This window comes from Arvicola amphibius, chromosome 17 (genome assembly GCF_903992535.2).
Source record: "Arvicola amphibius chromosome 17, mArvAmp1.2, whole genome shotgun sequence".
Lineage (NCBI taxonomy): Eukaryota > Metazoa > Chordata > Mammalia > Rodentia > Cricetidae > Arvicola > Arvicola amphibius.
This window is the reverse complement of record NC_052063.2, coordinates 24,025,591-24,151,784: the sequence shown is the minus strand read 5'-3', so window position 1 is coordinate 24,151,784 and position 126,194 is coordinate 24,025,591. Positions and strand designations below refer to the sequence as shown.

Sequence of the window (126,194 nt, the reverse complement as noted above, 5' to 3'; positions counted from 1 at the left end):
AATAGATACATGCATACACATTTGTATACATATGTGTGTGTGTATGTTAAAAATTTAAGTTTCATTTGGACATAATTTCAGTTTTTGTCACAGTATCTGTTCAAAGAACTGTCAAATATCCTTCATATCTTCCTAGGTTTTTAGTTTTCTCAAATTCTAAGTTTATCATCGTTTTCTTTGAGAATTTGAGAGATTGATGTTCTCCTACCCCTAACATGCCATCATGTGTTTTCATAAAAACAAGGACCTCTTTTAAACAAACCACAACGGAACAAAGCAGGAAATAAACATCCATGTGAAAGATACCATTTAACCTATAGATCAGACTCAACGTTGGCCAATTGCTCCAATAATGTTGGTTGTAGCAAAACAAAACCCTGGCTCAGATATCACATTTAATTTTTGTGTAACGAATTCCCCAGACTTTGTCTTTCCTAACAGTCACGTTGGGGGCTGGGGGTGGGGGTGGGGAGACAGGAGCACAAGGTGACCGATTTGTGCAATGCTCCTTAGTTTGTTCATCAGACATTTCTCCATGAGTAGATTTGGGATCTGGCTTTTGGCAGGAACACCACAGAAGTGTTGAAATCTTCTCAGTGCTCATGATGCCAATCTATCCCATGTTCCTATTTTTGGCATCGGAGCTAGGTGGCAGGCAGAGGATGAAAACTAGGCTGTAGTCTGTTCGTGCAGCAAGGGGAGGCGGGCATGCGTCTGTCATCTTTGATTTCTTCCTCACATTTTCCTGGTGCTCCTTTTGCTGTGTCTTTGTTGCCACAGTGGCTGTGCTCAGTCATGGCCTTGCCTCAGTGGATGGAGTAGCTCTTGCATTTTACCTTAGTCTTCTTTGACCTAACATGGAACGTCTGGCCAAGCTTGTGCACTTACTTTTAGCATGGGCATCCCATGGACAGAGTCAGGGAGTCGGCATGGCGCTACCTTTGATCAATGCAGAATAGAATCAACAGGTCGATCATCGTGGCCTCTTCTGTGTCACGTGATTTGTTCTGACAATTCCAAGGCACAGTTTATACAGGTCTTCAAAGGTTCCCAGCAGGACCGAGCTCCAGGTGCCCAGTAAAGCACACCCATTGGAGTGCTATCTTCTCATCTGTTTGCCTTCCTTTCCTACTGTTGTTCTCTTTAGTCATTTTCCAAAGGAAACCAGTTATATGGAAACGCTTGTCTCAGAGTCTGTCTTTTGGGGGGATTAAGGCATTTGACGGTAGAAGTAGAAGTAGAGTGGGAAGCGACTTCCCTACCCTACACCAGAAGGGTTCCGGTACTAATGTCTCACCCATCAGAACCCTTCCACAGCTGGCAGATAACATTGGTGGGGCCGGTCCGTGGTGGCGCACGCCTTTAATCCCAGCACTCGGGAGGCAGAGGCAGGCGGATCTCTGAGTTCGAGGCCAGCCTGGTCTACAAGAGCTAGTTCCAGGACAGGCTCTAGAAACTACAGGGAAACCCTGTCTCGAAAAAACCAAAAAAAGAAAAAAAAAGAAAAAAGAAAACATGGGTGGGGCTAGCCCTGTTGTCAACCACATCACTAAGACTTTCATTGATAAATGATTTAGGGTAAGGTTCAATAGTGTGGTGATTTGAATAAGAATGGCTCCCATAGGCTCAAATATTTGAATTCTTAGTCACCAGCCACTATTTAAATGGATTTAAAGGATTAGGAGGTGTGGCCTTGTTGGAGGAAGAGTGTCACTGGCTTTGAGGGTTCAAATAGCCCAGAGTCTACCTCTCTCTGCTTTTCCATCTGTCTATGGATCAGGATGTAGCTTGCAGCTACTACTCCAGCACCTGCCTGCATGCCACCAGCTCCCCACCAGGATGATAATAGACCAAACATCTGAAACTGTAAGCAAGCCCTCAATGAAATGCTTTCTTTCATAAGAGTTACCTTGGTCATGGTATCTCTTCCCAGCAAGAGAACAGTGACTAAGAAAAGTAGGGATGTCCTTGAACAATTTGAAGTCAATGGTAATCACTTTTTAGATGTATTTATTTATTATGTATACAACATTCTGACTCCATGTATGCCTGCATGCCAGAAGAAGGTACCAGATCTCATTATAGATGGCTGAGAGTCACCATGTGGTTGCTGGGAATTGAACTCAGGACCTCTGGAAGTGGTATAGGTAATCCTTCTGTTTATACTGCCTTGGCCTTTTTAATAGGGCAGAACTTAAGTAGGCGGGATAAAGAGAACTGAATGCTGGGAAAAGGAAGGCAGAGAGACAGAGAGACACCATGGATCTGCCACCGGAGATAGATGTGCTGAATTTTACCAGGTAAGTCACTGTCATGTGGCGATATACAGATTAATAAAAATGGGTTAAATTAAGATGTAAGAATTAGACAGTGCTCTTAACCTCTGAGTGATCTCTCCAGCCTGGCAATGGTAATGATAAGATCTGAGGATTGGCTCACTTTTGCCAAGGGAATAATCAGATGAAAAAGAAAAGATGGGCTCAAATAATCAATTTTCAGTCCTGGCCAGGCCATGAAAGCAGAAAGTCTCTGATTCCGTTTTACTTCCACTATAAAACACCTTGACAAAAGCAGCTTGAGAAAGTGAGGGGTCTGCTGTTCATCCTACAGTGCCAGGTTATACATCCTACATCATTGCTGGGGAATCACCGTGGCAGGAACTTGAAGCAGCTAGCTATACTACATCCATAGTCAGAAACAGGGAGAAATAAACGTGTTCATGCTGCTAGCTTGTGCTAGCTCAATTCTCTATTCCTAGACAATTCGGGATCCCTGCCTAGGGAATGGTGCTGCCCACAATGGGCTGGGTCTCCTAATTAGTTCATGCAACCCTTGATATACATGTCCCACAGGCCAAACTAATGTAGAAAATTTGTCATTGAGACTCTCTACCCAGGAGATTTCAAGTTGTTTAAAGTTGGCATTTAAAGCTAACCGTTACAACCTCTGGGCAGCATTTAAAGAGATGTTTGTCTTCCATATCCATAGAGCAAACAGTGCTAGTCATCAGACCCAAAATGGAACTGCATGGTAACAGAACTACATTTAACATTTAGCCTATGAAACTTCTACTCACACATTCTCCTGTGCTCTTTTTGCATAAACAGTTCCCTCTGCTTTGCCTAGAGCAGTGGTTTTCAACCTTCCTAATGCTGCTTTCCCAGAGGCCCACGGGACCTTAATATATAAGGTCTAAGACCTTAAATATAAGGTCTAAGACCTTAAATATAAGGTCTAAGGCCCACAACCTAACTGTGTTTCTCCTAAGAGCCCAGAGGATATATTAATCCCTAAGGTAGAAATTCCATGAAGATGGTGCCATTGACTTCTTTGGGATATTCAGTTCCTCATGCTGTGGTGACCCCCCTACCCACCCACGAGCATAAAATTATTTTCGTTGCTACTGCATAACTTTAATTTTGCTACTGTTATGAATTGTAATGTAAACACCTGATACACGGATGGTCTTAGGGGACCCCTGTGAAAGGGTCGTTTGACCCCCCCCCCAAAGCAATCTTGAGAACCACCAGCCTAGAGACTAGTCTGTTCTTGCCTGAGGGTTCTGCACTTACCTCTGATGAGGTCAAGAACAGTATCAGTTGTTTGAACAAAGAACAAAGGTATGAGAAAGATCTGGATAGTAGTAAGTCGAGGAGGGCAGGATATAAAAGTAGACCACATTATCATTGACACATGGGCTTTTGTAATGGAGGAAGGACACCTGAGTTCCTACTAATACATGGTTGGGAAGGGTACCAGAAGCAAGGATGGGATGAAGGGAACTTGCCAGTGCCTCCCTCCACTTAAGGAAAGTGTCTGAAGGCTAAAGGAAGTTAGAATTATGGAAAAAAAATTAAATATAAGGTCTAAGGCCCACAGCCTAACTGTGTTTCTCCTAAGAGCCCAGAGGATATATTAATCCCTAAGGTAGAAATTCCGTGAAGAGGGTGCCATTGACTTCTTTGGGATATTCAGTGGTGGCTGTCTACCGTATTTGACACTACGAGGTGCTGCTGCAGACCTGGACTGCCTAACACAACAAATCAATAGGCATCCAGAATAGCAGAGGCCAGATGGCAGCCCCTGACAGACAGAAAGTGGACATAATTACAATAATGAGCGGCAAGGCCAGAGTAGCAACCCGCGTATCTCGCCCACAGGCTTCTGCGATAATGACTAGCAGACCCGTGGGCCTCTGGGAAAGCTAAATGAGCATCCATCCACTGGAGGGCTGTTTGACCTACATGTGTAACTCAAAGGGTGGGCAGCTGGTGAGCAGAAGGCCCTCCGTTAGCTGTTTCCGTGGCAGCCCCTTACCCACTACACAGCTAAGCACACTTTGACCCAGCGCTCATCACGTGAAGAGGATGCTGAGTAAAGTTCTTGAAGTTCTAGCCCAAACACATATCCTTTGTATTCTTCCAGCAGTTTCTCAAAGGACATGTATCTATTTATAGAGACAGCCCATTGAGACAAGGGAAACATGCAGACATTCCAAGATGTGCTGGGTACAGGGTCTGACCTGACATCATACTGAGAAATCAGAAGCACTGCCATAGCCTCCAAGCAGAGAGGGAATTCATGGATACCAGATGGCCCAGGCTCGCCTCACAGTGGAGCCGGAGATTCATCCCAAACTCACACTCCTAAATGCCAAGTTGTACGGTTGATGTAGCAACTGGCAGAATTCTTATATTGTGTTCCCTATTCTATAGCAAAGAATTATTCTGATAGGGAAAAACAAAACAAACAAATGAAGTGCACACCACTGCTGGGCAAAACAATAAATCAGAGCGACAACAGCCCAAGAGGAAACAGACATCCATCTCTCTGTGAGAGACTTATGTCATGGAGATTTGTTGGTCCTGATCACTTTCTTGTTCAAGTCAGTTTTTTAGCCTTCTTGGCCATTGCAAAAAAGCGAGCTCTGTCAGAGAAAATCATGGTTGGCTACTAGAAACCTAACCTCAGAGCAGCTCTGATTTCTGCTGCTGTGCTAGGGGTGGTCTACTTACTATAAAACAACAGAATAGCCTTTGGTTACCTGGTATGAGATTGATGCTCTAGGGAATAGATTCTTCCCAGTCCTGCCAATAACGAGGGACAAAAGCCAGCTTTCACGTAGAAGGGAAAGCAGTACATATGCACTCCACTGCCACAGAAGTAGCTTAATGTTTCTGTTCTCTGTCACAACTTATATTGTTCACAGGACTTGGAACAACTTGGAATTATCTTGTGCCAGGGACGTGATGCTGACTGGGATTCTCAGTGCAACCGTCCCGAATGACAACTATAAATGAGTAAATGCCACAACCATCGCTCAGTAAGGCGAATTGCTCCATCCCCTTACATAAAGAGCCACCTAGCCAGGGAGTGGTGAGGAGGGGATAAAATCCAAGCCTTGAGTCAAAACAGCACCGAAGGCTGTGCTTGTTCCTCTGTCACTAGCAAGCTCACTGCTTCGCTAACACTGCTCCCCACCACCTTGCAGGCCCTGCCACACACTCGCGAAGGCTACAATCAGATTGAATAATACACGCTGTGGAACCAACCGGACACCTCATAGCCATTTTGTATCCATAGTTACCAGTTGAGCCAGGATGACACATGATCACTGCAGTAGCTATCTTTTGTTTCCTACCCTAAGGCTTCTTCTCTAGGCAAAGGTAAAAGTGTAAGAGCTCAGACAAAGAGTACAACATTATTCCTTCTTCTTTGACCAAATCAGTCTGAGTTCTGGGTCCTGTGACTGTCTCCAGTATGATCCAGTCTCTACTGCCTGTAACAGGAAATGGGTTCTCTCATGTAGTGCACACTTCGTTTTCTTTTTACTGGTTTTTACTCTCATTCTCCCATCCCCAATTCTTGTTCCCTGGAATCATGTCACCAAGCAAATAAATGCGAGGAACGAGGAAGACCTCGTCTCCGTCTTTTCTTTCTACGAAGCCCTAGGAAAGATAATGAAGTAAGGCAGAACTTTAGGGATGCTCTGTATGATTTTTTCAAAGGCAACAACACTGGAATTAAGCCTTAAAGTTTCCAGAAGTTGGCCAGGTAGGCATGAGGGAATTGTGTTCTGGGTAGAAGCGACAAAAGGAATAAAGGTTAGGAAAAGTCAGGCCGGGTGGTGGTGGCTCACGCCTTTAATCCCAGCACTCAGGAGGCAGAGGCAGGCGGATCTCTGTGAGTTCGAGACCAGGCTGGTCTACAAGAGCTAGCTCCAGGACAGGCTCTAAAGCTGCAGAGAAACCCTGTCTCAAAAAACCAAAAAAAAAAAAAAAAAAAAAAAAAATTAGGAAAAGTCTTGGTGAGATCAGAGAATTGCAAACATTCTACTGGGATGGAGCATCATTAATCATGCGGTTGAGGTGTCAAGGACAGCTAAAGGAGCTTAGCAGGGATCAGATGCAAAAGATTATGCATACCAAGTCATTAAGGGCTCTCTCTTGCAGGTAACACGTTTAATAACTATGTCTGTCATTGTCCCACTCCTTGTCCTGAGACTGAAGCTATGCAAACCGGCTCTCTTTCCAGCATCGAGACGTTTTAAGCTGAATTTGCTCTCCACCAGCCGAAATTTCTAGATAAAATCAGCAGACACTGCTGATTTCTATCTGATCCATTTATTTTTCCTTTCCAGTCTTTCTGGGAAGAGCTCAGTTTCGTTTGTCCTTACTGACCACATGGTTTTGTGCGGGAAAACGCTGTGTCCCCAGTGGATACCGTGAACGAGGGATGAGTAAACTTTTCCAGTCAGTAACCAGATTAGTAAATATTTTGCTTTGTGAGTCCCATGGTTTCCCACTATCACTCTTAAACTCTGCTACTGCATGTGGCGGTTTCTCAGGAAATTCGGGATCAACCTACCCCAGGACCCAGCAATTCCACTATTGGGAATCTACCCAGGAGATGCCCAATCATACTACAAAAGCATTTGTTCAACTATGTTCATAGCAGCATTATTTGTAATAGCCAGATCCTGGAAACAACCTAGATGCCCCTCAGTGGAAGAATGGATGAAGAAACTGTGGAATATATACATGCTAGAATACTACTCAGCGGTAAAAAACAATGACATCTTGAATTTTGCATGCAAATGGATGGAAATAGAAAACACTATTCTGAGTGAGGTAACCCAGACCCAAAAAGATGAACATGGGATGTACTCACTCATAATCGGTTTCTAGCCATAATTAAAGGACATCGAGCCTATAATTTGGGATCCTTGAGAAGATAATAAGAAGGTGAACCCCCCAAAAAAGATATAGTAATCCTCCTGGATATTGGAAGTAGACATGATCGCTAGGCAAAAATTGGGAACTTGAGGGTTGGGCGAGACGCGGCCAAGGGAAGATGGGGAGAGAAAAGCATGAAGGGGAGAATGGGGGGAGCTCGGAGGAATGGGATGCTTGGGATACAGGAAGGGTGGATATGGGAGCAGGGAAGCATATATCTTAATTTAGGGAGCCATCTGAGGGTTGTCAAGAGACTTGACCCTAGAGGGGTTCCCAGGTTTCCAGGGAGACGCCCCCAGTTAGTTCCTTGGGCAGCTGAGGAGAGGGAGCCTGAAAAGGCCAGTTCCTATAGCCATACTGATGAATTTCTTGCATATCACCATAGAACCTCCACCTGGCGATAGATGAAGAAAATGACTGAGCCCCACATTGGAGCACCGGACTGAGCTCCCAAGGTCCTGATGAGGAGCAGAAGGAGAGAGAACATGAGAAAGAAAGTCAGGACCATGAGGGGTGTGTTCACCCATGGAGACGGTGGGACAGAATTAATGGGAGATCACCAACTCCAGTTGGATTGGGACTGATGGAACATGAGACCAAACCAGACTCTCTGAATGTGGCCGACGGTGGAGGCTGACAGAGAAGCCAAGGACAAGGCGCTGATCTTTGACTCTTTTGCATGGACAGGCTCTGTGGGAGCGGTCTCAGCTTGGTTGATCACCTTCCTGGACCTGGGGGGAGTTGGGAGGACCTTGGTCTTAACATAGAGTAGGGAACCCCGATGGCTCCTTGGCCTGAAAAGGGAGGGAGGGAAGGTATAGGGGCAGGGGAGGGGAGAGAAGGGGGAGGAAGAGGGGAGGAGATGGAAAATTTTTTTTTTAAAAAAAAAAGATTAATTAGAAAAAAATGTAATGTAATAATGTAATAATTAAGAAATATAGGTTAATAGTCATATTTAATAGTCAAGCTTGTAGTCATGTTAGTTAGATTTTCTAGATATTTCAGTTAGATAGGTATTCTTCAAATCTTTCAAAGACCTTCAGAATATGGCATTTAAAATGTTTTAAGAACTTTTCATGATGGTGAGACATGTCTGTTCCTGGAAGCATCAATTACTTCAAGAAGAAGATGGGCATCGAAGAGGCTCCTTAACCATTTGAGCAAGAAACTGCTCTTGCCTGGACTGCTTTACTGGACATGCAGTACCCACAGAGAAATGACTGATGAACTTCCCTAAAGGTGAGAGGGTCCTTTGGGGTTCCTGCTTCATGAAAGAGTCTGTGAGACATTCTGCAGGACACAGAAGAAATGGACTGAACTGTCTTTGAAATTTCCTGCTTCATGGAGGAAAAGTCTGCTGGATACTATGGGCCTATAGGCTGAAGATGGATGCCCCAACATTACAGAAGAACTTTGGGTGACTGTCCAGGCAGTGAGATGTCTCTGTCAGTTCTAGAGTTTCGGAAGTTGCTTACAATGCACTTCCTGTTTACTTAGGTAATATATCCTTCTGGAGTCTTCGATGGAGTGAAAGAATAGATAGATATAGTTATAGTTTTCCTTAGTTATGATAAAATATAAAGTAGATATAAATATTGTAACTGCAAAAAGAAAAACTCTGCTACTGCAGTATGAAAGCATCCTTTAAGATGCTTTATCTGTGGACACTGAACTTTGTGGTTTTCTTTTAAAGCTTTTTCCAGCAGCACCGCACATTGCCATGGTGCCTCTAAGACTCCTATGGATACAAAAATCTATGAAGGTTCAATAAAAAGGCAATAAAATAGTGTCTGCCTGTAACCTGTACACATCCTCCAAGAAGCTTTGTCATATCTAAATTGCTTGTAATGCTAAATACAACATAAACACTAAACTAGTTATATATCATTACTTTAAAAATGGCAAGAGAAGTGTGTACATGTTCAATACACATGTAATTGTTCCTTGTTAAATATTCCCAATCCTAGGTTTGTTGACTCCACAGATGTAGAGCCTAAAGACATGGGCCAGTACTCAGGAGGCAGAGGCAGTCAGATCTCCATGAGTCTGAGGTCAGCCTGGTCTACAGAGGGAGTTCCAGGGCAGCCAGAACAATATAGAGAATCTGTCTCAACAAACAAAATCCAAACCAAACAAAAGGTATGTAAGACTGACTATTTCCAATTCTTTCCCTCATTTACAAATGCAATACCTGGAGCTGGAGAGAGAATTCAGTAGTTAAGAGCGCTGACTAATCTTTCAGGGCATCCCGTTTCAGTTCCTGGCTCCCACATACAACCATCCAAACCTCCAGTTGCAGGGAATTCTTCTGGCCTCTCTGGGCATACATGTAACTACCTACATGACAACAAACAAGAAGCATACAGGGGCTGGGTAGAGGTGGAGAAAGGACGTGGGGGAGTATGTAAGAACACAATGCTACTTTCAGCTGCTTTTTCTTAAAAGTTTAGTTATAATGCGTGTTTTGTCTCCTCCTAAATGGGCTTCTTTGTCATCAGCTACACTCATCCCACGTTATCTCTTTCAGTTTTCCAGTTTGATTCAGGCTCCATTAATGACTAATACTGACTAGGAGGGGAAAATGGTCCGCACTCCATCTAAAGCAGAGCTGTAGAGTATTGTTTTGCGTGGGTCCTTGCCTCAACCCAGTTCTAAGCAGCTGTATCTTTTTAGTTCTAATGCTGGCGGTTCTAATGACACACAGAAATCTGCACAGTGGCTTATATGGAAATCTTATTATTAATATACTTGATAGGATTCAAAGCATTTTGATTACATAACAGCATTTAGCCGGTCTAAGAAGTACCAGGATATAAGAATTTTAAGATTAAGAGTATATTTAAGTTATGGTTACTATTTTCAACATTTGTGCAGGAAAAAATATTTAATCGCCTTATTTTAGAATAAAAAATAAAGTTACAGGGTGCAACATCAGCAAATAAAAATCACTTGTCAAGTTGGGTTTGGCGACTAACAGCTGTAACCCCAGGAACTCAGGGAACTGAGGCAGGAGGATTGCTCTGAGTACCAGGCCAGCCTGAGTTACAGAATAAGACTGTCTCAAAACAAAGAAACATACATTAGGGTGTTTCTATACACTAACAATGAACTATCAGAGGGGGAGATTAAGAAAATAATACCATTTATGATAGCCATCAAAAAGAACAAAACGGGAACATTAACTAAGGAGATGAAATTCTGGTACATAAAAAATTATAAGTAATTGATGAAGTAATTAAGAAAGACAGAGTTAAATGGATAGATATTCATGGGTTTATTTTGGAAAATTAATACTGTTAAAATATCCATACTTCTGAAATTGATGTACTGATTCAATGCATTCCTCAAAAGCTCAATGACTTTTTTTTAAAACAAAGTAGATGCTTTAAAAAGAATCCTAAACGTCATATGGGACCACAAAATCTCTACATAGTCAAAAAGCGGGGGAAACAAAGATGTCCCTGGGAAAATATTCCACATTCATAAAGAATAAAATTAGATTCGTATTTTACACAAAAAATCAATTCAAAGTGAGATGGACATGCAAGACTTTGAACTACACAGACTGCTGGAAGAAAGCTTATGAAACCTTTTGGACATGGGGCTTGGCAGTGATTCCTCAGATATAACACAAAAGCCCAGGCAGCAAAGGTAAGACCAGACAAGCAGGACTATGCTGAACTACAAGCCATCTGCTTAGCAAAGCAGCCAATCAGTAGAGTAAAAACTCAACCTGCAGAACGGGAGAAAACATTTGCAAACCATGCATTTGGGGCCCATATCCAAAATAGGCAGGGAATTCCTACAGGTTGACAGAGAAACCACAGACAATCCTGTAAGAATAGGGCAAGTATGAAGCGTTTTCTCTAGAGATATGCAAATGGCCAATAGTTTTGTGCCAATAGTTTTATGAAAGATGCCCCAAATTGCTAATTATCATCATGGATATTCAAATGGAAACCACAATGAGCTATTACACACTTGTTAGGATGAACACTATTAAAAAGCAGCTGAGCACTGGTCTGTAATCCCAGCACCCGAGAAGTGGACAAAGATCATAGGTCTAAGGTCATTCTCAATTAAATAGTGCGTTTGAGGCCAAGTCTGGCTACAAGAAACTCTGTCTCAAAAACAAAAAGCAAGCAAACAAACAAAATACCCACCAACAGTAAGTGTATAAAGTAATGAATGTGGAAGCATCTCAAAAAACTTAAAATAAAACTACCCTAAAACTACTTGGTTCTACCATCAGGAGCCTATAATCAAAGGGCTCTATATTTTACCATAGACATTTGCACATCCAGTTCTACCATTCGGAACCTATTATCAAAGGGCTCCATATTCTGCCATAGACATTTGCACATCCATATTTATTGCAGCCCTATTCATAATAGCAAAGGGTTGGAGATTTTAGATATACAGAACAGATGAATGGCCATTGGAAACATGGTATTTCTACACAATGGAATTTAAATATAGTCATCAAGAAAATCGAAACTATGAAAATTGCAGGGAAATGGGTAGAACTGGATAACCCCGCCGGCAGGGTCAGCTATTCAGGGTCCTCTGAAGGGGCGCTAACCTGCAAGACATGGGCTGAAGAAGAGGAATGGAGACCAAGCAAGATTCTATTGTCAAGGTCTCCGTTTATTGGGGTGAAAGTTACAGCTTATATACCCTTGAATGGGGTGGAGGTAGGGGTAGGCAGGAACACTGCCGGGGTAACTGAAGGTCATCAGCCAGCACCTGGTGTAAGCCGAAGCATGTGATTCATTAACATTGGAGTAAGGGGTGGGTTCCCTTAACAGATGTGATCCATTAGCATTGGAGTAAGGGGTGAGTTCCATTAACGGATAGCTCTCAAGATAGTGGGATGAGGGGTGGGTTCTCTGTAAACATCCTTAGGGCAATGACCTCTGCTATCCCTGTAAGGACGATGGTCCCTGACAAATCTATCCTTAGGAAAATGGTCCCTGACAACTGGAAAATATTTTATTATGATAGTCTAGGATCCGAAAGACAGATAACGTATGCTCTCTCCCATATGTGGGTCCCATAATAGCTTCTCATTGTTAAATATGAGTATGGAGGTGGGAGTAAGTGTGGGCAGAGGACAGGGAACAAAAGAATGATCAAGGATGGAAGAAGGAGGCTTTAAGGGAGAGGTGTAGAAGAAGCAATAGAACACACGAGATACGAAAACAGAAGGAAAATGATGGGAGCTGAAGGCTACACCGAGGAAGCAGGAGCGAGGAGATGGGGAGAAGAAGAAACAGGAGGGAAGTGACGTATGAAAATCTCAGAAGAAAAGTACCACCCTGTAACCTAACAAAGAAAACTCTGAAAAGTAAAACCAACCAGATTTGGTTGGTAAAAACTGACCAGATACAGAAACTTAAAAAAGTAATCGCTTTTTTTTTTTTTTGCAAGGATGTGGAGAAATGGGAACCCTTGTTGTGGATGGCGAGTCTTGGCTGATTACACCTTGATTACACCTGAAACTTATGAAAATCCAGTGACTAGGTAAATCTGTAATTTTTTTTTAAATGACATCATTTGATGTGCGAAGACCCACTTTTAATCTGGGTCTTTTGAGGTGGGAAGATCCATCTTCAATCTGGGCCACGCCTTCTGCGGGTAGTCTAAAGGATGTGGAAGAAGGAAGCTTGCTTTCTTTTGCTGCCTCCTTGCCCTTGCGCGTGCCGGCAAGACCCTTCCTTCACTGACATTACAACCTACTTCTTCAGAATTCTGGCTTGTACTTAAGATCAGCCAAGACAGCCAGCCTTGTGGGATGAAGAGCTACCGGATTCTTGGACCTTCCATTTGTAGACAGCCTGTAAGCCATTCTAATAAATCCCATATTCTGGTTTCCATAGTGAGCACACCACTGTGTATTTCAATCAATTGTTCACAATAGCCAAGAGAGGAAAGACGTGTAAACACTCTCTGAGGGGTGAGTGGATGATGCAAATGTGCTAGAGAAGTACAGTGTAAGATTGTTCAGTTCTTAAAAAGAAGGAATTGCTATCCTATACAACAACACAGATAAACCTTGGATTGCATTACGTTAAGCGGAAAAAGCCAGTCATAGTAGTTGACATTACAACCTACTTCTTCAGAAAACATGCCAACTACTGCATGCTTTGACTTCTATAAGGAATATGAAGACAGGCGAATGGATAGGAGAGGAATAACTTGGCGGTTGGCGAGAGTTAGAATAGGGTCAAGAGGAGGTGCTGTGTAGTGGGCATAAAGTATATCACCTGCCAGGTAGGATCTAGGGATCTGCTGCACAACACCGTGCCTCTAATTAACAGTGCGGTACAGTGCCGTTAACAATTCAGGTCTCACGTAAATGCTTTCGCCATTATTTTAAGACACCACCGAAGAGGGGCTAGAGAGATGGCTCAGAGGTTAAGAATATTTGCTGCTCTTACAGAGGGCTTCCAGAGTTGGCTTCCTAGAATCCACATCAGGGCTCACAGCCGTCTCTAATTCCAGCTGAAGGGGCTCCAACGCCTATGGTGCTCACAGGCAGCTCCACTCATATGTGTCTCACATGCAGACACACATACCTACACATTTTTAAAAAGCACCTAATAAACTAAACAGTTCACGGCAGATAATTATAACAGAAGAAATAGGGGATAGACGTGGAGTAGTGGACAGGGAATTTCAAGAGGCTTCCAGATGTAATTATGTTACAGCCTGGTTCTCTGGCTTTAAGGAGGTTTCTAGACACCCCATCGTTTGCCACTGGTGAAATGGCGAATTTGGACTAGAATTAGGTGTCGCCTAAAGCTGTCTCTCAGGTTACCTGTGAAACCAGATCTACTCTGCAGGAGCCTATTCCTTCCAATCTCCCCGTCCCCGCCCCCACTTCACTTTTCTCTCCCTAACAGATCAATACTTCTCTTTCAACTTTGTTCTTTCTTATCTATGAAAGCCATTCTTGCGTCATCTGTGCAATCAATATGCTCACTTGCTGTACTTACAGTCCCTTGAAAATATTATCTCAGATTCGGGCTGTGTAGATAAGAACCCTGTAATTACCAAGGTGGCGTCTGCTCAGCGCCAACAGCCTCATTTTGGTCCACGAAACCTAGTCCAATTGGATATTCTTTCCCAAGACTCGCTGCCCTTTTCTGTTGTTAATGTTTTGAGACAGGGTCGTGCAATGAATTCCAGGCTGGCTTGTAAACCCTCTATTCCCTCTGGAGTGTGCCACTGGGTGAAGATGAGAATGGCTGGTTTAGCTCCTGGTTTGCCAGTTCGTCCTCTAGTAATTATTTATTTCAGCATTATTGCAGGAAGGAAGGCACAGATTGTTCATTTTCTGTTTCATTTCCCTTTCAGCCATTAATCGTTTCCTCTGTAAGTTGGAGATTCCTCAGAAGTTACATATACAAATGACTCCGATAGGCAACCAGATACAGGGAATGAATAAAGGAAGTCTAGGTCCTGTAGTGGAGGAGCGAGGAGGCTCAGGGAACCTACGTTTGGGACTTATTCACTCTTTTTTCAGAGGGGGAAGGTTAATTTTGGTTCATGGTTTTGTAGGTTTCAGCCAGTAATCTATCTTTACGTATTATTGGTTAGACAGAGCCTCACGTCGGCAGGAGCAATGAGGAGGAGGAGGTGGTTCAAGGAATGGTGGACAGAAAGCAGAAGGAGCCAAAAAAAATCTACATTTTTAAAAATGGAAACCTCTGGATTTACTTAACATGGGCATCTAGTTAAGGTATATTTCAAAAACTACTATGTGGGCTAAATGGCAGATTTTTTTGCTGACTCAATTTGGCTCTGATCCTTCTTCTACCAAAGCACCTTGGAAAGCCAGGGCTCCCATGGTGAACACCCCATTTATGAATATTCCCACCGTGCCTCTGCACTAACACTTCTAATCCATGGACACTCGTGGAATGTTTTGGGTCTCCATGCCTATTTTCCTCATTCATTTCATTCACTTTGGGATTTTTGTTTGTTTTAACTCCACAGCCTCTCAGCTGTTTCTTTCACTCCACTTTCTTTACTCTTTTCTCTAGATTTAATTAACTGCAAAAAGCGTCTGGGTAAGAAGACGCGGCCCGGAATATCCCAATAAGAAGGATTCTGTCCATGTTGACTGAAGAAAAAAATAAATAAATAAAAATTGGCGCTGTAAACGGAGAACTCGAAATTCTGTTTAGGTTTGCATGATTCCCAGTTTCTGCCGGGACTAAAAGACTGAAAATCGGTCCGTGCCAGAAAGAAAAGCCGTGCTGAGAGGACACACAGATCGTCTCTTTTCCCTCAGCAGAACAGCAATAAAACAGCGTATTCATCCTTTTCTGAGCGATCGCTGCTCTTTTACCAACGAATACTAACTAGGTCTTCTTGTCGTTTACATTTATTACGGGGAGCGCCCACTTATTAAACTGCCCTAGGCTCATGATCACATCCAATGCCTTGCTATTCCCAGTTTTTTCTCACCTCCTCAGAATCGAGGTCCAATCCAGATCTGATCCAAGCTCTCCCTAGACCCTCCTCATAGTCTTTTGGCGGGAACCTAAATTTTACAAAGGGGTTTCCTCCTCCATCCCACTATTCTTTATTCCTCTCCCGTGCCTTCCTCCAGATTTACAAATAAATCTATTTTTGTCCGATTGCAGGTTTCTTTCTGGTGATCTTTGCCTACTTGCCTTTAACTGGTTACTATCAGGATCTCCAATTGGTCACGTTTCACGATCACTCTCTGCTAAATGTGTCCAGGCGCTGTAGAGATTTACAATTCTTAATAGCCCAAACCAGAAACAAATCCCTTCTACAATTGTTCCACCAGTCCCCCCACCCCCCAGCCCTAATATCCTCTTAAAGATGGCTTCAGTCATTTTTATCTAGGTCACACTGAGTGCTTTCAGTTCTGAATTCCTGGGTCATATTAAAATGTAGCAGATGGGGGGTGGGTGGGTGGATGTGTGGGGCTTTGACCTTGTGAAACAATGATTTAGAAATGCACTAGCTCAATACCGAAGAGGGCAAAGACAGGATCACATAACAAAAAGCTTTTCCAGGAAGCCAGGTTTTGTCCTTGTTTCTTCGGGTGTCCCCCAAGGCACAGGTAGGGAGGCGAGGGGCAGGATGCATCCTTGATCCCGGGGGTCACACCTGAGGCCCTCCGATCGTCCCCAGGAGGGGTCTGGGCCCCGCACTGCGCAGCTCTGGCGCTCGGTCCTCCTCTCCATCGAGCCTCCATTCCCGGGTGACCGGAGCCGAGAAGCAGCGGCCAGCGAGCCGGACCCGCCCCCGGTCCGCGGTGCCCACGCCCTGCGCGGTCCGTTGTCCCCGGCGCAGTGCAGCACAGCGCGCACACACTCCCTCCCGGGGCCCGGACCGCGCACGCGCATCGGGACCCGCGCCCTCGGCGGCGGGAGGGGCTTCGGGGGCGTCCCGGGGGCTTTAGTGGGGGGAGGGGGAAGAGGAAGAGGAGGAGGAGGAGGAGGAGGAGGAGGCGGCGGCGGCCGCGTCGCCCTCGTCGGGACTTGCGCTCGCCCTCGCGCTCGCCCTGCGCCTCGGCAGAGCCCCGCGAGGCTGAAACGCTTTCTCCCGGCATGCAGCGGGAGGAGGGATTTAACACCAAGATGGCGGACGGCCCGGATGAGTACGAGACCGAAACGGGCTGCGTGCCCCTTCTCCACCCCGAGGTGAGGGGCCGGCGGCGAGCGCCTCTCCCGGGCCCCGGGGCCCGCGGTGGCCGCTCCCTCAGGCTCGCCGCGAGGGCGGCGGCCGATGCGTCCGCGCGGGAGCCGGCGGGGAGGGAGGCTGAAGGAGCGAGTCCAAGCAGGCCCGAGCGCGGCGGCGGCGGCGGCGGCGAGCGGATAACGGGGGAGGAGGAGATAGCGGGGCGGGCCCGGCCTGGGCGGGCTCTGGGACGCCGTCCCTGGCGGTGCCTGGAGGACCGGGGTGGGGATGTGGTTTGGGTCTGCCCGGTGGCCGCGCTGCTGGTGGGTACTGAGGCGACGGGGGCCTGCTGACACTTCGGAACCTCGGCGCGAGACCCTCGGGCTGGCTCCAAGCCTCTCCGGGGTCAGGCGGGAGCCGATCCGCTTTGGATTTCTGTCCCCTCTCCATCCCTTCGTCGCGGTGGATGACACTGTCCTCTCCGTTAGTTCTCTCGTAGAGTGGGAGTGGGGGATAGTAGTTGCTTGGGCGAAGTGATGCCCTGCCAGGATATGTCATAGCAACCAACTCGGCGCTCAGGACGTCGAATTTCGCTGTTTTGAGTATTTGCCCCTAAGCCATTAAAATAAAAAAAATAAAAAAAGGAAAAAGAGGGGTCAGAACTTCGGGATAACCCCCCAGCCACCCACCCACACATACATGTTAGCTTGTCAGTGCAACTGTTGTAGGAAGGTAGAGTGTTGGGGAGGGCAGAGTGCAACACGTTTCCCATGGTTTCTTTTGTATCTTCTCATGAAAAGTGCAGGTCTCCGTCCCAGCTCCGTCACGTTCTGTAGTTGTTTACCTCCCAGTGTGTGGCCGAGTTTGTGTTTAGTTAAGACCTGGAAGCAATTCTGAACGCATTCGGCTTGTTAACGGGGCGCGGTGAGATGTGGGGAGGAAAGGCAGGAAAGAGGGGCACAGCTCCCCGCAGAACTCAGGTCATGCTTCGAGGTTGAGTTTTGTGCACACATCTGCGGTGCTCACTACAGGGCGAACCAAGGTGGTTCCTTTGCGTGAAATCGATTTTCTTCTTGGATTTTTTTGTACCTTGCGAAAATTGTGAATAACGGGGACCATTGTCTCATGTGTTCATTCTGCGTCATCGGTCATCGTCTCATTCATAATTTTATTACACATACACAACAAAACACAAACACACAAACAACAAAACGCACACACAACAAAACACACATACACAAAACTAGAGTTTCTTAGAAATGTATGCCTGGACAAGTCTCATTAGAAAAAGTTATTATGCAGTAAGAATAAACTTTTTAAAAAATTGAAGTGGGAGAGCCTGGAAGGATGGCTCAGTGGTTGAGGACCCGGGTTCAATTCTTAGCACCCACATGACAGCTCATGCCTGTCTGTAACTCCAGTTCCTGGGAATCCTCACACAGACATCCACGCAGGCAAAACACATAAGGTGCACATAAAGTAAAAATAAATAAATCGTTAAAAAAAATGGAAGTGGTAAAATCTTAGAATTGGCATTCGAGACATTTCTTTTGGTTTACACTCAAGTCCTAAAAATATGTCCAGAAAGTTTTCCGACGTTATGCTGTAAGTATGGTTAAGGAATATTTCTATTCATCTGTTCCTGAGCACTTCAAGCGTTATATATATATATTTGAGAGTCCGGTGACACGGGAGGCGGGGAGAGGGGAATGAGGAGTTGAAAATTAACCTTAACAGTATGACGAGTTGAGGCCAACTTGGGCTAACTGATACCCTATCTCCAAACCAGACTATAAACAAACAAAACAAAAAGCGTTTTGCTTCTTAAACTTGTCTGTTTTTTTTTTTTTTTACCCTAAACATGATTTTGCAGGGTGTGGCAGTACACTCCTAGTACTTGGGAGGCAGAGTCAGGAATGTCTCTGAGTTTGAAGTCAGACAGGTCTAGATAGCAAGTTCCAGGTGGTCCAGGGCTATATCGTGAGAATGTCTCAAAAACTTTTTTTTTTAAACTTGAGTCTAGAGATTGCTTGATAGGATAGAAAACTTGAAGTTTAGGTGTTGTCAGTTTGTTATTTAATAGATGCTATATTACTAGAAAGTCAACTTCCCTCTTGCTCAGTTTAAATTGGTATGGTATATATTCCTTTTACCCAGTAAACACAAGGCCTATAGTTTCAATTCTGGAATTCTGGAGACTGACTGAAGAGGTTATTTTCTGTGGTTGGATTCTCGCCCCTGCGGTAGATACGGCGTTCTGAGCCTTACAGTGTGGTGGCAGAACAGGGCATGCTGTTTCTCTTGAGTTTGTGAAATTGGGATGATGATGACGACAGCACTTAACTGACGGGCTGTTAGGAGGCTAAATGAGATAATGAGAGCACAGGATCTTGGGTCAGAATGACTGGGATTACAGACCTGCTGCTTCTGTTTTATTTCCTCCTCCTCTTTCTGCTCTTCCTCTTCAGGCAGGGTGTCTTGTAGCCTAGTCTCTACCCAAGATAACAAAGAATGACCTGAGTTCTGGCCCTCACACCCTGGACCGTGCTCGTTGTGTGCCTTTAAGTGTGCTCTGTGTACAGTAGGCGAGCACTCTGACAATGGAACCTCATTCCCAGGCCTAGATTCCAATTTGGAATCCTCAGCAATTAAATGATACGAAGTAAAAATTTTTTAAGCTTCTATTTGTGCATCAGAAAATATCACAAAATGGTTTCTACGTATTTGTTAAATAGATGAATTATTTGTAGGCTAGAGAGTTTGCCAAACATGGTAGAACAAAGCTATAATATAAATGCGTGAGGAACTGACGCGGGAGGATTGTGAGCTCCCCGCTAGCCAGAGCTACAAGACAAGACTGTCCCAGCCACTTTAGATAGAAAGACTCTAGATAGATAGACTCAGCTACTGTCAAATTACCAATTTCTGTGTAAACTGCCCATGTTAAAACCTTTTTTTAGACAAATATGGACAGTGAAATATTTCAGAGGTATTTTATATAAGAAAATCTTAACTTTTTAAATGAAACACCATTTGTTTAGTTAGTCAAGTAAATACTTGTTTACCAGATTTGGACCAGGTGTGGCACTGAACTCAGAATTGTGTGTGTTTAAGATCAAGAAGAGGCACTATAGAATACTGATAAGTGAGTTTTGCTGTTCACTGTCATCATGGTCAAATTGTATTTTCCTCATTTGTAAAGTTGGGTTGCTAATACCTACCTTTTAGAGTCCTTGTGAGCATTAGTCTTAGGCAAGCTACTGTTTGGAAAGCAGCCCTCACACATTTGGACTGACCAGCAAACCTTCTGAAGCCCATGAAGACCACACAGTGTCTACTGAAAGGGAAGTTGATATCACCACTGCTCTGTTGAAATAGGTGATAATTCATTTTATCACAGAGGAAGAATTAGAGGATATTTGGAACTAGATAAACTGCCCATCTGTGGATTAGGGCTTGTCCTGGCTCGGTAACCCCGAGTTAGTAGATGCTTAACTGCTCCTAGTTTCTTTGCTTTTCAGATAAGGAGACTAGCCTAGATGATCCCCAAGATCTCTTTGAACTCTGGTCTTCTGATTGAAGTTGTGATTTTTTTTCAGGGTAATCAACTTGAACATCTAATTGTTATACACACAACACTGTTTTAGATCATGTGAGTTACAATAAAGTGAAATGTACTGTTCCAGAAAGTGATACTCTAGTAGGGAACATACATGTCTATGAAACACTCTGTGGATCCAAGTCAGTGCTGAATGGCATTGAAGAGCTGTGCTGCTCTGCAGTCCAGCTTTTCCTGATTCATAGTAGCCTCAAACCAGCTGAGCGCTTCAGTGGACAATCACACAATCACAAACCCTTCCTTTCTGCCCGCGGATCCCGGGAGCTCTGCACCTAGATGACCTGGGTTGCTGCTCCCTTCCTTTCCTCCCTCGTCTTCCCCAGCCCACATAATGTGTGTGCTTTTTAAGTGGTGACGCTTAATTTTATATTTGTTTTTAATACTTTTTTTTTTTCTCATGACTTGTGTGGTTGACTGTTGAAGTAAAGCATCTGCTGCCTTCACAGGTTTTCGTCTTAACGGGTCCTTTCAGGCCTTAGTAGCAATGACTGCTGTTTTCCATTTGTGCTTTTCATACTATTATGTATGCATTTAGAGATACATTGTTTATGTGTATAAGTTAATGCCTTGCTTTAAACAATACAGGAAATTTCTTTCAAAAGTTGTTTTCTTCTGTTAGGTTATTGGCAGCTCTGTCATCAGATTCGGGTTTGCAGACATTAGGTAGGATATCTTTTTCTTTTTAGCTTTTTTTTTTTTTTTTGAATTGGGTGTGGTGGTGCACGCCTTTAATCCCAGCACTTGTAGACAGAGGCAGATGGATCTCTTGAGTTTGAGGCCAGCCTGGTCTACAAAGTAAATTTCAGGACAGCCAGGGTTATGCAGAGAAACCCTGTTTCAAAAAACAAACAAACAATGCTTATTTTTATTATTTATTTATGTGCATGTGTTTGTGTAACTGTGTGTGCATGCTTATGGAGGCCAGGTGAGTGCAGCAGAGCCCATGTGGGTGCTGGGAACCGAGCATGGATCCTCTGCAAGAACTGCAGGTGCTCTCAACTGAGCTGTCTTTCCTGTAACCACTGTTAGAAACTCAGGTGATGGGGCCACGTCTCACCAACCTCTGATTTAGAAGACGATACATAGAAACTCCCAGGAAATTTATGTTAAAGAATGTTTCAACATATTGAAAGCTCTAACCTCTCATATCTTAACTTTATCATACCTTCATGGCGGAAGACATAGGTTAGATGAAGACTATGTATATGTTTAAATCGGAAGGACAGCTTTGTCATAGGAAACCTGCTTCCATACAGAGTTCTCTAAAATAGGGGCTTATGTTATATTTATTTTGAAAAAGTTCTTACAAGTACCCCTTCATTTTATTCTCCCCTCTTCAATACCCATTTTGCTATATGGGTAAAATCGTATACAGGAAGAGAAGGGGTACTAATTTGACACGTAATGTGTGAGACATTATGCCAAGTTCTTTTAATGTTATCCTCTCTGTGTGATACATAATAACATAATTGCTAACACTGACATATAATAATGAGCTAAACATTATTCTAAACTTTTTAGATATGTGTTTATTTTCACTGCTTTGGTGTGCCTATTTTACAGAGAGATAATTGATGTATTTGGAAGTCATACTTGCTGGTTAATGGCAGAACTACATATAAATCAAGGTTGCCCATGTGTTTATATCATACTTAAATGTCTTAGAAATGACAGTTACAAAGTTGGTTGTGGTTTGGTAGGCACTAGCTAGCTGTTGTTGCAAATGCCTTCATCTATGTTGTTTTTAATCTTTTATTCACTCATTCATTCATGTATTTACTTTTAGCTATTGTAGGTTTGGTTTAAGTTATATCCTATAAAATTGAACAGGAAGTACAGGGAACTCCCATATCCCTTTTGTTCCCACTACTTTATAATTTTCCCCATTATCAGCATACAGCAACAGAGGGGTCCATTTGATAATGTTTCAGCTAATGTTGTGAGTCATTGTCACTCAGAGACTATACTTCTCACTCTTGGGTTTGTACAGCCTATGGGTTTTAACAGATGTGTGCTGACCATTATAGAAGACTCCCTAAAATTTATTTTTTACTTACTGTAGAGCAAAAGTCACATTAAGTAGAAACTATACTTCAGATTTTGTTCCCTGGGCAACAGTGTGTTGTGATGGTGTTTATAGCTATGACCCTGGTCCATCAATGCTCAGGCTGGGCGTGGTAGCTCACATCTTCTGTAAGCCTAGAACTCTGGGGGATGGCAAGTGATCATTGGAAATTTGAGACCAGCCTGAGTTATATATATGTTCCAATCCAGGTTAGCTTACATAAGATCTTGTCTCAATTCTTAAAAAAATAGAATACTATTCAGCTCTAAAGGAAAAAAACAGCAAAATTTGGAGGAAAATTGATAGACTAATATATAAGTTCATACAATCTCAGGAAAAATGTATATTCTCTCCCATATGCAGGATCTAGACAACAATAAAGGTATATATGTAAACAAGTGTGCATGTGGATACAGTATACCATGTAGAAATGAGAGCAAGAAAGGCTAAATAAAGGCTTGAGGAAGGAGTGAGTGCAGGTAATGTACATGAGTTATTAAAGTATATAAAGCTAATTGTTTTTTGTGAAGTCTGTTCAGATTTTTTATTTTTGGTGATAGATTTTAGCATAAAAATATATTTGATAATGAAAGTACTAAATTCTATATAAAGCAACACAACTTTCATAAAATGACTACTCTAAGTGTATATCTATTGACTGAGTCTGGTTAATGGTGTGTGATTTTTGTTGTTGTTGGTGGTGGTGTTTTGTATTTTTCTGAGACAGGGTCTTACTTTGTAGCCCTGGCTGTTCTGGAACTAACTATGTAAGCAAGCTGGCCTCAAACTCACAGAGATCGACCTGCCTCTGTGCCTCTGCTTCTGCCTCTCAAGTGCTGGGATTAAAGGCATGCATCACTACACCCAGCTAGCTTGTGTTGTTTTTTATTTGGAAGTTTTTTTTACAATAAAGGCAACCAATATGCTATATTTGGCTTATTGGGGGGGGGTACTCAGACACATATGTATGCATGCATATGTGGAGAACAGAGGACCTTAAGTGTTGTTCTCAGGAACTGTCCACCTTGTTTCTTGAGAAAGGGTCTCATTGAGATGAAGCTCAGTGATTAGGCTAGGCTGCCTAGCTGAAGCACTCCAGGAATTTTCCTGTCCGTGTCTCCCCAGTGGTAGGCTTGCAAGTGCCTACGTGCTACTTTTTTATGTGGGTCTGGAGATCTGAATTCAGGTCTTTGAGCATTTCCAGCCCTTACTGCATTTTTCAACTTGTGATGCTGTTGAGTTTAAAAGAACATGGATAGTTATGACCCAAATTCAGGTCCTCTTTCTTATGCATCAAAGGCTTCACTAACCGAGCCATCTTCCAGCCCTGTATTAACACAGTTAAATTTACAAAATTATAGAAATGGAGAATAAACCCATGGTTCCCAGGGATTGATCAGGGGAGGACAAGTGGTGCTGGTTTAATTTGTAGGTACTTGAGGCTTGGTCATTTTGAAGAGTCCTGCATCATTATGTGCATATCTGATAGAAAGATTTGTTGCCAAACTACATTCTTGTATGTAAAACATCATATCCATTGCTAGAAACTGTTCTTTGGCAAATTACTCTTACTTTGGGTGCCTTGATTTTCTTTCCCGAAAACCGAGAATTATAGAAAACATATGTTTTAAGGGCTCCTAATGAAATTGAATGAATTGGGTACTAAGTGCTGTAGGTTTAGCATTTCCAAACTCTGAAATTGAGATTTGTGTTTTGCAGTGAATGGTGCTGTTTGCATGGTCATGTAGTAAAAGGCTGGTTGTCAGCCCTAGTACATGGGCTCTTTCCCTGTTCCTGACAGCATGTGCACACCTACAGCCCCTCATTTCAGCCAACAACCCACTGAAGGAATATTTGAGAACGTAGGATTCCTGGCTGTGCTCAAACTATAGCTAAGTTCTAGTAAGAGCAAGAAAATCGCAGCATTGGCACATGTGGACTGTAGCTTGGAAGGAGTGCCCAGAGGCAGTAAGTCTTCAGAAAATGCCCTAGTCTCTTGTTTTTGGTGGCTTCTAGGTGTTAAACAGTGAAGGAGAGGAGACCTGACATTGACATGGAGACTTGGTAGTACAGTAACCAATTGCACTTGACAGTGGGAACCTCTTTGATTCTTTGAAAATATCTGTTCCAAAGGAAACTCCACTCCCCAATTCCTGTCAGGTAGAAAAAGCCAGCATTCCTCAGGGAACTTGTGAAGCTGGTTGGTCCCTTCAACAATCACTCCAACAGATGGCTATCTGTAGTGCCTGTTAGCATACCAAACCACAAGACAAGTAGGTAGCTCTTCTCACCTTCTCTCTGACTGTTTTCAACACCTCCAGCTCTGGACCTCTGTCTTCTCCCACCCCCAGGCTCCTCACTTCCCTTATAACCTGTAACCCTGCTCTTGTTCCTCTCTGGCACCTCACTCCCTACCTCCGTGTCCAAGTCCTGACTACTGCTTCTCTCCCTGCTGTGAACTCTTCCAGATGCCTTTGGCAGTTCTCTGCCTCTTATCCTCCATCAAGACCTTCCCCTGTGCTGTACCTTGGAGCGGTCCTGTCCTCAGTTCATAGTCTCCAAATAAAGTTTAGAATAGCACCTAGGAAGTAAAATTAGCTGTTAACTATCCTGTAACTGTTTGCTTTTGAAGGTTTTACTTATCTTTTGGGATTCTGTGTCATTTAAGAATTGCAGTGAGGGTTGTGCATGAATGCAGGTGTGTTAGAGCCTTGGTGCTGGAGCTACAGGACTTGGGAGTTTCCTTACAGAGGCACTGGGAGCAGGGTTCTCTGTTAGAGCTGTGCTTCTCAGCTGCTGAGCCACTGATGGCTCACCTCTAGCCTGTGAAATTAGTTTCCTATGTATTCTAAGATGAGTGCACATGGATGAGAATCTTGCTTTTTTGTTTTTGTTTTTTACTTTGAGATTTTGTTTATTCGTGAATCTTCCTGAAATTGTAAATACCCATGGCTCTTCAGTGTTTTGTAGGTCCAATTATGAATAAGCTGTAAACATTGAATTCTTTGGAACATTTGAATATGATAATATATAGATAAGCAGCATCTTGTTTACTTAGAAACTTAACTAACTTAATTTAAAAATTTCCATTATTTAACTTTTTTGTGTGTGAGACTAAGTCTCATTTAAGTCAGGCTAGCCTTGAATTTGTGGTGTTAAGGAGGATGACCTTGACCTTTAGATTGTTTTGCTTTGCAAGTGTTGAGATTACAGGTGCTCCACCACCCGCCATTTATTTCTGATTGAATCCAGGGCTTCATGCATATCAGGCAAGCACTCTATCAACTGAGTGATGTCCCGTCTTTTGTGTGTGTGTGTGTGTGTGTGTGTGTGTGTGTGTTACTGAATGTAGTCCAAGAAAAGGAGCATAATTCTGGGGGAAAAATGGAACCCTAGCAGTGTAACACAGCTGACTCAATGTGAACTTAAGCTTTTTGAATGATCTAACATGCGATCTGTTCTGTTTTATTGGATATCATATGGATATTCAAGATATGAAAAATTTAAACCACAACTTTTTTAAGCATTAAGAATTAATGACATAATTACTGTCAAAAATGTTAACTAGTATGACGGGTGTGTAGTAGGAGTCCTGTGCCCCACGCCCCCAGCAGATGGACTCATGCTCTGCTCTGCAGAGATAATACCATTACTACTGTGCAGTATGCTGCAAAGCTCTTTTGGGCAGATACAAATATTTCAGGCACACTCTTACATAATCTTCTTGTTAACATGTAAGTAGTATAATATGTTTTAAAATTTGTAGTGTTTTTCTAAATGCTGTTTGGGCATAGTTCTATTCAGAGTAAAATAATCTCACTTTTGTAGTGTTTAGACCTGTATTTTTACATGCAGTAGCCACCAGGTATGGGACTGTTTGAAATAAGTAAAGTAAAAAATCAAATTTTAGCCATAAAATATGTCGCCTGCACCACGGGATGGTTTGTGAGTCGGGCAAGGAGCTGGAGATTGAAACACAAACACAGCGACAGGCAGGCAGGCAGGCAGACACTGGTCATCCTTGAAACAGGAATGTCCCCTTTATTGTATTCCAGGGCAGCTTATATAGGGCTCTCCTTGACTAATGGCCACGCCCTAGATCTTAAGATTTTTCAGCTGCAAGCCCATCAGAAGCCACTCCCCTGCCATCAGGAACTCATGAGGGTCTTGTGCCCAGAGCAGCTGCAAGCACAAGAAAACAAGCTGTTTACTCTGGCAGGCAGGGGTCATAGAAAATTCAGGGTCTGAGGGCCTGCAGTCCCCAACAATAAAACTGAAATCTTAAATGTGTATTAGTTTTATGTGGCTAGCAGCTGTTCCTTGACAGTACAGAATTAAGGGCTGTGTCTTAATAATAGCACAGATTCTGTTGGACAACATCCACCTATATAGATTTTCTACACTTTCTACATCTTTCAAAAACATCTTCTGGGGGCTGGAGAGATTGCTTAGTTGGTAAAACTCTGCTGTGTGTGCAAGGATGAAGACTTGGAGTTTACTCCTTGGCACCCATGTACAAGTTGGGTTCAGTGGTATGTAAGTGTAACTGTGAGCGTGGGAATCAGAAATAGGATTCCCAGAGCTTGCCAGCCCGGCCAGTCAGTCTAGCCACACGGTCAGCTATAGTGAGCTCCAGGTAACAAGATTCCCAGGGTTTGCCAGCCAGCCAGTCAGTCTAGCCACATGGAGCTCCAGGTCAGAGAGAGATTGTTTCAGAAAGTAATGTGGAGGGGCTGGAGGCATGACTCAGTGGTTAAGAGCAGTTACTGCTCTTCCAGAAGACCAGAATTCAGTTCCCAACACTTACATTGGGTGGCTCACAATGCCATGTAGCTCCAGTTCCAGGGAATTTGGCACCCTCTTTTGACCTCTTAGGATGCCATACATAAAAATAATAAATCAGAAAGAAAAGATGGAGAGCAGTTGAGACAGAACCTTGTGTTGTTACCCTTTAGCTGCAAACTATCCACAAATGTATTACATGAATGGGATTATGTAGTATGTAGCCATAGAGGATTGATTTGATTTTTTTTCACTCACCGTAATTCTTGGAGATTTGTTGGGTGTTTGTGGTATGCATTCTCTTTTGTTATTGACTGCAGTTTTATAGTATGACTATACCATGTTGTACATACATTATAATTACCTGAGTTGCTTTTAGTTTTCAAAGGCATGCATGTATGAAACAGAAACAGTTAGTAGTAAGTATGAGAGATTAAGGGGTGAACTGGAAGTAGGGAAAGAGAGGAGACACTTTTGCTGCCTTTAAAGGATCATGGCTATGATAGTGTTGACTTCTTGCTGGGGAAGGGCAAAGTTATGGATTTGCTGGTTAAAAATTTAAAATGATTGAATGTGTGTGCATGATGTGTATGCGGGTGCATGTGTCACAGCACATGTGTTCAGAGGACAGGGTTTGAATTCTAGTTCCCAGGCTTACCCAACAAGCACCTCTACCTGCCAAGCCATCTGCTGACCCCCATTCATGAGTATTTTAAAGCAAACACACATGGATGAGGAGCTTATTTACATGGTATTGACAACTGACCATTAAATTTTATCATAGTTAACAGCTGTGGGTTTGTTTGATTTGGGGTTAGGGAATAAGGAACAAACTTGCTATATTGCAGTTACCCAAGTAGAGAAAGTTTTAACTAGGCCAAAGGTGACAAGGTATGATTTGGTTTCAGATATTTTATGTCAACCCTAAAAATAGATGTTGAGGCAGCAATTCTGTTAAATTATGACTTTTTTCTGCTCCTTTTTTTCTATGTATGTTTTTGCCCGTGTGTGTGTGTGTGTGTGTGTGTGTGTGTTACTAGTTGTCTTTCTTGATTGTTCTCCACCTTATACATTAAGGGTAGTCGCTAGCTAAACCTGGAACTCAATATTCAGCTAACTTTTTGGAGAAACTGCCTGTTTCCCAAGGCCGGGGGATTAAAAGGCAGGTTACCATATCCTGCTTTAAATAAGCAATCACTTTATCTACTGAGCCATTTCTTAGCCCAGTCTCTACCTTTCTTTCTTAGTGTCTTAGGGTTTCTATTGCTGTGAAGAGACACCATGACTACAGCACCTCTTTTTTATTTTGTTGTTTTTGTTTTAGTTTTTCAAGATAGGTTTCTCTATGTAGCTCTGGCTGTCCTGGAACTCACTCTGTAGACCAGACTGGCCTCGAACTCACGGAGATCAATGCTTGCCTCTGCCTCCCTGAGTGCTGGGATTAAAGGTGTGCACCACCACCACCCAGCCACAGCAACTCTTATAATTGGGATGGGTTATCGTTGTAGAGGTTTGGTTCATTATCATCATGGCAGGGCATGGTGGTATGCAGGCAGTCGTGGTGCTGGAGAAGGAGCTGAGGGCTATACATCTTGATCTGCAGGCAGCAGGAAGTGAACTGTGTCACTGGTATAGCCTGAGCATAGGAGACCTCAAAGCCTACCCCACAGTGACACACTTCCTTCAACAAAGCCACACCTTCTGATAGTGCCATTCCCTATTGGGGCCATTTTCTTTCAGACCACCACAGACAGCAGCTTCCTTTGTAGCTAGCCCATGGTGGCTAGGAACTTGTGATGCTCTCCCCTCAGCACCCTGAGTGTGGATTTGGGGCTGGTTATGGGCAGCCACACCCTTGGACACTTTTAGCCCTTCCTAATATTTACGACAATAAAGCCTTTGCCTCTTAGCAATTTCCTTAGTGTGGGAAGTGGCTAACAGGCAGTGGCTTATGATACTAAATTATGATATTAAATGATAATTTATTGAATGGTGATATATATTAAACTAATAATATCAAATATCCCTTCTATGTATATTTTCATTCCTGTTTCTTTGGTCAAGTGTCTCTTGTCTGCCCTAGTTTACTGGGCTGCTGCTGTAGGATAAAAGGCTAGAAGGCTCAAACACAGTGCCCCTCCTCCCAGTTTTGGAGGATAGAAAGCACAGAGCTAGATTAAGCTGTTGATAGGATGCTTTCTTCTGATGTATCTTTCGCTTTTAGATGTCTGTGGTCTCACTGCCCTTTTTAGTCCATATTTTTTAACATTTAGTTTTATAGTAAGCTTTGAGTTAATTTTATATAATTTGAATTGTAAAAACTGGTTTGATCTTTTTTATCTTAATTTTTGCCTGTGGATGCCTATTTATTTCAGCAAATTCTCTCCTCTGCTGAATTGTTTTTATATTGTCAAAAAATAGTTGTACATATGTGTGGGTTTTATTTTCTGTTGTTTTTTTCCTATTTCTCAGGTTTCTAAACTAAACTATCACTGTACAGTTTTGATAACTTTTGCTGTATGATTATTCCTAAAAATGACTTAGAAAATAACAGTCGCCTTCTTCTATAAATAACCTTACTGTAGCCACAAAGACACTTGGGGGAATCTTGGTAGAAATTGTATGGTAAACTTGGAGAGAATGGGCATCTTTATGATGGACATTCTAGTCGATGTATATGGTTTATATGTCTTTTTATTCAGATTTTAATTCTTTTCATGAGTTTTTAAACTTAAATTGCTACATATGTCTGGCTATACTGACTTGTGTTCCTCATTCACTGACATTTCTTTTTTCTTGTGCATCTTCAATTCTTGCCTTTACCATACCATTTCTACTAGTGAAAAAAATTCCCAGTTTTGAAAGCAAACCAAACACTATTGTTTTTCTTAGATCTATTTTTTGGGCTCACTTCTGCTCTTATTTGTAACAAAACTTCCCTAAAAGAGTGGTAGGTATTCTTTGTCTATAATTCCCTCTGTCCATCCATCTCAAACCATTTCCAGTCAGGCATAGACCCCTTTGTCGGAATAATCTGACCTCAGTGGTGCTGAGTCCCAGGCCACTCTTCCTGTAGCGTGATGTTTGCTTTGTAAGCTTTCTTCATTTTGCTGCAGGGAAATAGGAACCAAAATGGTAGGTTTGGGCGTTTCTTAGTCTCGCCAAATGAAGAAGTCTGATCAATCTCAGTATAGTGGAAGGAAAACAGTTGGGTTGTTGGTGAAGAGTATAAGTTGGTACTACTACCCTGGAATACAATTTAATGATGATGTTCAAGAAACTGAATCATTTTATCTGTAAGTGTTCTCCTAATCTGATAAAAAAAAAAATTAGCCTGCATAACATCAAGAAAAATAAGCTGTGCCCGGTAGGGGCGTGTTTTTGCGTGATTTACCCTTGAGTGAAGGAGAGCTGTCAGTGCTGACACATGGCAGAAAGCTCGTGCTACTTTTCAGTGAGAGATACACTCCTCTGATATGCCTGTGGAGAATAGGGTGTTCAGGACAACTTTTCTTTGCTCTCAGCTTGTTTTTTTTGGAGCAAAAGCACTGAGAACAGGATCTGATAAAGCTTCTTGCATTTTAAAGGGAGAGGCTGTGATGCTGCACTTGCTAGGGAAGCCCGCACTTGAATATCTCCATAGCTATTCCGTAACTGAGAGAAAACTACACAGTGCCAACTCTGCACCTTGGACTTTGTCTCTTCTCTAACCTTGTTTATCCTCTGGTCAACAGGAGTCCCCAGCACCCACGATAGTGGAAGCAATAACTCTTACCTCTGAAGGAACGTTTTTGCAGAGCTGACATTCTTGCCGTTAGCAAGCAAGCACAGTGATTTCTGGGTTTCTGAACCAGAAGCCTAAAATAATAAATTTATGTTGCTTTAAGCCACTAGGTTTGTTAGAGTAGAGATAACAAACTGACATAATTCCTCCATACAGTGCTTAGTGATTTGTTTGTATAGTAATGGGAGCTCAGGTGCTGTCTAGGTGCCTGAGGGAAACAAGGGGAAAGGGAAAGTGATATTTGAATAGTGAGTTGAAGGGTTTAAAAGTTGCCTAAGCCCAGTACTGTTTCTAAGTAGGATGACTAACATGAGCTAAGAAGAGCAAGGATTTGAAAGTACATAGCATACAAATAAATGTATAGGAGAAGGAGAATGGTAGATACATGAAAAGTGTTAAAAAGCGTCAGCTGGGACAGGTTCATGGAGGGTTTTATATGATTGCTAAAATGTCATAGGGGAGGAGTCTGGACAGAATGAGAGGGTGTTATAAAGGGGGTTCAGAGAAAGGAGCCAGTGAGGATTGGTTTAGAGAAAAATATTTTGAGCTTTGGGATCAAGAGTCAAGGTGGAATGAGTTTTCATTTCCATCCAATGAGCTGTATTAAAAGAATGCTGTTCAGAATCTTGAGTTAGGAGATAAAAACTGATAATTACTCTCAAGTGAAAAGCCAAAACACAGCTCTCACCTGAAAAGGAGTAAGAAATAATTTATTTTAGATCTAAGCATGGCTTGGGAACACAAATCCCCCAAACACCGTGTTCTAAAATGTAACAAACTTCACCAAGTTTTTATAGAACTAGAAAAGACTCCTTGTCAATACGTCAGTGGAAGCGTGAAGAAAGTGGGTTCAACAAAGCAGGGATGTCTTTCTCATAGGCCTCAGATGCTGTCTGGTGTCATTCTTAGTTTGGGGACTGATGAAAAGAAACTAGGGCTTTATTCATACAATCCAGAAGACTTCCTGATAGCTAAAAGGTGTTAGGCTTTGTAGAGAATTATGCTGTATGTAGCTATTTAGGGAGCTAAGCTACTCTAAGATAATTTGTCTGTGGACCTGCATCATTCTTACACAACACATCATTGATAAGAATCAGTCTTGTAAAAATGTTTAGCCGTGATCCATGAAAATGAGAAAACAATACCATGTATTTTTAAGAAATTAGTTTGTACTTTAGACTATTCAAAGAGACATTATTCTAAAATAATTTTTTATATATGGCCACATATAAGAAATCTGTAAATATAAATTAGCCAAAGCATATTGTGGTTACAACCATCGCTAAAATATAATTAAGATTTATAGAGATCTATTTGTATAGTCTTTCCCCAAATAAATAGCTCTCATGTTTCTGATAGATAGGATAAACTAGATTTGCTGCAGTCTCAATCCTAAACTGATAAGAACATCAGTGTCCCTGGTTCATGTAGCACGTACGTTATGGGATAAGCAGTGGCTGCTTTCAGACCCAGAATGACTATTTTTACTCTTTAAAAGGACTGCCGGTGTCCGTGACACAGAAAGTGAGAGTGAAGCATATATTCTTCGTTCATATTCAGTTAAAAATACAAGTCTATCACTTACTCAGACTTCTTTCAAATGGCCAGGGTGTACAATCTTACTATGTGCCTGAGAAAGAATATTTGGGCAATAGCATTAATAATTGCAGTTGTATTTAAATATAAAAATTGAGGCCAGATAAGCCCAAGAAAAAGATTAATGTGTATAACTATTAATTGTATAATGTCAGAAACACACTGAAGCCACCAAATAGTGATACTAAAAATGGGACTGACACCTTTAAGTAAGAAAATGAGTAATATCTAATATTGCTTATACAAGTCTAATTCAGACATGTTGAATGAATCTCAGGACTCCAGTAGAATAAAGTCCTCATACTCCAAAGAATGTTAATAGGAAACTCAAAAATAATGCAATAGAAAAATACTTATTTTTTTCGGAGGGGGGGGTGTCCTGGAACTGACCTTGTAGACCAGACTGGCCTCAGACTCAACAGAGATCCACCTTCCTCTGCCTCAGTGCTGGGATTAAAAGCATGTAAACTGTTACTTTAAATAGGGAAGAATTTAAAAATAATATCCAGTACCATGGAAAAGTGGTTAATAATGTATTGTTTGTGGGATTGCAAATATTGTCCTTCCATACCCTCTTCAAGAAATGAAGAAATGTTAAATGAGTGGAAGCTTTTCTGTTTGTTTTCTGTTGTTGTTTTGCTTTTCTGAGACAGGGTCTCTCTAGTGTCTGATTTTGGTTGTCCTGGTGCTTATTATGTAGACCAGGCTGGCCTCATGGTCACAGAGATCCACTTGCCTTCGCGCTCCCCCCCCCCCCAGTGTTGGAACTAAAGTGTTTTTAATATGAGAGAAGAAAAAAAATTTCTTCTATTCTTTTATTTTCTTTAAGGCACATGTCTGTGATGGGAGCTCTTGGGAGTTAGAGGCAGGAGGATTGTGAGTTTTAGGTCAGTCTGGGTTACCTGGTGAGGCCGTCTTAAAAAAAGGTCACCAGTGTCATGCTAGGCTCTGCTCTGCTGTACAGTACTCAAAGATGTGTGTTCCTGCCCTGTCATATTTTAAAGTCTATCTGTGAGGAGAATATGTGGAAAACTTGGGGGAACATGTGGAAAAAGAGTTCAAGGCAGAGCATAGACAATGCGGTGTGTCAGTGTGTGGAGTGTCCAGGGAGGTACGCTGCAGTGCATTGCAGTGTGTCAGTGTGTGGAGTGTCCAGGGAGGTACGCTGCAGTGCATTGCAGTGTGTCAGTGTGTGGAGTGTCCAGGGAGGTACGCTGCAGTGCATTGCAGTGTGTCAGTGTGTGGAGTGTCCAGGGAGATACGCTGCAGTGCATTGCAGTGTGTCAGTGTGTGGAGTGTCCAGGGAGGTAACGCTGCAGTGCATTGCAGTGTGTCAGTGTGTGGAGTGTCCAGGGAGGTAACGCTGCAGTGCATTGCAGTGTGTCAGTGTGTGGAGTGTCCAGGGAGGTAACGCTGCAGTGCATTGCAGTGTGTCAGTGTGTGGAGTGTCCAGGGAGGTAACGCTGCAGTGCATTGCAGTGTGTCAGTGTGTGGAGTGTCCAGGGAGGTACGCTGCAGTGCATTGCAGTGTGTCAGTGTGTGGAGTGTCCAGGGAGATACGCTGCAGTGCATTGCAGTGTGTCAGTGTGTGGAGTGTCCAGGGAGGTAACGCTGCAGTGCATTGCAGTGTGTCAGTGTGTGGAGTGTCCAGGGAGGTAACGCTGCAGTGCATTGCAGTGTGTCAGTGTGTGGAGTGTCTAAAAGCTGCAGTGAAAATACTAGGTGATAATGTTTCAACTCTAGTAAGTTTTTGAGGCTACAAGTTTGTATGGTCTGTTGTTGACTGAAGTGTTATGGGAGGCATGACTGTATTCAGGCAGATAGACATTCTGTAAGAGCTGCTTATTTTCCTAGACAGGTTTAGGAAAAGCTAGTATCTGAGAATAGAAGTTTTGTTTGTTTGTTTGTTTTGTTTTGTTTTGTTTTGAGAGAGGGTCTCACTGTGTAGCTCTGACTATCTTGAAACCTGCTCTGTAGACCAACTGGTCTTGAACTCATGGAGTTCTGTCTGCCTCTGCTTTCCAAGTGCTGGGATTAAAGGTGTGTGCCACCATACTTAGAAGAGGAATGTTCTTGCGTGTTATATTCCTCTAAGAGAGCAGGTAAATCCTTTCCCTTTGTTAGTGGGACATAGCGTTGGATCTAAGGTTATTTTAGAGTAAGAGAAAAGTTTGTCACAAGAGAATGAGAATTTCAGAAAGATGTGAAGAGTCTGTGATACAAAAGACAATTGCTAGTTTGTAATTTCTAATCTCAGAACTTTTTAGTTTTGAGATATGTATAAGGGGAAGATGTGTTTGAACAAAAATAAAAATATTGAATTATTTTCTGTACTTTTGCTTTTCTTGCTTATGTGCTTTTTCTCTTTAACAGGAAATCAAACCACAAAGCCATTATAACCATGGATATGGTGAACCTCTTGGGCGAAAAACTCATATTGATGACTATAGCACATGGGACATAGTCAAGGCTACACAGTAAGGTTTTTGTTGTAATTATTTTCTTCCTTGATATTTGTTTTAAGTGAAATATGAATATGAGTTATGTATTCTATTACCTTGGGAAAATATCAGTATCTCAGTTAAATTGCTGTAATTCCCATCAGCTGTTTGCTTTTGATACTTAAACTTTTGTGGAAGTTTATTATTTGACCTTAAGAATATTCAATGTGAACAACTAGAAAACATTTCCAACTTTAGAAGTACCTTTGAGTTAAAGATATAAGGGTATATTCCATATTCCCTACCACTCAACCAGGTACATGAATAAGATGTGGGATGCCCCTCTGTATGCTGTGAATATGTTTTATTACCATTTGTTAATAAAGAAGCTGCTTTGGCCTATGGCAGGGCAGAATACAGGTAGGTGGGAAATCGAAGCAGAGAGACAGGGAGAAGAAAGGCAGAGTGGGGGAGCTGCTGGAAGAGTAAGATGCTAGAGCATTATCAGTAAGCCCGGGGCACGTGATGATACACAGCTTATTAGAAATGGGTTAATTTATATGTAGAGCTAGCCAGTAAGAAGCCTGAGCCATCAGTCAAAAATTATAATTAATATTAAGCGGCCAAATGATTATTTCATAAGTGGCTTCATGGACTGGCGGACGGGAGAGAAACCAGACAGGAAACAGACAGGACAGAGAAAAGACTTCCAGCTACACCAATACAATGCAGTTAATTATTATATATGCATATGTATATATACACACACACTACGGGGGCTATCACAGAAATGTTCAAAATAATGATTTACCATATGTCAGATTATATTGGTCTTTGAGACTGGATAAGAAAATGATGACTAAGAATATTATAATTCAAATCATATGGAAGTTGAATACAGCAGGCTTTTTATCTGCAGACAGAAGAGAAACATGAATTGAGTCCTTCAGCATTTTAGAGTTGTCTAACAATTAATAGTCACAGTATACTTACTTTGTTCATGTTTTCTTTGGTCTTTTTGACCATTTATATATCTACTTCAAGAAGAAAATCCGCTAGCACATATGAATTATATAAGATAATATATTCGTTATATTTTCACGCATCCCTATACTGTACTTTAACCCTGTACCGATGGTCTTACTGCCCATCTTCTTCCCCCGATCTTCTTACTAATAAGTTTCTCTTCTATTTTCTTTTTAAAAGTCTAGATATTGTGAATGAGAGAGGGGGAAAAGGGTTTTTTATTTTTATTTTTATTTATTTATTTTTTTTTTGAGACAAGAGTCTCACTGTGTATCCTTGGCCTTGGCTGGCCTAGAAGTCACTGTGTAGTCCAGGCTGTTCTCAAACTCATAGGTCTGCCTGCCTTTGCCTCCCAAGTACTGGAAGTAAAGATGTGCACAACCATGCCCTGCCTAAAAGGTTATAGTCTAATGTGTCAAGCTTCTAGAGCAGTTTCATACATGGGAAATGGAACATTAACAACGTGTTATCCCAAAAATCTACCCCTCTAGCATACTGACTGGTTTGAGTTAGAGGTACTTGAGAAATATCAGACGCAGGAAGATCTCTTGATTTTTCTCTTCCTACTTAAATGTTTTTAGTAGCATATACTAATTATACATAATGAAAAGTGTGTGCACGCCTGTGTGTATAAGTGTGTATCTGGGTGTGTGTACATGTGTCTGTGTGTGACAGAATGAGTTTCATTGGGATTGTTTAAAGGAAAATAGGTGATGAGAAGAAAACCTTTCTCCCCCTCCCCCGTCAGCATTGACTAACTACCTGCTAATGTCGAGGGCCTGGGGGCACTCTGGAACCTCTCCAGGACAGGGTGTTGATGCAGGTCCTGTGCAGGTAGGCATAGCTGCTGGGAGTTCCTGAGTGCCGTGGCTGTGTCATGCCCGAGAGCCAGCATCCCACCTCATCCTCTATCTCTCTGCCACAGTGTTCCCTGCTCTGCAGAGAGGGTAATGCAAAGTCTCACTCATGGCTGAATATTTACAGTTACTTATTTTTAGCATTTTTATCAATTATAAATAAGTCTTGCAGTCCCTCTGACCACACCTGACTTCTGACTCAATCTTTGGTCATAAACATAAATTTATACGTCATTTGGACTGGCATATCATATTCATTTAGCAAAACGTCGTTCTGTTGCTCCCATGCTCTGCAGTCACCAGCTTTTGATTAGGTTTCTGTACCGGAAGGTAATTTTCTCTCTGAAATAGGCCTCAGTGCCTGTAAGAGAGCAGTTACCTCCCGTAAGAAAGTTGTGGGTTCCATGGCTATTATTCTTAATATCCTAACATTATTATCACTTCCTTAATTTGTATTGATATTATAGAATTTATACAAATTAATTTTAATGCTATACAAAAATGTATCCTGGAGTTGGGAAGATGGCTCGGTGTTCAGGTTCTTGCTGTCAAGCCTGTTGACCTGAGTTCCAACTGTGAGGACTGATTCCTGCAGGTTTCAAAAGATGTGCTGTGGCACATGTGCATGCAACACACTAAATACGTCTAAAAGGTGTGACTAGCTTTTCCCAGCACCCCCTTGGTTGTCGATTTTACAGCGTGTGTGTGTATGTGTGTGTGTATTTCTCCCTGAAAACTGAACGTTCGAATTTAGAAATACAGTAACCATGGAAATCAGATACTCCCCTCTTCTCAAGGTTTGCCGCTTTTGTTTTTTGATTGTTATCAGTGATTTTTCCCAGTACCTCAGCCCAAATATAAATTTAAGGTTCTCTTGGATCTTTCTGAGCATGCGCCCTCCCTGAACATTCCTTGTCACCTTTTCATTTTCCCACTGTATGCAGTTTCCTTTGAATGACTTGGCTCTTATTGACGCCCCAAAAGAGAAGAGAAACACAAAGGGGAGCTGTAAAGGGCCAGTGGTCTCTTAAGTTAGAGCAGAGTCCTGCCAGCCTGAGGGAGGCTGGGGCGTAGCAGGTGGAAGCCTGAGCAGCAGCAGCAGCAGTGGGCACTGTCCTCTCCCCCGGTGACATCTCAAACGGCAGCCAGCCAGACAGTGTCCTTTCCACCCTCCCAGGTTCTAATGTGTTGTTTTGTGGTTGCTCCTGGAACAAGCTTATGCTGCCTGCTGGGGGTGGATGTTGATGATTTGTGTCTGCTACTGTGCTATAACCTGAAATTAATCACAATTTGATACCCAAGAATTTGCCAGGAGGCTGGAAGTGTCCGGTAGATTCCAGAGTTCCAGGATAATTAGAGTACGCAGATATAACCAGTGCAGGAACTCTTTAGGTAGATAAGTTATTTCTGGTGCTTCCTGTTCTACCATCCTCCAAGAATCTTTCCTTGTCTACTTATATTTTCCTTATAGACTTTAAAGCATGAGGAAATAGCCAGTGATTTTTGCATATATTAAAAATGTTTTTCTGGTCATTTACCAACGTATTCAAGGTGAGATTCTGTTGTTTATGCTAATATGCCTAGAACTGGGTCTGGTGGTACAGACCTACTTGGGAGACTGAGGCAGGAGGATTTTAATTTCAAGGCTTGTCTCAGGCTAGCCTGAGCAATTTAGTAGGGTCTTACTGCAAAATAAAAAGTAAAGATATGGCTAGGGATGGCCAGTTTCAAGTACTTTTAAAAGTACGCTAGATCATAAACTGATAGTAGTGATACTCAGGTTCTTTCACCAGACACTTGTGCAAGAGAACAGCTAAAGATAGCATTGCCATCCTCATCTGTTCCTCACTTAGGCTGTGCTCTGTGTGTGTGTGTGTGTGTGTGTGTGTGTGTGTGTTTGCACACATGCATGATAGAACCTGGGATGGAAGCAGTATGAGGTCTCTAGAAATATACCTATAGTTTGTTTCTCTATTAGGTACAGTATAAGTACAATTAGGAGTTCTAATGTTTGCTTTTAGTGTCTTCTTATTGTTCATTCTTTTGCTTAACCTTGTCCTATGGAGGACCTTTTTGAATTTGACTAAGAAATTATTTGGGTCTGGTGCCACACACCTTTAATGCTCATGCTAGTGCTCTTTGCAGAGGGTGAGAAAGGAGGTTTCTGTGAGGTCAAGGCCAGCCTGCAAAAACCAAATCAAACAAAAACCCCAAAGAAACAAAAAGTACAAATGTCAGATTTACGTGTTTGGTTTTTATGTTATATAATTCCAGAGATCTAATATTTTGGCTAGGAAATGATTGTGTGTAGCTTGATGGTGTGTTGTGTGATATTTTTATTGTGTTCTGACAAATACTTGCTTGGAGTCAGAAGGCGGAGCTAGCCACTAGCTAACCAAAATTAACCATAGAGGTTTGGAGGACTGTAGACAGATAGGAGACAGGAAGTAATAAGGCGGGCTGAGAGGGGATCTGGCCTCTTTTTGGAGGAAGGAACCAAAGAGATAGGAGGTCACTGGGGACTTCTTCCCTGCTTCTCTGACCTTTCAGGGTCTTTCCCTGATAATCTGACTCACGATTTTTTATTGATAAATAGTAATTGGTTAAGGCTTCAGTGGAGGATTTTTGGTGGCTTAATGTACTGGTTGTTGTTCTTTTTTTCTTTCCTGTTTTTGTTTATCCTTGAAAATTTTCCTAATACAGGGTAGCAGGGGTCAGGATGGTGGTGGCTGGAGAGGTTGTCCGTGGTCCAGAGTCTACTGCTCTTGCAGGAAACCCAGACTTTGGTTCTCAGAACGCACATGGGATGGCTGTAGCTCCAGCTCCAGGGGATCTGATGCCTCTGGCCTCTGTAGCACCTGTACACATGTGTACATACTACCACACACAAATAATTAGAATTGATGAAAATAAGTCTTTAATAAAAGAAGATATTGAGGGTCTGGCTAGAAGGCTCATTGGGTAATGCGCTTGCCACCAAGCCTCACAACCCAAGTTCCCAAGTTTTATTTTGATTTCTGTAAGTTGTGCTCTGATTTCCCCACGTGAACCATGGCATACCTATACATATGCACACAATAAATGGAATAGTTAAAAACTTAATTAAAAGTTGTTAACTTTGGGGGCTGGAGACGTGGCTCCTTGGCTAAAAGCTCCTGCTCTTCAGCAAGCCAGTAAGCAGCATTTTTCCATGGTCTGTGCTTCAGTTCCTGCCTTGAATTCCTGCTCTGACTTTCTTAAATGATGGGCTGTAACCTATAAGCTGAAATATGCCCTGAAGCCTATAAACTGAATAACACCCTTCTATTCTCAAGTTGCTTTTGGTCAGTGTTTATTTAATCTCAACAACAAGCAGCAAACTAAAACAATATTACTAAAATGTAAATGTTTTCTTTATGCAATTAAAACCAATATTTTCTACCTTTTCCTAATTGATTAAAAAATCAAAGTTCCGTTTTCATTTGGATTATTGACTTGGCTTAATTTTTTTATTATGACTTTTGTTCCATTCACAAAACTTTCTAATAGTTAAATAAATCGACTTTATACTTGGAAAATACTTCTGAATGAAAACCTTGGGGCAGGGGGTGGGGGACAGGGCTCTCTTGATCTTCCAGAGGAACTGGGTTCAGTTCTCAAGACCTACAGGGCAGCCCATAATTGTCTGTAACCCCAATTCTTGTGGGATCCAAAGCCCTCCTCTGACTCCCAAGGTCATAGCACACACTTGGTAAATGCACATACATGCAGGCAAACACTGGTCAAATAAAAATAAATCTTTAACATAGTAATTTTGATGCTCAGGGATGAGGGTCAGTCTGCACTTGCCTCCCTCTTATCAGATATGAGCCACTGCTTGGAGCTTTCTCGTGGGCGCTCCTCAGTTATCAACGGGCTGACTTAGCTGCAGGACTTTCCACCCCATTCCTACCCCAGCACAGAGTTTTACTTGCCTTCAGGATTATCAGCTAGCTTTATAAATGGAGAATCCTAGTATTTGTATAAAATGGATTTTGTTCATGGTATTCCTCTAACATCTTATGTAGTCCCTGTTATTTTCTTATAATTTAATATTTTTAGCTTCTGTTTAGTTTTAAAATCTGCATAGTTTTGTGGACTAAGTTTTGATATAAAGAAACTGGCTAATTTTTTTTCTGTCTTGAACCTCATAAAATTTTACATTATTACAAATGGAACATTTTCAAGTTGCAAAAAAGGATTAGTTAGTGAAAGATGTTGAAATATTGATATTTTCAAAGTCATATTGTATGTTGGAAAATAGTTTTAATTTCTAAGTATGAAAATGAAGCATCAAGCCAGCCAAGTGTGATGTCACACATGTAATTCCAATAACTTGGGAGCTGAGGCAAGTGGTTGCTGAGTGTTTAAGGCCAACCTGGACTATCCTGCCCCCCCCCCCCAAAAACCCAGTACTTCTGAAAATATTGCGCTCAAATTAAATGCTTTAAGTACTTGTAGCATGACTTGTTCTCTTTTCTAGATATGGAATATATGAACGCTGCCGAGAATTGGTGGAAGCAGGTTATGATGTACGGCAACCGGACAAAGAAAATGTTACACTTCTTCATTGGGCTGCCATCAATAACAGAATAGATTTAGTCAAGTATGTGCTTTCTCTGCTTCTCTTTAATAAGCTTTAATTAATAAGGTTTTCCATTACTATAAGGTTACTGAAAGTTATTATCATCGGAGCTAACAATTTTTAAAATCCATAGCGTCTATGGTGTATATTCTGTATACCTTATGTTTATGTAAACATAAAGAACTTATGTTTAACATCTATTGCAAGCTTACATGAGTTGAGTCATATAGAGTACTTTTCCACGTTTCCTTTTCACCATAATTGTTGAAATAACTCCATTTGCGATGTAACTTTTTTTTGTTTGTTTGTTTGTTGTGTTGTTGTTGTTTTTCGAGACAGGGTTTCTCTGCACCTTTAGAGCCTGTTCTGGAGCTAGCTCTTGTAGACCAGGCTGGTCTCGAACTCACAGAGATCCGCCTGCCTCTGCCTCCCGTGTGTTGGGATTAAAGGCGTGAGCCACCACCGCCCGGCGCAATGTAACATTTTTTATGAAGTAAAAAGCTTAATAAATATGCTATCCAATATCACAGCTGCTAATAAAGGTTAGAATTAAACTTGAATTTGGGTAATTTCACTTGGCTCCTACATTCTGAGTATGGATTCTAGATGGGGAAAAGCAAGTCCTAGGCAAAAATGAAGCAGTGTCAGCCGTGAAAGTGCTAATGTCCCTGAGGGGCCGCTTCCTGCAGAGCCTGCCCTTTGCTCCTCTTCCCTCCTTCGGGCTCCTGACATTCTCAGTCTTCAGTGTAGCTCTTGTCTAATCCTCGTTTGTTAGGAAGCATTTTACTTCATCTTTATGAAGGAAGCTTTCACATGAACTAGAAATCTGGGTTGATAGATTTTGTATGTCTTGTTTTCTCTGTCTTGCCCATTCCAAAGGTCACTGTGCTGTGTTCTGGTTTTTGTCACTGTTGAGAAATTCCATCTACCAGTGCGCTTTTCAAGTTTTGTTTTGTTTGATTCCCCTTAAGATTTTCCGTCTCTCGTTTCTATATCTGACATGAAGAATCCACAAAGTAGGGCTGGAGAGACGGCTCAGAGGTTAAGAGCATTGCCTGCTCTTCCAAAGGTCCTGAGTTCAATTCCCAGCAACCACATGATGGCTCACAGCCATCTGTAATGGTGTCCGGTGCCCTCTTCTGGCCTGCAGGCATACACACAGACAAAATATTGTATACATAATAAATAAATATTTTTTAAAAATCTACAAAGTATGAATTTCTTTTAATTTATCTTGAATGAGAATTCAGGTAATTTGATTTTGTGGATTAACGTTTTTAATCAGAGTTGGGGAAAAATCTTTTCAGCTATTGCTTTTCTTATTATAATTAGATATTTTTGGTCTTCCCTTTCTTTCTCCAGCCCTTTCCATATACCCCCTTTAGTCATTGCAGAAGAAAAAAGAATTTTTTTTAATTAAAATTACAATTTTTGGCCATTCCTTTCTTCCTCTAGCCCTTCCCATGTACCCCCTTACTCTCTCTCAGATTCATAGCCTGTTTTTAGTTACTTAAGTAGATAATTTAATTTATTTAATTAAAATAATTATTCTATACTTAATAATTATTTCATCATTAATTATGTATCTATATACATTTCAAAATAAATAGTGCAACCTGCTCAGTCCATACAGTTAAGACTTGTTTTTAGTTGGGCGGTAGTGGTGCACGCCTTTAATTCCAGCCCTGGGGAGGCAGAGGCAGGTGGATCTTTGTGAGTTTGAGGCCAGCCTGGTCTATAGAATTGAGTTCCAGGACAGCCATTGCTGTTAAACAGAGAAACCCTGTTTTGAAAAACCAAAAAGGAAAAACAACAACAACAACAAAAACAACAGACTTGCTTTTCATTCCTGGTTTGTTTTGGTTTCGAGACACTTGCATGTGTAGAGTAGAGTGTGTGTTCTTTGGCGTGGGGGTGGATTATCTGTAGATAACTGTTTAGTCCCTTTGATGAATAATGTCATTTAATTCTGATGTTTCTCTGCTAATCTTTGTCCAGATGACTTGTGCATTGGAGAAAGTGGAACATTGAAATCACATACTGTTGATGAATTGATATTAATCTTTGTCTTTAATTTATATAGTTCTCTTTTTATGAAATTGGGTGCACCAGAGTTTGGTGCATATATCTTTAGGATAGTAATATCTTTTTGGTTAATTGTTCCCTTAATTAGAATGAAGTGCCCATTATCAGTTATGATTAGCTTTAGCTTGAAGTCTGTTGTCATTTATTACGGTATTGACCCTGCTTGCTTCCTGTCCTCCTTGCTTAACTGGAGGACTTTTGTCCATCTTTGCACTCTAGGTGGTGTTGAATCATTATGTTGAGATTGTTTATTGTAGACAACAGATGGATTTTTGTTTCTTGGTCCATTCAGCCAACCTGTATCTTTTGATTGGAGAGTTGAAGCTATTTTTATTTAAAGTTATTATAAAAGATGTATGTTGAATGCAGTAATTATGTTGTTGGCTTTGGTGTTGCTTTTGTTCTCAGTGGTACCTTGTGTTTCAGTAATTGTAGCTTCATTTTTTTGTTGTTGGTATTGTAATTTTTTTTTATACAGTCTCTTTGGCAATGCTTTAATTCTTTGAATTTTTGCACTGAAATTTGTTAACATGGACTTATTTTTGTTAGTTTCTTTATAGCTTCTTTTTTTAATGGTTTATTTAACTTTATTTTATGTGCATTGGTGTGAAGGAGTCAGATCTCCTGGAACTGGATTTTCAGACAGTTGTGAGCCGCCATGTGGGTGCTGGGAATTGAACCCTGGTCCTTGAGAAGAGCAGTCAGTGCTCTTAACCGCTGAGCCATCTCTCCAGCCCCCTTTATAGCTTCTTTTTAAAGAATATAACAATTCTTTTTAAAAGAATAATTTATTCTATGGGAGTTTCAAATCATGTACCCCAATTCCTCACACCCACCCCCATATCTTTCTCTCACTTTTTCAGTGCCCCCTCCACAAAAGAAAATAAAACAAAGCAAACAAGCACACATAAACAAGAACAAAACAAACAAAAACCAAACCTCTTTGCTTCTCCTTTCTGCCTTTCCAACTCCTCTTCATTTGTTGTAGGGTCTGGGGTCCTCAGAATATCATGTAGTAAGCAGACCCTTACTAGCTTTACTAGCAGATGTTCATTGCAGGGAGTCACTGGTCTGGTTTAGGGCCCTTGGTTTCTGGTACACCATCATCACTGGATCCTCACTAGAACTCCTCTGGGATATCCATAGCCGTCCTGAGCCATGGAGATCCTACAGGACCAGTCTCTTCACAAGCTCTGGTAAGCCTAGATGTGCTAGAAGTTAGGGTGGGCTAACCCAAGGCCCAGCCGTAGCTGAGCTGGTCATTTTGGGCCACTGGGATACCCACCTCAGGCAAGGAGGCTGTGTCACTTCCCCTACGCCCATGTCCTCAGGGTCCTGTACACCCTCACCTATAGTGAGGAGTGGGGCCAGCTCTCCCCTGAGAGTTGGAGCCAGCTCTCTTGCTGAAGTGTTCAGCTAGAGGCAAGACCAGATTTCCCTGGGCTATCAAAGGGCAAGGCAGGCTCAGCATGCCCCTCTGATTTAATTTCACGTGATTCCTAAGGCCCCCTGGAGTGACGTGGACCAATGACATCAACACAGACCCTGGCTGCAGCTGGACCACAGACTCAGACACAGCAGCTCCTTTAAAGGAAAACATTTAATTGCACAGGCTTGCTTAGAGTTCAGAGGCTTAGTCCATTATTGTCATGGTGGGAGGCAAGGCAGCATGCAGGCAGACATGGCGCTGGAGAGGTGGCTAAGAGTTCTACATTTTATGTAGGCAGCAGCAAGTGTTCTCTGGGCATGGCTTGAGTATATATGAGACCTCAAAGCCCGCCTCCACAGTGATGTACTTCCTCCAATAAAACCACACCTTTTTATAGTGCCACTCCCTTTGGGGCCATTTTTCTTCAAACCACCATAGGTCCTGATTATGGTTTAGGGCTTCCTTTTGTAGGGTTCAAAAGAAGAAGGAACTTGGTTGCTAGGAAACAAAGTTCTACTAATTATCATGCTTAGTTCTGCCAGCTTTTGCTCCCAGCCTGTGTCCCTTCCATTGATGCATCTGATTTTTGACTCTTTGTGTCTAATTATCATGCTAAGGTGGTAAATAGGGAGTTCCCCCCCAAAGTTCAGTTTGTCTTATTGTGTGTCTACTCAGAACTCATTCACTCTGGGTCATAAGCAACAAGAGCTGCTGACACAGCTTTCCTTACTGATTGATTACATGTACCATTCTTGACTCTTTCGTGTACAACTACCAATTCCAAGATTTTGTGTGTTGCTCAGATCCTTGTGATTGTCTAATCACCTTTTTTATATGGTTTCTTGGCATTTTTTATAGCATTAAAATCGTTTCCTTTTTTTCTAAGAACAAAAAAGTGCTATGTTTAATATGAAATTTTACTAAACACTTTTTAACCTTATCTTCAAAGGCACAGAATTTATCGATAGCTCAAGTGGGAAACATTTTATTTTTCACATATCTAAAGTTGAAGATAAAAACTACAAACTTTATTTTACAGATACTATATCTCAAAAGGTGCTATTGTGGATCAGCTTGGAGGAGACCTGAATTCAACTCCATTGCACTGGGCCACAAGGTTTACATTTACTTCTACTTCACCCGTCCCCTTGGCTCCTTTACCTTTGGTTTTTAATGATATGCCTGAACTGATACAGTTAATCATGTATTTATTGCTGCCCAGTGTTGTCTTCATTGGAAACAGAGCTACAAGCTGTCCTCAGGGAAGCGAGCTAATCCAGTCCTAAGGGTTGATTACATTTTGGATTAGTAAATGTAATACTTTGGAAGGGTGCATGTGTTTATAGTTAAACAGGTTAGTTCTTGGAACTTTTAGGGTCATATTGGAATGAAATTAGCATAGTAATTATGATATTTAAGGAGAAGTTAAGATTGTTTTCATTAAGTTATCAAGGCTTTTGTTCCATTTAAAGCTTTCAAAAACCATAAACTCCTTTAAAGGTCTTATTCTAAAGCAGCTTCATAAAATACATGATTTAACTTCCCGCCATTACCTTCCCATTTGTACTCTTTCTACAAGACTGTCTTTGAAATAACTTTATGTTTAAATGTTTGTCTTTCTACTTTTTAGACAAGGCCACTTATCCATGGTTGTGCAACTAATGAAATATGGTGCAGACCCCTCGTTAATTGATGGGGAAGGATGCAGCTGTATCCATTTGGCTGCTCAGTTTGGACATACCTCGATTGTCGCTTATCTTATAGCAAAAGGACAGGTAAAAAATAGTCTTAATAGTGTGTGTTTTAATTAGATGTTCTTAATGGCTTAAATGTCTGCTATTCTTAGGATTACATTCATAATACCTGGAAATACTTAAGTACTATTTTCTGGTGTATGAAGAGAGTAAATAAATGTAGTTATTTTGATGAGTTTTTAGTGTACTTTAAAGGAAATGTATTCTCAAATTAGATAATATTCTGTTAAATTGGTTTTTAACTTATAAATGTGATAGAAATAAATAGTGGAAAGTAAGGAAAAATTCGTAATCTAATAATGTTTTCCTTTAACTATTTCCCTTAAATACTGTCTTAGGATTTCTATGTGGTAAAACACCAAGACTGAAAGCAACTTGGAGAGGAAGGGCTTTAGTTTACTCAACTCAGAGGGAGTGGGACAGGAGCGGGTGGGTGCTGGTGCAGAGCCATGGGGGGAGGGCACACTGCTCACTGGCCTGCTCCTCCCGGTGTGCTCAGCCTTTCTTAGCACACTCAGGACTACAGGACGACTAGTGTGGCACTGCCCGTGGTGAACTTGGCCCTCCCCTGCCAATCATTGATCAAGAAAGCGCACCACAGCCCACAGGACAGTCTGATGAGGACATTTTTTTTATTGAGGTTCCCTCTTCCAAACTGGCTGTAGTTTATGTCATATTGACATAAACTAACCAGCACAATCGACCCTTTGTCGGCTTGACATAGAATTATCACAGTTCAACTAGAACCTTTTGTTTCTCATTTGTCCCCAACATAACATGTTAATATTATCACAATATAAAACATATTCCAAATTTCCAAAATCCCACAGTCTTTTAAAAATTTCACACTTTAGAGTGTCTCTTTAAATATCCAAACACTCTCTTAGATATCCAAGGTCACATAACTTCAGGCTCCAACAAAATAATAAAAAAAGTTGAATACTTTGTGACTCCAAATAGTAAGAACTAGGGTATAGTCACCACCTGAACAAAGCAAAACCAGAGTCTAGCAGTCAGTGTGAAGAGCACAGTGTTGGACATCTGGGATCCACTCACACCTTTCTAGGCTCCTTCAACGGACTTCGCATAGCCGTCCATCCCTAAAATGCTGTAGTCTCTGGTGCAGCTGGGCTGCACTTCAGAGTCTCCAGTCCTGCCACACAGTGCTAAGCCTCAGTTGTTCTCTGTGACCCCTCCATGCCTTCAAAACTGTTACCACCTGCATGGTACACCACCATCTTTGACTGTCAAGTTCAGCTGCCAGCGTGAGATTGCACCTCAGTCTCCTCTAGACCATAGTTTCTGTGTGCAGATCTTGAGGACATACTCCTAGATTTACTACCTTCATTATACTGGTTTCTTCTTAATCACTGCTAATTTCTCAGCTCTGACTAACCAAGATAAATGATTCTAGTAAAACAAAGCTTTCACTTCCATGGTGATGATCTCTTGTTAACCACAACCAGCTGTTCAGCTCCAGCTGAGTAGAACCACAGAGTTTTAAAATGTTGCATGTCCCTACAGGTTCTTTAAGGGACTCGTAGAACTTCCTTTGAGGTTCCTCCATTGTTTATATTTTTTGAACATTCTCATCTTCCATGCCCCCACAGAACAGCCTCAGCGCTGAGGCTCTCAGCGCTCAATAACTATTCCGTCAGAGGACAGTATCACCACAGCCCTCCCAAACATGACCAAGTCTGTTACAGAAGTACCCCAAGGCAGGCACAGTTTCTGTCTCAGTTAGTGTCCCTATTGCTGTGAAAACACACCAGGACCAAAAGCAGCGTGGGGAAGAAAGTGTTTGTTTTCCTTATCCTTTCAGGTAACAGTCCATCATTAAAGGGAGTCAGGGCAAGAGGCTGGAGGCAGGAGCTAATGCAGGAGCCATGGAAGAGCACTGCTTACTGGCTCATGCCTCATGGCTTGCTCAGCCTGCTTTTCACCAGGACCATCAGCACAGGGTGGCACCACCCACAGTGAACTGAACCCTCCCAAATCAGTCATAAAGAAAATGGACCACAGGCAAGTCTGGAGACATTTTCTCAGTTGAGGGCCCCTCTCCTAAAATTACCGTAGCTTGTGTCATGTTGACCTCAAACTCGCAAACATTGGAACTTGTCATCTGAATTCTTGTAAACTTCTGAAGCTAATTTTATTGACCTATTATATTCTGTTTTATATTCTTGAGGAGAATGATTTAATATGAAACAAAACAAAACATGTTTCCTTTTTCTGCTGCATCAAATGGTGTAGTTTCTGTCAGGATACTTGGGATTTAGGTTCTTGGTGTGCATCAGTAATCATAAAATCACATTAATTATATTAATTATAGACCTATTCATCTTGTTATGTATGCTTTTATAATAAATACATTTTGTTAAGAGAAACACCACCTAGGTTTTCTTCTGCTTCTTTTCTTTTTTTTTTCTGATTGTATTAAAATCAGAATATGTCATGTATATGTTTCTTGTGTTTTGATAGAAATAGCTAGAGGCCTGTTCTTAGCTGGGATACTGGGACAGCTAGCCCTCTGCCTTCTTGATGCATTGTCCAAACTTTACAATACCAGTCTTCAACAGGGAAGTAGACTTCTTATGTGGGGCCTCAGAATTCCCTGAAGAGCACATACAGAAGCTATTCTGCTGACTTGAACCTACAAAGCAGCATTTCTTTCTGTCATTGAAGCTGGGGCATTCTACCTTGTGTTCAGTGTGGGCGATGTCAGCGCAGCATGAGAATGGGAATACTATAGGAACTGTCTTTGGAAACTGTCAGAGGAGATTATCCTTATTCTGGTTTCTCATACCAAGGCTTGGAGAATTTATATTTACTTATTTTTCTTTTCTCTTTTAACTGGGAAAGAAAAAATGATATAAAATTTTGAGTGTTCGTTGTCTTTTTGTTAATGCAATTTATTTGGAACTTTGCATCATTTCATTAGTCTTTTTAAAATCTGGGGAAGTAGGTAGGTTATAAGAATATCAAGGGAATGAAGCTGAGCGGTGGCTCCCTGTAGAGCACACACTGCCGCACACAGGTAGAAGCTGGGCTGTGGAGGTAGTCCTGCTGTTGCGGCCATTTACTCTAGCTGTCCCCGTCTCAGGAAATCAAGTGGTGGCTTTAGAGGAAGACAGCCGATACCTGCTTCTGGCCTCTACACCAGCTTGTAGAGACATACATATTGAGCACACAAATGAGAGAGACACACACAGATCATGTAAATCACACAATGCTGGGTGTGTTGGCAATGGTTGGCAGGCTGAGAGGCAGGAAGGAACACTACCACAAGTTTGAGCCTAGCTGGGGCTGCATGGTTAATGCCAGGCCAGCCTGGACTACAGGGTAAGACATCATCACAAAATAGAGCGACTCTTGAGGAAAAAATAACCCAAAGATCAAAGAACAAAACTTCATTAGTATGGTATTTTTTTAATATATGAAAGATAAAATATGATGGTCTAAGTTTTTAAATTAGTTTTTTCCTGAGTAATTTTGCTATATGAAAAAGCAATATATACTTAAAGTGTTTAGACATAATATTGTGACTTAATGGATATAGTATTTATAAATACCTAAAAATTGTCAAGAAAATTAAGATATAAAACTATGTATCTTCTTCCCTCTGGAAAGTGAAAACTGCAAAACAATGTCACATAGCAAATTTAATCTTGTGAAAGATTTGTAAAAATTGTCTTTTATTTTAAATTAAGATTATGTAATAATAGTGTTTGAGGACCACTTAGAATTCTAAAATATCTTAAATATAAAACATTTTACATGAAATTTTTTTAAATGTAAATTTTACATTAAATATTCTTTTTATATTTTATGTTAAATATTCTTTAAATGATCTTTGAATATAAAATATTAAAGGGGAAGACTGAAAGCATAATTTGTAAACCAGTTAGGCTTATTAGTCATAGAACTTAGTTTTAGTTTAAAGTTAAGAGGCAAGTTTTCAGGAAGCATTCTTGATTGAATAGTAATGTTTCAGATTGTATAATGTATAAATTAGATGTTTTCAACTAATTTTGGTTAGGATCTTAAAATTCTGCTGTCTTTATTATCAGGATGTAGATATGATGGATCAGAACGGAATGACGCCTTTAATGTGGGCAGCTTATAGAACACACAGGTATGTAACCATGATGGACTACTCAGATCACTTCAGCATAACACTCTGAGGCATGTGATTAGAAAGAGCAGCAGATGCTACACTCAGTGCTCTCGAAAGCTTCTGCAGTAGTGACAAGTGCAGAACAGAAGTAAGCCTCTTAATTCTGAGAGGGCAAGAACAGCTGACCCTGTAATTACCTCTTCATGTGACCACACTGTAAAGTTCTACTTAAAAGATTCACTTTTAAGTTATTTTAAATCATTTTTTTATCAGTCTGAATTGGAATAAAGTATTTTTTATTCTTTAAATGTGTAGGTGTTAATAACATGAATTCTTAGATTAAAAGTAGGGAAGTTGGGACCAAGTATGCTGTCTCTTGGCACCATATTACTTTATATAGGGTTGCACATTATTTAACTATTGATTGTAATATTAAGAGGCTAGAATAGATGTGTTCCAGGATGGAATGAGAATGCAGCCACAGTCAGTGTAGTCTCTGTAATGATTCCGATAATTGAAATTAGGGTTGTTGTTGTTGTTTGTTTGTTTTTTTTCCTTTTCAGTGTGGATCCAACTAGATTGCTTTTAACATTCAATGTTTCAGTTAACCTTGGTGACAAGTATCACAAAAACACTGCTCTGCACTGGGCAGTTCTAGCAGGGAACACCACAGTCATTAGTCTCCTTCTTGAAGCTGGCGGGAATGTGGACGCCCAGAATGTCAAGGTAAATATGTTGCTGTTGGAGGAGGAGGGCACTGATGGGTTCTCTTCATAAAGCATGTGGTCTTCTTGTTTGCTTTGTTTTAAGACTGAACGTTAGGAGAACTTTTTATGTAGTTTAATCATTTGTTTCTGTGAAATAATTTGTTTTAAAAACTTGAGTCATATATTTTCATCTTATATTTAAGTATTTTTAGTTTTAGGTGGCCTTTTATTAGGGAATTGTACTGGATTTTAGAAATTACATGCTTCTAACTTTTATAAATGAAGGACAAAGCTTTCTGGTTTCTTAAGAATATTGTTGTGCTTATAGTTAAAAAACACATCCCATCAGAGAATGTCACAGCTGCTAAAATCACTTGTTTGTAAAAGGCTGGCCACCTAAGGTGAATGACTCCCAGAAGCCATCCATGTGGAAGGAGAGCGTCAGCTCCCCAAAGATGTCCTCTGACCTCTTGCATGCTATCATACCTTCACACCATGTAACAGCCATAGGAGAGACATCATTCATAATAAATTCTAGTATTTCTTTGACTTTGTCTTTTTAATAACTTATTTCTTTAAAGAATAAGACTTAAATTCAATTTAAAAAAACATTTATGATGTTTATAGAGTACATTGCAAGTTAATCCAAGATAAATATACAGAATTAATCTAAGCCAAGTACAGTTTAGTATGTACACTTGAATTTTGGGAATTTATAGGCATCATAAATTGTCTACGAACACAAGATTTTGCTGAGGGACTGGCAAGATGACTCGGGGCAAGAGGCACTGACTGCCAAGCCTGATGACCCGAGTTCTCCCTTCATGACATGGTGGAAGGAGACAGCTTTCAAGTTGCACTCCAACCTCCACATGTGTGCTGTGTCCTATGTTCATTCACATGCAAACACAACATAAATAAGTGTCAAAAGTTGGTTTTCAAGTTTTTGGTTCATCTTTTGCATTCTTAAAGGCATATGATCCACTGTGTCCTTTAGCAGTAATCGGAATAGCTACAAATATCGTCAGGAATCGCTGTCTTGTAAACTGTTTTTAAGGATTAGCTGTAATATGTAGTATTTTCTGAGCCATGTTTTATAAATGCATAAAGGATATATGCTAATTAAATGTAAAGGGAGTTTAAGCTAATACTAACCTGAAATAGCCAATCAAAAAGTGGGTACCTCTTGCTGGATCAAGGCATCTCTTTATGTTCTGGTGAAAATTCTTTCTTTACTGGGTTACTTTAAGAAGAGAAGCTTAGTCTATTAAAAATGGCTTGGACTGTCTTTTTTTAAAAACTTTTATTTCATAGCTTAGGGAATTTTTAGAAATAGTCTAATTACAAATTTTGAGTTTAGTTTAAATATTATAAACTATAAATTTGATAGATTTTTCTTTCTACTTTTTAAACCTCAAAGTCTTGTTCCTCCCCAGGACAATCAGAATGGTTCACTAAACACGTGGAAAAGGGAAAGTTGGTATTACATAATACTGACATGGGATGGGTACTTAGCAAATATCTATTGGCTAAGAGAGTGAAGATTTGCGTAGTCTTCAATTTTGCCTAAACTGACATTTATGACAGCCAGTGTACTGTTCTGCTACTTTAGAAATGTTAGAGAAATGCTTGTCTTTACAAAAAATTTTTAAGGGGATGCTCTGAAAATTCTTAACACTGGCTTTAGTGAACTGTGCTTAGCCCGGGCCAAAAGAAGGATTCCCCTTCTTTTATCATTTGCCTTCCTTTCCATTCACTCTCTCTAACTTCTAGATGTCCAGTCTTGAGGTTCATGTACTAGAAGTACATTTCAAGATATTGTTTACATCACTGAAAAAAAAGAACCAATTTCTGTAAGCAATTAATTTCGATTTGCTTTTTCCTAATTGCCATGTTAATGCATTTGGCTTACAGTATACCAAATAATTATGAAAGCAAGATGGTTATACGGTTCTGTAATTTGAAACCAGTGCTATGTTCACATAAAACCATTGGACAATTCAGTCGTGCTCTTTAAGTCTTTGCAACATGAAAATTTTAACATCTTCTAAACTAATTAATGAAAAGTTGTGGTCCCTACCAACCATTGCATAAACCTTTAATGTTGGTAAGATAGAAAAGTTTATAATGAATTTCAACAAAAAAGTAATGATAAGAGTAGAGGTATTTGAAAGTATTCACATAATCTTTACTTTTTTTTTCTTTTTTGTACTTTATGTTCAGGCATATTACCTATATGGAACCAAGATCAGAATACTTTGTAGAGTCTACAGTGCCAAATGATTGATCTTACTAATGTACCTATAGACATTCTATTTAAACTCATGCCTTTTTAAATGATTTTATCTGACACAGATTCACTGTTGCCTATTGTTGACTGTTGTTTAAAAAGAAAAAAGTCCCCATACTCATATAAGAGACTGAATCCAGGACTTCATGCGTGCTAGGCAAGCATTCTACCCCTGAGTTATACACTCTAGCCTAGCAATGTGATCAAGAGTAATGCTTTGTAACGCCTTCTGGAGAACAGTCTAGCTAAAGGAAATAATTTATTTGCTTAAGCAACATTTATAGCTTTGAGGGAAAAATATCTCTGTCCACTTTACTAAGAAAGTTTTTTTGTTTCTAAATGTTCTTTTCATACAGTTAAAAGGAGAAAATAAGAATGAAATGCTCTTTCTGCTAGGATCTGTCATTCTCTGTATACTTGAAGTGTTAGTCACCACTTCAAATAGAAACAATTTTTTCCTTTTCATTCAGTAAATATTGGTTCTTTGGTAGGTTGTCTCAGTGTTCAAGACAGATTACAGTCTGTGTTGTCTCAGCACATACATTCTGTTGAAGAATAAAGTAGTAAGTAAATGATCAGATGCAGTTGAGTAGCAGGTCTGAGATGGTGCTAGCGATATTATGGGAATTCCTCAGAGATGATGTTTTCGTGGATGTTATGAAGAGATTGCAGAGATAAATGGTCAGCAGGTTTTCCATGTGAAGAACTACAAACACTGCAAGACCTAGGAGGGTTGGATGCTGAGTTTTAGGGGTGTTAGCTGGGTTTGGCTTAGAAGTACAGTGAGCAAGAGGCGACTTGAGAGGCGTATAGATGCTCAGATTAGATGCTTGATCGTTGTTCAAGTCCTAGGATACAGGAGGGTGTGTATAGACTGCCATAGGATGTGTTTTTTGTGAGATACGATTTTGGTTGAAGGAGTCATTGAATCATTAAGATAACGGAGAGATTGGAAAGTCCGTTAGACTGGTGGTTTTTCTTAGCTTAGCCAAGGAGTAGAGATGGAACTAACTGAAAGGATTTGAGATAATCTCTATAATATTTTTGCGTAGGGACAACACGGTAGACTGTATTTGAGAGTGAGGCAGCTTCTGTTTTAGCTGACTTGTCTTCTGACGTGCTGAGGCTGTGAGTGCTGAAGGGAAGTAGTTCTGTTTTGTGCTGAGCGAGCTAGAGGTTCACTGGTGTGTGAGCTTTGCATGAAGGGTGCCTTTTCACTGTGCAGTAGAAAGCTCATTATTTAGGTCACTGCAAATTTTAAAAAGGAAAAATTCATTGTAAAAGCCTCAACATTATCCTTTATCCATAATTTTGACAATATTTATTTCCGTTTTCATTTTAGATATTAGGAAAGATCTTAATAAAAATGAATTTTAGAGGCTAGAGAGATGGCTCAGCAGTTAGGAGCACTTGATGCTCTTGTAGAGGACCCAGGTTCATTTCCCAGCACCAACTCCAACTCCAGGGCATCTAACACCCTCTTCTGACTTTGGCAAGCACCCGGGCAATCATGTTGTGTATATATACACACTAATCCACATAGAATAAAATAACTATATCTTAAAACATATAAAATAAAATTGAATTGTAAGGGTAGGCTGTAGCTGCAAATCTTGATTTGATTTTTAAATCTATAAAATGTTGCATTCTTCAGCCAAGATAAAAAACATTTTCTGTGCTATAATTATTTAATTATTCAGTCTTTTCTTGAAATAACTATTTTAAAAACAAGATTAAGTTTCTTTTAAATATGTCTAGGTTAACTAGAAATTGCTTCTGTAAATTACTTGTTTGGGAAAGGAATTAGATTCCTTTAATATATAAAACAAATTTCTTCCATCAAAAAAGACAACTTATTTTGAAGATTACTTTAACAATAGATAACTTTAAAATATTTTAAAGTTGATATTTAGAAGGATAAGAAATAGGCAGTACACCAGATTAGGTTCACAAAGATCTAGGATGACATAGACCCATAAACCCTTAGACTTTTAAAATATTATTATGACAGCATTTTGGTGGGGAAGAAGTTCATTGGCTTTCATTGGATAAGTATCAAAAGAATATTACAGCCACAGCACTAAAGTTATGGTTAAATATTAACCATAGGGTAAAAACGTAATTTGTGTTCTAAGAATAAGAAGAACCAAATTTGTTGATTTTTAAAGATTTAATTGTACAGTTGTAGTTATGTACATAAAGTTAGAAATTTTAATTTGGGAAGAACAATTGACCTGAGTGACCCAAGCGTGCCCAGTCCTTTCTTTCTAAAACCATCAGAGGATGTCAGAAGGTCTCCTGTAGCTTATTGGGAGGAGGTGAGAATCCTTGGATAATGTAGTTAGTTGTTCATTAGCTGTTGAATACCTGGACCTTGATGGTCTCTAACTAGTGTTAGTTTTGACAGTGAGATTCAGTCCCACTAAAGCATAGCTTCAAGTGATCTTCCGTCTTAGCCATGGTTATTTGACCAAAACCCCGGAAAAATTGCGGTTTACTACCAGTGACTAGTCTATAAATACTCCATGTGAATTCTTCGTCATGTAACATTTATTAGTATTACTTACTATTTTTGCTGCAACATGGAGTAATCAAATATAGACTTGATTCTGAACCCTGGTTTTAGTACAACTCGTGAATTGTTTATTTTGCCAGCCGAATAAAAGAACTATACAAACATGGTCAGATGACTAGAGGAGTTGAAAGGTTTTTAAAGCTCCCTCAATCTTTCTGTCTAGGCAATCCTTAGGTGTCACATGGCCCTCTAGTGGAAGGGGTGCTCAGCTGGACCGAGGCAACTGCAGGATATTCTGGGAGTTGTTACCCAAGGGATTGCTATTATTCAGGTAATATTTATAGTTTGGATTAATTAGCTGGTTCTGAAAACTTAGGCAATGGAATTCTGGAATAAGCAAGGAATATCTAAAATAAATATCCCTGTTTGTGGAAGGCTCACCTAGATTAGCCCATTCCTTATTAAATACCATTGGGTTTTGTATTAAAAATCTGCTTGAGCTTTTGAAAGAAATTTACTGTTGTTGTTTGTTTGTTTTTAATTCTTTGTTGCTGTATGGTAGTGTTATGTTTTCTGTTTTTTTATGTTTCTGTTTTTTTTTTTAAAAAAAGAACTGTGTTCTGTACTTGATAAGTACCATAGTACTCCCTGTTTCTTTTTTTATACAGTATTTTGAAGTAAAATTTCAATTTTTTAAAAAAAAATAATTTGAGGATCATTCTTCAAATTTTGGCAGTTTTATCTTTTTTATTTAAAGAATCAGATAGAGGACATTAAATAGATCAGAAATGTAGGTGTCTAATTTACAAAAGAAATAGGAACTTTAAATTAATAAAAGTTAAAAGGAGCATCTAGGACTAAGCTGTGTACTTCCTGTTTCTTCCTTGTTGCTGCACTCCTGGCATTCTTGCTTGAGTATTAAAGGACCTCGTAGCTGCTAACCGGGATGCAAGGATCCCTTCCCGTCGCTCTCCTGCTCTCTGGGAGTTCCTCTGTGGGTAGACAAGTTCTGTAGGTTGAATGCCAGGACAGTGGTTGAAGTAGAAGTTGAGTTGCCTTTTCTTCCCGAATCTCTTAAGACTCCCACCATCACTGAAGTAAAGCAGACTTCTGACAACTTGGTACAGTGTGAGGATGTTCCCAGCACTCAGTGTTTATTGTTAGTGAAGCTGTAAGGATTGTGCCTAAGTGAAAAGCTTAATGATAGCCTCTGATCCAGCAGGTCCTAAAATACCTACTTTTTGATTTGCTCTCTAATTTGTCAAAATGCAAGCAAAAATAGAGTGTAAGTGTAAGATGAAAAAATGTATTTCCTGTTGTGTTTTGAATGGGAAATGATAACAGGTATGTAATTATTTAGATTTTAAATTGATTTATATAATGTCAGAAACCAAATGAATTTAGTCAATTTATTTTAATGGAATTTCTTTAAAAGTTATTAATGAAAATATTAGTTTTCTTTTTAATGTGAGTATCTTCTATTTACATTACCAGGGTGAATCAGCACTTGATTTGGCAAAGCAAAGAAAAAACGTGTGGATGATCAACCATTTGCAAGAGGCAAGGCAAGCGAAAGGGTATGACAACCCATCTTTCCTTAGAAAGCTGAAGGCCGATAAGGTAACTCGTGGCTGAAAAGCTTTCAGTCTTCAATCTGTAGTTTACTTGGTGTAAATATTCACATACCTTAATTTTTTACATTCCCCACTGTAATGTTTAAAGGATTACTTTAGCCAAAATAAAATGGAGTACTTAGCACAGTTTCTTGTCTGTGTTGTATGATACTCAAGGAGGATGGGTCTGCATAAACGAGGTTCAGTTTAACTGGTCCTGTAGATAAAAGCATTCCATGTGCATGCGCATTTCCTAATGTGATAGTGCATTGTGGACTGTCTCAGTCCCAATGTGAGTCTTTAAGCAAGTGCTGTGGCTCTGATTAGCTGAGCTGCTTATTCTTTGTGATGTAGGGTAGTGTGTAGAGAGAATGCTTCCATTTTGGGCTGTTTCATAGAAAGTCCATTATCTTCCACAAGCCTGCAGTTTTAAAATTTATGACTGTTGGCTTAATTGTCTCCTTATAATAGGATTTTAAAATTTAAAAACATTTTCCTGAACACAGAGTCTATGTTTCTTAGAAAACATCATTTCCAGTAAAAAAGAAGATATTGCTTAACTGGCATTTTAAAAAATGTGCTTAAATAATTAAATAATAGCAGTATTTTTTAGCTTGACAATAGTCATGTGAGTGATATTAAATTGTTCTTTGTTATTGGTTTTGACAGAAAATGGAGTATTAGTAGTGGCAATACTAAAATACACAGAGGTTAACATGACCATCTACAGTGTGACAGAAACAGACGTTTTGATAAAAGTGTGGTACACTTGAAAGCAGAAGCTCATTTGTGTATAAAACTTCAAGCTCCCTGATCAAGTGGAATGTCCCTGGTCCATCCCATTGATGTGATTATAGCTGTGTTTATAGTTTGCTAACTTACACTTGTGTTCTATAACTTCACAGAGAAGGATAATGAATTTTTTTTCGTGCCTTGTTAACACTTTCAGTCATTGACTAGCTGATATAGAAACTTACTTATTTTAATTTCACTCTGTCTTCTGTACTTAGAATACCTTGTTCCACACCATGCCCTAATTAGTCTAGCGGTGAGAATAACTTGACTTACTCTAGAAAGTGCTATAATCTTTGATTTTGCTGAATGTAAATATTCCAAACTTTTATTTTTTTCTATAGGGTTTCATTCAAAAGTAATGAAATCTACTTTTAATTTAAAGATGATGATATATTAATATATAAAGTTCCTTACTGCCATATTTAAGGTTATATATTTGGATATTGTTTCTCTGTGAAAAGAGCTTTGGGGGCTGGAAAAATGGCTCAGTAGTTAAGAACACAGTGTTTTTGCAGAGTATTTGATAGGGCAACTCACAACACCCTGTAATTCCAGCCCCTCTGGCCTTTAGAGACACCTGTAGTCATTTACTTCCTCCTGACACAATTAAAAAATAAAAAGTAAATCTTAAAAGTGAGAGAAAGAGCTTCAAGGGCTGGGGAGATGGCATAGCAAGTCGAGTACTTGTCTCCTAAGCCTGAGGGCTGGAGGTTGGATCCCTAGAATCACATCCCACAACCCCATGATCCCAGTGCACCAGAAGAAGGGGATCCCTGGAGCAAGCTGGCTAGTCGGAACAGCAGAACAGTGAGGAGGCTGTGACTCGGTATGTCAGGAAGAGCACAGCAGGGGAGACAGCTGACTCATGCACCTGCACACTCTACACATGCACACACGCAAGAGCCCTTCATCCTGTCCTGCAGTTGTATCAGTGTGTGTTACAGTGACTTGAGCTTAGAAGTTTGGTTTCTTGTTTTTTCTTCAGTAGCTTTGAGACATGGTTTGTTCATCCCTGGATGAACTTGTTATATAGATCAGGCTTTCTTTGAACTCAGAGATCTACCTGCCTCTGCCTCCCAAGTTCTAGGATTAAAGGTGTATGTAATCTAGCACTTAGGAGGCTGAAGCAGGAAGGGTCAAGACTTCTAGGCCATTGTGGGCTACATAGCAAAATGCTCTCTCTCTCAAGTATGTACATACATAGAGAGAGATAAGAAAAAAATCTAAAGACATATCTGATGATGCAGAAACACTGGATTGCTCAAATGTTGCTGGGGAGATTGTAATACGGTTCTTCAGAAAACAACTTGTGATCCATATAGTGTAGAATTGCTTTTATCTCAGAGGCATGAAAACTTAAGCTCACACAGAAATCTGTATGCCACTGTTTATTGCATCTTTTATTTATAGTGACTCCAAACAAGACAATTAGATGTTCTTCAATAGGTAAATAGTTGAACAGACTGTGATGTACCCATATGAAAGTTAGATCACATGGAAGCCACATGTGGTGACATATCTTTAATCCCAGTACTCTGAGAAGGCAGAGGCAGGCAAATCTCTGTGAGGTTGAGGCCAGCCTGGGCTACACCATAAGACTGTCTCAAAAAAAGGAAGAAAATTCATAGCTAGGCATCTTTATGTAGTTTTGTCACCTAAGATTAGTCAAGGAAGATACAGAAATTTGTGAAGAGCTATTCTGTAAATAAGTATTGCTGTGGCGGTATAATTGTGATAGGTATGACCGAGAGGTGTGTGTTAGTATATTACAAGGGTGGACTTCCAATAATCAGCTCAGTCTACAAAGGATACAGAAGCATCTCTGGAGTTCTGAGCACAGAACCTGTGTTCAGAGCCTGTTGTAACAGGCTTTTGTTTAGGCCACCAACCAGCTCCCATGACAGAGACTTATTAGTTATTATTAGGCCTTTTCTTATGCTCATTTCTAGCTAGCTCTTATAACTTAATTTAACCTGTTTCTCTTCATCTACATTTTGCCTCAGAGCTTATCTTTCTTTCGTTCTATATGTTCTACTCCATGTCTTGTTGGCTGGTGGGTGCCTAGCTGGCTCCTGTAGTCTCCCTCTCTTTCTTCCTTGTTCTCCCCTCCACTCCTAAGCCTAGATTTCTCCTCCTGTTTATTCTCTGTGCCTGCCAGCCCAGCCAATCCCTCTACTGCCTAGTGGCTGTTCAGCTTTTTATTAGGCTAATCAAGTGCCTTAGGCAGGCAAAGCAACACATCTTTACATTGTTGAACAAATGCAACACAAACAAATGTAACATATCTTTGCCTAGTTAAAGTAATATTCCACATTTCCCCCCTTTTTGTCTAAATAACAAAAAGAGGTTTTTAACTTTAACATAGTAAAATATATACAACAGGATCAATTATCAAGTAAGAATTACATTCACAATGTACAGTCCATTTTGTGTTTGCCAAATTCAGAGAAAATACTCCATTATTTATTCTATCTTGGTGAGTCTAAAGTTTTTTTTAACCTACTTTACCTTCTATCATAACTAAAGAAAGCTATGATTATAACTATCTAGTCTTTAACTCCATCCTAGACCCCAGAAAGATCTAATATTACCTGAGTAAACAGGAAGTGTAAGAGCAAGCAACTTATAAAACTATAGGAACAATAAAGACTTCTGGCTGTCTGGACAGTCACCCAAGGTTCCTCTGCAATGTTGGGGCATCCATCGTTGGCCTATAAGCCTAGAGTGTCGGGCAGATGTTCCTATGAGGCAGAAATTTTGAAGGACTGTCCCGCATTTGTCTCGGCAAAGTTTAACAATCACTTTCCTTTGTGTTCTGCTTTTCCAGTTTGTACAGCATACTCTCAACAGTTGAGGCAAGAGCAGCTTCTCTGCCCAGTGGCTAACTTGGCCACAGTAAAAGCAAACTCCACATGGAGGTTCTTTGATGCTCATCATTCTTTTATGAAATAGATTGGTGCTACCAAGAGCAGACATGTTTCACTGTCATGAAAAGCCTTAGGTTATTTTTTTAAAATATTTATTTATTTATTATGTATACAATATTCTGTCTGTGTGTATGCCTGCAGGCCAGAAGAGGGCACCAGACCCCATTACAGATGGTTGTGAGCCACCATGTGGTTGCTGGGAATTGAACTCAGGACTTTTGGAAGAGCAGGCAATGCTCTTAACCTCTGAGCCATCTCTCCAGCTCCCAAAAGCCTTAGGTTATTAAACATCTTAAATGCCATATTCTGTAGGTTTTAAAAGCATTTGAAGAACATCTATCTAAAATGTATTTGTATAACTTTGAAAACATACCTAAGTTTGATTAATATAGATGACTCTCTACTAACCTGCATTCTTAATTATGCATCATATTTTTAAATGAACTGTATAGGTACAGTAGCTTAAACAAGAATAGACATACATATACAGTATGCATATTTAATTTTGTACATAAGTACAAAAATTAAATTTGTATCAATATGCCAAAAAAATCCATACCAATATAAAACAGGTTCATGGTTGTCTTTTTAATCCTATATTCCTATATCCCCTGTAAATAATGATGAACATTCATAACCCACCAAATAACCAAAGTAATATCCCACAACAACCTATTCTTCCATTCTGTGGTCTAGGAAACCCTGCTGATTCTTGTTGTTGTTTTGTGTGTGTATATATACACATGCATGTATGTCCACATACCTTTACAGACATGGTACATGTGTAGAGGTCAGAGGACAAGTTTTGGGGAATCAGTTCCGCACTTTCATCTTAGGTTTCAGGGATCAGACTCAAGTGGTCAGATTTGTGTGGCAAGTACTTTTACCCAGTGAACTATCTATTTGACCTTGGTTTTACTCTTTATTTCATTTTATAGTTTTAATATGCTATTAAAATATCATTTTGAATGCCTTCTCCAAGTTAAGCATCTTCAGTTTTCTACTACATGATGAAGTTATGGTCATTCTGATTGTAGTTAGCAAAGCCTCTATTAAAATGTTATAAGTTATTTTCTAACTAGCCATCTTAATCTGTCCTACTGTTTGTTGTCTTATGTCTGGCTATGTAGAACTCAATCCCATAATTTAACTTCTATTCTTATTTTCCACAATTTTAAAAAGCTCCTTTTAGGTGTTGGTTTTTGTGTACTACCTGAACACTGTAGGCAGATTTGAAGGCATGAATTTTACTTTTGGTTGCATACTTTCAGAAAGATAGCTGAGGTTAACGTTGTCATTTGAAACATATAAATACTTTGTAATGTTTGTGTTTTACAGGAATTTCGGCAGAAAGTAATGCTAGGAACTCCATTCCTGGTTATTTGGCTGGTTGGGTTTATAGCAGACCTAAATATTGATTCTTGGCTCATTAAAGGACTAATGTATGGTGGTGTTTGGGCTACAGTACAATTTCTTTCCAAGTAAGTATGTTATTGTTAACTTGAAATTTATGAAAGAACATAATTTGTACCTTGCTATGTCAAGTTAATATTTTCTATGTTAAGAATATTGTCTTTATTGATAATTTGTGAAATCTTTAGGTCTTTTAGCATTAAAATTATTCAAAAGATCTTTTAATGACAAAATTGTAGCATATGATTTTTGAAGTGAAAATACTTAAAAATATTCTTAGAGATAGTTAAAATATTGATTTTTAGGTAATTATTATATCTACTTTGCTGTAGGTATTGCCTTTCTTCATTGGCATTAAAAGCAATGGGCTCTGACTTAACTAGCAGAGTGGACTGTCGTGTATACAATCATGAAGCAAGCTTAGTCTTTTAAAAGTCTTTTCTCTCCTTGCTTTAAGCACTGACCATTTCCTTTCTTGTTAAGTCTTTTTGCCCTAAAAGTTGCCCTATTGAGCAAACCCAGGAAGGTGTCTGTGACCCACATCTTCCTACCTCAGTTGCCTTCATTTAGCATCTCATTTTCACTGGAGTTTTCGAGAACTAGTTATCCACTTGTGTCAGTTCTCAGAAGGAGCTAGTTAGTTCATCTGGTAGTCGGGAGCTCTGACAGGTCATTAAGTAGGAAAACAGCAAGACTACTTGGTCTACATGGTTTGTGCTGGCATTTATCAGTGTTTCTTCCTAAGGGAAGTATTAGAAGTACAAGCCTGCAGTTGCAGTGAGTCAGCCAGTTCATCTTCCTTGAGAAGATGTGCCCGTCCTTAGCTGAATGGGGTGGGCTAGGAGGGATGAGCAGCCTTGTCCTCATGTGCCAGAACTGTAACGTCACTTGAGTGATGTGCTGGTGGTGAGGTTGCTGCAGACTGAAGTGCAACAAGCGGGAATGCACTGACATTCCAAAGTCACAAAGTATGTGAAATATAGTTTAGTTCTTGGTAGGTTAAGAGAATCTTGCCGAACTAATTGTTACTATGAAAACAATCTCAGTATTTAAATACCTTTGGCTTTTGTAATTTTATTCTCTATTCATTTTATAATGAACTTTAGCACTTATTTTTTTTATAAAATGTATGTTTTACAGGTCCTTTTTTGATCATTCGATGCACAGTGCATTGCCTCTTGGGATATATTTGGCAACCAAATTCTGGATGTATGTGACATGGTTCTTCTGGTTTTGGAATGATATCCTTTGCTGTAAAAGGATGTGTTTAAGTGACAGCCCTTTCCAAGCAAATGTTTGATGGTTTGTCATTAGGACTGAGCTCGTGATTTGTTACAGTGAAGCAGTATTCCTAGGAAAACATGAACTGATGTAAATAATGCTTGTAAATATTTGTATTTAGCAGGTTGCTTTTAAAACCTGATTTTAACAGCCACAAATAATATCAGCCAATATTAACTAAGTTTTAAAGAAACATTTACCAGACCTAGAGACATGGCTCAGGTTAAGAGAACTGGCCGCTCTTCTAGAGGTCCTGAATTCAGTTCCTAGCAACCACATGGTGGTTTACAACAATCTATAATGAGATCTGGTGCCCTCTTCTGGTCTGCAGGCAGGACACTGTATACATAATAAATAAATATCAATAAAAAATGAACATTTGCCTGTATCTTGTAAGCCAGTGTTAATTCAATTTCTTGATGGGAAAATTTAAGCCTTAGGACCCCAAGGCCATATAGATGATCTTTGGTAAAACTAGAATTGAAGGCTGTCAAAGTATTTTAACTTTTTATCAAACAGTTATCAAAGTTTCCATGCTTTAGTATCCATCTATTTTCTCTAAAGACCCTCCCCTCGTTTTGTTTGCAATGGGGTCTTGTTATAGCACAAACTCTACTTGAACTCATGACAATCCTACTGCTTCAGCTTTCTAACCAAGTAGTAGGATTACACAAGGATTTTCTTAATCTCACTTTAAAACAAAAAACAAAACAAAAAAAACTTAGCAGGTAGTGGTTAATTTCCTTTTACACATACTGACTCTCTTTTGCTTCATTAAAAACAGTACTGTTATGTATCAGCATATATCATGTGCTAACAATACCAAATTATCAACATAAAATCCCAATTTACTATTACTGTTTATTTTTTTTATTTTTGAAACAGGTGGCTGTCCTGGAACTGAATAGGTAGACAGGCTGGCCTCGAACTCATAGAGAGCTGTTCCCCTCTGCTTCCCAAGTATTGGGATTTAAGGTGTGTATCACCACACCCAGCATAAATTTTTTTTTCCTAATTCGAGACAGTGTTTCTCTGTGTAACAGTCCAGGCCTGCCTGTTCTGGAACTCGCTTTGTAGACCATACGGGCCTCAAACTCACTGACATGCACCTGCTTCTGCCTCCCAAGTGCTGGGATTAAAGACGTGTGCCACCACCACCAGGCCATAAAATACTTTTTAACACAGTATAATTTGGGATTGTAAGTACACTTGAACTTGTTTACCACATCATGTGGCTTGTTTGGTTTTGAGGTTTTATGATGTTGCCCAGCCTTCCCTGGAACTCTCTTGTCAAGGGCGTTCTACCTCCGCTTCCATGGACCTTGGACCGTAGGCCTGTGCCACTGAGCTCTCTGTAAGTTCTTAGTTTGTTCCCTCACTCAGCAAGTTCGAAAGGAGTACTCTGTACTTTTTCAGTACGTTCTGCGCATGAGACCGAGCGTTCTGGCTTTCCAGGTCACTCTCATTCCTGAGCTCAGCACTGAAGAGAACTGCTAAGTTTGCTGCTGTGTTGATGTACTTAGCATTTCCTCCTTGTGCATGGTCAGTTCTCCCTCATCACTTTGTAGGTATAGCTATGTGTATACTGGTTTGGGTTTCTTTCTTAGACATTGAACCTTAGTATCAGTATGTAGTGACTGAAAGTCAAAAGCACTAACAATATATTTTTTAAATCAGCATTTTTACTTTTAAAAGAGCATTTTCTTCTAACCTTTGTAAGGTTGGCATTTAGAAATGAATCTTGTGAACATGCAGATGTGAGCGCATACCGGAAAGACACTAGCTTTCGGGACCAGGTCACTTCTCGACTTGTACTCATAGTGCCTGGTCGTGAGTGCATCTCTCTGGTTCTGCTGAAGCTCGGGGGTGCAGTCAAAAGATCGAACAGTCAGATAGTAACTCATCTTTATTCCAGAAAGAAGTCATTAAGGTTGAAGATTTTCTGGGTATGGGGGGCACACACCTCTCTTCACAGCATTTCAGAGGCCGAGGTAGGATAGGGAGTTTGAGGGCAGCCTGACTGTATTAGCCTTTTTATGCTCTGTGTGCGTTTACTTTTTGTTAGTTTATGGCTATATCATTGTTTCGTTTGGTCTCGGTTTTCTTCTAGATGTGCCCCTTTTATCTGTCTTACTGCCTTATCCTTAAATTATTTGGTAGGGTTCATATTTAAACTTAAAATTTACCTTTTATTATTATTGTGTATGAGCACAGGAGGTATGCTGCTGCCATGGTACATGGTAGGGGTCAGAGGACCACTGCTGGGGCTGGCTCTCGTCTTCCCTGGTGGGCTGTGGATTGAGCTCAGGTGGTCATGTTTGCACATCGCATGCTTTAACCCACTGAGTCACCTCACTGGCCCTTGAAGTTTACTTTAATTATGGAACATTATTGGTTCATTTGCTTTTGTCCTTAGGTTGTGTTTTCTTAAGACTGGATTCTTATGGTTTATGGCTGCTATAAACCTTTCTCTTCTCCTTTGTTCTTTTTTTCTTGAGAGTATGCTAATGTAATTGTTATGCCCTTTCTCTTCATCTTTTCATCTTCTCTATGATTAACTGAAGTGAATTTATCCAGACTTTCATGTTTTCTGTGACCGGCTGTAGGGTAATTGTTGGTGTTTTCTGTCCGCTTTGGTATCAGGATGACACCACGTCACCATCCGACCTGGCTGCCTCCATCCACCCTTTCTTTGCCCAAGAGAAAGGCTTGGCCATGAACTCCTGCGCAGGAGCCTGTTAAGGTTCTGCCTGAGGTTTCCTTCCTGACACAGGGCTGAGCTGGGATCACCTGCCGCAGCCACCCTGAAATGTTAGCGGTGTCGAGTTCAGTCTCTCTCACTGTGGATGCTAAAGCGTAAAGACCCACAGCTGAGAGAGTAAGAGAATGCTTTCCACATGAACAATCGGCAGTTGTTTCTTAGTGCTGGTGTGAAAGGCAGGCAGTGAGTCACTAATGGGCTATAAACTGGTATCACATAGCAAGTGCTAATGATGACCTTTCCTTTCCCCTTTGTGCTTCTCTTGGATTTCATGTGGTTGTTTGGTGTTCAATCACATGTAGGATTATTTCATTAAAGTTCCTTTTATAACTGCCTTCATGAGAAATATAAGCATTGCATGTACATGTTAAGTGAAATCTTGTTAATTATTTCTGCATTGCATCTTAAAAATGCTATTGAATAAACCAGATATTCTGTATTTCAGGACTCTTACTGCCTTAGCAATTTATTTTTTATAGTTTTTAATTCTTTTATATTTATAAATGCCTGGTACATTTGTTGTATTTTTATTAGGTAAAAACTCTCTATTTTAGGAAGGTTTAAAAATACGTTTTCTAAAATTAACATCAACTTGAATATGTTCAAAATAAGGCAAAGGAGAAAATGTATTCGCTTTCCTGTAGTTAAGTGCACCCTTTAAGTATAGAACTATGCTGCTATCCTAGTTTTGATCTGCTTCTGTGATCCCTCAGTAAGATGCAACTTAGGCAGCTCGAGAGATGATTCGGGTTATTCTTGCTGTACTTCTAGAAGGCCAGAGTGTGGTTTCTGGTACCTAGGTCAGGGGCTTACAACTGCCCATGATTCCAGTTTCAGGAGATCCAGGGCCTTCACCTGCCCTGTGGGCACTGCACAACCCCCCACCCAAAAAAAAAACCACAACGCGTGCGCGCCTGTGCACACACACACACACACACACACAAAACCCCCCACGACAGACACACACACACACACACACACACACACATCTTCTCCCCACTCCCCCCCGGGATACAAGTGAAAATAAATACAAATCAATAAAAAGAAAAAAATTCTACCAGAGAAGTATACACAGGCCAATCTAATATAGATAATCCCTTATTGGGACACTTCCTTATAGGGACACTAATCATCACAGATATCTGAAGAGTTTCCTATTTTTGGTGCAAGAAAAAAGTATATATCTAACTTTGAATGTGAAAATACCTTCATTTTCTCAAAAGCAATATTCATCTACTGAATTTTTTTAATATTTACTGACTTTTGAAGTATCGTATAAGATTTTGCGACATAAATTTATTATTAGAAAGTCATATTTCATCTTTTTGTCTTAGTTATGAACACTATGGGAAAATATATTTTGGTTTAGAAAAACTCACCATTTTTGTTTAATAGGTGCTCTTGTGTGGTAACACCATATGGATTATAAACCTCTATGTAAAGACTTTTGTTTTAGATTCCTTAACTTTGGATACATCTCAACTTTTTATTTATTCACCTTCCTTTCCTCGCTAATAGTGTTGCACTTTTCTACAATTTTGGAAAGTCTTGGAAATCAGACCCAGGGATTATTAAAGCTACAGAAGAACAAAAGAAAAAGGTGGTGATGTACCCAGTTGGCTGCCAGTTTTTCATCCCTGATAGGAGAGACTTAGATAAAAAGGAGGAAACTCTTAGAATTAGTGTTATTTTAAGCAGAGCTGTGCTTGTCCATATTCTCTGTGGGGTTCACCCTGGTGCTCTCATTATGCCTGGCTTCACAGTTTATGACTTAACTTCCTTTTCATTACCAAGGGTGCTCTGGTTGTTGCAGAGGTCAACATCTGAAACGGCTCTTAACCTCCACCCCAAAGGATGCTGGGTGAATTAGAAAGCTGTAAACTGCTAGTACTAAGTCCCCATTCCAGGAGCCAGAGCACTCTGTATGTGATGGTGTAGGCGTCCCTTTCTGTGACACGGCTTGAAGCTGAACCCATGTCAACTCTTCCATCAGTGTAGAACTGGACCAGGCGTTTTAGATTATTTCCGGAGCAATTGTAGCTGGTATGGGAGCAATACACCTGTAATCTCGGCACCTGTCTCACCTGCAGGAGACCCTATCTCAACACAAAACAAGAAAACAAAATCAGAGCTCATTTGAAAAGGAAACAGATCTTAATGACTCATTCCTGCTCATAATTAACTGACCTTAACAAATTCTGTGGTCTCCTCACCTTTTTGGTAGACTGTATAGAAATCGTGCTGATGGTTTTCAATTTTGATACAGTAATGATATGGCAAGAATGAGTCAGCATATCTTATTTGAGCTGAAAAAGATTGATAAAGATGGTATGTATGTTGATTCATAGTAATAGCAAAAGAGTTGGTGAGCATCATTCAGTTTTGAGTAAAAAAAGTGTTGTTGTTGTTGTTGTTGTTTTTTTTTTAAATTCACAGACAATAGTTGAACTTGCAGAGACTGGAAGTCTGGATCTCAGTATATTCTGCAGTACCTGCTTGGTAATATTTATTATTTTCTCTCTTCCTCCTTCTGACAGGATCTCACATAGAGGGGGTGCTGGGTATGGGGAAAGAGTTCTCCTTCCCTAGACTCCCCAGGCACCATGCAGTCTGGGGAGAAGAGAGCAGTGGTGAAGGAATGTCTGCCTGGACTGCGCCTGTTCCTGTGCCTGTGCCTGTGCCTAGCAGACCCTGACTGCACACCAGAGCCCTGCTCATTTCTCTTCTCATTCTCATTTATCCTTTAAAATGCAAAACCTGCTGCTATTTAAAATTGAAAGTTTGAGTACAGCCTTTAAAAATTCTTGAGTTTAAAAATTACAGTGTAAAAATTCCATAGATTATTTTTCAGATAACACAGTCTTGTAGCAGATACAATTTGAGTATTTACTTGGAAGTATCTGTGCAACTTGGAGTACTATATTGTCATTAAGTTTAAAAGTGGTCCTTTTGAATCGTCAGACATTAAGACTTGAAAGTATTCTTTATGAAATCAGTTATAGTTATGACTATTTTTATCATAGACATTTTAAATTTAAATTTTTGCTTCAATTTTTTATAGTATTTGTGAAAATACTTTAAACACTGTCAGTTTAAACACTGCCAAATCATACATGAAAATAAATGCATTTAAATTATAAGCTGCAAGTAAACTAAGGTCTTTTTTGTTATTAGTACATAATAGTATATAAGCTAATAAAGTAGTTGACATAGCTTAGGGTTATAGGAAGGTTTTAGACAGCTTGAATTCCCATTTGTAAATGAGTGGTCAAAGTGCACACTGCTCTGCTTTTGGCAGTGGTTTTGGGCCCTGACTACATTCTATTGCACATTCAGACATTATTTTACAAGGGTGGTTAATGCTATCTAGGATAAGATCTCTTAGGGGGCGAAAGAACTGTGGGTAGGCTCCTGTTTGGGGCCTCCCCTAAGTCCCTTGGACACATCACAGACAGTTTAAAAAGTCATTAAAAAGGAAAACATAAAACACACATAGGTATCCAAGACAGTTTTAAATATTCACCCACTTTTCCTTCTCCTCTCTCCTTTTATTTTTGGAAAAAATCGAAAAAAAGAATTCTTGGCCTCTTCCTTTTGGGATCCAAACTCCTCTCCTCCAACACATACATGATCTTGGGCACATGCACTCGTGCACACAGATACACATACACACACTTAACAGCAACAGTCAACACATGTTCACGTCCAAAACCATCAAGTTTAAACATGCAATTTGAGGTGGTGAACATCTGGAGTTTTCCTACTAGAACAAGGCAGCTGGGGACAGTTGGACCCTAGAAAAAGCTGGTGTGTGTGGGGGGGGGGTGGGGGCACACATCCACAAGATAAAAAAGTGGAGAAAAATAAAACCAAACCAAAGAAACAAAATAAAAGGTTCGCTCTTGTTGAAATGCCCCAATAATGTGTATGTGTGATGGGGGGAGAGGGCTGGGCTCTTGTCACCCAAGAACATGTACCACAGAGGTCAGTGTGGACTGGAGCACGCCCTGCCCAGGGTGGGTTAGTACATTCACACTTCAGCACCTCACACTCCATCCTAGCTCAGGTGAGATCACCCCTCAAGTCTCATCCCTCAGTCCGGGCCTGGGGAAAACAAGTATAGGAGGGTCTCTCTGGGCTTCTCTCCTACCACCCACTCCAGTGTAGTTCTTGGGGTTTCTTTTTGTTTTTCCTCCCTAGAAAATAACAACCACTACTAGCTCAGACAGAAAAGTGAAATCTATAAATATTTATAGACTTATAAGTACTTCTACAAGCCCCATTGGAAAGGAAGGTTAGGGAATAATGGTTGTCAAGAGGAAGGGAGGGGGCCAGTGGCCAGACCAGAGGTCCTCCTTGTTCTTTCCTGTCAGAAAAGGGGCATCCCCACCTGACAGAAAATACCTACCTGCCTGCCTCCATAGTCTCCATTAAGCCAGGTGTTTTTGTTTTGTAGCAAATTGCTCAGTTTTTTTTTTTAAGTGGTGTTGCCTAAGGGACAATGTAGCTGAGCTCTGGGAGTGGGGGATGCATCCTGCCGCCTTCTAAGTAGATTTAGTCACATCTGTGAGAAAGAACAGCTCATCCTTTTCTTTGGTCCACAGATCATTCTTACTAGTGTAAGAGCTACCTACTACAGGTAGGTAGCTACTACTACTACTTTTTCCTGGCTACCTCAGAATAGTATCTAACGTATGCAAAGTAGTGGGGAAACAGTCGTGTTTTCATTGAAGCCAGTATGGCCAGTGAAGGATCTTAGGAATTTGCTTCTCTTGTGGCTTAATAGCTCTGGCGCTTGTCATAACTGCAGCAGTGGAGTTGGAACCTTTGAAGAACAAACACCTGTACGTTTGTTTGTTCCCTCGGCTGATTTAGCTTCACAGTAGTGGGAGAGGTACTATACATAGCGTTTCAGTGCTTATGGAAACCAGAGCAATGGCTTTTTATTAAGAAAGAGTGACTACTGACCCTTTTTTATCTTCCTTAGATATGGTTCTAGCAGGGGAATGTTGAACTTCATTTGAGATGGCAGGAGGCAGTTAACGGGAACACTGCTGTTTTTTGCTATATTTGTTAATTTGGGGAAGGCACCTTCTTTTAGAGATTTCTAATTTGAAAGGCTTTTACTTTTTTACTGTTTTACTCAGTTTTAACATGGCCTTCCTCTTATCAAAAGAAATTGTATTTAATAAAGTGGAAACCAGCATCATAACCATTACTCAAATGAGTTTTCATGTAGGCGTTAGAAAGGCTGGTGTTTGTATTATTTGGAAATGTGAGCGATATAAGTTGTGTAATCATTTCTTGTAACAAATTGGTCTTTATTCTTACTTTCTGAGAGTTGGGTCTCCCACAGTTCTCGGTCACAGAAAAAACAGGGTTTCAAGCCCAGCTGTTACCTTTTATAAAGTCATTCTCCATTCTCTCCTTCTCTTTTAGAAACTGTTTTAAGATTTCTTATTATGGAGTATTTTACCTCCATTGTTGCTATAGATTTTGTTTTGAACAAATTAACAGCAGTTTTCTGGTTGTATTGGTTTGGGCATGTTTGTATAATTCTCAGAAAACACAGTGCTCTCTTTTCACAGTTGTATTTTAAAAATGGAAATGGTGAGTTTTTCTTGTCTTGCTTGGGAGACAGGGTTTCTCTCCGTAGTCCTGGCTGTCCTGGAACCCACTCTGTAGACCAGGCTAGCCTCGAACCCACAGAGATCCTCCTGCCTCTGCCTCCTCAATGTTGGGATTAAAGTCATGCGCCAGCTTTTTTTTTTTTTTAATGCAGCGTTCTTTTAATATGTCTCTTAACAGATTCGGAAGCCAGTGAGGTCCAAACACTGTGGTGTGTGCAACCGCTGCATAGCAAAATTTGATCATCACTGCCCGTGGGTGGGTAACTGTGTAGGTAAGTTGTGTTCGCAATCTCTAAGTATCTTGTTAATTTAAGTTACTTTAGGTGACTAATGAAATACAATATTTAAATATAGTTTTTTTTAAACATTTTAAAATTTATTTATTTTTATTTTGTGCACTGGTGTTTTGTCTGCATGTATGTCTGTGTGAGGAAGCTGGATCACCTGGAACTGGAGTTACAGACAGTTATGAGCTGCTGTGTGAGTGCTAGGAATTTAACCCTGATCCTCTGGAAGAGCAGCCAGTGCTCTCAAACCACTGATCCATCTCTCCAGCACCCTAGATATTCGTACATCCCACACACTTCCTAAATTAACTTTTGGCTGTCTATATAGTAACTCATTGAGATACATGTATGTGTATGAGTGTGTGTATGTCTGTGTGTGCGTGTGTGTGTGCAAAAATCCTTCGGGAAGAGTCTTAACTGTTTCCCTGTCCATTCTTTCTGGTGCAAACGCTGTCCTCTCTCCCATTGAGGGATGATGAAACTTATCTGATGAGGGAGGTAACACTGTAAGCATTGAGCTGGAGAAAGTAAGGCAATAGTAGTATCTGAGAAGGCATGTGCAGAGGCAGAGAGGAGTGCAGGGAGGAATTCTACACCTCATGCTACTGGTGCATCTGAGAGGACTGAGTCAGTGATCAGAAAGTGGCCTTGGAGACTGAAGGGCTGATAGAAAGGAGATAGTCACAAAGATTGCATGACTCTTGAAAAAATCTTGATTATATGGGTTATAAAGGGAGATGGACCAGGTGTAATAGGACTTCGCACGGTAGGAGTAGGACTGAGAGCCGTAACTAGGTTCTGTGTTAGGTGTGACGAGGCCCTGGCCTTCAGAATGAGATCAGTACTCTCATCATGAGTGTGACTGCAAGCGTTCTTACTTTAAAAGTTTTATTAAGACTAGTTTCTTGGAAACCATTTTACAGAATAGGTAATATATGTATGTGGTTAATTGTCCACGTTGTATTGTACCTGTCATAGCGTACCCGGTAAAGGTGTGTTACCAGTTGTCCTTTCTTAACTAGAATAAATTGCTTCTGTGTGTTGTAGGTGCAGGCAACCATAGATACTTTATGGGGTACCTGTTCTTCCTGCTGTTTATGATCTGCTGGATGATCTATGGTTGTATTTCTTGTGAGTACTCATAGTTTCTGCCTTCCTAAAACACAAATGTTTGTGTACTTAGATTACATTTATTGTATTAACAATTAATAACGAAAGAAGGAAAATGTGTCCAGTGTCTAGTACAAGCAAACAGTACTAGCGAGCTGCCTTTCAGTGTGAATGTCTCTTGTTGGTTTACTAGCAGCCATGGATCCGTGGTGGTGCTAGCTCTTCTTCCCCATTAAATGGTTGAGAAAGCAAACTTACAATTCAATTTGCATAAACTTGAAACACTTTGAAAAGTATGGTATAAATTCTTGCTGTGTTGGCAGATGTCAGGAGCTCCTTTGTAAAGATCAGTTGTCACTCGTTTATCTAGACCTAGTGCTTTGCGAGAGTAGATAAAATGCTGGCTTCTGAGCTTCTGGACAGGTCAGGTCTAGCACAGAGATGCTTTGGGTCCTGGTTTAAAATTCAATCTGAGAAAGACTTGCCACCTGCAGAAATAGCAATAAATAAAATAATAGAATAAAAAAAAAATCCCCAAATAGAGATGAAGGAAAAGATTTGGTCCAAGAACTCACCTCGTATCCAGATCAACATACATACCAGAGAACACTGTCCTACCAACCTAGGCCATTATTTCTACTAATAATTCTTGGTGCCAGGTTTTATGCTAGGAATCCCACCTTACTGCGGTGCTAGTCATGACTCCTTTGCCCCATTCACAAAAATCAGCTCATGGATCTTGTCTAAAGGCAGCGTTCTCTCCAGTGCTGGGAATAACGCTGTTTATTCTTATCAGGCAGGAAGTTTTCTTAGGTTTGGCAGCTGTTTTTCCTAGTTTTTGCTCTGCTGATTTTTTTTTTTTGATGTGTTATGGAATTACTAAGACTATAAAATCATTTGCTATTCTGTCATGCATTCAATCTAGATGGTTAGATCCTGTTCCTTAGTGGTGTCCCCATAACATCTGAGGTGAGCAGAAGAGTAACTGTGTCACCTCTCTCATGAGTTTAGACTGGGGCCTTCACTGTGAGACCACGTACACCAAGGATGGGTTTTGGACGTACATTACTCAGATTGCCACATGCTCCCCCTGGATGTTCTGGATGTTTCTGAACAGTGTGTTTCATTTCATGTGGGTGGCCGTGTTACTCATGTGTCAGATGTACCAGGTATGTGCAAGTACTTTTTTTCCTTAGTATGTTCACTATAAAACTTGTGAAATTTCTCTTTCTAGACACTCTGGCTTGTTCAAGAGCAGTTTGCCTTTTTCTTTTTCTTTCTGTCTCCTTTCACCCTCATAGTCTGCTTTAGAATACTTGCAGTTGGACGTGTGTGCGCTTGCGTTGTGATACTATTAATTTTCTCTTCATTTTAATGACACTGTTTTATTATGTACAAATACTAGTATTTATTCAAGTCTTTAAGGAATCTTCTCTCTTTGGTTTTTGGGACCTTCCTGCCTCAGCTTTTGAGTGTTAGTATTACAGGCATATGCCACTCGCCACTCATTTTAAATGAAACTGTTCATAGTGTCTGCTAGTATATGTGCAGTGTTCAGTAACTTTTTTTTCTTTCTCTCTGTTTTTGGTTTTTCAGGACAGGGTTTCTCTGTGTAGTCCTAGCTGTCCTGGAACTAGCTCTGTAGACCAGACAGGCCTTGAACTCACAGAGGTCTGCCTGCCTCTGCTTCCCCAAGTGCTGCGATTAAAGGCATACGCCACCACTGCCTGGTTAAACTTTTCATATTTAATTGACTGCTTTTCACAATTGCAGTGATATTGTGTGAACTGGCTTGATGATCTTCTATGAAAAACCAAGCACAGATTGTATCTTTTTATTCTGTGTTAGACCTCTTGAGAATTTTGTTTATATTAAATATTCAAAGGATAACAGACTGTTTTTTTCTTTCTTCCTAGATAACATGTTTAGGTATTACTACAAATGAAAGAATGAATGCCAGGAGATACAAGCACTTTAAAGTCACAACGACATCTATTGAAAGCCCATTCAAGTATGTATATATTTATAGACATAATATTGTCCTCTGTTGCATGTTTTGTTAGAACACAAGCTCAATCATGTTTCATGACTTCATCAATGGGAAGTGTTTTCTGTAGAGCAGCATCTGAAGTAGGGCTGTTTCTTAGACAGATTTCATTGCTACTGAAGGTAAGGTTCTTGTTGAGGTGGCGTTAGTTCATCATAACACCATGATCTAGAATCTATCACATTAACTGAGTATACATTTATATTTCTAAATATAATAATTTATATTATTACCTTTATATATATATATATATATATATATATATATATACATATTATAAAATTTTAACCTCTCACCTGATGCTTAGAAGTAGTAGTGCCCTAATTTCATGAACTATTTAAAGCTGCATTTTGTGTAAGGTATTACCGACCCTCAAGCTTCTCTGGTATTATTAGTTATTGTATACTTCTGGAAAGGAAACCAACTTTTACATAAATGAAAACTCTGGCTGAAGAGATGGCTCAGAAGTTAAGAGCATTGGCTATACTTCCAGAGGCCCTGAGTTCAATTCCCAGAAACTACATGGTTTTTTTATAATGAGATCTGGTGCCCTCTTCTGGCATGCAGGCAGAACACTGTATATATAATAAATCCTTAAAAAAAAAAAAAAATATTAAGCCTCTTACGAGAGATACTGTTATTTTCTGTAAGGTGTAAATGAACTGCTTTTCTAAGTGTTACTGAAGACGGAAAGCTCCCAAGCTTGTTACTTTTATTAAAGTATTGTCAAATTCATACTGTGTATAATTAATTTTGCCTTTACTTCTTTTCTCAATTTTGGACGTAGTTCGATTTATTGGCAAAGGGCCAGTAATCAAGGAAGTGTGTGGTTTTGTTCGCTTGTTTTTGCTGGTGTGTGTATGTCCATGTGTACATGTTTCAGAAGCAAGTAGTATTTAGGGCGTTGGAGTGAAGTAGTTGGGTCACTTTAAAGTACAATTGTATAGTGTTTTAAATTAGCACAAATAAGATACATACTGATAGAGCTGAGGAGAAACATGAGCACCTGTATATTTTAAGCTTAGGAGAAAATGTTAACATGAAAAGTTATATTAAGTCATTCGTACTAACTGAATTCTCCTTTCTTTTGGGGTCTGATTTTAGCCATGGATGTGTAAGGAATATTATAGACTTCTTTGAATTTCGATGCTGTGGCCTCTTTCGTCCTGTTATCGTGGACTGGACCAGGCAGTATACTATAGAATATGACCAAATATCAGGATCTGGGTACCAGCTTGTGTAGCGGTGTCTTTATCCTATGAAACAATATTGCTGAGTGGTGCCTGAAGATTGTGTCTGTCCGTGTCCCTCTCACTCGAATCCACATCATTGGAACAAATAGCATGCTATATGTAGGGCTAACAGTGAATTGTATGGTCTTTTTTTCAATACTTTTACTAACGAAAGCAAACATGGACAGAACACACTGCCACTTCTAGGAAGAATAAAGATCATAAAAATGATTTTCATGGTTCTTAAATTAATGTAGGAATTCATAACATACTCAACTTTTTGGTTTTGTTCTCATAACATTTGTCATGAAAAAGTGAACTTATTCTGTTACTAGAGATGGCATACCGAGAGTACATGTTGTTATGACGGAAGCAAAATTGGTGTTATGAGGCTAAATTGTATTATGCAGTACTTAAGAGTATTGTATCTATTCCAGGAGAATTGTCGTAAATTGATGACTAGTATTATGTACATTTTAGATGTACATGTAAATACTGTGATGAAAATCATGTGGTTTTATTAAAGATCTACTGTACTGTGTTCTCAAAAGCACAGGGAAATAATGTTCACGGAAATGTGCTTGCTGTTCTGTTACCACAGCTGTCGCACTGCTGGTCTCGTTCTCGTTCAGTGAAATAATTTCTAAAACCTTGCTTTGAGGTCTCACGGTCTGATAATAAAGCACTTGCATGAGTATACTAAGTCATAATATTTTGTTGACATTTAAAGCCCTACTAAGTGCATGTTATACTGCATAGAATGTATACTAGCAGATACCGTCCAGTGAAGCATAAATTAGGATTTAATTTCATGTGCAAAACAGCCCAATTTTTTAAAGAGTTGAGGTGGATTTTCAACAAGTTCAAAACAAATAAGCTAATGCAAAATTCATATTAATTGAGATAAGTGGATATGCTTCTTTTTCAATTCTAAGCTGAAAAATAAATTGTAGACAAAATAATGGAGTCTCAGCTAAAGATGGAGCATGATCTCTGTACATAGCACATGTGAATTAGTGAGAAGCTAATGGAACATTCTTCTTTAATGACCGATCAGAGTAGAATTTAAGCCCCAGGGTTGTTTTAATTTTTCCAATAGTGAATATGTTTTGAAGTTTGTAACGCTTTCCGAAACAGTCTTGGAGTCTGCTGTTCAATGTGATGCACTGATCAAGTTCTGTTGCAGCATTTCCATACCCTCCTGAGTGACTGTCACTGCTTCCATGGCATTGTTTACAGTGAGACTGGGTTTAGTCCTCTTAAATGCTGTAGCAACTGTGGTTCTAGCAACCTGTGGGAGGGGATGGGGCGGGGGCAGATTGAGACAGATCCTAGACCAGTGTAAAGAATGTGTATGTGTATATAAATAATTTATCAAATAGTTTTCTCTTTGTGTCTATATGTATTAGTGTTTTTCAAGCTGCTCATTTCATTTTGTCCAACCAAAAAGAAAAGGGAGATATTAATGAGCTTCTAGTGATGTTCAATATTACTGTTAATAGGCACTCTATCCTGCAAGTTCACTGCATGTCCAGTGCTAGGTAAAATTAGTATTCCCTGTAAAATACTGGTTACAGGTATTAAAACAATCTAGTGGTATACCCGCCCCTTGCCTTAGTAAGAGGAGCAGTGAAGATGTATATAGTTTATGTTCAGTATTTCCAAGTACTACTGTTTTTATAGTAATTTCTTTGACCATAAGTCACCCCACCCAAAATGACCCTTATTGTATTTAAGGGTTTTAATATTAGAATTGGCATATGTACTTTATTTTTGAAAAGGGAAGAGATGGGTGTGGGGTGGTAATAGCATTGTACCATTTTGTCTTAGAATGTAAAAAAACTGGTTAGCTGTACAAATGTCTCTGCTAGTTTTGGCTAATGATGGGGGGATATTTAGGTAATTTTTAAATTCAAAGGTTATTTATAAAATGCTAGGATTTGTTTTAATTTTGTATTTCGAGTCACTTCACATGAAGACTCAGTTGCAGTTTTTATCAGATACATTTTTATCAATAGTTAAAGACTATGGTGGTTCTGTTTGAATATGAATGTTGTTACCATGTTTTCTTTGTGGTACAATATTCTTTCCATGTAGAAGAGATGCTTCTCAGTAAAGCAAACAAACCCTGTAGATGTGTAATTACGTGGGAAATATTTACAAGAAGATGCTTTTAGTACTAACCGTTTCATGGTCTTCATGACGTCGGCACCAGCATTGTCAGATGGTCTGAGGCATCCATGCATCTGCCCGTTTGTTACTTTATGGCTTGTGTGGAACAGTTCAACTCCCTCGCGCTCAGGCTGTGTGGACGTGGCCCTCAGGGGCAGCTCTTACTGCTCTGCTGGATTCTCAGCTCTGGACGTGAATCCTTTGGAGTTTTTTCAACCATATTTTTGTTGTTTGTAGTTTATTTTAAATACTAGGCATAAAAACGCATCTTACTTAAGCTATGAATATTTTTATTTTATATTTTATTTATAACTGTGCCAAGTATTATTTTGCTACTTACTGTGTTACTCTGTGGAAAGAAAAACTTGTAAAGTGTTTAATAAATTAGTCCTCCTTATATAAATTAAACCTGTCAAAATTTTGTAAAATATTAATCAAAATAAATATTGACTCTTAAATGTGGTGTTTGATCAATTTACTTTAAAGAAATTGATAAAACTGATATGAAAATATATTTCTAGATCGAATTGGAGTCGAATGCTGCAGGATTTTGTGGGAATTTGCATAAGGAAACTGGTGGTGTTCTAAACTCTGTGTGTGTGTGTGTGTGTGTGTGTGTTTTCCTTTCTTAAAAGACTTTTTTTTCTTAGTATATTTGGATTCTGGAGTTAATGAGGACCTCAGAAAATGTATGAAATTGGATTTTGAATATAAGTATGTCTAAGGCCTCATAATAAAATATTGCAAAATGATACTTATGAAACTTTGATTCTGGTCACTTCAGGTGCTAGGCATGACAGAAAATTCAAAAGGCAAAATTGTGGTGAGACTCTTGCCCATCATTCATGTGTTTTCCTGCAGTCTCAGCGGCTGGACTCAGGAGTAGTCTCAGGTCATAGTTTACGATATGGAAGAGAAGAGCTCCCACACCAGAAGTGCTCAAGTGACAGCGATTTGCACTCCACTCCATGGCCTGCACCCTCTTCATTGCTTACTGTGTTCTTACCACCATCCCTTGCTATGGGGGCCTGTTCTGTGATGGGGAGCCTGGTTCAGGTTAGTTATCTGAGGAATCTGAGCTATCCTGGGTCAAGGCTTGTTAGAAAATTGTCCTTAGCTTCATTCGCAAAGTGCTTACACGTTTGTTAAATATATTTGTAACTTTTAAAATAGAAGATGTGTAGTTGCAAGTAAAACACCAGTGTTGGGCTAGTCACACACTCCAGGAAGCCAGACTCGCTTTGCTAAGTAGACTACTCAGATTAGTTTCTGTTTACTAATTACTAGAATTGAACCTTTTACTTTGTTGCCCAGGCTGGAACTTGGAATCCGCCTGCCTCTGTTTCCAGGTAGCAGGGATTTTAAATCATCACACCTTGTTTGATGAAGTTTTAATAGATGACATTTTGGTAATTATTTGCATTTATATCATCAGAAAGGTTCATTGTGGCTTAGATATTTGGATTTAGTTTTACCAAATTTGCAGCTGCCCTGGTTCTGTCGATTTAGTTTTACCGAATTTGGAAATTTCTTAGTCCTTCTTCAAGTATTTTTCTGTTTTCCCTTCTCAAGATATTTCAGTTAGGCAGTGCCTGCTACTCACTCGGGGTAACAAGGTAGCAGGTCCTGTTTATAGGGCACTAACTTCCATGGTTGTTGAAATGCTTTTCTCTGTTTACATAATTTCCATCACATAATTTCCTGTAGGGTCTAATCTCCCATTACTATTAATCAGTATTTTCATCTTGTACTTTGTAGTTTATTGCTGTAATGTCTGTTTTGGAAGTTTGTTTATTCTCTTCTCTACACTTTGAAAATATATAGGTGTTCCTGGTGTTTTTCTGTCTGCTGGCTTTGGTGACTGGGTGGTCCAAGTTTTCAATAGGTTGCCACCTTCTTTCATGCCTAGTAATTTTTTATTACTGCTAGATTTTTGTATTATAAACGTTTTGAGCTTTGTTATGGAATTCAGTTAAGTTATGTAGAAAGTTCGTCTTTTTTGGTCTTGATTTTAAAATTTGTTAGGCAAGACCAGGCTACTGCTTAGTTTAGTACTAGCCGTCTGTGTAAAGTGCATTAGCCAAAACCCCGCAATACCTTGTTTACAGCCCTTCCTGTGGGGGGAATGGAGACCCTGCTTCCCCACATGAGCAGCCTTGTCCTAAGGGCAGTGGGACTTGTGGAGGTCAGAGGGTGATATGGGGTGTTTGCTTTGATCACAGCTGAACCTGGAGCTCATCAGTTCAGCTGGACAGTGAGCTCAGGGACCCCTCCCACTACCCCAGGTTGCAGACGTGTCCCACTGCAACAGCTTCACCAGCAGCGGGTGCTGGGAACCCAAGCATGCTTGTGCTTGCACACTGACTGAGCCAGCTCCCTAGTCCTCAGCGAATACCCAGGTGACACCAATGTAGACGATTTCCACCTACGCTTTGGGGAACTGCCTCAACAAAGAAGAGTAACGACTGCCAGCCTATAATGGGGCAGGAGGGAAGAGAAGCTACGGTGCTGACGGCCAGCTCTGATGCCTGGCAACCATGAGTCAAGACATCTTGACAGATAGAAAGCTCTGCCCCTGTGTATGGGTGTTGAGCATGGAAACCTGATAGTGGCCACACCTTCAAAGGGGGATAGCCCACTCCCACCCCCAAGCTACTCCCAGCCAGTTATTCTCAGAAATAAGAATGATTTTTAAAACCCTTTTTCAACTTGTACAGTGCAGGTGTCAGCCTAGTGCTTAAATTGTCTATTTAATATGTCGATGGTTTTGTATCTAGACGGTACTTTTCACCGGGGGAAGGAACCAAATGATTCCCACCGAAATCACAACAGCTCCAGGTTACCTCAGAGAGGCACCCAGATCAAGCCGAAACTTTATTTCAGATGTAAAAGAAATGCTCTTAAATGCTAGTGAATCAGCAAACGGGCGGGTGCAGCGCTGCCGGGTCCAGCCTGCCTGTGCAGGGAGAGGGGTGGACACACAGTGCCACATGCTGGTGGAGTTTCACAGTAGTGAGTGCCGGAAGTCATCTGTGTTTGGTAGTGACGATTCGGTGTGCACGGTGCTTCGTTCTGGGTTTACACCATCACTGAGCATGAACAAGGGCCCCTGCTCCTTGACCATAGCCAAATCCCTTGGGCCCAAAGTTCTTTGCATAGCACCCTACAAAGGAGAGGGAGAGTAGTCGAGAGTTTATTAACAGTTGCTGCCATTGCTTACCACAAATGTTCATACATTTCAAAGCAAACTGTAGACTCTGTCAGAGGTCAGCTTAAGATACAAAGTGTGCTTGTTACAAGCATCCTTGTGTGCACCAAGGGCAGGAATTCCCACAGTAGTTAAGATCAAGCCCAGCTAAGTTATAAGTCTGTTACCTTCACACACTCGCAAGCTTGGTTTAAAGCAGGAAGTTAAAAGACCATTGGGGAGGCTGTGCTGCGGACCAGGCTCAGCCTTGGGAATGCACCACTTAAGCGCTTTACTGTTGGGCCAGATTCCTAGCCCCCGGGGGAGTTACACACAGGAATGGGAGAGTCCAGTCCGCGCCCGTACAGCTCTGCATTGGTGACACTGCCCTCTATCTCTTTTATATCAGATGCCTCATTAACCTAGAAGGTTGTGCGACCCAGGAAGAGCTGAAACAAAGGAATTTTACCTTTACAATAGATTTCACCTTCCTTCTCAGTCAGAGTTGTGGATTCGAGACTCTTCCCACACTTGGCACATCGGAAGCAGTTTTTGTGCCAGGGCTGGAAGAGACAGATGTGTTAGGACATCCAGGAGGCCTGTTTCCTGTGGTCTGATTAACGCAGCAAATGGCTGGGGAACATCAACCCACAAGCAAGTCCCCTGTGCTAGACCTGACCCTCCTGGGCAGCACAAAGGGCTGTTTGCCAGCGAGCAGGCTCTAGCCTTGCTGCAAACCCAGTCTGCTTCTTTGAAGTTGCCGCCTTCCTGACTGAAACCCTAGCGGCTCTAAGGAGCTAAGCTGTATTTTTCCAGGGCAAGATATCTACTGAGTATCCAATGGCCTGGCTCTGATCGCACTGCAGAACCTGTACAGAACCGGGTGGTCACAGCCGGGCCTTTTAAAATAGAAAAATGATGGAAAAGAGTTTCTTTAAACACGACGGTTAAGCACGGCTATCGCGTCCATAAATTAGTGATTCCGGTGAAAATTCAGTTGGAGAAGCTTAATCTTAAACCAGAACACATTGCCTAAGTGTGAAATGGAGACGGGAGTGTGTGTTGGGGGGGGGGGGGTAAGAGTGCAGGAGGTAGGGGTGGGGGGGAGTAGGGGTGGGGTTGGGGTGAGGGGCTTACTGTTACCAGCTAGAAATAGCAGCTTACCTTTCCCGCTCCGATTATCTTCTCGGCAGCATAGACAGAATCCCCACACCTGGAACACTTCTCAGCACCTCCATATTTCTGGGCAAATTTAGAAGTGTTTGGATTTGTTGTAGGCCTGTGCGGCTGAGCACTTGAGGAAATGGAAAAGGAATGAGGCCAGGTTTCCCCAAATGTCCTCCTAAGCTAAGGAGGAGCACCAGTCCCTGGTAGTGTCTGAAGCCTGCGGGGTGCCGCAGCGCAGCGGGCGGAAGGAAGGTATAATAGCCCAGGTGCTCTGCTCGCAGCTGGACGAATTTAGCCTGTGTTGGGATTCCTTGGTCCTAGCAAAAGGCAAGCCCAACCCGGAATTTAAGTATCTTTCCCTGGGGGTGAACAGAATTTACGCGCTGCAATCCCTAGCACTGCCCTTTGTCTAAACAGTTTTTCTCCCCCACAGTTAGTTGTCCACCCCATCATTGCTAGCTTTGTGCTTGGCTGGAGTTAAAAATACCTGCAAACGCACTGGCTGCCTGAAGTCGTTCATAACTGGGAAAGGAAGGCGTAGTTTACAGATTATTTGCTCAGTGTATCTCAGTGAAGTGTAAGTCAGCTATTTTCTTCATGGGAAAGAAATTCTTCTGTCAATCTCCCTGCTACTCTTGTTTTGCTTTTTACATTTCTAGTGGCAGGATGGTGTTTTTGTCACCACTTACAGGTTATGAGGGTAAACCATATTTGGCACGACTGTTTTCCCCAGTCATAAGCAGGCACACTTGAACATGCAAAACATCCTCTTGGCCACAGGGGCCTTTTAGAACCTGAAGTTGTCAGGCTGTCAGGTGTGCTGCAGGGCAGCCCTGCACTGTAATACACTGTTAAAGCATGGACATAGTCAGGTAAAATCTTAATATCAAAATGCTGTTTTTTTCATTAATTTTTCATCTCTCTACCCTCTGTTTTTGAGTCACTTACGAGTTTTCTACATGAATTGTTCCACATATATAGCAATTTTTAATATTGTGTGTGTGTGTGTGTGTGTGTGTGTGCGTGTGATTCAAAGTATGAATCCACAGTATGGTTCTTCAGTTGTACCTAATGGTGTATATTCAAAACATTTCCACAGCCCACTGATACAGTTACTTTTTTAAAAAAAGGTGATCCTTAAAAACTTAGACTAAAAATGGCATCTAACATTTGAAGATTAGAGTCCCAAGAAAAAATTAACAAATAGTCATTGTTTATACAGGCCAGGCGGTGGTGGCACACGCCTTTAATCCCAGGACCCAGGAGGCAGAGGCAGGTGGATCTCTGAGTTCCAGCCAGCCTACGGTTGGTTCCAGGACAGTCAGGGCTACACAGAGAAACTTTGCCCTCCCTCCCCGTAAAGTACTTCACTTAACAAATAAGGGGGGGGGGGGGCTCGGATGCTGTTTACTTGCTGATGGGCTAAAATAGTTAAGTTGTAAACCCGGCCTGAAAACACTGGCTGCCTTAATGATAGTGTTCTCAAGGAGACCCCTGTGAAGTTCTTTAATCTGTGTATTAAAAGGCAAGCCATGGGTGTTGGGTCATTAAGAGAGGCTTCTGGGAAAGGAAGTCCTTAAACCTGGTCCAAAGGAAGAGCAGAACGTGGCCGCCAAGAAGGAAGAGGCAGGGGTGGAGCGGGACTTTGGGCATGCGCAGAGCTTGCTTGCTGCTGGAAAGGAAGAGCAGCTTCTTGTGTCATCGTGCTTTTCTGGTCAGGGAACAAATACTGACTTTGGGGGTCATGGATAGATTTAGTTTTCACTAACGGGGAGGTTTAGAGGTAGCATGTAGTTTGAAAAAAAAAATTGAAAAATTTTTGAACCTTAGGAATCAGGAATGAGCTCAAAAGGCGAGTATAAAAAGCACAGCACATTTTACCAGTGCCTGCAGGAGCTGTAGTGGCGGTTCCTGGCCCATACTGGAGACCTAGTCTACAGTCAGGGAAAGAGGAACAGAAGGAAACAGGAACAGGGACAAGCAATTCCACATGAAATTACCCAGCATGAAATGAAGCAGTAAGTAACTTCACCAGATTAGCACTCCGGTCCTTTGGTACTGGTCCCTCAAATAATCAGGAACAGGAAATTGTTTCAGTTTTTAAGTTAAGGACAGTACCTTCCTGAGGAAAGAGTGACTAAGGACTCCATGGACCGCTTAATTGTATCTCATTAATAACGAGAATTATCTCATTCAGACACTTATTTCATGATGTTTGCTCTGCAGAGTGCTGTGGAATGTTAATTTAAGTCACTCTCCTTGAGACTCACGTTTTCCTGATAAAACCACGGCTAGAAGTCCCTGCGATACGCACTAAGACTTTAAGTACAAGACGGTCACTATCTTGGCGTTAGAATGTCACAGAGTTTACATTAGCGTTCAGTAGAGGTTACAGTACACCTTGCTTGCTCAGGTTAAGCTAAATATGTAGAGACTCCCAGGCTCCTGGCACCCGAGCAATAGCAACTGTTCTACCCACTTTTAAGACAATAGCAAGCTTTCTCTTACCTCTCTGGCTTGATGCCCAGCCTCTCGCCGCGGTCCATGTTGAGCGTGCCAGCGCCCTGGCCATAACCATAGCCTTTTGGGCCATACTTTTTCCCATAGCAGGATTTGCAGTAGATCTCGTCATCGTGGATCGCCACCGTTGTGCTGTCTAGATTTTTCCTGCAAACCACTAAGGTGGGGGGGGGGAGTTAGATTTTAACCACTGTTTAACGATATGTGTGTGCACGTGTGTGTACGTTTAATACAGTGTATATTATATACACATATATGTATATACACACACATATATATACACACACACTCAAACACACACACACACACACATATATATCTTAAAACAGTGGGTGTGGTGTGCCCAAATGACAAAGGCTGTCTCCTTCCTATAGTTTATCCTATGGTTTCCCAAAGGTGATGAGCCAGCCTCTCCAGCAGCCCCGTCACCTACAGATTCAGTAGCCTTTCTCTGTGGTATGTATGATACCTGCTTCACAAGAATGTCAGAATTTCAGCGTCAGAAATCCTGAAGTGACTGCACAGAACCCGCCTGCTGGGAGCAAACCTTCCTCTCAACCTTTAGCACCCATTCTTTCTGCCTTGTCATACCAAATATTTGCGTCATGACCCGATAAAGAACAAGAGTAGTGAGCGCCTCGGAGTTGCCTCTGCAGTCCCTCCTCTCTCCTAAAAGCACATTCCAGATGAAGATTTAAATCCAAAATTCTAGTTTTCATCTCTAGTCTAGAATGAAAAAAAAACCCTCATTCTTCCAGCTTCCCCGGCAGGGACGAGCAGGTCTAAGACTCATCAAGCGGTTTGAAGCGGGCACTTGCTTTCCCTGTCTCAACGGAGAATGCATTCTTTCTCGATGGATGTCTTACCACAAGGCATTTCTACGTACCCCACTTCATAAAACTGCCAGATGTCATCATGCTTTATGCAGACATTAGTTCACTTTCTAAAACTTAAAATCAGCTTGAGAAGGAAGAGAAAAAAAAAAAAAAAAAAAACCTTGTGTGGGAACTCACTGGTGGCATAGTCAGGCAGCTGGAAACCAAAGCTTAGTGGACTAGAGAGGAATTTTACCCCCCTAAAAAGGGGGGGAGGGGAGGGGAGCAGAAGAACAGCTGGCTGGCTGGCTGCTTTGCCAGGGCTTCTGATATCTTAGACTAAGTGTTCTCTAGGTGAGTAAACGGCAGTTACTATGGACTTCAGGCTCAATGCTAAAATGCAGTCGCTTAGAAGATATTAACCTCCAGTCCTCATGCCTTAACACAGCATAAGTTCATACAAAACCTGTTCTCAAAAACATATGTTAGGGCTGGGGATATCGCTCACGGATAGAGCACTTCCCTGGGAAAGTCAAAGTTGAGACGACAAACAGGAAAAACGCCCATGCATGTTAACGTTACCCCAGCACAGGTTTAAAACCATGATGTGCTGTTGTTGGCCTCTCCCCACCTCAGCCCTCCTCTCTGCAGGGAATCCTCTGCGGGTGACCCTGAACTACCCTGGAAGGTCTCCGTCATCTGAGTATTAGGAAAGAGTAAAGCTGGCCAGCGAAAAACCTGACAGACAGCAACTAAACACTGATTTTGTTATCGGGGCTTAACCTAAAAGAAAATGAGACCAGTTTCTAAAAGTCTTTGCATTTTAGATTTCCAACATTTTGCTTAGTTTCGTGCCTGTTGAAATACAGGTTCCCTTTAAAAGAAGTCACAGAATGGCCTCAGAAAAGAAACAGTTCAACTAAATCTGAGGAACAGCCATTATGAAGTCACAAAAAATAGGCATGTGTAATCATTCTCCTTTTTGCAAGCACAGTTGTTAGGTTTTTTTTGTTTTTTGTTTTTTTTTTTTTTTTCTGGGAAGCAGTCATGCTGTGTATATATTGGTCCAGACAGATTGAATGCTGGCATCCATGGAAGTGAGACAAGCCACATTCGAAAGCTTTTCCCTAAAGTATAAATCTTAATTAGTGTAAGCAGCTTTTGGAGGCATGGTCTCAATGTTTCCTTGGAACTTGCTATGTAGACCAGCCTGGCCTCAAACCCAGATCTGCCCATGTCTGCCTCCTGACTGCTGGGTTTAAAAGTCTGTGCTACCACACCTGGACCAGTATAGATTCATGCTTAAGATGTGGACTGTGTATGTTAAACTGTGTTTACCATACAGTACCCTCCACGGGGTAACGCTGTAAACAAGGCAGGTCTCTGCACACATGAAATTCTTCATTAAGGAAACTCCCATCATTTGACTCACGGGGAGGAGGCTTTCTCAAGCCTGCTTGGAAGCGGGCTTCTCTCTTCCTGATTCTCTTATTATGGGGTGTTTACTCTTCAGAACACACAGATATATGTTGTTGTGCATCATACTTCCTACCACGCACATAACAATGATAATTCCCATCATGCCCAAAGGGACACTTGGTGACCTACACTCTTCTCCCAAATGAAGGGTACCAATAACCACAAGTAACTAACAATACCATAGAAGGTCACATGTGGGCTTCCGTAGAAACAGCTCGTAGCCTCTGGTGTGCTAAGAACATGTCAGAGAGGAACCCAGCCAGGAAGAGAAATGGAGAAAGATCAGCTTACTTATCAAAACCGAGCAAAACACACAGGGTGTGCCAGAAACTTCGGTAGCTGCCAGACTGCCCAGTTGCCACCAGGCCCTCACTGAAGCAGGGACACAGGTAAACAACTGCAATGGCCAAATGGCCAGAAGAGAGGGCGGGGCACTCAGTGTCCTAAGACTAAAGAAACGTAAAAACCACTTGCCACTCGAAAGTATTACTCTTAGCTAGGGTTATTTCCCTGCCAAAGGCAAACTGGAGCTTTTTAGACCCGGCCTTTGTAAAGAGGAAGGGGACCATACTCACTGCACAGAAAGCAGCAGCGGTGGAAGCTCCGCCCATCACACTGAACTTCCTCGGCGTGGTATACGGTCCTCGCGCAGGCGCCGCACTTATTTCCACCGCCCCAGACAGGCATTCTGCAGAACAAAGGATGCGTTAGGACGCCCCGCGCTTGTCTTACAAGTTCCCTACGGGCTGTTTAAGTCAGGTGACCGCGTAGATCGTGCTCCTTCATGAGCCGCGTATTTCAAAGGCCCGCGTCCTTCCAGCAGAGCCCCATCTCTCCCAAATTATAGCTCTCATTAGGACACGGGCCCAGGCAGCCTCTCTTTTCTAGGAGACAAAGAACTTGCATTCAGTGGAAGAGTCAGGTCATCAAAGTAGAACGCAGAATAAGCCGCAAGAATCCACAGGAATTAACCCGGGGGAGGAGAGGCAGACACTGCCCCTCCCACGCCCACTTCTTAATGAACCCTTTAAAAACTCAGCAGGAAATCTTAAAGTAGAGTCATGTGCTACATACACGTTTAGTTCAGTGTAAAGACATTAAGTTCTTTACATGTAAAATACGTAAGCGATGAACATGCTTCTTTGCGCCTGCTAGCGTTCATCCAATGGCAGCTCGCATGGCCGACTGTGGCCCCCCGCAGAAGGCTGCCAAGGAAGATGTGGTGCGCTTCACTGACCCCAAAGTCCCCTAGTCCAGCCAACAGTTGGTTTTCCCACCCTGGCAGGTTTGTCAGGCCGACAGAAAATGCTACCAAGTCCCTCCCTCAGCAGGGGCTGTATGTGGGGACCATCTACGAACATGCTCTGATGTGATGGGAAATAGGTTAAGCCCGGACTGCCTATGAATTACGGGCAACATCTCTAATCCCCCTTTAACAAAGTGGCCTCCTGGGACAGTGCTAATGGCCTGACTTCTGAATGCCAGCATTCTCAGCTGTCTGAGCCAGTGCACCAAGTCAGACTGCTGTCTACCAGTGCACTGAAACAATCCCTTTCCCAACCCCACCCCCACCCTTTTCTTGGCTGTCCCTTCTGTGAAAGGTATTTAGAGCCCTTTGCCTGCTGCTGAGTTTCTGGGTGTGTTGCTTCCCTCTCTAGGAAATGGCTGGTTACAAAAGCTGACATTTCCTTACAAATATAAACCTAATTAGAACACACGGAAGCCCTGATCAGCGGGGGAGGTGGGGAGCTTCCATCTTTAACATTGAAAGAGGATGAATTCCCATAGCACCATTAAGGTGATTCCAGAACTCTCTACGGTTTCCCAATGAGACCTCTATTAAGTATTCATACAATTCACCATTGCAGTGGGTACCCTGTCCCACTTCTGGAAGTACCACCCGAAACTTCGATCTAGAGTAGCATAGAAAGAACATCCCTCTTCACTGACAGACGTTAGAAGTGACGGGTTCAAGCCAAAAATTCAGGCGAGCTTTTAGAAACGTGATTATATGGTTAGAGTGCCATTGGTGCCCACCAGACTCCTGGAATTTCTGGGTGGCAGCTTTAGGGGCTGGTTCCTTGTAGTAGGCTTCTGGGAATTCCACTATTCCACACACAGAGGGAAGAGATTTGTTCTCCCAACAGACGGCTGTTAGACAACACTTCTCTATACGAACACACCTGTTTACTCTACCACGTTTCTGCCACACATGGGACAGCGCGTCACTCTGTGGTAACCAGAGCAGACCTAGACTTCACAGCCAGGAGTGTCAGCCGAAACAAAGTTCCTTGATAATGTAATCCAGCTTCGGGTATGTGATACCAAAGGAAAATAGACCAAGACAGAGATTGACTGTTCTGCCACGATGACCAGGAGTGTGTGCAGGCCATGTACTCATCTTGAGAATGTCAGTGCTCTTGGTTTAGAAACACCCACTCCTGGTACACCCTAACAGGCCACCAACCGGGCCAAGAGGCAAACAGATCCAGCAACGGACAGACGCGTACGTCTTTGGCAACAGCGAGAAAGGATGAGCCCCAGACCCCAAGGCAGGAGAAAAGGGCTTACGTGCGTGCTGAGCTAGACAAATACCGGCTCTGGCCAACCAGAATGTATCTGGACTTTCTCAAAACAGTGACAAGTGCAGTGTCTGCTAAGAAACAATCCGGACACCCTAGCGTCTTTGTTTGGTCTAGTGTCTCCTATAGGAGTCTGGGATCATGCCAGAGTCATTCGCTGAGGCAGACAGGTCACGTCAGTAGGATTCCTGTGTAGAGCGTCATCACACACAGCCTGAGTGCCTCACTTCCGTGGCCTTGGCTCTGCTGGTCTTAGCCTATTTGGGGCTGCTGTAACAGATTCGGCCGAGTTCTGAAGACGGGAAGGTTTAAGACCAAGACGCCAGCCGGCTTGGCGGCGTCTGCTGTGGGACCCTGGTCTCTGTTTCTAAGACGGTGTCTTCAATACGGAGACACTATCCTTGCATGGCAGAAGAGCAAGAAAGGAAACCCAATCCCGGAACCTTTTTATAGTGGCATTAATCCATTTAGTCCTTGGTTTTCCTGCTGGGCCCTGCCTCCCAACACTGTCGCAGAGGGGGTTGGATTACAACACGCATTCTGGACCAAAGCGACCACTCACACCATGGCAACCCTCAACCAGGTATGAACACCAAACCTCTTGCCAGGCCAGTTCAGTCAGAGGGGAACCCAGAACCGTGCTTTAAAATGGGGTTGCTGGCTATTGTAAACGAAGAGCCTAAGGAGCCAATAGAGAGGAAGAGAGACATGCGTAGTCTCTGAACCCCTGATCTGGCTGTACTCCAACTTCTCCTGAGCGCCTCACTTATATGAGCCGCTAAATTTGATTTTCAAACCGTGTGAAATCAGAGCCAGTTCTTTGAAGTGAGCAAAACTAACACTCCTCCACACAAAAACAGGACCGACATCACTGGCTACCACTAAGTCCTAGGTATCGATTTGCAAAAAACCAAAACAACAACAAAACAAATGCTACTTCCGCCCAGACAGGAATAAAAGCATTCCACGGGTCTACATCTGTTAAGGGCTTGCTGTGAAGCCATCCACTCGGCCTTTCCTCTTGGTGGTGCCTCGTCCTTCACTGTTTCAACCCTGATTGAGACTTAAGCCTGACTATAAACCCAACACACAAAATAGGAGCGAGCTCCAACAGCCTACATTGGCTCGCCTCTCAAGTACCACCAGTGACACTGAGAATTCTTGTCTGAAAGGTTACCCACTTGGGTTCTACAATGATTGCGGATGCCTCTGGTTTTCTCGTGAGTCCTAAGGAGAACAGGGCCCAGTTCAGGGTAGAGGTGATTGCTTGGCTGTTGAAGCACTCCTACAATCAAGGTGTGTCCCTTATATTAAACAGGCACAATTCCGTCTCAACCGGCTAGCCAGCTTTCTTTGATTCTGTTATCTATCTTTGGAGCAGTCTCAATGAGGAAACAGAGCTCCAGCAAGACCAAAGTCAGATTAAGTTGTCCTTGAATAACATTCAGACATATTAAAAAAAAAAAAGAAAGAAACCCAACTGAACACTTATGTTGTTCTTTTTCTCCAGTGAAAAGCAGTCTGGATTTAGTTGTCTTAAGGAGTTACTATGCCCCTTTCTCTATGTGGTAACGGGGACTTTAAATTCATGGCTAAGTCCATCCTCCTTCCCCTGTGCAGCCAAATGCGACTATGTCTAATACCCAGGCCTTATAATTTGTTCCTGTGCCCCTAGAGTTCCCACTTCTGCCTCATCTTGGTCTTGTCCCGCTGGCCACCAGTTCATACGGCTGGGTCTAACATTAAAGTCTCACCCATCTTACGGGCTTCCGTAAGGAGTTTAGAAGAATATTTTCTCTAGTGTACGCAGAAGCATCACCAGGAAGCCTCAGTGGGATTTCTGTACTCAGTTTCAGGACTGCGGATGGGCAGCAGAGTCAGCCGCGCTTCCTGCCCTGTGACCCTGTTTTGTATGCTTGTCTTATAAACTGGAAAGGGTACTTTTCTCACGACCAAGACACTGCCAAGGTAAAGTCCGAAATCAGTAAGAAAACCCTGGAAGCAACCTCCCAACATCATAGAGGGACAACCACACAGTTGAGGAAGCCCTTAGCTGGACCTGAATCTGGCAGGAGAACCTTCGATAACCTTCCATGTCTGTCACTCCTGGCGTCACCGCGCCTATTTTTAAGAAACGCAAGGCTTCATTTTTCCTCTGAGCCTTTGGCTGCGCTTCTCTACAATAGCTGCCATTAATCACAGCAGGCTGGGTCTGTGCTGAGCAATCTGGGCTGCGTGCCTTTCCCCGATCCTGTGGGCTCATTTACAGAATGTCGAGAGCGCAAATGAAATCCCTCTTCCCATACGTCTTGCATCGCAGGCCAAACACCGGCCTTTTAGGCTTGGCGTCTTCTTCTTGGGTTCTCACTTAACTTCCAAGATGAGAATTTACCCATTGCATTAGACTGAAATGCGCAGGTGAAACCTTCCCTTCCTGTTTCTCCTCGGTCTAAAGCACCAATCCAAATCCGAGAGATTTACCCTTCTGAGCCGTGTCCGGAGGCTAAGTCTGACTCACCTGGAGTGAAGTTGCCCTTCTCTAGGTAACTACTGAAACCTCCAAAGTGACCACATGGGTCAAGTCATTCATAATGTTTTGGTGGGATTTTTTTAGACCTATTTTTACTTCATATATTTGGGCGTTTTGCCTGCACAGATGTCTAAGCAGCACATGGATGCAATGCCTGTGGTTGCCAGAAGAGGGCAACAGATCCCTGAAGCTGGAATTAGAGCTGGTTTGGGGCCATCTTGTGGGTCCTGGGAACCAAATCTCAAGTGTTCTTCACCAATGAGCCATCTGCCCCGTGGGTCAAGGCATCCTTACACTGCTGGCTCTGTAGTTGGCACCCAAGAGCCGAACCTGTGTAAGTGGACGTGTCCCCCATTTGGGAGTTTGTAAGTCACCTTATTTAACACTAACGTCTTGGCGTGGCACTGTGCATAAATCCAGATTTTAAATGCTTCCACACAAAACACTTTGCTGTTACCCTAGAAACCTGGCTACTGTCTACTCTCTCAAAGGGGGAATTTTTCACAAACCAGCCTCATCCTGAGCCCCATTTGGGGAAAGAGGGGCTCGTTAAATGATATCAATTAGTGCTATTGCCCTAGTACAACGGCTGTTGGCAAAGCTTATATTTGAAAGCTGTTGTGAAACAGAAATTAGACTTCACCGTGTCCCAGTCTTAAGACTTCTTTCTGCAGCTGCTCCAGCTAGTAAACACAGCGGAGCCAAGAATGGCTCCTTGGTGTCTTGGTAACCTGCTACCCGTTCCATCTGGCTCCTTCTAAGAAAGCCAAATCTTCACCCTGGCCCTCCAACACTGAACCCTGACTGAGTAACCATGAAGTGAGAACCCGAGCATCTGCCATTGCCCTCCTGAGAAACGGAGGCAGCAGTACCTTCTTTCCAGGGCTCCGAGAATTTGGTAGGACAAGATTTGCATGGTGGACACCCAAATGACGGTGTCTGGCTTCATTTCACAATATTCACTTTCGTGTGTGTTACTGGGAACTGAACCCCCGGCTTCCTCATGCTAGGCTCACGCTGTACTGCTGCTGACTTGTATTCCCCAACCTAATACTCACTTTTTTTTTTTTTACAAGTTTTAAGACACCAAGTGGTTTCAGCTGGCTGGGAACCTGCTCTTAGTTCGGGAAGGCCTTCAACCGTGGTCCTCCTGACACAGCCTCTCAAGAAGCTGGGATGTCGGGCCTAGGCCACCAGGCCAGGAGGAGTGTGTAAACTGCACCACAAATACTCATCTGTCCATTCTCTCTTTATCCTCCTAACCCTTGCCTATGAGGGCGCTTGACCTCCCCACCTCACCCAGCTCACGTCTCAATTCATTTCTATATGGTGGTTCCTCTGGGGAAGAGACGGCTTCTAAGCGTGCTATTATTTGCTCTTTAGGAAACACTCAATCTAAATATAATTCCACAGCTACATCCTGGGGGCCGAAGGTGGACCTCACGGAGCACCTGTGTCACAGGCATGAGGACGTCAACTCTGGGCAGAGCACCAAACCAAACCAGACCAAGGCGTTATTAAGCCATTATACTATCTGTTGGTTTAGGAGCTGGAAATAAAGAGTTAGGAGGTGGAGGGATGGCTCACTGAGCAAAGAATCGGCTGCGCAGGCATGAGGAAGGACCCGAGTTCAGGTCTCCAGCACCCACATAAAAAGGTGGTGGTGCCATCCCAAAGTTAGGGGTGGAAGGATATAGGCTCTCAGGGACTTCCTAGCCAGTCAGTCCATCTTTAAAAAAAAAAAAAAAAGGAGAGCTCCATGCCTGGGGTGAGTGACCTTGTCTCAAAAATATATAAAATAGACAGCAATAAAGACACTATTGACCATAGGCAAACACCCCCCCCCCACACACACACACACAATTATATGGGAGAGTCTGTTTCTTAGAGACTTGTTCTTTGGTGGCAAAGACTTGTACACAGGCTGGAGAAGTGACTCAGTGGTTATAAGCACTCTTCCAAAGGACCTGGGTTCAGTTCCTAGCACCCAAATGAGAGCTCACAACCTTTTATAACTCCACTTCCGGGGATCCAGCACCTTCTTCCGGACTCTTTGGGAACCAGGCACACCTGTGGTATACATACATACACACAAGAAGAATATCCATATACATGATTTTTATCCATATACATGATTTTTAAAAGTATGTAAACAGGGCTGGTGGCACAGCACAGTCTGTGGCACAAGCTCCCGGGGAAGGACACAAACGCTGGCCACAGCGGCATGTGCATGCAGCCTCAGCCCTGTGGAGACAGAGACGTGCAGATCTCTAGAACTCACTGGCTGCCATCACAGCTGAATTTAGGAGCTCCAGGATCAGTGCGAGACCTTACCACAGACAAATAAATAATAAATAAAGCAGACAGTGATTAAGGAAGACAGCCAACAATCCTGCTGGCCTCCTCTTATACGTGCTCACACATGTGCATGCCCACACAAACATGTTTACAACACACACATGCACACACACATGTAAACTATATAAACAGATTTTTAGCATGATCTTAATTTTACTGAGCTGGTAAATCAGTCTTATCTTGCATATCCATTGACAGAGGATTCTCTGAGGAAGATTAAGTTCAGCCCAGGTTGTGCAGTAAAGGTTACTGTAACAATGTCTGTCATGGAAACTGAAGTACACACGACCTCAAGACCTCTTATTGACATTCCCGGTACAAGGCAATGAATGTGGAAGTTAAGATTTGAAATACTTAGGTCTGAGAGCTAGCTGCCACCTCTGTGGCCCTAGCAACGTCCTTAACCGCTGAGCTGCGACTTCCTGAACCGTAATTTGGAAACAGGAGGATTTAATGGGGCATGTGTAAAAGGCCTGGAAAAGCATCAGCAACTCCACTCAGGCCTCCTTTTCCTCAGAAACACTACTGGGCCTGGATATGGCACCAAGTTCAACTGTGCGTGACTGCTGAGGTCACTGAGCTCCAAAGTAGCAAAGCAGACTCAGGTTTTGAAGCGATCCCTGAAACAACCCCACTTTTTATTTTGTTTATCCTTTTTTTCCCCCACAAGAACATTAAAGGTTGAGATCATTCGAACCACTGAGAGTTCTCGTCTTTGAGTTCCCATATTATACACACAGGAATCTAGTCCTGTCCACCCAGAATTCACCCATTCAGTGACGTCAATGCACACTCAAACTGTGACTTTCCAAGTCTAATCTCACCTTGGAAAGAAACCTCTCTTCACCTGAATAAACTTAGCCTCTCCATTTTTAAATAATGTCCACACTGCCACAATCCCTTCAACGGGAGTACAACAAAATGCTCGACACGGATGTGAACAGTGCTTGCCCAGTCACGTGCTACGGTTAAATGCAGCTACACTGTAAACTTGGTAATCTCTGGTCCCAACATATGCCAGAGCAATCCGCGGTCAGGGAGTATAACCAGATACTCCACGACTCAAACAATTCACCATCTTCATGATCTTTACATGGAGCGAGACCTTGATTTACATGCCGAGATTCCTGTTTATTTGGCAAATGATTAAAGGTTGATTATAGCCTATCTGCTAGTTCTCTTATTTCAAAAATGAAAAATCATGTTCATATCATAAAGCAGTTCTGAAACTAAACAATATATGCAAATCCTTACTATAGTGTCTGCTACATAGCAGGTAGAAGTACTTACAAAATTACGAAGGCTCCTGTAATATTTACCATATTCATTTATGGTAAGTAGACTATTAATTTAATCCTCACAACTGAAGTAGGCTTTACCATGATTCCCATTTTATAGATGGAAACCCTGACAGATGTTAACTATGAATTCACTATGAAAGCAAAGTTACCAGTTTGACTTAGAACAAAACCAACAAAACTCACTGCCAGCCACAAAGAAACAGTGGCACTGTCATCTACGGCTATGGCAAAGATTCTTAGTGTTTGCTATCATGGATTTGATTCTCTCTTCATTTTTCCCTAGTGAAGCCACTAGGAAGCCTTCCCTACAGTTAACTGTCACGTCCCTTCACCTGCATGTATCATAATCTGCCTGATCTTCAATTATTAATCCAAAGCAATTAGTACTGTTGGCACAGGATCAAAAAATGTGAGTAATTCACACACAACACACTACGGTTTGTTCTTCCTCTACGGCTTACGGCAATAAAATTTAACAATCAGAAATTGTGCCTTGCTTCCCTAGAATGCGAATGAGAAACTCTCCTCTAGAACTTGATTTTTAATGTAAGAAATACAACTCCTCTAAATCTGGAGACTGATTAACTCAGTCCTACACACTGTATCTTATAAATTTAAAACGTTTTGGACCAGGCACTGTATTTAGTACATACCTGCCAACCCAGCTAGTTGGGAGACTCTGGGAGGACGATTTAAGTTCAAGGCCAGCCTTGGAAACTTTGCAAAACCATGTCTCAAAATGAAAAATAAAAAGGGCTGATTATAGCCCCATTCAGAGACCTTGCTTAGTATTCACAAGGTCCTGGGTTCGACCCCCAGGACCACAAACAACACAAAACAAAGAGGCACACATTTGGAGAAGAGTCCAGATACTTCACATGACTGAAAAAAGGCCCATGACACAAAAACAGAATCCCCAGGAAGTCAAGGCACAGTGAGGATGCCTGGTGACCCAACCAACAGAACCCAAGAAGTGGCAAACAAATGTCAGTTCAGGCAGGGATGGAGCCTTGAGGAAACTTCTGGAGGTCTGCAGGGGGGAAGGACTGGGAGATGCGGTTCAGGTGGAAGCTCTCTCTCGACTTCCACCAAGAAACATTTCATTTCAAGTTTCAGAAAAGTGCAGAGTGTGATCTAAAGGCATGAGGAATCCAACACACACACACCTGGGGATGCACATTGGATTTACACACACACACACACACACACACACACACACACACAACACACACACACACACCTGAAGCTGCACATTGAATTTACACACACACACACACACACACACACACACAGAGACACACCTGGAGCACACAGATGCACACACGCACATACACACACCCCTGGGCTGCACCTGGGATTTACACATCACACACACACACACCACCCTTCTCACCTCCCACCCTTTCACTACTGCACCCCACCCCTAGCAAGTATGTTATTACACCCATTTCATAAGAGGAAGTAACTGAGCCCAGACAGTCAGTTAATTTGTTAAGGGCACCAAACCATTCCCGACTTCGTTTCTACCCTCCCCATGCTGTTTCCTCTCCCTTAGAGGGCTACCTCTCTTTATTTCATATGATTCTTCTAATTAGTACCAGAACAAACATTACGGAGTTGAGTTCTCCACAGTGATTTATTGGCAGGGTTATTATGCCTGGACCTAGCATCCCATTTTCTGCTGTGCCCCTCCTCTGTATCAACATTTAGGCTATCTTTTGACAAAAATACAATTTTCCTCAAGCCCACAATGGTGCAGTTTCACCAGGACAGTCCTCCAACCGGTACTGCTTTGAGTGTGGTCTTTAGCACACTCCCTACCCGCCAAAGTTTTGAAAACACTGGGAGGGATCTGCTAACAATTTATGGCAAGAACTTTGAACAAAATCTGTTAACGAATACCTATTGGTGTCCCACACCTGCACCTCATTTTCTCCTTCCTTCTTTATTCAGTTAACTAGCGTGCTCCAACCATATTCAAGATAACTAAATAAACAGTGCTCCAAATGTATATCCCAAGGACTCCTGGGATATGCCCTTCTATGGCTACCTGGCTATAAAAAGAATACAGGAGACAGAAAGTCTTGAGAAGCAGTGATGGAATTATCAGGAACAACTGCAAGAGAATGAATGGTAGAGAATAGGAATACAAACATCACTGGGATGCAGTTTTGAGATTCTGTGACTCTTTTGAAATCTACCTTTTAACTTTCTTGACTTTTCTTAACTTTTCTGGGTACAAGTATTGTGCACCTTGTTTTTGTCCTTTTTGAATTCTTGATGTTTATGTAAGCAGAGACTTAACACAGATTAGGAAAGTCGAAAGTCGATAACTAAACTATTTTTGGTGCCCAAGTTAAAAAATTGCTACAACCCGTAAGTTTTGCTTTCTGTATTAAAAAAGGCATTCATAAAGTAGAAAAATGTTCGTGGTTTGCAGTCCAAACAAAACAGGTCAAACTTTTGAGCAATCACGTAAACAAATGCAGTTCAACGTCCTGGCTTCCAAGGAGGCAGAAGTTTCGAGAGCATTCCCCTCCATCCCAGGAATGCCTGCACCAGAACTGAGCTCTGAACCCAGGTTGTGACTTCTAGGACCGGCTGCAGCATTTCTTAACCAAACAGTTTTGCATTCCCGCTTGTCCCCGAAAGGTAGAAAGTACCAGGGAAAGCTAGGAATGATCAACTGGAATTTCACTATGGTTTCTTCTACATTTAAGATTCCGTGACGGTGGGCAGAGACCACCGAACAAAGGCGATGGCCAGGAGCTCCGTTATGCCGCAGGGGAAGAACTGGAGTTTGGGGATCTGGGGAGGCGCCTACCACCCCAGAGCACCCACCTAGTTTCCGAAAAAGTCGGCTGGGCTGGTCATCCACATACTCCGGGTATAGGAGACGCGACCGGAGTTTCTAACCCCTCCCACCCAAAGGCAGGGGATAATTGCCCGGGGAGGGAGACTGAGGCTTCCAAATGAAGGATGGGCGGCCACGAGAAACTCCCCAGCAAGCCTCTACCCCAGAGAACAGGATCGGAAATTAAAGGTCACGGGAGGATGATTTACCTGCCCCAAGGACACGAGGTACCAGGGCAGGAATGGCCATAGCACACAGCAGGCGTGCTAGAGTACCCCGCAATGGGACAGAAGTAGGAGGATGGGTGGGAGCACCAACAGAAAAAGGGGTGGAGATGACAGGGACTGCTCTCAGGGCGGCGGGCTGCCTAGGACTCACCCGAGTGGGAGGCGGGAGCACGCGGCGGGCGGAGCTAGCGAGGAGAGGACAGAGAGGAAACTCTGGAGCGGACACAAAAACCAGCCGGGGTCCGCGCGCCCGCCTTTAAAGACTCCCAGAGGGGTGTGGTCTCTCCCCGTCCCGCCCACCTCCCGCCACGCCCCGCGGCTTCTCGGCGGGCCTCCGCCCCGGCGCGCAGAGCTAGGTTAAGGCAGCGGGTTCCGAGCCCTGGCCGAGAGACAAAAGACCGGAATCCCGCCTCTTCCTGCGGCTTCCCGCGCACCGGCGTCTCCTCCCCTCTGCGCCCCATCCCTTGTCGTTCCTACCCTCCGCGTTAGGGACTTCCTGAGCACTCAGAACCGGCCCGGAGCCACCGAGATCGGTGTCGCCCCACGGGGTTCCCGCCACCCTAGTCTAGGTGGACACCCGGGATGCAGGACCCCCCCGGTGCAGGATAGTCTCTGGTCGGAGCTCCAGCTTCTGGAACCCACAGCTTTCCTGTCGCGAAAGAGCAACATTCCTCATCTAGACTAAACAAATGACGTTATGAAAACACCTCATCCCCCAAGTGTTTTTGCTTTCCCCACCACTCGTGGCTGAGGGGGAAGAAACCCACAACCCACGCAGAAACCCTGGCGCCACACGGCTTCGGGTTTCGGTTTGCCATTGTCAGAAAAGCCCAAGGAGGTCGCTGCCAGCGATGACAGCAGAAAGAACCTAAAACCTCGTTTTGAGAATGACTGACGTATTGTTTTAGACAGAAAGGTAAATAAGCCATCTCTATCTGGGTTGCATTCTAGGACTTTTGGTGATCCGGTTCTCTGCCGCCAGTAGTGGATTGGCCTAAGAATTTGAAGAATGGTGCCCCTTTAGTCAATGACCAAAACTACTCCCTCCTGTCATAAATCAATCACCCCTTCCATCCAGGCGCGACGCCGCGCCATTAACAGGGTAGTTCTTTAGTGGGGGTTAAGGGGGCATTGTAGGATGCCTTTACCTGTTAGGTGGCAGTAGATGCCAGTACCTTCACCTTGATTCAATTGGGGGGAAAAAGTCCCGCTTACATTGCCAAAGGCCCTGTTTGGGAGAGGGCAGGGTTGAGGAACGCCCCTCTGGGGTGTATGTCTGTGTAACAAAGTGCAGACCTGGCTTATGATACTGTAGATGCCGTGTGCTGGGCCCGACCCAGAATCAACTCACCATTTCAGCCAGATTCTCTGTCCACCAAGTGCTGCACAAAAACACGGCAAGTAGTGATTGACATCTCTCGAGACTGCAGCAGGAGTTTGAAAAGTATGGGCGCCTGCAGTGAGCTTTCTAAATACGGCAGTTCTTCTGTTCACGATTCCAATCTGTTCACTTTACTGTTCTTACCCGAGTAGCTTTTGGCTTTGTTCTCACCGAACAAAGCCGGGTACATCGCGTTATAAGAAACGCTCCCTTTTCTGCAAATGATCATCCTTTCCCTCCCGAGGTCACCTCGAGTCTCTTTGTGGAAGGGGCCTCAGGACCTGACCTGTTGCCTTTCTGTCAAACGATTTGATGAAAAAGTAAATAAATAAATAAATGAATAAATAAATAAATAAATAAATAAATGAATGGAAGGACACGAGCGCTCCTAGGTTGTGGAGGAGAAAGTTTATTACAAATGTGTGGGAGAACATAGCCAGAGGCAGACACATCTGTAAGAGTCCAGAGTGGACAGGACCAGACTGAGCTGGCCTATGTGAGGAGAGGGGCAGTACAAGGTACAGCAGCCAGAAAGCCAAAGGTACAAAAGGGAAGGGTACCGAAAATGTCTACATTACATAGGGAAGAGCCTCTGGGGGAAGGGTAGCCCAGCCCCCGGGTTGGAGAGTTCATGGTATGCCAGCCATACCCTGTAAAAGGTACGGACTAAGAGATGCTGGGAGAGCCTGGGGGCCTGGTCTGCTTTGACATATTAAATGGGCACCTCAGCAATTATAGGTTTGAAACTTAACACCTGTTCCTATATCCTAACACCAAAACCTGTCATGTGAAGCAAAGCTAGTTATGAAACTTGTGGTTGTTTGAATGAAAAGGGCTCCCACAGGCTCACAGGGAGTAGCATTATTGGAGGTGTGGCCTTGTTAAAGGAACTGTGTCACTGGGGGTAAGCTTTGAGGTTTCAGATGCTCAAGCCAGGCCCAGTGTCTCTCTCTTCCTGCTGCCTGCCAATACAGACGTAGAACTCTCAGTTACAGCACCGAGTCTACTTGTGTGTAGCCATGACAACAATGACCTAAATCTCTGAAGGTTTATAAGCCGGCCCCAATGAAATGTTGTCCTTTATAACAGTTGCTATGGTCATAGTATCTCTTCACAGCAACCTAAGACAAAAGTATTTCTGCTGCCTCTGTGCATATTTCACAGTGACTCTGGAAATGGTTTTTTTTCCTAATGTATTTGCATTTAACTATCAATATCTTAAAAATATTGTCTGCTTATTCAAATGTTAAAACTTGAATTTCAGCTGTGAACATGAACAAATTCTTTTCAGCTCTTAAAGATGGAAGTGGTGGTATGGAAAAAGTGTGACTTTCTCGTGGAATCTGTGGTTTTTCAACATTCAACTCTGCAAGGTGCCGGCTTGGTTCTGAAATAGCCTCTAAGGCAGTGGTTCTCAACCTTCCTAACACGTGGACCCTTTAATACATTTCCTCATGCTATGGTGACCCCCCTGACCAAAAGATTATATCATTGCATCTTCATAAATATAATATCGCTACTGTTAGGAGTCATAATGTGAATTCACAGGATAATGTGATATACAGGATATCTGATGTGCATCCTCTGTGAAAGGGTCGTTTGACTCCCAAAGGGGTCACCACCCACAGGACGAGAACCACTGCTCTAAGGCCAGAGTTAAAGTCTTTGTGCCCTAGTTACAGTACTAGTGGGACAAGGTGGACCTCGCAAGAGGTAGGGCCTGGTGAAGATCTAGGGTCATTAGGAGTGTTCCCTCATGGGGGATTGCAGATCCTGATCTCTTTCTCCCTGTAGGTAGACTTTTCTTTCCTGCCCACCAGTTCCCAAATAACCTACACAGAGACTACATATTAATTGTAAATGCTCAGCCAAGAGCTCAGGCTTATAACTAACTAGCTCTGATGTTTTAATCTAACCTATATTCTTCATTTATTCTCTGCCATGTGGGGTGACCTTTGGTAGCATGGCACCTTCATTGCATCTGTCTGACCAACTCTTCTGACTCGCCCTCCCTCTTCCCGGTGTCCTTGGTTAGGTTGCCCTGCCTGGCTACTGGCCAATCAACTTTTTATTAAAGCAATCCGAATGGCAAACCTTCACAGTGTAGAAAAGGACTTTTCCACAGCACCTCCCCATTTGCTTCCCAAGATGCCTGGAGCGCACAGAGCTTCCTTCCCCATGTGCTCTGGGCTATAATGTGCAGTTCCAGAACTATAAATAAGCCAAAACAAACCTTTGCCCCTTCATTTTGAGACGCTGGGAGTTCCATCCAGAGCCTGACACCTGCTAAGTGTATGCTCTACCACCAAGCTACGTAAGAAAACCTTCCTTATGTATAAGTTGATTTATCTTTGGTATTTATGGTAAGGAAAGCTAACCATCACTTCGTAACTCTGTGAGCTTGGGATAAGTAACCTATTGCTCCTGTTTTTACCTGCTGTCTTAGTCCTGTTCTATTACTGTGAAGAGACTCCATGACCAAGGCAGCTCTTACAAAAAGAAAGCATTTAAATGGGGGCTTTGTTTACAGTCAGAGGCTTAGTCCGTTATCTTCATGATGCTGGAGAAATAGCTGGGAGTGACATCTTGATCTGCAAGCACACAGAGAGTGACACTGGCTGGGGAAAGCCCACCCCCAGTGACACACTTCCTCCAACAAGGCCACACCTCCTAATCCTTCTCAGACAGTGCCTCTTGCTGATGACTAAGCATTCTAATACGTGAGCCTATGAAGACTATTCTTATTCAAACCATCATATCTGTCAAATAATACTATGCATCTTGTAGGAGAACGAATCACGTGGTGCATGTAAAATACCAGCATAGCACTTGGTCCACAGTAAATACTCACTAAATGATTGTTATATTAGGAGGAATAGATATCATAAAAATCCTGTATCTTTTTTTTCTTTTGGGGGGAGGGGGAAACAGAAGTGTCCTTCTAGTTGCTAACTAGTCATGATGCCTTCTTGAAAGTTTTGTAGTAGAGATGTATTAAGTGTTCTCTAAAACAAGTGAGAGACTTCAGTAGAAAGAAATCCATGTGCCTTGAGAAAGGCTAGTTGGAAAAATTTGCCCTTGTGGACAAGAATGAGTCCTATTGACTGCTATATAGTCCTTGTGGGTTTGACCCCTTCCACCTTGACGGCAAAATGGAGTCAATAAAACGTCAAGAAGGAGGTTTCATTTTCCCACTCAAAACGCGTAGTACCTTTGTAACAAATCCTTCCCTTTTTTTCTGGAACCAATTTTCAGTTAAAATTCCCTGTCAAGGCCAGTGTCCTGAGGCAACTGGAACTAAGGTTGCCTTTCTTTATAACCTTGTGCTTGGAGCTTAGATTTTTCAAATATTTCCCTTGTTTTCATTTCTTGCCTCCTTCCCTCAAAACTGTCAGGCAAAAGCGGTGGTGAACAGAAGCCCAAGGCCTCTTTATTTTAAGGGCAAGCATTCTTCCCTAGAAGCCAGCCAGGCTAGCTGGAGAGGGATTTTTTTTTTTTTTTTTTTTTTTTTAGTGCATACTAACCGAAGAGAGAAAGTTCTCATTTTGCTGATGGACAACAGAGAAGAAAAACAAAGCAAAGCAAAACAAACAAAACAAACCCACAGCTGCTCTATTGTGCAGTCAAGGTTTAGTAGCTATGTGGGGATTTTAACATGCCGGTGCCCAACAGTGATTCTCTCGAAGGCATTTTCTGGTAACGGAAACAAGTTTCATATGTTTAAATTCTGAGCTCCGAGGCTCTCGTTTCTAGGTACTTGGCAGAGTTGTGTGTTTTTAAATCTTCCACAGACTCCTGTTGCCTTGTACGAGTTTCTTTTTCTAACCCCGTCTCATCAGTGGGTACTAATTTCCTTTCGTATTCTATCTTTTGCTACCGTGTTATTTATGCCTTCTTCTCTAGCTCATGCACGCATTTTTTGTCGTAGTTGAGGTCTAGCCTTACTCAGAATGTGAGAAGGCGACTCATTTCATTGTGCTATCGTAACCCCTCCCTCGGATGCTGGCGCACTTTCTTCTGTAGCTTTCAATCAGCGGCAGCAGCTTCTTCACTGACATTCACAGTCAGCAGACGACCTTACCTCAGCCTTCATCCTCCTTGTCTCAAAAACGTCGACGTTTTCTCTAGAGTTTGTATTTACCGTCCCTGGTCTCGCGAACACGCCTGGCTTTCCCACTTCGCAAATTCACAACCGAGGACTGTCTCAGCGTTTGTTGTTCCTTATTGTCTGGCTTGGTTTGATTTGGGGCCAGGTCTCGGTACAGTATACAGGCTGGTGGCACGTTCCTGGGCTTAAAGGGTCTCCCTGCCTCCATCTCACAAATACCGGGACTACGGGGAAACCGGGACTACGCGTGTTTACCATCACGTCTGGCTTATTCTGCTTTCTATAATCCTGCCCCCTTGCTTTTCAACTTCAGTTTCTAGAGCATCTCTTCCTTTCAGATCACAAAAATGCTATCTTATAGTTTAAAAAACAAAAAACAACAGAAGTGTCCTCAAACCTTGTATGTTTTATTTAAAAAGAAGGAAGGGCTACTAAAAAGTATATTAATGCAAGATTTAGTGCTTAATGGTGTTGCTTAATGATGCTTGCCGTGCTTAGCTACTGACCTTGCTCGTTACACTTACCAGAGGGGAGATTAGCCTCCATGTTAGGAAGACATGGCCTAAGGAGGGTTCAGACAGTGAGGAACAGAGAGCTCCTGACCAAGGAATATAGAGAAGCCCTTGGCCAACAAAAACAAGACTGAGCTTGAATGACCCTCTGGTTTTGTCAAACAAAATGATTTCAGCCCTGCCTAACACGTTAACAGCCTTGAGAGACCCTGGGCCCCTTGTTGTGGCCATCGAAGAGTTCCTAGCTCCCAAACCAATTGAGATTTTTTTCATGCCTTCCTCTCTAAGACCCCCTCACTTTTTGGCATCACTGATTAAATATGCAATTATATATACATTGTCTCCTGAGGTTTCACACAATTGCTAACATCCATCTGTAAGTATTGTTCTAATGAAACACGGGAATAAATTCCAACCACTGGTGAATATGCCTTCCCCTTGAAGATTTGTGTTGTGAGGGACTGAGGATATCAGGCAATATGGTAAGTAATTATTATCTTACTTATTAATAGATACACCAGGAATATTTTAATTCTTTTATATCACTTATTTTATGGGTGTTTGAACTGCTTGCGCGTCTGTGCACCACACGCACGCCTGGTGCCCACAGAGACCAGAAGAGGGCATTGGATCCTCTGGAACAAGAGCTGCACAGACAGCTGTGAGCCACCATGTGGGTCCTAGAAATCAAACCCAGGTCCTGTAGAAGAGCAGCCAGTGCTTTTAACCACCGCGTCATATCTCCAACCCCAAACAACCAGATATTTTGAGGAAAATAAAACCTCTTTATTTTCTTTTATGTTACATTATTTTTTTTCATGCTAAGGTTAAATAAAAACATACACATTTAACTACAAAATTTTAAGAAAAAATGTTTAGAATCTGTAATAGAGCTTATCACACATCAAAGAGTATTTTTCCACATCCAGGAAGATACTAGAAAAATCACTGCAATTTGAGATTTTAAAATTATCTTACAGGCGTATGCTTCACTTTAAATGCAGGTAATGAGATCTCCATACGTCTTGGCCACAGAACAAAGCTCCAGAGAAAACCTCGTAAAAATGTCCACTTAGAGTCATGTGTATGTGCATGTGTGTGCATGTGTGTGCATGCGTGCGTGCATGTGTGTGTTTCTGTGAGAACAGAGGCAGGGAAAGTTGACTCAATTTTAGGAACAACAATGAATTGTGTAATTAATAGACACTTTATTGTGTATGACATACGCCTGCAAGGATTTTTGTGTAATCCTCACACGTGGGATTAAGAGTCATTTGAATTGAAACTTTTCTTGTAAAAGAAAATAAAATCTGTCATATCTCCATAGCTCTCACATCATAAGGAAAGTGTTGAGCTACAGGGAAAAGTTAATGTTAGAAAAAAAGACAAAAATCTCCTATAAATCATACAATTTATGTGCTTAATAAACCTACAGGCTTAGGTTTTCCTTTAAAGGTTGTTGAGTCACAGTGTTCCAAGGAGTAGAAAGCAGTGGTTCTCAGCCTTCCCAACGCTGGGATCCTTTAACACAGTCCCTCATGTTGTGGTGAGCCCCAACCATAAAATTATTTCATTGCTACTTCATAACTGTAATTTTGCTACTGTTATGAATCATAGTGTAAATATCTGTTTTGCAGGATATCTGATCTGAGACCCCAAAGGGGTCACAACTTACAGGTTGAGAACCACTGGTGCAGGAAGATGTAATTCCGGCGTTCCCAATTCTCTCTCTCTCTCTTCTCCTTTTCTTTTCTTTTTTTTGTTTTTTTGAGACAAGGTAACTATGGAGCCAGTCCTGGAACTTTCTCTGTAGACCAGGCTGGACTCAAATTCACAGAGATCCCCCTGGCTCAGTCTCCAGAGTATTGGGATTAAAAGGGTAAGCCACCACTGCCTGACCCCAATCCCGATTCTTAATGGCATATGTTGGAAGACTCGGGTTTTTTTATTTCCCTGTCTTTCTGTTCTGACTTCATTACTTACTCCACATCTGGACTTCATCTGCACAGCCTGAAGTGCTGTAACGAGACCCACACTACTGTTTCGTAAAGATGGGGTTGACATTGGCCATTCTGTGCTTCTGTAGCATGGCACCTAAGGCCTCGTAATTTATATATAAAAAAACAAAACAGAGACGAATTTCTCCCAGGAGTCTGGGAGTCCAAGGTGAAGGGCTCTTCTGCAGAAGGTGAGAGGGTAACGGAAGGCTGACGAAGAAAGAGAAGAGGTCCTAACCTGACCTCATTTGAAAAATCAGAAGCCTGCTTGTCCAATCACTGACACACTCCCAAGATAATACTATGAACTATAAGAGCAAAGCCCTGAACCCATATCTCCCTTTGCACCTTCCTGGGTCTCCAGAAACCCTCCTTACAGCACTCAAAACATAGCACATGGTCTCAAAGCCAGTTGGGTGTTCCATGAGAAGGCATTGGGCCATCTTGGACCCCTCTTGTAACTTACTTCAGCTGTAAGATCATAAATGAGAAAGGACCAAAATCCACATCCTCGGCTGTTCTTCAATTGAATAATATTTCAATAGAATTACAATAATCATTCATTAAGTTTTTTGAATGTCAAGCATTGCAGGAATATTTTTCCTGGTCCTTCGAACAGTCTTGCAAGTTGATTATTATCTTACATGAGAGAGGCGAGCTATTGAATAACTTAGCCAAGCTCACGTAGTAAACAAGTGGCAGAACAGGGATTTAAATTCAGTCTGGATCTAATATCACATTTTTTCCATTATTAAGTTCTCCCAACAATGGTTCTCTGGTGTCACACTAGAAGAACTTTAGAAACAAGCAAAGCAAAACAAAACAGAACAACAGAAAAATAACAAAGCAAAAGTTAAATTCTTCTTACCTTGAAGACCTTACAGAGCTCCAGCTTCCTGGGAAGATGCCTTCTGGGAAACAAAGCACAGACCTTTTCATCCTACAGAGAGGCCTCTATGTGATGCTCTGTAGCAATGAAGTCTAAGAAAGCACTGACCCCATGCAGCAGTCTCGATGGGGTTCAGACAGGGGAGTAGGTGTAGAAATGTGGCCTCTACTGAGAAGTAAACTCATTAAAGAGGTATCACGTTCTAACTATCCTGCTGTGGGATAATGGTCTTGTACACTGTAAAGATTTGTCACTTGTTTGGGTTTACTAAATGCTGATTGGCCAGTAGCCAGGCAGGAAGTATAGGTGGGGCAACAGACTAGAAGAATTCTGAGAAGAGAAAAAGCAGAGTCAGTCACCAGTCAGATGCAGAGGATGCAAGATGAGAATGCCTTGCTGAAAAAAAAGTGCCAAGCCACGTGGCTAAACATAGACAAGGATTATGGGTTAATTTAAAGTTGTAAGAGCTAGTCAATAATAAGCCTGAGCTAAGAGGCCAAACAGTTTATATTTAATATAAGCCTGTGTGTTTCTTTGGTATTGAATGACTGTGGGACTGGGAGGGACAGAAACTTCCATCTGCACTATCCCCTGACTACAGCCAGCAAGACTACAGATGAATACATTATACTAACAAAAATGCTGGTGTGTAACCTGGAGCACAGCCAGGTGGTCATTTGTTTCACTGCATCCTTGGGCATAGGAAGCTATAAATTCTTTATGTAGAGTCAGAATAAGGAGACTTTCTGTGGTTTTGCCTCTGTCTCCATTTGTGGAAGCTTGGGTGAGTTATTTATTTGCTTTGAGATTAATTTAAGTAGAGTTTATTGCCAAAGTTCTGCTTGGCTTTAAAACTCCGCAGTTCAATGAGTAGTACTATTTATATGTTGGAGAATATTATTTTAAGGCGTGTGGCTTTTGTTTATGCTGCATTTGTTTAACTCTGTGAAGCTATGATTCTTTGCCTGCCTAAACATCTGCTGGTCTAATGAAGAGGTGAATGGCCAATAGCAAGGCAGGAGCAAGGATATTGGGGAGGCAGGCAGAGAGAAAAAATAGCAGGAGACATGAGGAAGAGGAGGAGCAAGAGAACAAGGAGAGGAGGTCATCAGGGGCCAGCCACCCAGCTACACAGTCAGCCATAGAAAAAGAAGGAAAGAAAGATACACAGAAATAGAGAAAGAAAAAAGCAAAAGAGGCAAAAGGTAGTCGAGATAATTTAGGTTAAGAGAAGCTGGCCAGATACAAGCCAAACTAAGGCCAGGCATTCATGACTAATAAACCTTTATGTATAATATATTTTGGAGGTGGATGGTGGGCCCCCCCAAAAGCCAAAAGAGTAAAACATCATTCAACATTTATATAATATTATGGTCATGTGATTTTTGGACAAGGATATGTGCTCACATGCATCCAACAAGGTTCTTGTTTGTAGATTATGGAATTGCCATGAACAAGAGAGCAAATGATGGACCAAGCAGGGTGACACACACCCTTAATCCCAAGGCTTGGGAGGCAGAAGCACGCAGATCTGTGTGACTTCAAGGTCAGTCTAGTCTCCTAAGCAAGTTCAGGGCAGTCAGGACTAAACCGAGAGCCCAAGCAAACAAGCAGTGTTCGGCCCCAAGATGATACTGCTGTGCCCACCTGCCTCTCATCATCTATTGTGCCAGATCCAGACAATAGGCCTTTACTTTGGCTGCTGGCAATCTTCTGTCCTTGAGCCTAACTATCACTTTATGATGCTCATTTGCCTTTTCAGTGTATAGCAGAGACAGAGCCAGACCTAGGTGAAAATAGGTTACATGTGAAACTTCAGCTCCGAGGGAGTCTCGAAAATGCTTACCTTTCCATCTAGTCTTCGGCACATAGAAGTTGTGTTTAAAGAGTGGAAAGACGTTAAGAAAGCCTGTGTGCAATGTCTGTGTGTTACGGGGTATACTCAAAAAGGGAGAAGCATGCGTAATATAACTTATTTTGATATAAAAGTAATGTTTTATCTAATGATTAGGTTATATTCTGAACTGACTAGTTGGGCCATTTCATTGCATGCATATGGTAAAGGGAAAATTAAGACAACTATAATGTCACCAGGTGGTGTAATCTTATTGAACCATCTTTGTGTATATGGATCATCATTGAATGAAAGAAATAAGCACCATTATGCAACCCTTGTCTATACATAAGAATATGCAGGGCTGGAATGTAAAAATGGTAGTCCACTTGCCAGCATGTTTAGAGCTCCATATTCAAGATGCAAAACTGCAATTTAAGTAGTTCAAAATGTCTGATTTTTTTTAAAAATTATGAATTAAAATTTTAGTAAAACTTTGCTCTTCATCAGGAAGCTCTGATGTTTCAATTTTCCTTTGCTTCTCAGCATTGGCTGTTTTTTTTTAAACCAAAAATATTACTTGTTGGCGCTTGAGTGATGATGATTCAGAGGTTAAGAGAAGTGGATGCTCTGCAGAGACACAAGTTCAGTTCCCAGCACCCATGTAGGAGCTCACAAACATCTGTAACTCAAGTTCCAGGGGATCCAGCACTCTCGAATCTCCATGACAACCAGGCATGCACATGGTGCAATTCACACATGCAGGCAAACTGCTCATGCACATAGATCAATATAAAACATTTTAAGGTATTACTTGTATAATCTCAGAAAGGATTAATGCCCATTATTCATCTACCTATGATTCTATGTAACATAAAGGTAATGAGTGCCCTGCTTTTTGAGTCTTACAGACAACTGTCTTTAAGACATAAGCCACAGGATTAGACATTGAAAGCAAACCTAAAGGGCAATCAAAATATTATTCCATTTCAGATCATGTTTTCAAAGTTCAATGTATTTGAGTAAGTTTTCTTAATGGTGATTCTGGGACAATATAGTAATATTGGACGGGGAGAGGTGTCTAAGATGTAGAATTTTTACTTGTGTCATTTCTCTCATTGCTTATATCAAAATAAATGGCAATTCATCTAACGAAGTAAAAATTTACGGTATTGTGTGTTTGTTTTAAACAAATAACTTTGAATGGCGTAGTATTTACATGAAGATCGCACAGCCGAGTTCACAGCAATGGGGAAACACAATGGGATGGAGTTAGGAAGAAAGGCTTCAACACCATGCTAAGGAGTCGAGGTGCAACCCACTCTTGATCCTTCTAATTCCCTAAACAGATGTTGGTCTATCTTTCAAACTAGAAATGCTAAAATATATTTGACATATTGTTTTTATAACTGAAAGCCTCAATTTAAACTTGAGAGAGCAGCTTATGGACTTTCTGACCTTTTGCATAATTATAATTCATAAAACTTTGCTTCTATAATTTGATTTATTTAGTGCCATAGAGAACACAGCTACTTATTTGGGTGTTAGAGGTGAAAATTTTTTCTTTTAAAAATTCTCAATTTGATTAAATCTAGTTTTTTTTTCTCTTTTAAAATTTTATTTATTCTTCTTATTATTGGTGTGCATATGTGTATTCAGGATGAGTGTGGGTGTGCGCATGCCCCCAAGCACATGTGGAAGTCAGCAGGCAACTCTGTGACATCAGTGGTCTCTTTTACGTAGGTTCTGGGATCAAACTTGAGCCTCCCAGCTTGCCTAGCAAGCGTCTTTATCCCCTTAGCCATCTTGCCCATCCATCTTGTCTCTTTCAAGTGCTGGTCATTGTTAGGCTGTGAGAGAATACAGCAATTAAAGAAGTGTTCTGTCCTTAGAGCATGTGTGGTTGTTTAGGAGAGTCAGGACATTCACAGAGGCCTGCAGTGTAGATGGTGAGTCTTGTCATCATGGGACTAGGAGCCCAGACAGGAAGAGGCCAGGAAACTCTGTTTGCAGTGTCAGGAGGTAGCCTTTCCAGAAAGTAAACAACATGAGGAGGTGGCCAGTTGAACCATAAAGGAGCCACTTCCTCTGTGACTGTGAGTTAATGCCCTAGGCAACCAGGAAGCAAAACCTAGAAACACAGAGGGGGAGTTATTCTACCTAAGAGGCAGAGGAGCCAGAGTGTCTATTCACTAGCTCCTACGGGTTTGGGCTCTGACCCTGTTGGAAACAGTGGTCCTCCTTTGCTTGGAAAGAAGTCTTCAGTCTAAGGAGAAAAAAAATCATTAAGTTGGATGGGAAAGAGGGACTAGAACAACTTGAGACCAGATTCTTGTGAAGGGGTCATTGTGATCCTGCTCTTGGTAACTTTTCATGTCTCTTGACACATGAAGTTTGTTTCTCTGATTTTTCTCCTGTGAGGCATTGAGTTCAGGGTCAGTTGTTTCCATGGGATATGGCCAGTTCAAGTCACACTCCAATGATTAATATCGGAATGTGTAATCAAATGTCTCCTTTGGATTCTAGATGCAATGTTATTTTCTACTTGAGCATATTTACTGTCTGTAACTTTGCAGAGATCCTTCTCCAGGACCCTGGCTGTATCTTGATTACAATTCAGTCAGCACTTGCATACATAATATCTCGTTTCAAGTTTTATTTCATACTAAAAACAATTCACGGCTGGGCGGTGGTGGCGCACGCCTTTAATCCCAGCACTCGGGAGGCAGAGGCAGGCGGATCTCTGAGTTCGAGGCCAGCCTGGTCTACAAGAGCTAGTTCCAGGACAGGCTCTAGAAACTACAGGGAAACCCTGTCTCGAAAAACCAAAACAAACAAACAAACAAACAAAAAAACCAATTCATGGATCGTTTTATATGCTTTCATACGAGCTACAGGGTATGCATAATTGCTTATAGACCAAATTTCCTGCCATCTTTGGGAGGCTGCCTTTAACTCATTTGACTCCTATAACTCTACCAAACCTAGGAGCGAATCCTGAATCATAGGGATGCCAACTGATTGCCTTTCTGGTCTGGGGATAGGCTGATTCTCCCTCTGGACTAGGAATAGTGTAGCCAGAGGGAGGCTGGAGATATAAGAAGCTGCCTATAGTAAAACTGGAAGGATACTGTTGTGAAATATTAGCTTAAGACATGTTACATTCATTTATGCTGTGGAATATTTGCTTAATGATGCAAAGATGTGTCGCATTCTTTTATGTAGCATTTGTTTAACCCTGTAGAGCTGTGTTACTTTGTCTGCCTAAAACACCTGATTGGTCTAATAAAGAGCTGAATGGCATAGCTACGCAGGAGAGAGAGAGATGGGACTGACATGCAGAGAGAATAAATAAGAGGAGAAATCTAAAGACAAGGGAGGAGCGAGAAAAGAAGAGGAGGCCGCTAGGGGCCACCCAGCCACACAGCCAGCCACGAAGTAAAAAGGAAAAAGGTATATAGAACAGAAAAAGGTAAAAACCCAGAGGCAAACGTAGTTAAACAGAAATGAAATAAGTTAGAAAAGCTGGCTAGAAACAAGCTAAGCTAAGGCCAAACATTCATACGAAAGAATATGTCTCCATGTATTTATTTGGAAGCTGGGTGGTGGGCCCCCAAAGAGTTAAAAACAAAAACAAAACAACACACACACACACACACACACAGAGAGAGAGAGAGAGACACACACACATACATACACAACTACTGAATACAGAGATGATTAGCATGGTCCCTGAGCAAGAGTAACATACAAATGCATGAACCATTCCTTAGTTGTCTTTTCTATTGAAATAAAAAGAATACATAATTTAGATGTCTGTATGATTCCTAAGGAGTTGATCTCCTGGATTTGCCTATAGGAGGGGACGAGCTTGTTCTGTGTGTTTCCCACTGGAGTGCATCAGCTCTGTGCATGAACTTAGGACTGTTTGACCAGTGACAGGCTTTGTCTTGATCCAATTATTATTGTGGCTCACCCTTTACCGCCCATTCACTGATGAACGTTAGCCTTTCTTAGAGCACTGGTTGAACATGGTGATTCTCAGGTATGGTCCTGAGACAGCCGTTTCTAGAACACCCAAGAACTTGTTAAAAACCTTAATTCTCAGGCCCCTCACTGGCTTGAACAGAACCGTAAAGTGGCATTTCTTGTCGTTTTCTTTATTTTGCTTTATAATTCTGGGTGTTGAACCCAGGGCTTTGCCTCGTGTTACTAGGAACGGTTTGTGTTTCAATAACCTGCCAGTTCACGTAGATATACATCTAACATTTAGGGCCACTGTTAAATAGTCAAGACGTTGGCTTTCTGTTCAAAAATACCAGGGACCGGGTCCACCCTCCCATCTGATACAAGGGAAACACTACAGAAAGTATTTGAATCCAAGGTTCTTAGACACCGGGCTTGAGGCAGCATGAATGGTCATTACTGGGGAACAAGAAGCAGATGAGGAAAACCAAACCTTGGCAGACCCAGGGCATCAGTATATTAAAAAGATTTACTGAGAGTTTGACAAGACTGAGGGGGCCAAAATTTGCAAGGCGTTTTACCAGACTTGAAAATTCTGCTGATACTGAGTGTCCAGAGAGCTATAGAAGGTCTCCTGAGTCAGTGTGTAGGGGAAAATGAGTAAGACTGGGGAAAGACACATTCCAGTGGAGCCAATACAGCTTGACAGGGCGGGGGTTGCCTCATTTCTCGCCAGTCAGAGAAGATGGGTTTCCTCACTGAAGGCCTCTAGACTCTGCTTGAGACCCCATTTTGTCCAATAAAATTTTAGTGACCATGAGCATACAGGTACACAAAGTCGGTGTACAAATCTCATACTTACTATTAGCAAATCATTAAAATATTATTTCAAGTAATTTTCTTTGCATACATTCACTTTTTACTAGCATTTATCAAAGATGAAAGCAAGTTTGCACACCAATGGGAAGGATGTGCTTGTTTGTTTTTGCTTAAGGAATTAAATCTTGACTGAATCCTTGATATCATGGGAAATGGAGCTTATTCAACATTTTTTCAGAGTTGAGTGATATTTTTATAATTACCAGTGCTGAGAGTACATTTTACATAAATATGTAGAACCAAAATGGCAGAGGTATGTTTAGACTTGTTTTAGAAGCTGTTGGAAATCCTGTCTTAATCCTAAACCAAATTCATTTAACAATATTTTATGGAATTCAAACCAGCAACTCAAATGATAAACTTCTGGGTTTTTTTTTTTTGCTTTGTTTTATTTTTTGTTTTTCAAAACAAGATTTCTCTATGTAGCCTTGGTTGTCCTAAAACGCACTTTGCAGAGCAGACTAGCCTCAAACTCACAGAGATCCGCCTGCCTCTGCCTCCCAAGTAGTGGAATTTAAGGCTTGTGCCACCACTGCGCAGCTATTTGGGTTTTTTTGTTGTTGTTGTTGTTCATTTGTTTGTTTTGAGACAGGGTCTCTCTACATAACCTTGACTGTCTTGAAAGTCACTATGTAGACCAGGGTGGCTTTGAACTGAAAGATCCACCTACCTCTGCCTCCCAAGTTCAGGGATTAAAGGCATCTACCACTATGCCCAGCTTTAAGTTGCAAATTTTAAAATCAATTATTCTAACCCAGTACAACCCAGAGATAAACTAATTTGATACATGCTGAGAAATGGCCGCAGGAAAACAGTACACATTTTTGTTTAATTAAAGCTATTATGCTTCTCTAGGAGCAAAACACTTTGCATTTACAGTAAAGAGCAAACACCACAGTTCTTAATAAAGAACTGAATCTGAGCAGATGTGTCAGGCAGCCATGATTGTCACTGCATGACATGACAACATGTGCAATGCACATTGGCCACTCAGAACCAAGGCTACTTCACAGTTGCATGCAACACAACATGGATGAACACTGCTCTAAACATGTCAGATTGATTATACATTTAATCTGAATTAATTTTGTATTGTTATTTTTATTGCATTCTGAAACTTCCTACTCTCATCCAATATTTCATAATCCCCATATTCAGTCATGTAACTCCACATGGGGTTTTGACCCACAGTTCTAGTTAAGGACATGTGTTGGGGACTGTGGGCCCCCAGACCCTGAATTTCCTGTGACCCCTGCCTGCCGGAGTAAACAACTTGTTTTCCTTATGCTTGCAGCTGCTCTGGGCAAACAACTTGTTTTGTAGCTGCTCTGAGCACGAGACCCTCAGGAGTTCCTGATGGCAGGGAGTGGTTTCTGGTGGGCTTGCAGCTGAGAGTTAGGGTGTGGCCATTAGTCGAGTTAAGGCATAGCCATTAGTCAAGAGACCCTATATAAGCTGTCCTGGAACACAATAAAGGGGGCATTCTTGAGGCATTCTTGGAGCATTCTTGGTACCCATGTCTCTGTGTGTGTTTCAATCTCCAACCCCTTGGCTGACTCTTGAGCCATACCTTATCGCGTAGAGCAGGCGTTGCACTACAGATATGATCAATAGTTCCTTTTCACCAGAGGAAAAGTGCCTCCAGAAGGAGTGAAGAGCCTTGTTTCTAAAAAAAAAAAAAAAAAAAAAAAAAAAAAAAAAAAAAAAAAAAAAAAAAAAAAAAAAAAGCAGATACTGTAAAAAGATCAGTTTCCTTGTTAGAAATAAATCGTTTCAAAGGTATTCGGGCAGGTTAATAGAAAGGTTCTGAAAGTGTGTATAATGTATTTGTTTGGAGTTTATAGCTTAATGCAAAATGTATACAATGTATTGTATGGAGTTTATAGCTTAACACAAAATGTGACTGTAAATACCAAGCGAGATGTATGACAATGACGTCAGGAAAGCCTGGAGCTGGAGGGAGAAAGGAGCTGTCAGAAGCATTTTGTGTAACTTACGTGGTGATGCATTATCATTTAAAGGAGACTGTAGTAAGTTTAGGGTAAACCCCAAAGTAATCACCAACACCGAACAACACAGTTTTACCTAACAGGTCACAGAAAGGAGTAAAGAGAATCATAAAGTATTCACGTAATGCAAAAGAAGGCAGAAAAGAGGAAACAGGGGACAAAGACAGGATGAGATGAGTCACGCCAGAAATGTAGGAGAAGAGACTGCAAACCATGTCGCCGCAGCACCGGCCTGAGCTCTTACACAAGTCAACAGCTTGACTTTGATCCCCCCCCCCCCCCGCATCAAAATTCTCTTCCAGAGGAGCAGAGGATTAGGAACTTGAATTAACTGTGATTACAACAGCAAAAAAAAGAAAAAAAAAAAAAAACCCGCTCCTGGCAGCGATTCCTTTTCTGACCTAAGCATTTCACAGAAAGATGCTTAGCAGGTTCAGCCAAGAGACTCACGCAGAGCCCTTCCTTAATTCAGGTTGCTCTAGCCTAACAACCCAGGCAGGGGTCAAAAGGGAAAGACTTTCCCTTAGTCCTTTTCAGGTTTCCAGAGATTCTGTAGACCTGCTGGCCAGATGGTTGTTTTGTGGAGAAATGCCTGGTCATTTGCAGCCCACTGCTTGGGGGTGACCCCTAAGGGGCTCTGTCTGTGCTGAGCCACCCTCACTTGGAATTCTGAAAGTGGCTTCCTCCAGGGCCTGGGTCTTGCCTAATGCTGCACCTGCTGCAAAACCAGTTTTATCTCTTTCCATCTTTCTCATTTGCCTCATTCTTTTGCTCTCCACACTGTCTTGGGTGGTGTTGAGAGGTCTGGGAAGGCCTTGCACGGTGTCTGATAGGCAAGCCCTACTACTAATGCCTACCCCATCCTAATTCAAAACCTGCCCCTGCTGCTGCCCAGCCCAATGCGTCATCTGATACCAGGTTTTCAGCACAGTTTGAAACTACAGAGTGTGGATCATGATTGGGTGGCAGAGGTGGAGGCAAAGACCTTCAGAGTGTGTTTATTACCTGCGTGGATTGTAACAGGTGTCTTCTGCCTCCAAGTCTCCCCTACGGCCACTGTTTAGGAAAATTGGTGGACTTCATTATGTAGATTGGGTGAACCGGCGAAGGGAAACTTGAAAAACAGGAAAGCTTGGAAACCAGTGAGAAAAGTACTAGGACCGAGAGAATAATGGGCCCAAAGGGAGCTGAGGCACGATAAATAAGGGCAGGCAGCTGGGATGTGAGGGGAGGCTGGAATGTGGGCAGGACCTAGAGTAGATGATGTTCATGGAAACACAGGGAAAACTACAGGATACGTGGGATTGTGGGGGTGAGGGAAAAGGAATAGGAATAGCTAGTGTGTCTCTAGGTCACTCAAACCCCTTCGATCGTCCTCAAGAGGCACCAGAAAGGATAGGAATTACCCCAGTAGAATTGTGCTTGTTCTGTTTACCGGAATAGGGAGCACAGACTGTTCCTCGGGGGCACTGAAGGGGACAACAACTGGCGTGTGTGGTGGCCAACGTCCATTCCCTTTATAAGGCATTTTCACGTCTTCTAGGGACTGACTCATTGGCCCTGGCTTCTCCTGGCAGCTCATCTCCAGTGTTGAGCATAGGACATAGGCTTTGCCCAGTCAGAGACCCACATTCTACTGGCTTAGAGTAGCTGAGGAGCGTGTGTGCGATTTATTTTGAGTCACAATCAAAGCTGTTGAGAAAGAGAAATTCTGCTGATCTCAAAATTTGATCATGGTGATAAACACAAAGGAAGGTAAGCAGGGCAAAACTCTGAGGAAGAGGGTCTCTCAGTGGGGACGCTGAGACTCTGTGCCAGCATGTGCTGCAGCTGACCCGTGGCTTTTAAACTGGCCCCCTCACTGTTGGTGTATGTAAGGATGAGCTGTGTGAGCAGGGTTTAGCCACTTGGAATGCAAAGAGGTCTAAATTATACAACATTTGCCTTATATTTTTGTCACCTATGACAATGACACGTCCCCATAATAATTAGTTCTATTTCATGAGGACAGAGACTACCTTTCTGTTTTCTCTACTATATCCCCCAACACTTAATGTGATAGCTGGAATATTGTGCAGAAGTCATTAAATGCATCCTAGCCAATTCATGATGTTGTGGGTGGAAAATACTTCTTAAAGTCTCTGGATTTCTCTGAGAAGAAAATATTCCGAAAAGTTCTGGGGGAGAGCAGACAATCTCTCAGTAGTGAAATCTTAAGTCTGCATGACCATAGAAGGCTGTCCTTTGCCCATCCCAAAGACTCGGTGATCTTTCCCAACACAGAAGGAAGGTTTACTTTGGCACACAGTTGGAGAAGGCAGTATGTCGTGGTGGGAAAGCCACAACTGTAGGAGCTTGAGGTGACTGGTCACACTGTGTTCACCGTCAGGAAGAAGGAATGGATACCATTGTTTGGGTCCCCGGCCACTATAGAACGGTGCTGCTGACATTTAGGGTAAATTTTCTCACCCCAATTAGCCCAATGTACGTTATCCCTCACAGACTTGCCATGAGATTTGTCACCAAGGTGATTCTGGAGTCTGTCTAGTTGACAACCAATGTCAGACTTTTTAAAGGGTGCTTACCTACTATTACATCGCCTGTACATTTACAGTACATGGAGAAACAGTTGAAACATGGTGGGTTTACAGTGTCTGGAGAGTGAGCTCCTACTGCCAGATAGAGCAGCCCCCTTCTCTAAACAGCTCAGCCAAAACCAAAGCAGAACCTGAATGGAGGAAGCAAAGATGGGACAAAATGGGGCTCCCAGCTTTTGGTCACCTGTTTGTCGGTTCCACCTGTCAGTCCTTTCTAAATGAAGCCATCGGCTAAGTTAACAGAGTCGCATATGCGGTGCATAGATACCTCACATTTCACAAGTTGATCTGTATCAATTAATGAATGCATGGTGGTGTTGGAAGCTGTAGTTAGTTAATTTCGAGTGTACTGAGTCTGGTAAGCAATTCCTCTAAACTCTAACCTGGCCTTTTTTATCATCTTCTCCTCCTCCTGTCCCCCTCAATGTTAAGGCTAAGTGGATAGGATACAATGCATACATCCCTTTCTAACAAGGTACCTAGACAGTCCACAAATATCTAGTCTGCTTGACTGCCTTCTTAACCTTACACTTAAGCATTGGCTAACAAAATTTTACTAGCTTTAGCTGCCAACATTAGTTAATAGCTATTCTCACAACTCGGACAAATAGTGTTTCTTCTGGCAACCTTGAGCAAGCCATTCTATCATCAACCAATATTTTGTATGCACCTATGAGAGAGGGGAATTATCAATTATCAGCTGCGGTTTTGCTTTATTATACCACATCTTTGAGATGTGTAATTTTAGAGAGTCAATAGTGATAAAGCTCTCCTAAAGTTTACAATATGCTTGGTAGTTTTTCCATCTTGACTTTCACCATGGAGATTAAGGTATAAGGCAGACAAGGTACGTGAGATTGCTTTTCCCGGAGACGTCTCTGTATGACCCTCCCCTGTACTATGGAGTGCCAACCCTCCTGCTATCAGAAGGTAGGATTCATGTTTCCCATCTTGGATTTGATACCTGTGACTATGCTGGAAGCAACCCTGTGTGACCTCACGGGTTAAGTCATAAAGCTGAAGTAGCTTGTGCTTAGGGTTTTAGACGCAAGCTCTTCAAACCCAGCCACCATGCTGGGAGAACACATACAGGGCTGTAGATAGGCATTTCATATCACAGCTTTGACTGACCTTCTAGTGGGCAATCAGAATCAATGGGAGTGCGAACGGGAAAGTGCAGGTGGAGTTTTCCTATGCTGCAGCTGTCCCCAAATAATTACTCAGAATCTTAATATAAATTGTAAATGCTCAGCCAATAGCTCAGGCTTACTACTAGCTCATTCTTCAACTTAAATTAGATCATATTTCTTATCTATGCTTTTCCACATGACTTGGTATGACATGCCTAACTTGTGTCTCTCTGTGTCTCTGGCAGCCGACTCTGACCCCGCCCTCTTTCCTCATCCCGTCATTCTTGGCTTGGCTTCCCCACCTAACTTTATCCTGTTCAGCTATTGGCCAGTCAGCTTGTCTGTTAAACCAAATCATAGCAACATATATTCACACAGTGTACAGAAGGATTATTCCACAGCAAGAAGGACTTCAACATGCTTCTAGCAGCAAAAAACAAACTGGGTAAAAAAGAAAGCCCAGCAGGGGTTGCCCAGCTGGACTAAATACACCCCAGCATAGCACTGATAATTGGGGGGCTGGTGGTATGCCAGCTTCAGACAAAGAAAGAAAAAAGCCTCAAATAAGAAAATACCTCCTTAAGATGGGATGCCGACAAACCTGTAGAGCATCTTCTTCATTAGTGGTTGATGTGGATAGACCCAGGGCATTGTGGGTGGTGCCATACCAGGGCTGGTGGTCCTGAGTTCTGTAAGACAGCTGGCTAAGTACTTCTTCATGACCTCTGCATTAACTCCTGCCTCCAGGTTCCTGCCCTGTCTGAGTTCCTATACTGACTTCCTTCTGTGATGAACAGTGATGTGGGAGTATAAACCAAATAACCGCCCCCCCCCCATTGGCTTTGGTCCTGGTGTTTAATAGAAACCCTAACTAAGACAGAAATTGGTACCAGGATATTGGGGTATTGCTGTGACAAACCTGACCACGTATTTCTAGAAGGACTCTGGAACGACTTTGGAACTTTGGGCTAGAAAAGCCGCTGATTGTTCAAAGCGTAGCGAGCCGTTCTGTGGGAGTCTGGAAGAGAAGAATGTTGAGAGGAATGCAGATCCTGGAGGCCTGGCTTGTGAAGTTTGAGAGTCACTCCAAGTCTCTGTTCAGGCCATTGACTATGTTGAATTAAGAAACGGTGCTTCTGGTTAGCCGGGGCTGAAGAAATCACTTGGGATTAACAAGATCCCAGGCCTACTGAGCTGAAACCCTTGCTTTGCTGGAACAATTGATGCTGATCAGCTGAAGCTGGGAAATTAGTGGTGACTAAAAGACCAGCTTCACTGAGGTGAAAGCTTCTGGAAAGTGTTTCCTGACAGCAGGTAGAAGCCGGGTTCCAGAGATGGCCAAGGTTGCTTGAATTGGTAGCTGAACTCGATAATGTAAGGGTCACCCAGGTGATACTGGTTTTGAAGGCATCAAGGGGTCATGGAGAGCAGCTGAGGCTAGATAGTCATGTGTCAGGGCTGGAGTCCCTAAAGAGAGCCCAGGAGAGGCTATTGGTGACAGTGCATTCTGGTTGGAGCAGAAGACCCCAGTATTTTGGAGGTGCCAGGATCATGGGATGACCACCAGGAACAGTGGCAGTGGTGGAGTGGAGCCAGCCTGAGCCTAGAAGACAAACTGTGTGTGCTGCAGAGGGCGGAACTGGAGAAGTGACCCAAGCCCTATGGAGGAGCCCAGAACATTGTAAGGAGATCCTAGACATCGGTCACTGAGTTATTTACACAGCAGGAATTTGGTTTTACTTTATTTGGAGTGTGTCTGTGCCCTGCTTCTTCCCTCTTGAAAATAAGGAAATGTTTAACTTAGTTTTTATTTTGCGGGAGTCCACAGTTGAATGACTTCGAATCTTTCAAGAGATTTTCGATTTCAAAAGAGACCGAATTTTAAAGTGTCTGAGTTTGTGAAGACTGGCACTCTTTAAGTTTGTAAAATGTTTTATGTTGTAGTGTCACTATTAATGTGTAATCCTGGGCATGAACAAGAAAGGTTGTGTCTTCACCGTGAAGCGTTTGTGTGTCAAGCGGAAAAGCGGTCAGTTGTGCTGGTTAGTTTGTCAACTTGACACACAAGCTAGTTTCATCGCAGAGGAGGGAACCTCAGCTGAGAAATGCCTCTGTAATGCCAGGCTGCCGGCAAACCTGCATTTTCTTAATTAGTGATTGATGTGGGAGGGTCCAGAGCATTGGGGGTGGGGCTCCCTGGACTGGTGGTCCTGGGTTCTGTAAGGAAGCAGGCTAGGATCCTGGAGAGATGGCTCAAGGGTTAAGAGCACTGGCTGCTCTTCCAGAGGTCCTGAGTTCGATTCCCAGCAACCACATGGTGGCTCACAACCGTCTATAATAGGATCTGATGTCCTCTTCAAACATGCAGGTGTACAGACATAACACTCATACATAAAATATAAATAAATAAAAATACATAAATAAGAGAGTAGGCTGAGCAAGCCATAGGAAGCAAGCCAGTAAGCAACACCCTCCATGACCTCCATGACCTCTGCATCAACTCCTGTCTCCCTGTCTTTGTTCCTGTTCTGACTTACTTTGATGATGAACAGTAGTGTAGAAGTGTAAGCCGAATAAACCCTTTCCTCCCACAAATTGCTGTAATTTTAGCCTACTAAGTTGGAATACGCGCAGTAATAGGTTACTGGAATAGAACCGGTATTCTTTTTAGTGTCCTAAGTAGGTTTTTGATGTCTGCAGTGGTCACCAAATTACCTATTTGGGGCAGGTGGGGGAGAATGGTTTCTTTTGCTCATACAGCAATAAGCTATAGAAAGGACTGTCCGATTAGGCTGTCTAAGATGTAGCACACAGTGATCATCTTAGCTCTTAGTTTAGTCAAGCCTATAGAGAAAACCTCAAGAGCCTGAGAAGATTAATTCCAAAAATTATGACATAGAAAAAAAACAGCAGTGATATACCACATACAAAAATTGATATCATATTTGACTTTTTAAAATTTTTCTGTAGGTTTTTTTTTGTCTGCTTTATTAATGCCAAACCCTCAAAGCCTAGCCTTGCACAGGCGCTCAATAAAAATGTGTTGAATGAAGAAAGAATGAATGGCTATCTGATGCTTAGTGTTAATTGTTAACTTGATGAAAGTCTAGAATTATCAGGGAGATTGTTGGGAATGTCCGTGATAACTGAGGTGGAAATAACCACCCACTGTGGGCGGTACCAACCCTAGGCAGGGAATTCTGGACTGCGTCAGAGTAGAGAAAGTGGGCTCAAGGTCTAGTCTGTACGCCTGTACTCATTGCTCTCTGCTCCTGATTTCAGGTGCGACATGACCAGCTCCCTCCAGCTCCTGCGGCTGTGACATCACTGCTATGACAGACTGTAACCGGAAACTGAGAGTAGAACAAACCCGCTCTCCTGTCAGTGGCTTTTGGCTGAATCCTTTGTCACTGCAAAAGGAAGAGAAACCAGGACAAAGGTTATTTCTGGAAGGTAGGATTTTGTGTGGGTTTTGTTATTTGTTTATTTTTTCCTCCTAATTTCTCCATCATGATCACGGACTACTCGAATAGCGTCCTTATAAAATGCCACGGTGCTTTGTTTTAGAGCAACAGCCGCTCTCGGAAAGGTCCTTGGGAGAATCTCTTTCTGTTGTGGGTTTTTTTTTAATATGGAAAGGAAAACAGAGCTCAGCTTACATGCCAGTTCTGATTGGCTATTCCTAATGTAATTACCTCGCAAGCTCTGAAGGATTTTAAAGTTACCCCTGGCTGATTAGTGATGTCTGCCATGGAGCAGGTCTGAAGAAGGCGAAGGTGCACTTGCCTTGTGAATACATGACTTGGGCGGTTACTGCTGTCTTGGATCTTTACAAATCAATGCTCCTTATTAGCTCTTCAGTCGGGGTTAGCACTTGTGTGTGTTTTTGTTGAACGGGTAGCCACGGACATAAAGCAGGCTTGAAAACAATCTTTCGTCTGCAATCCAGAGCTCATGCTTCACAATGAGTTTTCATATATTTAAGAAAGAATATGACGCTCAAGACAGTTCAAAGTGGCGATGCTATTGAAGGAAG

General features: G+C 41.8%; 2 protein-coding genes across 3 annotated transcripts; one reads left to right on the top strand and one right to left on the bottom strand.

The window, feature by feature from the left end:
- Positions 1-16,716: 16,716 nt before the first annotated feature.
- On the top strand, positions 16,717-80,294 carry Zdhhc17 (zinc finger DHHC-type palmitoyltransferase 17). Of its 2 annotated transcripts, XM_038314413.1 has the most exons (17): positions 16,717-16,921; positions 35,118-35,221; positions 41,570-41,692; positions 46,225-46,302; positions 46,816-46,960; positions 51,010-51,074; positions 51,620-51,782; positions 58,063-58,188; positions 63,242-63,384; positions 64,457-64,557; positions 68,834-68,958; positions 69,795-69,857; positions 73,167-73,260; positions 74,323-74,406; positions 75,397-75,554; positions 76,302-76,396; positions 77,537-80,294. In XM_038314413.1, exons 1-17 carry the CDS (start codon positions 16,829-16,831, stop codon positions 77,673-77,675), a joined length of 1,899 nt encoding a protein of 632 aa, XP_038170341.1. In that variant the 5' UTR covers positions 16,717-16,828; the 3' UTR covers positions 77,676-80,294. The 2 variants fall into 2 exon arrangements, with proteins under 2 accessions (XP_038170341.1, XP_038170342.1); XM_038314414.1 differs by lacking the exons at positions 16,717-16,921; positions 35,118-35,221; positions 41,570-41,692; ... (2 more) ...; positions 51,010-51,074; positions 51,620-51,782 and adding an exon at positions 56,792-56,899.
- Positions 80,295-82,659: 2,365 nt separating this feature from the next.
- Csrp2 (cysteine and glycine rich protein 2) lies at positions 82,660-101,090 on the bottom strand. The gene is made up of 6 exons (XM_038314852.1): positions 101,008-101,090; positions 89,580-89,692; positions 86,699-86,867; positions 84,188-84,317; positions 83,493-83,586; positions 82,660-82,999 (listed from the first exon to the last, which is right to left on the bottom strand). Exons 2-6 carry the CDS (start codon positions 89,689-89,691, stop codon positions 82,923-82,925), a joined length of 582 nt encoding a protein of 193 aa, XP_038170780.1. The 5' UTR covers position 89,692; positions 101,008-101,090; the 3' UTR covers positions 82,660-82,922.
- Between the last annotated feature and the right edge of the window lie 25,104 nt (positions 101,091-126,194).

What these genes read in the sequence shown, in the direction of transcription:
- Csrp2 (XM_038314852.1), bottom strand. Translation starts at nt 89,691, where the DNA reads ATGCCTGTCTGGGGCGGTGGAAATAAGTGCGGCGCCTGCGCGAGGACC. An exon ending in CTGGGCATCAAGCCAGAGAG is followed by an intron (nt 84,318 to 86,698) that starts GTAAGAGAAAGC and finishes CATTTCCTCAAG; the next exon opens with TGCTCAGCCGCACAGGCCTA. An exon ending in AGGTGAAATCTATTGTAAAG is followed by an intron (nt 83,000 to 83,492) that starts GTAAAATTCCTT and finishes TCTCCTTTGTAG; the next exon opens with GGTGCTATGCAAAGAACTTT.
- Zdhhc17 (XM_038314413.1), top strand. Translation starts at nt 16,829, where the DNA reads ATGCAGCGGGAGGAGGGATTTAACACCAAGATGGCGGACGGCCCGGAT. An exon ending in GACATAGTCAAGGCTACACA is followed by an intron (nt 35,222 to 41,569) that starts GTAAGGTTTTTG and finishes TCTCTTTTCTAG; the next exon opens with ATATGGAATATATGAACGCT. An exon ending in ACAGTACAATTTCTTTCCAA is followed by an intron (nt 63,385 to 64,456) that starts GTAAGTATGTTA and finishes TATGTTTTACAG; the next exon opens with GTCCTTTTTTGATCATTCGA.